Consider the following 144,179-nt stretch of genomic DNA (forward strand, 5'->3'; position numbering starts at 1 on the left):
ACAGTTAACGTAATTCTAGCCGCGTCCTCTAGAGCAGTCAGTGGCACTAGGCACTGGGGCAGGTTGGCAGCTCCTCTTCCTCCTCTTCCTAGGCAGCTCAGCTGCTGGCAGAGTTGAGACTGCAGTGGCAACGCAACTGTCACACACTTCGCCTCCTGCAACAATTCAATGTAAAATAGGAAATTAGATTAGTTATGTATAGTATTAAAAACATTTTTTTTAGATACTATAAAATAAATGACGTGCTTGTGAACCAGAAACACCTAATTTACTACATGACTTTGACTTGCCTTTTTGGTGAGGTGATCTAGCATTTTCTAGTAATGTTTTTTCCAAAGTGAAGTCAGAATTTATATTCTTCCCAGGGAAATACCTTATAATTACAATTCAGTGAAAGGAGGACAATGTGATTTTATTTTAAAATAGATGACATGTCAGCAGTTGTCTGCCAGAAGAAGAGTATAAGGGACTGATAACCTCAAAACAAAATAAATACATAAGGACCTGAAAAATTATATGATTGCAATTGTTTGAAATGTGCAGTGTTTGTTTCTAAGTAAAAAGTACAGCAGACGGGGGGCGGAGCTAACCGTCAAACAGGAGAGACGCATCTTGCTGGAACTCTCTCATAAAAGCGTAATATAAGTTAAAAATTTGATATAGAGACAACCTTATAAAGGTTATAATTATCACTGGACACCCCACATAGTTCGGGAACTTAGGTGCAGTGCCTACTCAGAGACTTTTTGGGACGCCAAACTTGCAGGGAGAGAGACTACCCTCGCCAGCCTGAGTGCCGCTAATGAGAAATAAGGGACCCGCTGGCGAGTTGTAAGTGCTGCACCTTCACTTAACCACTTAACCTGCGCTAGCCCTCAACTGCCTTCCCGGACCCATAACTCTGCTGCCCGGAGGGTCGGGGCTCCGCTCCGGTGCAGCAGCTTTCTAAAACCAACGTGATCCGGGAGGCAGTATAGCACGATAGCCTTCAGCACCCGGGTGCCTGTTTCTGTGCAGCGCCTCTGAACTCTTACCTTCACTGTGGGCTATTTCAAGGGAAGACCCGGCAGCAGTGGTGGTGGGGCTGGGTTACAATAAGTGCCTTAATAAGGGAAAACGAAGAAAAGAATAATAGGCTAAAGAAAATTGGCGCGAACAATCGCCATCTTGAGGCCTGGGAGGCTGCATCTCCACTATCCAGCACTCAGCGTTCCGGCGGCAGGAGCCAGGAGCCACCTCCAGCATCAATCCTAGAAGATAGCAGAGAGGTAAGGAGACAAGTTGTAATCCTCTCTAAAAGTCATAAAAGCGGCATTGGGAGGCAATTAACATATACTTGAATAAGTAAGTGAGACTGCACGCCTTAACGTATACCCCACACACAGCTCTACGCCATTAATCTAAGAAGGCTAATGCTGGACAAAAAGAAATGTTTCAGCTTAACACGCTTCATTTACCCTGGGCATAGCAGTGTAAAGGAATACAACACCTCAATATTTTGTACAAATTCATGCCCACAAATTTAATGACATCCAGCAAAGTATTTATATTTGTATTGCAGCAACCACAACTCTCTGTAGCTGGGTAAAAACATTGAACTTTCCAGGGGTCAGCAACCCAGAATCAGATGCTCTTTGAATAACTCTCCTAATACACAGTTGCTTTTTTCAACATAATCAGGGTGGATGCTGGGAGTATTCCCCTGTATACTACTACTTCAGAGGCTTAGTGACCGCCTTGGACCCCCCCTGCTTTGAGACATTTTTTTTTTTTTTTTTTTCTCTTTTTCTTACCCTTCCTATTTGGATATTGTGTGGGGTCCTGAAAGAAATTATACCTACATATTCCCCCACTGATAACTTTCAGGGATATCATCTGTTATTGTGATCTGTTTCACTGCACCCTGAGACGTTGCCTTCTTTATATAGATACACATCTGCAACATAGACCCAGTGTGACTAAGGAACCTGCTCTGTCACAAGAACATACTTTAATGTTATATGTAGTTATAGCTGCTGCGTCAGCTTGTATGTCTTTGGGCTCTCAACCCAAAGTGGAGTGTAATTTAATTATAATCTCTGTCTAACATTATGCAATTGTGTTAAAATTTGAAGCAGAATATTTGCTGAGGGCCACCCTGACCTTTATTGTATTGCATTGTATTGGTTTCATTTAGCAGGTGAACCCCAACTGGCCCCCCCTTTCCGGCCCTGCTTGTCTGGGCTGGTCACTTCCCTCTCCCCTTTTCCCTTCCGTAAGGTCGTACCCCCTATTCCCGGGCCAGAAGGGGACTTACCACAATTTTACCCATAAATTTTGGAGTGAATTTGCCTTTGACCTGTGTCTGGGGGGTCTCGCTGGCCCTCGCCCCCCGGTGGCGGCCTATCCTTTTTTACAAACTGGACCAGTGGTCATTTAATCCTTAGCAGGGTGGCCGTCATGGAGGGGTAGGGGTCGGGGAGGCCGTCTGGGCACCTCTCTGTGTACTGCTTAATGTGATTACTTGCTCATGCTCTTATTTTTGTAACCCCCTGTGAATCTAACCTCTGGTGCCACCACCGCTCTACCTGTCCTGTGTCCGCCTTTGTCTCACTGACTCTCCTTTTGCCACAAGTTCAAAATGCCTCATACGATCAGACGAACCACTAAAACACCTGGATCAGTGAAAAAAACGGTGATAGATCACTTCTCCCTACCACGCAAGGAGCTGGAAGATGACTCCAATGACGGCCTGAGTGGGTCAGAGTCTCTAGGAGACGGTTCCCAACATGATGCCCTGTTAAACCCCAGGTCTCAGCACTTCATTACTGAGGATACCCTTCAGAGGATGCTCGCTAACCAAACCCGCTCCATCACCAAAGAAATTCAAAAAAATCATGCTGAGCTCAAAAAAGATATCTCGGAAATAGGTGAAAGGGTGGACTCCCTGGAAAGGCGGCAAGATGATATTGTTACGGATCAATCAAACCTCTTGGCCTACTCTGAATCTTTGGCTGACCAGCTGAGTCAGCTTGAGTTTAAGCTGGCGGATGTCGAGGATAGGGCCCGCAGAAATAATATAAGATTTCGGGGCATACCGGAGGACATTACACCAACAGACCTGCAAGGTTTTCTCCAAGAGCTCTTCGGCAGCCTGTTGGGCCCTATGGAGGGCCTAACTACCACTATGGAAAGAGCACACAGAGCTCTACGCCCCAGGTCCGTCTCACAAGAAAAGCCAAGAGACGTTATAGCCTGTTTTCACAGTTTCCTCTTTAAAGACAAGCTGATGCAGGCCGCCTCCCGTAAGCCTCAGTTGCCGGAAAAGTTTCAAACCATCCAGCTTCTTCCCGACTTGTCGGCTCACACCCTACAATTCAGAAGGCAGTACCAACCAGTCACACTGGCTCTCAGAAATGCTGGTATCCGATACAGATGGGGATATCCGTCCAAGTTGTTGATTACAAGGGACAATCAAACCCACATAATTTCTTCACTGGCCCAGGGCACTGCATTGCTGGCACAGTGGGGTCTTACCAAAGGGGACACGACGGAACCTATCCCCATCAAGGCAAAATTGAGGGCCACTGCCCCAGAATGGACCGCTAAGGATCAGCGCTCCAAGAGGCAAAAAACGCAGCAGACACAGGACTCTCTGGGTCTCCAAGATCCCTCCTCCTGAATACATGGCACCATTGGTCAACATCAACATCAATCTGTCATCATGTTCTAACATAGGGTCCATTCTTTATGGATGGCCCTACAGCGACAGTGGTACTTAGCTTGTACTGGACTCTTAGCGACCCACGTCGGGTCTAAAGCTACAGTTAATATTATTATTTTTTCCTTCTTGTAATTTATGGGCATATTTGTATTACCAGTGTTTATACATGCTTTCTAATACTATATGTGGTCAACCCAGCACAGGTCGGCCCACGTTGGGTCTAAAGTTACAGTTGATATTATTATTTTTTCTTCCTTGTAATTTTTGTGCATATTTGCATTACCAGTGTTCATACTTGCTTTCTCATACTTTTCTTAACATGCTATGACTGACTTTATACCCACCAATTCTGGATGCTGCGTACCTCACTCAGGTTTGTTATGATTGCATGTACATTAACCTGTCATCATGACCTAACATAGGGCCCATTCTTTATGGAGGGTCCTACTTTATGTGCATATCTACATTACCCGTGTTTATATATGTCCTCTAATACAATATGGGATTAACCCAACATAGGTTGGCCCACGTTGGGTCTAAAGTTATAGTTAATATTAGTATTTATTCCTTCTTGTATTTCATGTGCAGGTTTGCATTATCAGTGTTTATGCATGCTTTCTAATTCTATATGTGGTCAACCCAGCACAGGTCATTCATCTCTAAATGAATAGGCATAGTATTACCTCCACCCTTTAGATAGCACAATAATTTATTTTTTCTCAACATGCTATGACTGACTTTATACTTACCTAGTCTAGATGCTTCGTACCTCACTCAGGTTTGTTATGGTTGTATGTACATTTCCATTGCTGATTTCACAGGCTTAATTTCTGTTTATATATTACTTTGTATCCTTCCCGTGTGCACAGAGGGGGGCCGATAGTTTCGGCCCTTTCTCTGTTCCTATTCCTAGCTCCCCCCCCACATAGGTAGCCCATGCCAGGGTTCCACATAGGTGAACTATTTTCACCTCATTTCTTATCACAACACCTCTGAACTGACTTCTTATCCTAATTTCCCCCCCTAACCCCCTCCTTTCGTTTCCCATTCTATCTCCTGTCCCCAGGCCAAGGCCGAGAGATGGTGCACTCTTTAAAGGTGCTCACACACAATGTCAGGGGGCTCAACTCCCCCTTTAAAAGGAGTCTTTTGTCTCGTGAACTTAAATTTCACAATCCCGACGTAGTCTTCCTGCAGGAGACTCACTGGCAGTCGGGCGCCACTCAATATTTTCATTCCCGTTCCTATAAAGTCCTGGAACACTCACCCTTCTCCAAAAAAGCTAGAGGGACGGCCATCCTGCTTCACAACAGGATCGCCTACGAGCAAATTTACGCACTTACTGACCCTCAAGCCAGATATACAATTCTGGTTTGTAAACTGGACCATGTTCTCCATACATTGGTCTCCGTTTATCTCCCCAACTCCCGGCAGCCTGCATCTCTTCGTACTATTTTGCAGACGCTTGATACGATCAAGCAAGGGAGGGTCCTAATCGCGGGAGACTTTAACATGACATGGGAGCCAACTATCGACCGCAAACAGCTTCAAGTTGGCAGTAAACCTTCACAAGAGACGTATGTCTCTGCCCAATTTAGGGCAGTAATGTCACAATTTGGATACTTTGACATTTGGAGAAGTTTACATCCTAGCGATAGGGACTTCACCCATTTCTCTATCCCCCACAAAACTTACTCCCGGCTGGACTACATCTTTTGTCAGGCTGGGTCTTTGGACTCAGTCTCCGGCTCCAGTATCCCCCTCTGCTCCTGGTCAGATCATGACCTTGTAACGGCAGGGCTGTTTCTCTCAGATAGAATGCCTAGTAAATCCAATTGGTGCCTCCCTAGGCACATTTTGGTCGACATCCCGTTCAGAGAGGAATTAAGACGGGACCTGACTGAACTGTTAGTTTGTAATGACAACGGCCAGACCTCAGACGATATTCTCTGGGGCGCGATCAAAGCAACTATCAGGGGCCTTATCATTCGCAAACAAGGAGCACTGAGAAAGCAAGCGGGCCTTACCCTTGCGCAGGCACACGCAAAACTCAGATCCTTGGAATCCCTAAATCGCGCTTCCATTAGCCTCGATGTAGCTGCGCAGATTGCTACAGTTAAGGAGCATATCAACCTCCTAGAGCTCCGTCGCACACAAACTAATCTCAGCAAACTAAAACAGTTATACTATTACAAAGGTAATAGACCTGACACTATGCTTGCTAATAGGCTCAGGCATAAGCAGAGTAACTCCCGCATTTCCCAGATCAATTATAATGGCAAGATACATAAGAGGCCCTCTCAGATTGGAGAATGTTTTGCGGACTTTTATTCCAAACTCTACAATATCGAAAATTCGGAGACTCTCACGCCAACCACTAGCCAGGATATCAGAGACTTCCTGGCCTCTGCTAACCTTCCCACTCTTTCTACAGAGCAACAAGACTCCCTCACAGCCCCTTTCTCTTTGGCGGAGATTAAGCTAACGATAAAAAATCTAAAACCCTTCAAGGCTCCAGGGCCTGATGGCTTTCCTGCCCAGTTCTACAAGGTATTTGTCAATGAACTATCCCCCTACTTGCAGAGGTTTTTTACCTTAGCAAGTGAAACAGGTTCCTTGAAGGAGGAATTCTTAAAAGCAGCCATAGTCACTCTGCCAAAACCAGATAAGGACCCTTCGTCCTGTGCAAGCTACAGGCCAATTTCTTTAATTAACGTGGACGTGAAGGTGTACTCTAAAATTCTTGCCAATCGTATTAGCAGGCTTCTTCCGCACCTTATAGGTCCGGATCAAGTAGGGTTCATCCACAGGCGTGAGGAGCCGGACAATACTAGGCGTCTTGTTAATATTGTGTGTGAATCTACCAGAATGCAGAAGCCTTTCTCGGTTATCTCTTTGGATGCCGAGAAGGCTTTTGACCGCATCCGCTGGTCCTACTTGTGGGAAACCCTCAAAACCTTTAATTTCCCTCAGTCCACTTGCAGGGCTATCCAGGCGCTATATTCTGCCCCGTCGGCCGCTGTTAGAGGTCTTGGCTTTCAGTCTGACCCTTTCAACATCTCCAATGGTACTAGACAGGGGTGCCCCCTGTCACCGCTGTTGTTCGCCCTTGCGATCGAGCCCTTGGCTGCCCATATCCGGGACGATGCCTCCCTTCCAGGGATAATGCTCTCAGGCACTCTGCAAAAAATTGCGCTATTTGCAGATGATATCACAATCTTCTCTGCGGACCCCGGCAAAACTGTCCCCAGACTGTTAGATGTTCTGCAGACTTTTGGTGACCTCTCATTTTACAAACTGAACACTCAAAAGACAGAGATATATTGGTGGGGATACCCCCACAATTACATTAACAGTTTAAAGAAAAGGTATAACTTCAAATGGTCACAGGAGCAAGTCACACATCTGGGGGTTAGAATATCTAACAATGCCTCAAAAATGGTCAAGGATAATTATATCCCCTTGCTGTCGGAACTGAGATCCCTAAAAAATGCCTGGGATCACAAGTCTATCTCATGGATGGGGCGTATAGCCTCTATTAAAATGTCTTTCCTCCCTAAGCTCACCTACTTGTTTAGGTGCCTCCCCATCAGAGTCCCCATGTCACTCTTGCTACAGTTCCAGAGTGAAATAACAAAGTTTATCTGGAAGGGCTTGACCCCCAGGATAGCTCAAAAAAATCTGAAATTTCCTATACACCTAGGAGGCCTGGCTTCCCCCTCTGTGATAAAATATTACGAGGGGGCCATGCTTACCCACATTTCCCAGTGGGGAGTTCTTCAGTCCCGTGATAAATGGCGCGAGATTGAACAGGCCTCTTTACCCCATAATGTCCTGCTCAAGGATATTATTTGGACTCCTCCGCACAGTCGCAGAACTTTAGGTATCGGCAATCTAGTTATCACAGAATGCCTTCAGGTCTGGGACAAGATCCGGCATCGCCAACTAATTGCCCCCCACCCTTCCCCTATCACTTCGGTGGCTGGTCTACTCTCTGGGCTGGTGGATACTCACCCGAATATATGGGCCAGACTAGGAATTCGGCGGGTCTCGGACTTCTGGTCCGCATCACAACCCGATGGTTTTATAGACCCGTCTCTCCTGGGCTCCCCTGGGGATATTCCTCCGGTCCTCTTTTTTGAAACTATCAGGATTAAAAGTCTCCTGAGAAGTTGGGGTTTTCTCCCCACCACCTCTCGTCAGTCCACCCCATGGGAGTCTGTCTGGAAGACGGGTCATAGACTTATCCGGCCATTATCGTTCCATTACGGGACTCTTGATGGCACTGTCCCGCCTGAAATTGCTCCGCACCTGCAGATCTGGGATGCTTTATTGCATTCTCAGATCTCGGTAGACGCCTGGCAAAGGGCCATCCTTCTGACGAAAAAAACCCTCCACTGCATCACTATGTTCGAAACTTATTACAAGGTGATTTCTCACTGGTACCTGGTTCCCAGACGCCTAGCAAAGATGTACCCAGGTGTGTCGCCTCTTTGCTGGAGGAACTGTGGTTTGCAGGGCACCATGCTCCACATTTGGTGGGAATGCCCTAAAATTACTTCCTTATGGTCTCAAGGTTTCCGCGCCCTTACTGATTTTGGAATCAGAATTCCGCCTGGTCCGACTACTGCTTTACTCCACCTGGGCTTACAGGATCTGCCTAAGCATCAAGCTATCTTCAGTACCTACTTATTGGCCTCTATTAAGACTAATCTGGCTAGGTCCTGGAAAAAAGAAAAACCTCCTTCATGGAACGAGATTGAGAAAACCATGGCCTTCTTATACACCATGGAAAAGTCTATATATTTTGACTTAAACAAACTGGATATATTTGAACTTGCTTGGGCCGATTGGAAAGACAAGTTTGATACTTCCTGGAGCCCTCCTGTCACGTCCTAAAGCCTACAGCCTGACTCTTCTTGATCTATCTACCATCCTCCTCCTTTTTTCCCTCTCCTCTTCTGTACTCCCCCCCCCCTCCTTCCCCTTCCCCCCTCCCTAGACTTTGTCCTAACCCCAAGACATGTGTTGTGTTATATAGGTTCCTTTTCAGATATCCCATTTGTCCTCAGACTAATGTGAGATGTCATCCCTCTACCAGGGGAGTCCATCTAATCTTATTAATATTTTATTGTTTTTCATCTTTGGGACTCCTGGCTCTAATTGTAACCATATATACCTGTATGCCATTGATATTTGTGTTTGGGACCTGCGTGTCCCTCATTGTTACTTCTATAAGTTTGAAAATGAATAAAAAATTATATTTAAAAAAAAAAAAAAAGTACAGCAGACAACTAAATTATTCCATAAGATGTGACTGCTGGTCTGGGCTTGCAGTTATTTATCTTTTTCGGCATCCAGAACATTGCATGGCATTGTCACATCTTATGAAATAATTTAGTTATCTTTGCTGTACTTTTTACTTAGAAACTGCACACTTCAAACAATTGCGTTCATTTTGTTTTTGTTTTGTTTTGAGGACTTCAAGTTCTGAGTCAAACAAACTTAACTTCTAATCTTCTTATGGCAGAATCAGATAACTGCTGACATGATGTAATCTATTTTAAAATAAAATCACATGATTGTCCTCCTTTCACTGACTGAATTGTAATTTTGCAGGTGGCAAAGAAATTGTGATTATTAAGTCTATACTTTAGTATAATATGACTTTTGTTTTAAGCACTGCAGAGTGCAGAACACATTGCCAAACTCACAGTAGCAAGAAAGAAAACTTAAAGGGACATGAAACCCAATTTTTTTCTTTCGTGATTTAGAAAGATCATGTCATTTTAAACAACTTTCTAATTTACTTCTATTATCTAATTTGCTTCATTTTCTTGATATCACTTGCTGAAAAGCATATCTAGATATGCTCATTAGCTGCTGATTGGTTGCTGCACATACAGGCCTTGTGTGATTGATTAACACATGTGCATTGATATTTCTTCAACAAAGGATATCTAAAGAATTTAGCAAATTAGATAATAGGAGTAAATTGGAAAGTCATCATGAAATCATGAAAGTTTAATTTTGACTAGAATGACCCTTTAACTAATCAGCCAGAATGTATGTCAGTCAGGAAAAAAAATCCTTTAACCTTAATTTATAATTATGATAAATTGATCATATATAATAAATGATTATATCTTCAATTACAATTACTAGTGACTTTGACCTAAGTTTCTTCTGAAAAAGTGCAAATTCAGGGCTACTGGGCTGCACACACTCTGAGGCCTAAGAAGGGCTCCAATAATAGCTAATATGTCAGTATCTGAATGGATAATATGAACACAAATTATACACATAACTGTCTGCTTTCTTAAATATTATTGCACAATATTGAATTTTTTTATGTAATAAAAATACGTTATTTACACAATTCTATGTACTTCATTGCTTGTTAATATTTCCTATTACTTAACACTTAAAGTTTTCAAAAAGAAAAATAAATAATCTAAGAGGTTAGATTACTTTAATCAAATATAATTTATATTTAGTAATTGTTTAAAAATTATTTATTTAATGTCTTATAACCATATTATGTTAATAAAAATATGTGTATATATATATATATATAATACTTATATGTATATAAAATATTTATTTATATTAAAAATGTCTACCAGTAGTTATTGGCATGAACAATCCTACTAGTTATTGGACAGTCATCTGTAGAGAACAGATGACTGTCCAATAACTAGGATTGTTCATGCTTACCGCATTTGACTTTAGTTTTAACCCCATTTTTTTATTTTAAATAAGCTAATACAATACAAACATATTTTTACAGTGGGACTGGGTAGTGGGTACTGGGTAGGTACTACTGGTAGACATTTTTAATATAAATAAATATTTTATATACATATAATTATATATATATATATATATATATATATATATACATAATTTTATTTACATAATATGGTTAGAAGACATTAAATAATTTTTAAACAATTACTAAATATAAATTATATTATAAATTATATTTGATTAAAGTAATCTAATCTCTTAGATAATTTATTGTCAGTGAAATATAGGTGCTGCAGTTTAGTAACATCTTGACTGCCTCTCTAGTAGCAACCAAAGGGTTAAACTTTTTTTTTTTACCCTGTGAATAATAGAATGCATTGTTTACTAAAGTTTAACCCTATGGTTGCTAGAGAGGCAGTCAAGATGTTACTAAATTGCAGCACCTATATTTTTTCCTGCAGTGCACTACCAATGGCAACGGGTACATTACAATAAATTAATATAAGTCTACTCTAAGATATATAATCATAAACAATAATCAGCTTCAGCAGCATCCATTCCCATTATGAACTTTTTAAAGTTAGTTTAAATCTTTTAGTAGTAGTATAAGTATAATTATTAGATACTATTAGTAGTTTTAACCTAACCAGTCACTGGTTAGGTTAACTACTAATAGTATCTAATACTACTACTAAAAAATTTAAACTAACTTAGTGGTCACTGGTCACACAGTCTGGCTTAAATCATGGCTTCCTCCTTACCTGATGATAAGAAGATTCAATCCGGTCGGGTCGTCGTCGGTCAGTCACACACACTGACTGTCTGTCACAAGAGAAGAAGACAGATCTGACAGAAGAGTAGACTCTGTCACTGACTGACTCCTGACAGTCACAGACAGACAGACAGCCAGTTGACTACGCCGGGTCCACCACCCACGTGGCACCGGCTCCGCTGAGTCCTCACTCCTCAGTCTCCTCTCCTGACTCTCTCTCCTCCTGAGTCCTGCTCCTCCAGGCACTGCAGCAACTCCAAGTCCTGACTCCTCAGTGGACCGTGACGGTGACAGAAGTGGTCGGACGGCGGCACGCACGCACGCACATTTGCACAAGAGCAGCTCCCTCCACTGACACTGACTGAGTCTTCCCGCCACTGTGTCAGAGCGGCGCGCGCAACGCGGTGACACGTCAAACTGGTCACATGGCCCCACATCTGTCAATCAGCAGCCCAGCAGGCACGCCTCCCCGCAGTGCTGCTGGAGCTGTGATTGGCTGATATTACCTAGCTCATCATGGAGGCGGTTTTGAGAACCGCCTCCATTGGAGCTTGTAGCAGGCCCTGTAGAGTCACCAGTGGGTGGCGCATCTCCAGATCCATTGTTGCGCAATTAATGGAGGGCAGCGGACCGGCTCACTGCCTCCTAATTGCGCAACAATGGAAATGGATAGAGAATATTTTGCGCATGCGCAAAGCACTAGTACCGTAACAAATATCGCCATGGGGGTGGGGGGGTACCCTTGGGGCGAAGGTGGGCGTGGCCAAAATGTTAATGAAATAAACACTTTTTTTTAATTTTAATAAATTTGAATTAAATTCTTTTTTCCCTCATTGGACAGGGTAGGCACTGCCTACCCTGCCTCCTATTACTGCACGTCACTGATCTTTACACACTTTTTCAAAATTTTACAAATTTTATACTTTTGCTTCGCTGAGGCTTCTTTTGGGAGAAAGGTTCTTCAAGCAGTGGTGCCTTCCGTTTAGGTTAACTGTCTTGTCCCTCCCTTATCATCCGTGTCCTCTAGCCTTGGGTATTGGTTCCCAGCAGTAATTAAGATTATCCATGGACTCACTGTGTCATTAGAAAGAAAACCTAATTTATGCTTACCTAATAAATTAATTTATTTCTTGAGACAGTGAGTCCACGGCCCGCCCTGTTTTTCCAGACAGTTTATTTTTCTATAAACATTAGGTACCTCTGCACCTTATATTAGTTATTTTCTCCTTTCCTTTTGGTTGAATGACTGGGGATTTGGGTAAGGGGAGTGGTATTTAACAGTTTTTGCTTTGGTGCTCTTTGCCACCTCCTGCTGGTCAGGAGAGATATTCCCAACAGTAATTAAGATGATCCATGGACTCACCTTGTCAAGAAAGAAATTAATTTATAAGGCAAGCATAAATTATGATGATTTTTTTTATTTACACGTTTTGAGTCACCAGCCCCTACTGAGCAGGTGCAAGAATTTGCAGAATATACGTATATGCATTTGTGATTGGCTGATGGCTGTCACATGATACAGGAGAAGTGGAAATAGACAAAACTTTTAAATTTGTCAGAAAAAAAATCTACTACACATTTGAAGTTCAGACTTGTTACGTTCAATTTATGAATATCAATAAATAAATGAATATGCAACAATCAAAGCACAGAATTACAACGTTAATATTTTTTACTTCTTGGTATTATGGTTGAATATGTGGAAGAAAAACACAGTATAATATCAATTGACAATTTACTTGGCAATCCATATTAAAAGTTAATACAATAAAACAATACTAGTACAAAAGACAGAAACAATACTCAACACAGTGATAAAATATTACAATACAATAAACACAACCATGAAACAAAACAATACTCACAACAGTACAAATTCTAACCTACAGGGCCTGCCAGCTGGGCCCAGCATAAACTCCAGTCCTTAATCCTTGCTTGATCATGGTGGAAGGGCTAAGCCTTTTCCAAATCCCTCAATTTACTCTAAATATGTGAGGTACTATATCAGGTAGGCTGGTCTATGATGTCACTGCCTGGAAATGAATTCTACACACTGCCCCCAGTGGACCCTCTAGCAAATTGCATAATAATTATTGATAATTATGCTTAATTTATGACATAAATCATAAGCGAATAATCAATACAAGACTAAGAGGCCAATTTATCAATGTCTGGCAGACATGATCTGCTGAAGCGTATCATGTCCGCCAGACATGATACGCTACACATTTTTTAAGTCAGCAGCTCCTACTGAGCATGTGCAAGAATTTGCAGAATATACATATATGCATTTGTGATTGACTGATGGCTGTCACATAATACAGGAGAAGTGGAAATGGACAAAACGTTGAAATTTGTCAGAAAAAAAATCTACTACTCATTTGAAGTTCAGACTAAGGGGCTGAATTATTAATGTCTGGCGAACATAATCCGCTTTAGCCAGACATCGCTGAATGCCGACAGCATTTAACAATGCACAAGCAGTAAAAAGGATGACATTATGGGCTAGATTACAAGTGCAGTGCTGTTTATCGCTCCTGCTTGTGCGTTAACACTGCTACAAGTAAGCTTTTTGCATGTGCTGGGTATCGCTCGTATTACAAGTTGAAAATCAAAAGTTTTCACACAAGTGCTAACCCAATGTGCGCAAAAAGCTGCACTTGTAATACTGCAGCCACTTTAACATATTCCCCCATAGACTTCAATGGAGCAAGAAAAGTTAAAAAAAAAACTACTCTACAACCAAATTGCATTTTCTCAAGTGCGCTAACCCTACATGAAATATAAATATTTCACATTCCAATGCCCTTCACATAGCAGAATACCTTCAATTTATATATATATATATGTATGTATGTATTTATGTGTATATATATATATATATATATATATATATATATATATATATATATATATATATATAAAACCGCTTTTCTCTTTTTGGATATTTGTTTGTATGACTGTGAGTTGGCTTCATTTGCCCCATTGCCAACATTGACTTATTTTGTATTTGTTTGGGAGCGTCTGTTACCATGGTAACCACTTAAGTTCGTATGTGACATATGAAGCTACACTTACAGACATCTTTGCTTGTGTTACCTGTATGCTATTAACATCATATAGATTGTATCTTTTCCTGTGTTAGTGGTATGCTATTATGTTGTAATTATGCTCAGTGTTTTTAATGCATTTTTTCACAATAGGTTACGTATCTACAGACTCACGCTGCCTTGGATGATAACGCCCACATTGGGGGCGTGTCTACTAGGGAGAACGTGGTGTTCTCCAGGGTTCACGATATGTTATATCTTTGGTGTAGGATTGCCAGCTGTCCTTCAAGAAAATACTGGACAGCCAAATGATAGAGGGGGTCGAAGCGTGGTAGGGTCTTGCAGAGAAAAAGGCACACACATTATATATATATATATATATATATATTTTTTATTTTTTTATTATCTATCTACACATTTATATATATATATTTATATATATATATATATATATATATATATATATAAAATAAATATATATATATTATATACATAATAAATATATATTATATGCATAGATATATATATATATATATATAAAATAAATAAATATGTATATAATTGTCTGGGTGATGGTGATGATATAATAACATTTATTTAAAAAGACTGAGAGTGACTGAGACATACCTTATTGTTTTAATAATGTAACAGTTAACAGAGTCTCACTCTCAGTCACTGGCTGCTTCAATGGATTATGTTGATGAAGAATTGTTCAATCACAGACTCAGTCACATCACACTGTCTATTCCCTTCCCTTGGCAGGGCAGTGGGCAGGCACACACTAATCTAAGTAATTTCTTGCTGGCTCAGAGTCAGACGCTGCCAGCTCAGTACTCAGTCGCTGCAGCATAGTCATACAGACTGAGATGAGAGCGGGTCTTCTTGCTATTGTGTGTGTCGTGACGTCACGTGACCCGCACGATCACGTGACGATGTCCGATACAGCGCAATCAGAAGACAGTTACAAGTTGCACAGGCAGATCTCACAGATGGGTGGCAGGCAGGCAGCGCGCAGAGGTTCCGACCGCAACTCCGGCTCTGCACACTGTCAGGATCATGATATATGATCCGATCATCTGGACAGCTGAGCAGAGCCTGAGTTGACACGGGCTGCAGAATTTAATAAAAAAATTCTAAAGAAAAATTACCTAGTCTACCTAAGGCTATGTCCGGTATTTTCAAAATAAAATTACTGGGCAAAAGCCTGAAATACCGGACAATCCGGTCTAATAACGGACACCTGGCAACCCTACTTTGGTGGTGGGTAAGTGCAAATGTACACTGTTTGTCTGAGGACGGGTCGTTTTTTAATCGAAAATGTTCACATAATAAAGTGACAAAACTGCTTATAAGAAGACCTAGGAGTGCGCTTTCTCTTTGGCTCTGTATTTACATTTTGCAGCACCCGAGGATTTTAATTCTGGAGTGCACACTGTCTGACATATACACATATATATATATAACAATTAAAATTATGGGGAGGCGAAAAGTGAGTTTAAAATCCTCCACTAAATACAAAATATAGAGAAAATAACTCATTGTATAAACCATTTACAAATCTAAACAAGTCAGAAGACTTGCTATAAACCCAGAAACTCTCTGACTACACTGTTTCCAATGCAGCAAAGGAATCTGGGTAAGATATGCAAATGAGGTTCACAATGACTCACCTTTTTACTTTTAGCCTGCTTTGCAGCAGTGCTATGGCATAAAGGGAAGTCTGTCTTTAAAAAGCAGGCTAAAAGTAAAAAGGTGAGTCATTGTGAACCTCATTTGCATATCTTACCCAGATTCCTTTGCTGCATTGGAAACAGTGTAGTCAGAGAGTTTCTGGGTTTATAGCAAGTCTTCTGACTTGTTTAGATTTGTAAATGGTTTATACAATGAGTTATTTTCTCTATATATTATATATATATATATATATATATATATATATATATATATATATATATATATATATATATATATATATATATAAAAGACAAATGTAAATGCACTCGCAGGACTTTCACAAATATATATATATATATATATATATATATATATATATATATATATATATATAGTGTGCTAGTGAAAGTGCTAATATATATTGTGTAGCTTTATGTGTATAGTGTAGCTTTATGTATATAGTGTAGCTTTATGTATATAGTGTAGCTGTAATGTATATAGTGTAGCTTTATGTATATAGTATAGCTTTATGTATATATTGTAGCTTTATGTATATAGTGTAGCTGTATGTATATAGTGTAGCTTTATGTATATTGTGTAGCTGTAATGTATATAGTGTAGCTTTATGTATATAGTGTAGCTGTAATGTATATATTGTAGCTTTATGTATATAGTGTAGCTTTATGTATATAGTGTAGCTTTATGTATATAGTGTAGCTTTATGTATATAGTGTAGCTGTATGTATATAGTGTAGCTGTATGTATATAGTGTAGCTGTATGTATATAGTGTAGCTTTATGTATATAGTGTAGCTTTATGTATATAGTGTAGCTGTAATGTATATAGTGTAGCTTTATGTATATAGTGTAGCTTTATGTATATAGTGTAGCTTTATGTATATAGTGTAGCTGTAATGTATATAGTGTAGCTGTATGTATATAGTGTAGCTTTATGTATATAGTGTAGCTGTATGTATATAGTGTAGCTGTATGTATAGAGTAGCTTTATGTATATAGTGTAGCTGTAATGTATATAGTGTAGCTGTATGTATATAGTGTAGCTTTATGTATATAGTGTAGCTGTATGTATATAGTGTAGCTGTATGTATATAGTGTAGCTTTATGTATATAGTGTAGCTGTAATGTATATAGTGTAGTTTTATGTATATAGTGTAGCTTTATGTATATAGTTTAGCTGTAATGCACTAGTAGAGGATATGACAGTGACAATGTGCTCAGTGCTAGTGAAAGTGCTAATATATATTGTGTAGCTTTATGTATATAGTGTAGCTGTAATGTATATAGTGTAGCTGTAATGTATATAGTGTAGCTGTAATGTATATAGTGTAGCTTTATGTATATAGTGTAGCTTTATGTATATAGTGTAGCTGTAATGTATATAGTGTAGCTTTATGTATATAGTGTAGCTGTAATGTATATGGTGTAGCTTTATGTATATAGTGTAGCTTTATGTATATTGTGTAGCTTTATGTATATAGTGTAGCTTTATGTATATTGTGTAGCTTTATGTATATAGTGTAGCTTTATGTATATAGTGTAGCTTTATGTATATTGTGTAGCTTTATGTATATTGTGTAGCTTTATGTATATAGTGTAGCTTTATGTATATAGTGTAGCTTTATGTATATTGTGTAGCTTTATGTATATAGTGTAGCTTTATGTATATAGTGTAGCTTTATGTATATTGTGTAGCTTTATGTATATAGTGTAGCTGTAATGTATATAGTGTAGTTTTATGTATATAGTGTAGCTTTATGTATATAGTGTAGCTGTAATGCACTAGTAGAGGATATGACAGTGACAATGTGCTCAGTTACTAATTTTATAAATTTGCAGCATTTAAACACGTTAAAAAGCATCCAATTATCGTTGAAATGGTTGCATATTTTATTTGTGTGACTGGTTGCTGCTTAACATGTGACTTCTCTGCATGTATTCTGGGAGATGTAGTTCAGTATTGAACTGCTCTTTGTTCCCCTCCCATTTACTTCCTGTGCAGCCGTAGCTGGGTGAGTGAGTCAGGCTGTGTGTATTGTGTGATAAAACGTTTTAGTGACTTTCTAGTCTTATTAAAAAGTTTATAATTGTTATAATTGTTGTTCTTTTAATGCATGTTACTCATCTGCTTGTGCCTGGCAATGTGATAGTGCTGTTCTTCTCTTGGTGTTAGGGTTGCCACCCGTCCCTTAAAATACAGAACACTTATAAATTACACATGCTGCAGGGTGTGCAGGGAGGAATATGAAAAGTGTTGTCTAGAAACACAATACATGTTCCTCCCTGCACACCCTGCAGCATTTGTAACTCATAAGTGTCCAGGAAAACATGGCTGAGGTGGCAACCCTACTTGGTGTTAGTGAAGGGTTAATACACACTGTGCAGCTCTCTGTGTTAGTGAAGGGTTAATACACACTGTGCTGCTCTCTGTGCTAGTGAAGGGTTAATACACTGTGCAGCTCTCTGTGCTAGTGAAGAGTTAATACACACTGTGCTGCTCTCTGTGCTAGTGAAGGGTTAATAGATACTGTGCTGCTCTCTGTGTTAGTGAAGGGTTAATACACACTGTGCTGCTCTCTGTGATAGTAAAGGGTTAATACACACTGTGCTGCTCTCTGTGCTAATGAAGGTTTAATACACACTCTGCTGCTCTCTGTGCTAGTGAAGGGTTAATACGCACTGTGCAGCTCTCTGTGCTAGTGAAGGGTTAATACACACTGTGCTGCTCTCTGTGCTAGTGAAGGGTTAATACACACTGTGCTGCTCTCTGTGCTAGTGAAGGGTTAATACAGACTGTACTGCTCTCTGTGCTAGTTAAGGGTTAATACACACTGTGCTGCTCTCTGTGTTAGTGAAGGGTTAATACACACTGTGCTGCTCTCTGTGCTAGTGAAGGGTTAATAGATACTGTGCTGCTCTCTGTGTTAGTGAAGGGTTAATACACACTGTGCTGCTCTCTGTGATAGTAAAGGGTTAATACACACTGTGCTACTCTGTGTTAGTGAAGGGTTAATACACACTGTGCTACTCTGTGTTAGTGAATGGTTAATACACACTGTGCTGCTCTCTGTGTTAGTAAAGGGTTAATACACACTGTGCTGCTCTCTGTGCTAGTGAAGGGTTAATACACACTGTGCTGCTCTCTGTGCTAGTGAAGGGTTAATACACACTGTGCTGCTCTCTGTGCTAGTGAAGGGTTAATACACACTGTGCTGCTCTCTGTGTTAGTGAATGGTTAATACACACTGTGCTGCTCTCTGTGCTAGTAAAGGGTTAATACACACTGTGCTACTCTGTGTTAGTGAAGGGTTAATACACACTGTGCTGCTCTCTGTGCTAGTGAAGGGTTAATACACACTGTGCTGCTCTCTGTGCTAGTAAAGGGTTAATACACACTGTGCTACTCTCTGTTTTAGTGAAGGGTTAATACCAGACATCCCAACCTGCAAAATCTCATTTCAGGAAGGTGGCTTCTCCCGCTACTGCGCTGCTACCCCCCCCCCCCCTCACAGTTATATATTGGACACATTGAAACCCTAAATAAGATAGAGCCTTATCATTAAAGTAGCTTCCCACTAAAGGCACATTAAAAAAAAAAGTAGCATTATTGCACAACCACATACAACAAACCTATTTTCCAGTGATCGTACGCTTGTTGAATCCTTAAATATTTTAGAATCCAAAGTTTAATTATGTGCAGTAAATAAGGCATACCTCCCAATACAGGTGGCCCTCGTTTTACAACGGTTCAATTTACACCGTTTCAGAATAACAACCTTTTTTTCCCAGTCATGTGACTGCAATTGAAAAGCATTGAGAAGCAGTGCATTTATTAAAATAACCAGTAGGTGGAGCTGTCCGCTTGTGTTGCAGCAAATAATCCAAAGTTTAATTATGTGCAGTAAATAAGGCATACCTCCCAATACTGTATTTCAAAATTCAAAAGAGGGAACCCCCCCCCCCCTCCACGGCATAAAATTTGAAATGTGGTGGGCGGGGCTTAAAAAATCATAAGACTAAAGTAATATAAATAACATTCTAAATAAAGTCATATATTTTAATACACAGGCAGCAAATTAAACACAAGCTCAAACCACTGGTATGGCTATGTGAGCTATGTATTTAATTAGCCTTTGCAAAGACATTGCTAAACATTTTTATCTTAATTGGACATTTAATAATAGTTTTTTTAAAACTGCTCTCTGCATTCCCCATTAATATTCTGACCTTTAAAGTCAGCAAAAATGCACAGTAGCACACTACATAGCATACACTTACACATGCAGATACACACACATTACATAGTATACACTTATACATGCAGATACACACACACACACACACTACATAGCATACACTTACACATGCAGATACATACACACACTACATAGCATACACTTACACATGCAGATACACACACACTACATAGCATACACTTATATATGCAGATACACACACACACTACATAGCATACACTTATACATGCAGATGCACACACACTACATAGCATACACTTATACATGCAGATGCACACACACTACATAGCATACACTTACACATGAAGATACACACACACACACACTACATAGAATATGCTTACACACAAAGATACACACACACACACACACACACTACATAGCATACACTTATACATGCAGATACACAGACACTACATAGTATACACTTATACATGCAGACACACACACACACTACATAGCATACACTTATACATGCAGATACACACTTATACATGCAGATACACATACACACACTACATAGCTTACATTTATACATGCCGACACACACACACTACATAGCATAAACTTATACATACAGACACACACACTACATCATATATGGGTGTCATGAGATGCAGGACATATGCAGGACACAGCAATGATGGTACAACTCTATTTTATTACAGAGCACAGAAACATACATCTAGTCAGGTTGATTTCACTAACTAACTGCGACACAGACTACCGGACCTAAGCGCCGCCCCCAAACTTGAGACATCACTTCCTGCTCTCATCACATCTTCCCCCAAATAACAGGGTATACAAAAAGCATACAACAACATTTTTGAACAGTATATAGCAAATTGGTTACAGAAAAATAAACAACATTAATTACATCCTGACTTGGACATCGGGGTAGACTACCCTAGTCCACAGTGACCATGGGATTATTCTGCCCATACTTCCGGTAACTGTTCTAGATAAAGTCAGTCCCTATATCGGGCCGGAAGTTTCACCACTCTTCCGCTTGATGCAACTTTGCATGAACTGTCCTCTGATACAGAAAAAGGTGAATAAGAGTCCGCTGGAGGCAAAGACATATCCCCGCTGTGAATTTGCTGAGGGGAAGGCACCTCTCTTAGAATAGGGGATCCCACCGGCGGTGGTACTGAGGCATCCAGTTCCAGAATCTCAGGTACAGGCTGAAGATATCTTCGGTTACGGCGTGTAACCGTCCCTCCATCAGTAAGGACTGCATAAGACCTTGGTTCTGAAGAGCGTCCAATTACCGTAGCAGGCGTCTTCCATTTCTTCTCATCATCCAGTTTAATTCTGACACTTTGCCCTGCATTTAGTTCCTGTAAGAGCCTGACAGAATGTCTCCTGTCGTAGAAGAAACAATAGCCCTTTTTGGCCTCTTCATCCCTCCTAAGGACTTCGTCCCGAGGAACAGAGCCAGTCAGCTTGAAGACACCCACTGATGGTAAAGTGGTGCGAATCTGGCGTCCTAGCATCAGCTGTGCCGGGCTAAACCCGGTGGCTTGAATGGGCGTCGCCCTGTATGACAAGAGGGCTAGGTACGGCTCAGATTGCTTTAAAATGAACTTTGTTGTTTGAACTGCCCTTTCAGCCATTCCGTTGGCCTGCGGGTAATGTGGACTTGACGTGGAATGTACAAAGTCATATTCCCTGCTGAAAGCACTGAACTCTGTAGAAGCGAACTGCATGCCATTATCACTCACCAGCTCCATCGGAATGCCCCACCGGGCGAACAAGCTCTTCAGACGAATGATAACAGCTTGACTTGTGATAACATTCAAAGGTGCAATTTCCAAATACCTGGAATAGTAGTCGATCACAACAAGGACATTTTTCCAGTGCAGTTCACACAAATCAGCAGCTATTTTCTGCCACGGCCCCGCAGGCAGCGGAGGAATAACGATGCGGTCTTGGAACAGCACCAACCGCTCCAGCTCTGTGAGCTGCGACCTCTCTAACTGGTAAGAACTTAAAGACATCCAGGCTGCCCGGCTCTCGGCCAGCCTTCTTTTATGTACTTTATAACCTCTTGCAGATCTGTGTCCAAATATGTCTCTTTCTTTATTTCCTCCAGTTTCCTTGAAGAAATGGACTTTGAGGCCAGAACTGAATCAACATACACTTTCACATCAGATTCGGTTGAGGATTCTTCAGCAGCAGCCAGCGGGAGCCTGGATAGTGTATCTGCCACAACCAGTTGTTTCCCCGGCACATGCACTGCCTGAACATTGAACCTGAGTAGTCTCATTAAGTCTCTGGCATTTTAAGGGTGTTTTGTCGATATCATAAGAGTTGATTAGAGGGACTAGCGGTTTATGGCCAGTCTCCAGACTAAATTTCTCTAAACCCACTAGATAACGCTGAAAGCGCTCACTGGCCCAAACTGCAGCCAGGCACACTTTCTCAATTTGAGCGTATTTTGACTCAGCAGCCGTCAGTGTGTGGGAACAGTAGGCGATGGGCTGTAGTTTATTTTCATTTAACTGCAGGAGAGCAGCACTAACCCATAACTGCTTGCATCAGCACTAACCACAGTCTTTTTGGAAGGGTCGTAGAACCCCAGCACTGGGGCAGACCCCAGCAGGGACTTGGCCTGCATAAAAGATTTTTCTTGTGAAGGTCCCCAGATCCAGGCAACGTCTTTCTTTAGCAACTCAGTGATAGGGTGTAGAACTGTAGATAAATTTGGAAGAAACTTGCCCACATAATTTACAAGGCCCAATATCTGTCTCAGCTCATGTACATCAGAAGGACTTTTCATCTGTTCAATAGCACAAATTTTCTCTGGGTCTGGTTTAATGTCATCCCCATTGATAATATGCCCAAAGTAACATAATTCAGTTTTCCTAAAATGACATTTTTCTTTATTTAAAGGGACAGTCTAGGCCAAAATAAACTTTCATGATTCAGATAGAGCATGTAATTTTAAACAATTTTCCAATTTACTTTTATCACCAATTTTGCTTTGTTCTCTTGGTATTCTTAGTTGAAAGCTTAACCACCTAGAGAGGATCATATGCTAATTTCTTAGAACTTGTATTTTAACAGTTTTTCACTACTAGAGGATATTAGTTCACATATTTCATATAGATAACACTGTGCTTGTGCACGTGAAGTAATCTGTGAGCTGGCAAGAAATTTCCCTGCACAATCAATGCGGCCACCGGGAGTATGGATATTCGTAGTAACCTTCGCCAGCTGGGGCTGTCGAGGCAGTTTCATAAATGCAGCAAAAGACTTTACAGTGATATCTGCTGTGTCAATCTTAAAATCAACTTTGGCTCCCATTACAGTAAAAGTAACCTTCCAATCTTCCTCTGAGCTTGGCCATTCCACAACAGACCCCACAAAAGACACTTCCTGACCCTCTTGGTCACTATCCACCTGCATCTCCTTAATGTATTCAGTTTTACACACCACTTCAAAATGGCCCATTCTGTTACATTTTCTGCATCTTTTATCTCTGGCCGGGCATATAGCACTCTGATCATGGGCACGGTTGCACCATGTGCATCTGGCATGCTGTGCCCATCCACTTCTAGGTCTATCCGTTATTTTAGATCTACCGCTCACACTGTGCCTTTCACTAGCAGTTTTCCTGAACTGTTGCACTTCATCCACAATACTCTCAGACCTCAGATCAGCACTTTGCTTTTTCACCAGTTCACTCTGGCGGGCCATCCTAATAGCCCCATCTAATGTTAAATCAGGCTCTAACTGCAGCTTCAGTGAGACTTCAGCATCTGCAATTCCAATAACTATTCTGTCTCTGATTTGCTCTTCTTTAGCAACACCAAACTCACAGAATTCAGCTAGTTCATACAGGCTGCGCACAAATTACTCCACAGATTCTCCCACACGCTGATTACGTTTGTGAAAACAAGCTCTCTCATGAATCGCATTTCTTTTGGGCACAAACTGGGCACTGAGTTTATCCATAACTATATCAAAGTTAAATTCTTCCCCTTCTTGGAAAATAAAAGCATTGAACACTGGCTCCACATCCTTCCCCATAGAGTATAAAAGAGAATTAACTTGTACTTCACCACTCTCCTTGTTCAGTTTAGAAGCGATCCTGATGCGCTGAAACCGCTGACGCCATGTGGGCCAAGCTGCAGGCTGAGAGAAGTCAAAAGGCTCAGGTGGGGTAAACTTTGACATCGTCATCGATCAGGAACAGAAGTGCAGGCCAGAACTTCTGACACCATGTCATGAGATGCAGGACACAGCAATGATGGTACAACTCTATTTTATTACAGAGCACAGAAACGTACATCTAGTCAGGTAGATTTCATTAACTAACTGGCGACTATCGGACCTAAGCCCCGCCCCCAAACTAGTGACATCACTTCCTGCTCTCATCACAATGGGTATCTGTAATTCATTGTATGGGGTCCACTCCTAGGGTTGGCAAGCACATTAGCTGGTAGTCTGCGGCTGCCACTGTTCGTTACCCTGGTATTAGCACTGCTCATTGTATAAAACTGAAGGCATGCTAGTATTATCATCAGGGTTTAGACATCATCACTACCAGAGGTAGGTTAGAGAGGTCACCATTACCCGTGGTCAGAGTGTATACAGCCTTCTTACTCTTGCTTAACCCACACACCATTAATTTTCCACAGGGAATCTAACAGGTATCTAACCATGTGAGGGCAAAACCAGCTGCTTCTGAGTATGGGCCCAACAGAATTAAAAAAAAAAAAAAATATATATATATATATATATATATATATATATATATATATTTTTTTTTTTTTTAATGCCTGGGGCAAATCGGGACAGATGGCTAGCAACCCGGGACAGGGGGACAGACCCCTAAAATCGTGACTGTCCCGTGAAAATTGGGACAGTTGGGGGTATGAATACGGTAGTAGTTGTGTTTTATTTTATTAGAATCAGTGGGGGCTTTTTGGTTACTGATGCTTTGAGGTTTCTTTAATGTCCCAGCAAACTAAAGGCATTCCTTAAAGAAACACTTTTCCGGATTTGGGCCACATTGGATCATGGTTCTTGGAGTTTCAGGGAGATTGCATTCCATTTGCTGGCATCAGGGAGCCGCTATTACAATCAGGGAGACTCCCTGAATTTCAGGGATGTCTGGTTAATACACACTGTGTAGCTCGCTGTGCTAGTGAAGGGTTAATACACTCTGTGTTAGTGAAGGGTTAATACACACTGTGCTGCTCTCTGTGCTAGTAAAGGGTTAATACACACTGTGCTACTCTCTGTGCTAGTGAAGGGTTAATACACACTGCAGCTCGCTGTGCTAGTGAAGGGTTAATACACACTGTGCTGCTCTCTGTGTTATTGAAGGGTTAATACACACTGTGCTGCTCTCTGTGTTAGTGAAGGGTTAATACACACTGTGCAGCTCTCTGTGCTAGTGAAGGGTTAATACACACTGTGCTGCTCTCTGTGCTAGTGAAGGGTTAATACACACTGTGTAACTCTCTGTGCTAGTGAAGGGTTAATACACACTGTGCAGCTCTCTGTGCTAGTGAAGGGTTAATACACACTATGCAGCTCTCTGTGCTAGTGAAGGGTTAATACACACTGTGCTGCTCTCTGTGCTAGTGAAAGGTTAATACACACTGTGCTGCTCTCTGTGTTAGTGAAGGGTTAATACACACTGTGCTGCTCTCTGTGTTAGTGAAGGGTTAATGCACACTGTGCTGCTCTCTGTGTTAGTGAAGGGTTAATACACACTGTGCAGCTCTTTGTGCTAGTGAAGGGTTAATACACACTGTGCAGCTCTGTGTTAGTGAAGGGTTAATACACACTGTGCTACTCTCTGTGTTAGTGAAGGGTTAATGCACACTGTGCTGCTCTCTGTGTTAGTGAAGGGTTAATGCACACTGTGCAGCTCTCTGTGTTAGTGAAGGGTTAATACACACTGTGCAGCTCTCTGTGCTAGTGAAGGGTTAATACACACTGTGCAGCTCTCTGTGCTAGTGAAGGGTTAATACACACTGTGCTACTCTGTGTTAGTGAAGGGTTAATACAAACTGCAGCTAGTGAAAGTGCTAATATATATGGTGTAGCTGTAATGCATACCCCCCAACTGTCCCGATTTTCGCGGGACAGTCCCGATTTTAGGGGTCTGTCCCTCTGTCCCGACTTGCTAGCCACCTGTCCCGATTTGCCCCAGGCATTTAAATTTTTTTTTTTTTTTTTTTTTTTAAATTCTATTGGGCCCATACTCAGAAGCAGCTGGCTTTGCTCTCACAGGGTTAGATACCTGTTATATTCCCTGTTGAAAAGGAATGGTGTGTGGGTTAAGCAAGAGTAAGAAGGCTGTATACACTCTGACCACGGGTAATGGTGACCTCTCTAACCTACCTCTGGTAGTGATGATGTCTAAACCCTGATGATAATACTAGCATGCCTTCAGTTTTATACAATGAGCAGTGCTAATACCAGGGTAACAAACAGTGGCAGCCGCAGACTGCCAGCTAATGTGCTTGCCTTCCCCAGGACCCCATACAATGAATTACAGATACCCATATATGATGCAGTGTTTGTGTCTATCTGTATCCATAACTGTGTGTGTGTATCTGTATGTATAAGTTTATGCTATGTAGTGTGTGTATGTCTGCATGTATAAATGTAAGCTATGCAGTGTGTATGTGTATCTGCATGTATAAGTGTGTATCTGCATGTGTAAGTGTATGCTTTGTAGTGTGTGTGTGTCTGCATGTATAAGTGTATGCTGCATGTATAAGTGTATGCTATGTAATGTGTGTGTGTCTGCCTGTATAAGTGTATGCTATGTAGTGTGTGTGTATATTCATGTGTATGCTATGTAGTGTGTGTATCTTCATGTGTAAGTGTATGCTATGTAGTGTGTGTGTATCTGCATGTATAAGTGTATGCTATGTAGTGTGTGTATCTGCATGTGTAAGTGTATGCTATGTAGTGTGTATCTGCATGTATAAGTGTATACTATGTAGTGTGTGTGTATCTGCATGTATAAGTGTATGCTATGTAGTGTTTGTGTGTATCTGCATGTATAAGTGTATACTATGTAGTGTGTGTATCTGCATGTATAAGTGTATGCTATGTAATGTGTGTGTGTGTGTATCTGCATGTATAAGTGTATGCTATGTAGTGTTTGTGTGTATCTGCATGTATAAGTGTATGCTATGTAGTGTGTGTGTGTATCTGCATGTATAAGTGTATGCTATGTAGTGTGTGTGTATCTGCATGTATAAGTGTATACTATGTAGTGTGCTACTGTGCATTTTTGCTGACTTTAAAGGCCAGAATTTAGAATATTAATGGGGAATGCAGAGAGCAGTTTTAAAGAATTTATTATTAAATGTCCAATTAAGATAAAAATATTTAGCAATGTCTGTGCAAAGGATAATTAAATACATAGCTCACATAGCCATACCAGTGGTTTGAGCTTGTGTTTGATTTGCTGCCTAAGTGTATTAAAATCTATGAATTTATTAAATTTTTTATTTATATTACTTTGATCACATGATTTTTTTGCGGGGGGGGGGGGTGTCCCTCTTTTGAATTTTGAAATGTTGGGAGGTATGGTAATGTAGTAGTGGATATGACAGACAGTGACAATGTGCGCTCAGCAGTTACTAATTTTTTTAAATCTGCAGCATTTATTTAAACAAGTTAAAAAGCATCCGATTTGTCTTTGAAATGGTTGCATTTTTTTCTTTTTGTCTGATTGGCTGCTGCTTAACATGTGTCTTCTCGGCATGTATTCTGGGAGCTGTAGTTCAGTATTGAACTGAGTTTTGTTCCCCTCCCATTTACTTCCTGTGCAGCACTTCCTGGGTGAGTGAGTCAGGCTGTGTGTATTGTGTGATAAAACGTTTTAATCACTTTCTAGTCTGCTTAAAAAGTTTATAATTGTTATAATTGTTGTTCTTTGTTCAACTCTTTTTTTAGTGAAGGGTTAATAGACACTGTGCTGCTATCTCTGCTAGTGAAGGGTTAATACACACTGTGCTGCTCTCTGTGCTAGTGAAGGGTTAATACAACACTGTGCTGCTCTCTGTGCTAGTGAAGGGTTAATACACACTGTGCTGCTCTCTGTGCTAGTGAAGGGTTAATACACACTGTGCTACTCTCTGTGCTAGTGAAGGGTTAATACACACTGTGCTGCTTTCTGTGCTAGTGAAGGGTTAATACACACTGTGCTGCTCTCTGCTAGTGAAGGGTTAATACACAATGTGCAGATCTCTGTGCTAGTGAAGGGTTAATACAACACTGTGCTGCTCTCTGTGCTAGTGAAGGGTTAATACACAATGTGCTGATCTCTGTGCTAGTGAAGGGTTAATACACAATGTGCAGATCTCTGTGCTAGTGAAGGGTTAATACACAATGTGCAGATCTCTGTGCTAGTGAAGGGTTAATACACACTGTGCTGCTCTCTGTGCTAGTTAAGGGTTAATACACACTGTGCTGCTCTCTGTGCTAGTTAAGGGTTAATACACACTGTGCTGCTCTCTGTGCTAGTGAAGGGTTAATACACAATGTGCAGATCTCTGTGCTAGTGAAGGGTTAATACACAATGTGCAGATCTCTGTGCTAGTGAAGGGTTAATACACACTGTGCTGCTCTCTGTGCTAGTTAAGGGTTAATACACACTGTGCTGCTCTCTGTGCTAGTTAACCCCTTAACGACTGAGGACGTGCAGGGTACGTCCTCAGAAAAAAGGCAGTTAATGCCTGAGAACGTACCCTGCACGTCCTCAGTGTGGAAAGCAGCTGGAAGCGATCCTGCTCGCTTCCAGATGCTTTCCGGTTATTGCAGTGATGCCTCGATATGGAGGCATCCTGCAATAACCCTGCATGGCCATCCGATGCAGAGAGAGCCACTCTGTGGCCCTCTCTGCACCGGACATCGGTGGCCGGTAACGTTGGTGGGTGGGAGCTGACTTGGGAGGCGGGTGGGCGGCCATCGATGGGCCGTATAAGGTGGAGGGGGGCGGGATCGGGGCCGGAGCTGACGGGGGCGCGCACGGGCGCGCGCGCGTGCACAGAGGGTGGCGGGCGGGCGCGTGCACGGGGCGGGAGCGGGTGGGAACCGCTATACTACAGAAAATTAGATTGTAACTGTGGGGGAAAAGGGACAAATTAAAAAACAAATAAACTTTAGTAAAAGGGATCTTGGAGGGGTGGGGGGTTGTTCTTGGGTGTGGGGGGAGCTACACTACAGAAAAAGGGATTTTTCTTAAAAAAAAAGCACATTTTTGTTCTAAACTGGGTACTGGCAGACAGCTGCCAGTACCCAAGATGGCGCCCATTAAGGCAGAGGGGGAGGGTTAGAGAGCTGTTTGGTGGGGGATCTGTGAGGTTGGGGGCTAAGGGGGGATCCTACACAGCAGCATATGTAAATATGCTAAAAAAAAAACTCAAAAAAGCCCAAATATACCTTTTATTTTAGTACTGGCAGAGTTTCTGCCAGTACTTAAGATGGCGGGGACAATTGTGGGGTGGGGGAGGGAAGAGAGCTATTTGGGAGGCATCAGGGGGTCTGATGTTTCAGGTGGGAGGCTGAGCTCTACACTAAAGCTAAAATTAACCCTGCAAGTTCCCTACAAGCTACATAATTAACCCCTTCACTGCTAGACATAATACACGCGTGATGCGCAGCAGCATTTAGCGGCCTTCTAATTACCAAAAAGCATCGCCAAAGCCATATATGTCTGCTATTTCTGAACAAAGGGGATCCCAGAGAAACATTTACAACCATTTGTGCCATAATTGCATAAGCTGTTTGTAAATGATTTCAGTGAGAAACCTAAAATTGTGAAAAAGTTAACGTTTTTTTTTTTATTTGATTGCATTTGGCGGTGAAATGGTGGCATGAAATATACCAAAATGGGCCTAGATCAATAGTTGGGGTTGTCTACTACACTAAAGCTAAAATTACCCCAAAATGCTCCCTACATGCTCCCTAATTAACCCCTTCATTGCTGGGCATAATACATGTGTGGTGCGCAGTGGCATTTAGCGGCCTTCTAATTACCAAAAGCAATGCTAAAGCCATATATGTCTGCTATTTCTGAACAAAGGGGATCCCAGAGAAGAATTTACAACCATTTATGCCATAATTGCACAAGCGGTTTGCAAATAATTTCAGTGAGAAACCAAAAGTTTGTAAAAAATTTGTAAAAAAGTGAACGATTTTTTGTATTTGATCGCATTTGGCGGTAAAATGGTGGCATGAAATATACCAAAATCGGCCTAGATCAATACTTTGGGATGTCTACTAAAAAAAAATATATACATGTCAGTGGATATTCAGAGATTCCTGAAAGATATTAGTGTTCTAATGTAACTAGCACTAATTTTGAAAAAAAAATGGTTTGGAAATAGCAAAGTGCTACTTGTATTTATGGCCCTATAAGTTACAAAAAAAGCAAAGAACATGTAAACATTTGGTATTTCTAAACTCAGGATAAAATTTTGAAACTATTTAGCATGGGTGTTTTTTGGTGGTTGTAGATATGTAACAGATTTTGGGGGTCAAAGTTAGAAAAAATGTGTTTTTTTCGATTTTTTTCCTCATATTTTATATATTTTTTTATAGTAAATGATAAGATATGATGAAAATAATGGTATCTTTAGAAAGTCCATTTAATGGCGAGAAAAACGGTATATAATATGTGTGGGTACAGTAAATGAGTAAGAGGAAAATTACAGCTAAACACAAACACCGCAGAAATGTAAAAATAGCCTTGGTCCCAAACGGACAGAAAATGGAAAAGTGCTGTGGTCATTAAGGGGTTAAGGGTTAATACACACTGTGCTGCTCTCTATGCTAGTGAAGGATTAATACACACTGTGCAGCTCCCTATGCCAGTGAAGGGTTAATACAGTGCAGCTCTCTGGGCTAGTGAAGGGGTTAATACACACTGCACAGCTCTCTGTGCTGGTAAAGGGGTTAATACAAAGTGCAGCTCTTCTCAGTGCTAGTGAAAGTACTATTATATGTTGTGTAGCTGTATGTATATAGTGTAGCTTTATGTATATAGTGTAGCTGTAATGTATATAGTGTAGCTGTAATGTATATAGTGTAGCTGTAATGTATATAGTGTAGCTGTATGTATATAGTGTAGCTTTATGTATATAGTGCAGCTTTATGTATATAGTGTAGCTTTATGTATATAGTGTAGCTTTATGTATATAGTGTAGCTGTATGTATATAGTGTAGCTGTAATGCACTAGTATAGGATAAGACAGTGACAATGTGCTCAGTTACAAATTTTTTGAATCTGCAGCATTTAACCCCTTAACGACCAAGGACGTATGCCATACGTCCTCAAAAAAAATACAGTTAATGACCGAGGACGTATGGCGTACGTCCTTGGTCTGGAAAGCAGCTGGAAGCGATCCTGATCGCTTCCAGCCGCTTTCCGGTTATTGCAGTGATGCCTCGATATCGAGGCATCTTGCAATAACCCCTCATGGCCATCTGATGCAGAGAGAGACACTCTGTGGCCCTCCCTGCACCGGACATCGATGGTCGGTATCGTTGGTGGGTGGGAGCTTACGTGGGAGGCAGGTGGGCGGCCATCGATAGGCCATATGATGTTGAGGGGGGCGGGATCGCCGGGGGTTACGCACGTACGTGCGCACGTGCACGGGAGGGCGGGGTAGATGCGGGTGGGAACGGCTACACTACAGAAAACAATTAAAAGTAAAAGTTGGGTAAAAGTATTTTTTTTTTTTTTAAATCTAAGTGATCTGGGAGGTGGAGGGGGGTTGTTTCTTTGGGGGGGAAGCTACACTACAGAAAAAAAAAAAAGCAAAAAAAAAAAGCATTTTTTTGCAGAAACTTGGTACTGCCAGACAGCTGCCAGTACCCAAGATGGCTCCCAGTAAGGCAGAGGGGGAGGGTTAGAAAGCTGTTTTGGGGGGGATCAGGGAGGTTGGGGGCTAAGGGGGGAATCCTACACATCAGCATATGTAAATATGCTAAAAAATATACATTTTATTTAAGATGGCGGGGACAATTGTGGGGTGGGAGAGGGAAGAGCACTGTTTGGGAGGGATCAGGGGTCTGATGTGTCAGGTGGGAGGTTGATCTCTATACTAAAGCTAAAATTAACCCTGCAAGCTCCCTACAAGCTACCTAATTAACCCGTTCACTGCTGAGCATAATACACGTGTGATGCGCAGCAGCATTTCGTGGCCTTCTAATTACCAAAAAGCAACGCCAAAGCCATATATGTCTGCTATTTCTGAACAAAGGGGATCCCAGAGAAGCATTTACAACCATTTGTGTCATAATTGCACAAGTTGTTTGCAAATAATTTCAGTGAGAAAACTAAAGTTTGTGAAAAAGTGAACGATTTTTTTTATTTGATCGCATTTGGCAGTGAAATGGTGGCATGAAATATACCAAAATGGGCCTATATCAATACTTTGGGTTGTCTACTACACTACACTAAAGCTAAACTTAACCCTACAAGCTCCCTAATTAACACCTTCACTGCTGGGCATAATACACATGTTGTGCGCAGTGGCATTTTGTGGCCTTCTAATTACCAAAACGCAATGCCAAAGCCATATATGTCTGCTATTTATGAACAAAGGGGATCCCAGAGAAGCTTTTACAACCATTTGTGCCATAATTGCACAAGTAGTTTGTAAATAATTTCAGTGAGAAACCTAAAATTGTGAAAAAGTGAACAATTTTTTTTTTTATTTGATCGCATGAAAGGGGATCCCAGAGAAGCATTTACAACCATTTGTGCCACAATTGCACAAGTTGTTTGCAAATAATTTCAGTGAGAAACCTAAAGTTTGTGAAAAAAATTGTGAAAAAGTGAACAATTTTTTTTTATTTGATCGCATTTGGCGGTGAAATGGTGGCCTGAAATATACCAAAATGGGCCTAGATCAATACTTTGGGATGTCTTCTAAAAAAAATATATACATGTCAAGGGATATTCAGGGATTCCTGAAAGATATCAGTGTCCCAATGTAACTAGCGCTAATTTTGAAAAAAAAGTGGTTTGGAAATAGCAAAGTGCTTCTTATATTTATTGCCCTATAACTTGCAAAAAAGCAAAGAACATGTGAACATTGGGTATTTCTAAACTCAGGACAAAATTTAGAAACTATTAAGCATGGGTGTTTTTTGGTGGTTGTAGATGTGTAACAGATTTTGGGGGTCAAAGTTAGAAAAAGTGTGTTTTTTTCAATTTCTTCCTCAAATTTTTGAGGTAAGTGCTAGTACTCCTAGTTGTAAATGGGATTATGTATGGCAGTATTGCAGGCACTGGGACTTGAGGAGAACTTAGGCTCATTTTGGTGGTTTTATTAACTTTTTTTTGCATTAAGATGTCTGCTAAGACGTTATTTTTGACACGCCCACGATGGGCAGGGCTTGTGTGAGGTAAAAGATTATCTATTGGGTATTTGTTATTCTCTCACTTCCTGTGTATGGAGGAGAGATATCTGCATCTTATCGTTTTTCAAATTTAACTTGTCAGCCTGTCATTACTGAATCAGCTCCAGTTTGGATTCTGTTTTTAAGAAATATATTTATCATTTTCCTGCAAGGTAGGCACCTCAGCAAAGCTTTTGCTGAGGTGTATAGGCTGTTTGAGGTGTTATTAAAACATTTTTTATATCTTGTTAAATAAAGCAGTTTTGTTTTTGTTAATAAAATAAAGCAGTTTCGTTTTAAAATTTAAAGAAAGAGTAATGTTTTTTTCTTTATTTAAATTGTTCATAATTTAATTATTTAATTATTTATATTTATTCTGTTAAGATGGACCAAGACTCTGTTACAGATGTCCTTTATGTTTGAATGCTAATATTAAACCACCAATTCCTTTTTGTTCCTCATGTGTTGAGAGAACATTAAGGGCTAGATTTATCAACCGTGAGGCGTACAGGGGCGCGTATATGCGCCCCTGTACGCCTCAGCTCGCCTGTGGCGGGGCGCAATTACCCGCAGGTAATTAACATTGCACACAAGCGCAATTTTGCGCTCGCGTGCAATCCCGCCCCCTGCCCGCGCACAGCCAATCACGTGCGGGCAGGAGCTGTCAATCTCCTCGGTCTGACTCGACCAAGGAGATTGAATTTCGCCAGAATAGATGTGGCGAAGATGTTAGGGAAGCAGCGGTCTGGTGACCGCTGCTTGATAAATCGCGGCGAGCAAGTTCTTGTGAGAACTTGCTGCCGCAGGGGCTTGATAAATCTAGCCCTGAATCTTAAGGATAGATTTTTTGAGCCTATATTGTCTAAGACAGATGCTGTCCAGGAGTCTTCTGACAATGTGCAAGATATGCCGCATTATTCTCTTTAGGTGTCCCAAATTTTAATACCCATTAATTCAGTGCCCTGCGCTTACTCTCAAGCTCCGGCTGGGGTCTCCTTGCAAAACATTGCTTCCCTCATGTCTTCTGCAGTTTCTGATGTGTTGTCTGCTTTTCCCATTCTACAGGGAAAGCGCAAGAGGAAGTCTAATGAATCAGTGCGAAAGGTTCCAGCTTCTGTTCTATCTCATGGAGTGCTGTTCTCTCTCTTTCGATTTTTATGCAAATTACTCTGAGTAATGGGGAAACCAGACGTGGACTCCATGCATAGTTGCCCATAGAGAGATACAACTGCACCTCACTGACGAGGCCCATAGGAGACCGAAATGATCATCTGGGGTTGTTGCTTCCCTTGTTCAGAGAAGAATTGCCTGGTATTTCGGCGCTGGACTGTCATTGGGCAGGGTCAGACTGATATGCTTCAGGATATTTTTTCTCTGTGAAGGGGCATAGTGTGCAAAAAGAATTGGCACCCTGAGGAATTCAATAAAATGCACATGCATGGAACTCCAGCTTCTGTTCTATCTCATGGAGTGCTGTTCTCTCTCTTTAGAGTCTTGGCAAACGGTCCCCAAGGTGGAAGGGGCAATTTCCACTTTAGCTAAGAGAACTACTATTCCCATAGAGGATAGCTGTTCTTTTAAGGACCCTATGGATAAGAAACTGGAGGGTTTTCTTAAGAAAGTTTATGTTCGGTGTGTATTGCTACCGTTTCTAGCGCAGTGGCATACTGGTTTGATGCGTTGTCTGATTGCTTTCAAACAGACACTCCACTTGAAGAGATCAAGGACAGGCTCAGGGCTCTTAAATTGGCAAATTCTTTCATTTCTGATGCTTCCCTTCAGGTTATCAAGTTGGGAGCAAAGATTTCTAGTTTTGCTATTCTGGCTCAAGGAGCTTTATGGCTGATATCCTGTTCTGCAGATGTGTCGTCTAAGTCTAAACTTTTGTCTATTCCTTACAAGGGTATAACCTTGTTTGGCCCAGCTGTGGCTGAGATTATTTCAGGAGGAAAGGGTCATTTCCTTCCTCAGGATAAGAAATCTAAGCTGAAGGGACATCAGAGTAATTTTCGTTCCTTTCGAAACTTCAAGGGTAACCCTTCCTCTCTCTCTACAAAACAGGATCAGTCCAAACCTTCCTGGAGACCCAACCAATCTTGGAATAGGGGAAAACAATCCAAGAAGCCTGCTAATGATTCAAAGTCAGCATGAAGGGTCTGCCCCCGATCCGGGACTGGATCTTGTGGGGGGCATACTTTCCTTTTTCGTTCAAGCTTGGGTTCAGGATCCTTGGATGATAGACATTGTGTCCCAGGGATACAAACTAGAATTCAAGACCTTTCCTCCCAGAGGCATATTTCTTCTCTCAAGATTATCTGTCGACCAGATAGAGAGGCATTTTTAAGTTGTGTTCGGAATCTATCCGAAATGGGACTGATAGTTCCTGTTCCAGTACAGGAGCAGGGTCTGGGATTTTACTCCAATCTGTTTGTGGTTCCCAAGAAAGAGGGAACCTTCAGACCAATCTTGGATCTCAAGAGTCTAAACAAATTCCTCAGAGTACCGTCCTTCAAAATGGAAACTATTCGTTCCATTCTTCCCTTAGTTCAAGAGGGTCAATTTATGACATCAGTAGATTTAAAGGATGCATACCTTCATGTTCCCTTCCACAGGGATCATCACAAGTTTCTGAGATTTGCTTTTCTCCACAAACACTTTCAGTTTGTGGCTCTTCCTTTTGGACTAGCTACAGCTCCCAGATGAGATCTCTGTTGGCAGTGCTCCGGTTACAGGGTATTGCAGTGGAGCCTTATCTGGACGACATTCTGGTTCAGGCCCAGTCTTTTCATCTAGCAAGCTCCCATACGGAGATGCTTGTATCCTTCCTGTGCTCTCATGGTTGGAAGATGAATCTGGAAAAGAGTTCCTTAATTCCATCTATAAGGGTTGTTTTTTTGGGAACTATAATAGTCTCCGTTTTGCTGAAAATATTTCTGACAGAGGTCACAAAATCCAAGATTTTAGAATCTTGTCTGTCTCTTCAGTCCTCTCCTCAGCCATCAGTAGCTCAATGTATGGAGGTAATCGGTAGCCGCCATGGATATTATTCCTTTTGCTCGTTTCCATCTCAGACCTGTAGTGGATCTCTTCCTGCTTTTAAGATTATGCTAATATGGGCTTCAATAAATCGATGGTTGGTTTGAGTAGTTCCTGAAAGCATGCTGTTGTATAGATTAGTCATTGTTCCAGAGATCTTGTCTTTCATTATTTTGTAGAACTCGGCTGGCATTCCATCACGACCAGGGGTTTTACTAAGAGGGGTATTTTGTATGACTTTAATTACTTCTTCCAATGCAATAGGAGCATTCAGCATCTGTATTTGATCATCTGAAAGTTTTGGCAGTTTTACATTTTCCAGGAATCTATTTATCTGATCCCTATCTGGGTCATAATGACTATACAAGGTGGTATAATCGGTGATTACTTTTTGAATGTCCTCAGGTTTTGAAACTATATTTCCTTTATTGTTGATTACTGGTATGATATTCAGAGGCCTAACCAATTTGGTCTATTAGTCTTGTTACAAAACCTATAGAATCTCACTTGAGACTTCTTGGTGACTTTTAATGTTTTTTGTAGTAAAAGATTATCTCTAGCAGTTTTAATTTGCTTGTATTGTTCCCTATTTTTCTCAGTTGGGGACCTAAGATATTTATTTTGTGCATTCATTAGCTGTTTAAACAATAGCTCTTCTTGTGCTACAGACTTTTTCTGGACTCCAGCAGCATAGTTGGTGATAACCCCTCTCAAAACTGCTTTAACTGTTTCCCAAAATAGCAGGGGGTTCTGAAGGTGTTGTGTATTAAGGGAACAGTAAGCATGCCACTCACCAATGAGATGGTGCAGGAGATTGGGATCTTTATACAAATATGTTGGGAAGAACCATCTATTTTCTTTCGGAGGGTCTTTTTTAATTGTAAGGGTTAATGTTACCGGGGCATGATCAGATAAGGTAACTACGTCATTTTTTATATTTGCAATATTCTCACTTCTCTCTGGGCTGGCGAGATTATAAAAGAATGCTCGCCAGTCCTTCTATTTCCCTGGTGAAATGATCTAAAGACACTTTTACCCTGAAAACAGTGTGTCTCGCTAAGGGGCGTATACTGTATTTTCATATGAAATGTTCACAACAAAATTTGTATTTTAAACATCCTACAAATCAAATATTTGAACCATTCACACAAAAATTGTAACAAAATTCTTCACCAAAAATAGTATGTTAACAAAAAAGTAAAAATTTGTATGTAATTTACACAGGAATAAATCAAATAACATGCACAGCGTAAATCGTAATTGTTGGACAAAGGGTGTGCAAAAATCACACAGAAATTTGAAATTATAAATACAAAATGCAAAGCGTAATTGTTTTTTCATAAAATGGGCTGAACATGGGCGTTCCATGGGCGTATATAAACATTTCTCTCTAATCCCAGTGTAATTCTATAAAGATTTTTTCACTGCAGATCTCAGTTTTTTCTTGCCAACTAAAAGGTGGCACGATTTTCTCAAAACAATACGAGCACTTATAACCCCAAAAGAAAAACAAATGCATACTAAAATATAGGCAAATGTACGCAGAAAGCAGCATAATGCAAGTTATATTAGCTGCAGGATTTTAATTTTAAAGTGCTCCCCCTGCTCCCTGCTAACTTCGCACTAAGGAGCGAAGTTTCCCTAACCAGCGAGCTTCATTACTTTTAATAGGAGCCATCTCACCACTCACAGGGACTGCTCCTTTTTTTACGATCATTGCACCGGGGCAGTCCTGTGAGAAAAAGTAGGTTTGAGCTGGCAAAGATTATATCATCGAGCCCTAAGTGTTTTAGAGATTAAGAAATAATCAATGCGGAAAGGGTGTGTTTTGAGAAGGCAATGCATGTATAGTCCCTAGCTTCTGGATTGCGTGATCTCCAAATATCAATCAGTCCAAGTCGTTTCTGAAATTTAGTCAGTCTCTTAGTGTCTCTTTTAGGATATGCTCCAGGCTGAGGTGTGAGATGGGTAAGTGTAGGATTTTTGTATCTGTCCAGTGGAACGTGTGATGCAAAATATAGTCACCTCCTATTATCATTGGAAGATGAGCAGATTTCAGCATGACTCTATGCATCTTGGACCAAAAGGCATCTTTACTGTGAAGTGGACCATACACTCCCACCAATGCTATCTGAACCTCTCCTAATTCCAGGTGTATTTTAATGAAGCGGCCTTCTGTATCTAGCTCTTTATGCAGTATTTTCTATGGCAAGCCTTTACTGAACAATAACGCTACTCCTCTAGCTCTGCCTCCTAGATATGTAGAACTAACCACTTCCTGAACCCAACCCTGTTTCAATTTTAGGTGTTCCTCTATGTTGAGGTGCGTCTCAGTTAGTACAACAATATCTATTTTCTTGTTTTTTAGGGTTCTCAAAATGCTTTTCCTTCTTATGGGGGATGTAACTCTGCCAACATTCCAAGTAACTATGTTTATTCTATTAGCCGCAATTATGGCCACTCAGGGGTATAGAGTATATACAAAGCATTATATAAGTGTGTACAGTGTTATTACGGTGTATCAAGTAGTATACTTGCTGCTTAAATTGGGTGTGTTGCAACAATAACAAAGCAGTTTCATTCCTTCGGTGCCTCTTCCTGTTGATAGGTGCTTTTGTATAGGAGTGATGGAGTGGTAGGAACGTCCTGGTATCACAACTGTGGATATTCAATTAACATAGCATTAAAGAGACACTGAACCCAAATTTTTTTATTTTGTGATTCAGATAGAGCATGCAAATTTAAAGAACTTTCTAATTTACTCCTATTATCATTTTTTTCTTCATTCTCTTGCTTTCTTTATTTGAAAAAGGTATCTAAGCAATTTTTTGGTTCAGAGCCATGGAAAGCACTTGTTTATTGGTGGGTGAATTTATCCACCAATCAGCAAGAACAACACAGTGTGTTCACCAAAAATGAGCCGGCATCTAATCTTACATTCTTGCATTTCAAATACCAAGAGAATGAAGAGAATTTGATAATAGGATTAAATTAGAAAGTTGCTTTAAATTGCATGCTCTATCTGAATCACAAAAGAAAAAATGTGGGCTCAGTGTCCCTTTAAGATCAACATATAATACAAGAAACATACAGAACATATTAAACATGTGAACTGCGGGGATTTGACCTCTTCCACTTGACAATTTTTCTCCTTCTAAACAATCCCCACCCCTCCCTGAGAGTAAACATAAAGGATACATTAACAGCCTTATTTCTGTAAGTCTGATTCATGTATTTTCTATTTCAGCTGTCTGATTCTCCAACTGGCAATTTTCTCTACGTGTGTTGTCTTCAGATTGTAGAAAGAGTTGGAGCTGTTTAGGTGTATTGAATAACTTCGGTCCACTAGATGTCTGTAGTCGTAGCTTGGAAGAAAACAGTAGTGCCACTGTTCTTCCCTTTTCTATCAGCTGTTTGCAGTAGGGTGAGAACTTACGTTCTTTGGTTACTTCTGAGGAGTAATCTTGAAATATTAGTACCTTCTTTCCCTCAAATGTAGGAGGTCCGGACTTGCAATAAGCCCTGAGTAGTTCAAACTTGTCCTTGAAATTTAGGTATTTTTTATTTTATTTTATTTTTTTAACATAATTTTTTATTGAGGTTTTTAGCTTGAACAGTAAACATCAAACATCATATGTCCACATACAATAGGAACAATTGTAGAGAGATCTTACAGTCCGACCAGTTTGATGATTATACATGCACATTTTAGCTGATGACCAGTATACCTGGAACCCCGCAAGGGAAACAGTGTAATTAGAGTAATGTAGCGAATAGAGTGTTAAGTAAATAATCTCCTATGATAAGAGCCCAGGTAATACTCTTGTAAAGAATCCTTATATATAAAACTTTAACCCCCATAAAAAGTCGGCTGATAATCAAATATTTTTAACATTCGGTTTATAAAAAGACATAATACTATGAAACCTCCTTTTAAATGAGCTTGCATAATCTCCTACACGACCTCGAGTCATTTGTGTTCCCAAGAATATAAAAGAAAAAGTATAGTATGAGGGAGGGTCTTAATTGATATATATGATCACTCTAATAATGATCCTATAGTAGCTGTTAGGGTTAATAACATAATGAAACTGAAACTTGTATTCAAGAAATATTTGAAGGGGACTCCCTACAATCTCCTATCAGATAAGGGGACAGAATAACTTCTGTACTCCAATACAGATAGGTAAATGTACCATGTACGTAAGATCCATAGAGTATGTAGTAAGTTATGTACTTGTTGGAAATAATGAATATATTACCTAAATAAGGTCAGTTGTTAAACGAGGAGTAAGGGAGTATAATATGTATATGTAGAAGATAGTAGGGAACTAGAGTTTCAAAAGGCTTATAGTAGTGGTTACTGGGGATAGATAATAAGATTGTGAGTACCATTGGTAGAGCTGTCTCTCAGGATGGAACTATCTGGGAGTGGAATAGAGCCATGTTGGAGGTGAGATGGTAAAATATAAATAAAGAGATAGAAAAACAGAGCCGCTCATGTAAGAAAGATTAAAGGCAACCTGGAACTATGTGATAGTTAAATGTTGACAGAGGAGTTTAGCGAGTTGTGGTAGAGGAAGGGCTTTGTTTATGTATATACATTATCTGAGAGGGGATGTGGTATAGGATAGAAGGGTAGCGAATTATAACTTAATGGAGGAAAGTATTGTGGGTTCATGTAATCTGGCGACTTTAAGTTAGCTGTCAGTTTGCCTGTCTCCATAAAGATACATTTGGGTATAGATAGGCACCGTTAAGAGCTCTAGTGTCCGCTCTTCTAGAGGTCTGTGTAGTGCAATGAGGGAATTCTAGAGAGTGTTTGATAAGAGATGGGCTGCCGTTTATAGTTGTGATGGAGTGCATAGTGACAGGGGCAGTGATAATCCCTCTCACAGGCTACTAGGTTGTGTGGTGGAAGAATGTGGGGGGTTGGGCTTCCCGGTTGGTCTTGCTGGATACACTATTTAGACCCACATGGCTTAATTGAGCAGGAGTATGCCTCATGCAAATACAGTTTTATTCTAACTTATAAGCTTGTGAGGATCCGTTGGCCCTAAATACACTATTAATCTGACTAAATTTCCTGCAAATCTCAGAGCTAATGATAATCAGATAAAGACCATACGTAGCTCTATGTATGGGCAACTTCACTAGAGGGATGTGAGAGTAGTATTTCATATGTAGATTCATACAGATTAAGTTGGTTCCCCTAGTAGATAAAGAATCAATCAAGGAAATATTGTTAAAACAGTAGGTATAATATAGCCTAAGGCCAGTTACTTAGATACAGCTCATAAAACAGTTTTATAGACAATAAACGTTAAAGTGTCGTTAACCACTAATATATTGCTAACTATCAATTACTTGGGAGTAATTTAAAACATGAAAATGTAAACAAACGTATGCTGTAGCTTAGTCTCTTATATAGCATGGGGGAAGTCCACTAGATGGCATGGATAACCTTTATAACCCACTCCTGACCTACATACCACTTGTATGTACCGGTATATATTTGGGTCCCTGAATGCAGGAGGATCGGAGCCCAACTGCGACAAATCTTGTAGGTCCCCTGATTCAATAAGAGGCCTGAACTTCCGAACTCTACCCTCTGATGCCACATGTCTCTTATGAGGGGTGTAGAGAATTCCCTGTACTCGTCCGTAAGAGCCGGCCGCATCTCGCTGGGACGTGTCAAAGGATGGGTGAGCAGGCTTCAGATCAGCTTGGGGATCCTGGTTAGGCAGGAGAGGATGTTGTAGAGGTTGCCATCCAACAAAACGGATTAGGGCTTTTCTGTAGCTTTAGTGCAGCTTGGTGAGCCATCAACAAACAGTGGTAAGATTGCATCATCCTTCTCATTAGTTGTGGCACTGACAGCGGCCTTTCCAAGCATCTGGGAGATGAACAGGTCTGCAATCGGCTCCAGAGTTTCAGTATTGTGCGATGTGGGTAGGCAGACGCCATCTTGTAGGAGCGTGTGTTCAAAAGCGGTCAGGGGGTCATAGAGCCTTTTGTCAGCTTTGCAACTTAGTTCCTCCAGTAAGGCAGCCACACATGTGTAGAACTCCTCCATCATGTGTCTCTAGTGTCAAGGCTGTCACCCGGCAAGATATCAGGCCGGGGGGGGCTGATGATATAATGAGCTGGGCCGTTGAAGTCAGTTCCGTTTCGTGAATGTCTTCTAGAGTTAGGTTTACAGCTTTATTTGTAGCATTTTACGTAGAATCTATTCCCCAACTGATGCTTGAAAATCTTTTTGAGTATAGTGTGGATATTCAGTGGGTTATGAAGATCACTGTAAGAGCCTCTGCAATTAGTGTCCGACCATGGCTGCGGTGTAGACACGCCCTGAAATTTAGGTATTTAATGAGAACATGTCTAGGTGATCCATTGTTGGTCTGTTCAGATCTCAGCTGTCACACTCTGTGTGCCCTCTCTGCGATGCAGGGGATATTTGCTTCTGTCACTTTGAGCAATTGTGGCAGCACAGTGTCTGCAAAGTATAACAACGATGAGCTTTGTACAGATTCTGGGAGACCCACAATGCGTAGGTTATTCCTACGGGACCTATATTAAAGGTCGTCCAGGTGTGCTTTCAGCACCTTGTTTTGCTGTTGTAATTGGGTGAGAGTGGTAGAGACTTCCCGATGGCAGTCCTTGTGTTCAGAAACACAGTGTCCCACATGAGTGAGCCTTCTTGAGAATTGTTTAAACTCTGTTGACAAAGATTCCACCATCATTTGCAGCTGCTCTATCTTAGGGAGAAACCGAGCAGAAATTTGGGATACTATTGGGTGAGTATCTTGCGTTACTATCATCTCTTCTACAGTGCTCGGAGTAACCGGTGCAGGGTGGGTAACTATTTGTTGTCTCACTCTTCTAACCAAATTTTTATTTTTGGACACCATTATGTCAGTAGTCTTGTGGAAACTATTATAGTATTTCTGCATACGCCACTGGTAAGACTTTTTGTGAGGTCACTACAAAGTTGGTGTACAGTCTGTCTGATTGTAGCCAAGCAGGTTGCAATAAATCAGGATAGCAAGAATCAGCCTTATTTTCTTTTTCAGGCAGTAGCTGACTTAGTGCTTTAGAGTTTCTGTTGGTAACACAGAGCAAACTGTTGCAATGATGAGGGAGGGGTGTTTATCCATACTTTAGATCATAGCTGTTCTATGGGGAATTGTGGCAGATGTACAATGCACAGCTCATAGTATGGGACATGAATTCAAGGTATAGGGGCCTATTTATGATGCTGCGAGCGGACATGATCTGATATTGCGGATCATGTCCGCTGCACATAGATAATTGCAGACAGCATGCACGCTTGGCATTTATCATTGCACCAGCAGTTCTTGTGAACTACTGGTGCAATACTGCCCCTTGCAAATTTGCAGCCAATCGACCGCTAGCAGGGAGTGTCAATCAACCTGATTGTATTCGATTTCTGTCCACTGCCTCAGAGCAGGCGGACAGGTTATGGGGCAGCAGTCTTTAGACCGCTGCTTCATAACTTGTGTTTCTGGCGAGCCTGAATGCTCGCCAGAAACACGGGGCATCAATCTCCATTTAGAACTTGATAATTCGGCCCCATAGTCTCTCCATTTATTGTATTGACTTAATAAAAGTAAAAGTTTTTTTCCCCTGATAAACTCTTCCTTTTTATCACCCTTTGGTAGCAGCAGATGGTCAATTATAACAATCCTAGGCAGCAAGTACAAAAATCAATATCTGGGAATGCAAACCCCCACAGCTCACTGTTTTTTAGCCAACAATCGTTAAAGTTAGCTGTGTCCCCTGCATATGGTATGCACCCTTATAGGAAAATGCCTCTAAGGATATCGTTATATGTTATGTAGTGATAAAGTCAATTTTTAAACGGCACTGTGACGAGACCAATCTCGCCACTGTGCATTGGAGGAGCCTGGTTGCCCGCCTGCTGCCTTTAGACTATAGCCCCATGTTGAAACGCTTGATTTTCCCCTGCAGGGAAACAAAGGCCGGGTCGTTCGGTGCTTGCCCTATTTGAACAGTAATACCCCAGATAGCTATACCATGGAGCCCATTCATATAACGAAAGACTATGTGAAAGACTTTGGCTCCATGGCATTTGAACTGTATGTGTGTGACCTGAGTGCCATTCAGTAATAATGTGTGCTCAGATCTAGGCTATCTGGGGATATGTTGAATGTACCTGTTTTATGCAATAGCAGCACCGTTATATATTTTTATGTATATTATTGTCTTTTGCTACCATGTGTTCAATGGAGTTTTGCCTCTGTCCTTGGAGATAATTGGATTACTTCCCAATTATCTCCAGGATAGAAGACTCTGTGGAACTGGTTTTGGGCAGAAAATCCATGCTTCATTTGGTCACAAAGGAAACTGTATTTATCTGCCTGTGATAATTACATTAACCCATTGTGTAAGGTAATTGTATCGCAGGCAGAGGGGAGGATTTTGTAACCCATTGTGTAAGGTAATTGTATCAGAGGCAGAGGGGAGGATTTTGTAACCCATTGTGTAAGGTAATTGTATCACAGGCAGAGGGGAGGATTTTGTGTGGGAGTGTCTGAGAGTATTGTATGTGTTTATTGGTTGTTTTACAAAACCCTGTGGGTGGTACTCATGTGTAAGAATGTGTATATAAGAACAATAAACCCACAGCTCTGGCTGTTCACTGCTTGCCCCTCAACACGGAGCTTTGTGTCATTCTTGGGGGGATTTACTTATGCTGTTAGAGGCTGGTTGCTAGGAGTGTAACCCCTTGTGTGCAAAACAGTCCGTTGCAAGAGTCCATGAGCTAGTGACATATGGGATATACAATCCTACCAGGAGGGGCCAAGTTTCCCAAACCTCAAAATGCCTATAAAATACACCCCTCACCCCACCCACAATTCAGTTTTATAAACTTTGCCTCCTATGGAGGTGGTGAAGTAAGTTTGTGCTAAGATTTCTACGTTGATATGCGCTTCTCAGCATTGTTGAAGCCCGATTCCTCTCAGCGAATGTCAGAGGGACGTGAAGGGAGTATCACTTATTGAATACGATGATTTCCCTAACGGGGGTCTATTTCATGGGTTCTCTGTAATCGGTCGTAGAGATTCATCTCCTACCTCCCTTTTCAGATCGACGATATACTCTCAATTTACCATTACCTCTACTAATAACTGTTTTAGTACTGGTTTGGCTATCGGCTATATGTGGATGGGTGTCTTTTGGTAAGTATGTTTTTATTACTTAAGACACTCTCAGCTATGGTATGGCACTTTATGCAATTATATAAAGTTCTAAATATATGTATTGTACTTATATTTGCCATGAGTCAGGTTCATGTATTTCCTTCTGCAGACTGTCAGTTTCATATTTGGGAATGTAAACACTTAAAGAATTTTATTTCTTACCTGGGGTTTAGTCTTTTTTCAATTTGACTACTTTTTTGCAATTGCGGGTGTTAGGCCCGCGGGTGTGTCAAATGCTAGACTTTATTGCGTCAAATTTTTTTGGCGCGAAAAGATACGTTTATGACGCAACTTCATTTCCGGTGCGGCGGCGTCATTAGTGACTCAAGTGTGTCATTTCCAGTCATTTTTGGCGCCAAAAAAGTTTACGTTACGTTGTGCGTCATACTTGGCGCCATTTTTTTTTAATTATTTCAATACCCCATTGATGTTTGCCTCCTCCTTTCTTCTCTATCAAGAGGCCTATGCTTTTGAATTTTTCCCCATTCCTGAAACTGTCATTTAAGGAAATAGATAATTTTGCTTTATATGTTGTTTTTTCTCTTGCATTGAGCAAGATGTCCCAATCTGATCCTGTCTCTGAAGTTTCTGCTGGAACATTGCTGCCTGACATCGGTTCTACCAAAGCTAAGTGCATTTGTTGTAAAATTGTAGAAATTATTCCACCGAATGTCATTTGTAATAGTTGTCATGATAAACTTTTACATGCAGATAGTGTATCCATCAGTAATAGTACATTACCAGTTGCAGTTCCTTCAACTTCTAATGTGCATGATATACCTGTAAATTTTAAAGAATTTGTTTCTGATTCTATTATGAAGGCTTTGTCTGCATTTCCACCTTCTAATAAACGTAAAAGGTCTTTTAAAACTTCTCATTTAGCTGATGAAATTTCAAATGACCAACAACATAATAATTCATCCTCTTCTGATGAGCATCTATCTGAAACAGAAGATACTTCCTCAGATATTGACACAAATCTACTTATTTATTTAAAATAGAGTATATGCGTTCTTTATTAAAAGAAGTGTTAATTACTTTGGATATTGAGGTAACCAGTCCTATTGACGTTCAGTCTAATAAACATTTAAATGCTGTTTTTAAACCTCCTGTGGTTTCCCCAGGTGTTTTTCCCATTCCTGAGGCTATTTCTGATATGATTTCTAGGGAATGGAATAAGCCAGGTACTTCCTTTATTCCTTCTTCAAGGTTTAAGAGATTGTATCCTTTACCAGCAAAATCTATAGAGTTTTGGGAAAAGATCCCCAAAGTTGATGGGGCTATTTCTACTCTTGCTAAACGTACCACTATTCCTATGGAAGATAGCATTTCCTTTAAGGATCCTTTAGATAGGAAGCTTGAATCTTATCTAAGGAAGGCCTATTTATATTCAGGTCATCTTCTCAGACCTGCTATTTCTTTGGGTGATGTTGCGGCTGCATCAACTTTCTGGTTGGAAAATTTAGCGCAACATGAATTGGATTTTGACATATCTAGCATTGTTCGCTTACTGCAACATGCTAATCATTTTATTTGTGATGCCATTTTTGATATTATCAAAATTGATGTTAGATCCATGTCTTTAGCTGTATTAGCTAGAAGAGCTTTGTGGCTTAAATCTTGGAATGCTGATATGACATCTAAATCTAGATTACCATCTCTTTCTTTCCAAGGTAATAATTTATTTGGTTCCCAGTTGGATTCTATTATTTCAACTATCACTGGAGGAAAAGGAGTTTTTTTGCCTCAGAATAAAAAACCTAAGGGTAAATCTAAGGCTTCTAACCGTTTTCGTTCCTTTCGTCAGAATAAGGAACAAAAACTCAATCCTCCTCCCAAGGAATCTGCTTCCAGTTGGAAGCCTTCCTCAAATTGGAATAAATCCAAGCCATTTAGGAAACCAAAGTCAGCCCCTAAGTCCGCATGAAGGTGTGGCCCTCATTCCAGCTCAGCTGGTAGGGGGCAGATTAAGGTTTTTCAAGGATTTTTGGATAAAATCAGTCCAAAATCATTGGATTCAGAGCATTGTCTCTCAAGGGTATCGAATAGGATTCAAAGTAAGACCTCCTGTGAGAAGATTTTTTTCTCTCACACATCCCTGTAAATCCAGTAAAAGCTCAGGCTTTTCTGAAGTGTCTTTCAGACCTGGAGTCTTCAGGGGTAATAATGCCAGTTCCTCTTCAGGAACAAGGTTTGGGGTTTTATTCAAACCTATTCATTGTACCAAAGAAAGAAAATTTGTTCAGACCAGTTCTGGATCTGAAAATTTTGAATCGTTATGTAAGAGTACCAACTTTCAAGATGGTGACTATAAGGATTATTCTGCCTTTTGTTCAGCAAGGACATTATATGTCCACAATAGACTTGCAGGATGCATACCTTCATATTCCGATTCATCCAGAACACTATCAGTTTCTGAGATTCTCTTTTCTAGACAAGCATTACCAATTTGTTGCTCTTCCATTTGGCCTAGCAACAGCTCCAAGAATCTTTTCAAAGGTTCTGGGTGCCCTACTATCTGTAATCAGAGAACAGGGTATTGCGGTGTTTCCTTATTTGGATGATATCTTGGTACTAGCTCAGTCTTTACATACTGCAGAATCTCACACGAATCAACTAGTGTTGTTTCTTCGGAAACATGGTTGGAGGATCAATTTACCAAAAATTTTCTTGATTCCTCAGACAAGGGTCACCTTTTTAGGTTTCCAGATAGATTCAGTGTCCATGACTCTGTCTCTAACAGACAAGAGACATTTGAAATTGGTTGCAGCATACCGACACCTTCAGTCTCAGTCATTCCTTTCAGTGGCTATGTGCATGGAAGTTTTAGGTCTCATGACTGCAGCATCGGACGCGATCCCCTTTGCTCATTTTCACATGAGACCTCTACAGCTTTGCATGCTGAATCAATGGTGCAGGGATTATACAAAGATATCACAATTAATATCCTTGAATCCCAATGTACGACACTCTCTGATATGGTGGATAGATCACCATTGTTTGGTTCAAGGGGCCTCTTTTGTTTGGCCAACCTGGACTGTGATCTCAACAGATGCGAGTCTTTCAGGTTGGGGAGCTGTTTGGGGAGCTCTGACAGCACAAGGGGTTTGGAAATCTCAAGAGGCGAGATTACCAATAAATATTTTAGAACTCCGTGCAATTCTCAGGGCTCTTCAGTCTTGGCCTCTGCTAAAGAGAGAACCGTTCATTTGTTTTCAGACAGACAATATCACAACCGTGGCTTATGTCAATCATCAGGGTGGGACTCACAGTCCCCAAGCTATGAAAGAAGTATCTCGGATACTTGCTTGGGCTGAATCCAGCTCCTGTCTAATCTCTGCAGTGCATATCCCAGGTGTAGACAATTGGGAGGCGGATTATCTCAGCCGCCAGACTTTACATCTAGGGGAGTGGTCTCTCACTCCAGATGTGTTTTCTCAGATTGTTCAGATGTGGGGTCTTCCAGAGATAGATCTCATGGCCTCTCAGCTAAACAGGAAACTTCCCAGATACCTGTCCAGGTCCAGGGATGTTCAGGCGGAAGCAGTGGATGCACTGACACTTCCTTGGTGTTATCATCCTGCTTACATCTTCCCGCCTCTAGTTCTCCTTCCAAGAGTGATCTCCAAAATCATCATGGAACAGTCTTCTGTGTTGCTGGTGGCTCCAGCATGGCCACACAGGTTTTGGTATGCGGATCTGGTGCGAATGTCCAGTTGAACAATTGAATAACATTATATTGGAGACCCATGTAAGGTGACGTTTTAGATGTAAAATGTTGTGTGTTTTTAATAGGTAGAAATATTTATACATTAAAAAATGTAAAGTTGAACCTTTTAACCCTTTCATGACAGGGTCATAATGTCTAAACAAATTGAAATTCCGTGATTGTGCACGCGGTCACGAGATTTCAATTATGGGATCGAGTAAGGGGGACGTCCCTTATGATGCTAGGTAAGCCCTCCAGACCACGATCACATCCAGAAAGCGCCGTTGGCTTCAGGATATTGTATTCTGTCCTAATGGCGCTAAAGCTGTTGTACAGAATAAAAGGCAATAACGTCGTTAAAAGGTTAATTTTAAATATATGCAGCTTTACAGTCATTTAACATTTTAAATGTAGTTTTTTTGTTTTTTTTACTATTTTCATATTTTTTTAAAATAAAAAAATAATAGATTAAGCAATTTATAACAAACACACACATCTGCAGGTCTATTACTTTAGAAATTAGTGTAAAATATTTAATTTTAGGCTTTTCCAAAGTATGGATTTATATCAAAAGAAAGTTGGAGCAATATGGTTTGTGTACATGTATATATACAGTAACTATATATAATATGTATGGAAATAAATGTTATATATCTGCTGTGGGCTTCTTTTAAATACAAGTAACACAATGACAAATTACAAAAACTCAGTTAGTTGCAGAGTACAGTAATTTATATGTGTAGAATAAAATATAGTCAGAAGAAATATAATTTATGCAACAAAGATTAGAAAAAGAAACATTAGATTATACAGTTAGTGAACAAACAATAAAAGGGTTAAATTGTTAGTACTGAAATACTCAGCATTGTATTACATATGTATCTAATAACTTGTTAATATTATACATCTGTTTGCAACTAAATTATGTTAAAATAACAATTTCCATCAATAAAAACATAATATAATGCTGTATCCTGAGATTTTTTTAGGACACAACAGAAAAATCTCTCACATTTAAATGAACAGTTTGTTTCCTCCTTACTTATCCATATGATAATCACACCCTAAGGGGGAGGCAGGGACTTTGTATTCATGTGACACCAGAGGGGACAATAGACATCTATATGAGAACAAAAGTCCAGGGGCGCAATCCGATATACGGCATAGTTTTCGGCGCAAGTGAGGGAACCCGCGCTGCCCGTAATTTTACCTCGCACATCGGGCTATCCAATATACAGCGCCGTCAGATGCTAAAGTGGCGTAAGTAGGACAAACTGGCGTTGTTCCGAAAAGTACGCAAATACACATTTTAGTCGTCGCAAGTACTTACGCCAGTATTTTGTCCACATAAAGTCTCAATAAAGTGTAGTTTTATGCAAATTAGGCTAACACTCGTAAAAATTACCCGCGACTCCATCTAAAAATGCGCAACGTAATTACGCTATTCAAAAGTCATATATAAACCCATGCGCAGCCGCCATTTTTTTCAGTGTGTTTGGATGGTTCGTTGAGCTACAGCACACTACAGTGAGTTTAGGATTAGTAAGAGTAGTGAGAGAGGCGCAGCATAATAGTTAGTTAAGTCGGATTTTTGTTTGGGTAAGCTTGTACATTTACTTACACTTATTTTTACATATTGCACACATATTGCATACATACATATACAAAATACAAAACACTTTTTTTTTCTAACACCTCACACATTTTATTTCAATTTTACAGTGTGATAGGCTGAGTGTTTGGTTGTGATTGTGTGTGATTGAACTGGGAGTGAGTGTGAGTGTGTGTAGTGTGAGGATGGCAGGGAGAGGTAGGGCGGAGGGGAGGAGGGGAGCGGAGTTGCAGGGAGAGGAGTATTGTAGTGGACAGGAGGAGCAGTGGGGTCCCCGTCAGGGAGTAAGTGGAGTGGGGAGAGGGAGAGTTAGAAGGGATGATGGGAGGGACAGAGGGTGCACATGGGGACAGAAGGGGGGAGGAGGGAGAGGATAGGGAGGAACCCACACCAGGGACATCCCAGTGAGCAAGCCAGGTGGCCACAGAGGATGAGCGCATGAGATGCCCAAACTTCTCATTTGATGAGAATGTTGCGCTAGTCCAGGCCATCATGGACAACCACAGTGCCCTCTTTGGCCAGGAGAAGGGCAAAGGCGTTGCCCGAAGGCGTAAGGCAGCATGGTTGGCGGTAGAGGATGCTGTAAACAGTGTGGTCCCACAGAGGAGGACTGCCGAGGGACTTAAAAAAAGGTGGAACGATTGTAAGAGGCGGGTGAAAGAGAAGATGGGGCAGGAAGCCATGCACCAGAGGGGAACAGGCGGTGGTCCACCCCTGGAATCCGAATACAACACCTGGCAGGAGCTGATACGCAGCTCCCTGAGTATCACAGCAGTCTGTGGACTTCCAGGGGCTCGTGACTCAGGGGCTGCAACCACAGCACCTCATGCTGGTGAGTAACATCCCACACACCAGTATTATATGTATTTGAGATACAACATCCTTTAATGTCACACATATGAGGTGGAATAGTGCAATACTAACATGTCTCAGAGTAACACAGGCCACAAGCCACATGTTGAGTTTTCAGTAAATGGACACTATAGCCATCACAATACTTTTAGCTCAGAAAGCAGGTTCTGTGCCTACATCAGGCTAAAGTAAATTGTGTCACTTAAAGAACACATTTTCTCCATCACTGACATGTACACATAACTATTGTATGAAACACATACCTGTATACTGTGCAGATTAGAATCCCTCATATCACAAATCACATTGTGCACATGCATGTTATACAGTTTGACATGAGAATGAGTATTGTCCCTAGCATGTATCAATGTACATTGTATGCCCACATGGACATATATATGACTGTACTAATCCCTATCATCATTTTACTCCTCCACAGAACCTCCTGTCACCAGGCTGCAAACAGGCATGCGGCCACCTCCACCACCAGTCACAGGCATGCAGCCACCTCCGCCACCAGTCACAGCCATGCAGCCACTTCCACCACCAATCTTCAGGCAGCAACATGGACAGTATGTTCCCAGGCATGAGCAGGGTTGGATTGCCTCCGTTGAGGACCCAGAAGTGATGCCACCACCATTGGCATACGACCCCTGGCAAGATACCTGGCCTGAGGAATATCCTTTTGGCTTTGAGGGGGAGCCAAGTCAGCCATGAAGGGTCCATGTCTTTACCCCCCAACACAATATCAGGCCAGTCATGGCTTTTACACACAGGGGATGCCGCAAGAAATGCAAACTGGACAGGCTGAGTGGTCACACACTAGTCGTCAATGGGACTACTAATCCAGCCTGAGAGCTCCACTATTCTCTTCCCTTGGGAGAGCTCCACCATCCTCCACCATCCTCAGATGAGCATATAGCTGAAGTTGTCCCTGAAGCAACAGCAGCTGCAGTTGTCCATGATGCACCAGCAGATAGAGCTGAACCTGCACCTAGAATCACTGCTGCTCAAGAGCCTGTAGATCCACTGTATTCTCCCCTGGGCGAGGAATACATTTCACTCCAGAGGAGGCTCATAACAAGCTGCGAGAGCAGACAAAAAGGCCAACACAGGTTTCACAGGAGCCAACAGAGATTACTCCAGCGTACCATAGAGCTGCAGAGGGACATGGCAACATCCTTAAATGGTATAGTACAAAACCAGTCGCCGATGATGAGAGTTATTTCTGATATACAGATGCAGATTGACAACAGATGGCGGGAACAAAACCAACTCTTGGGTGTGTTGGTTGAGCACTTCACACACCAGCAGGACACTGCCTCCAGCCTTTCATCTGTGGCCAGCACTCCACCAGAATCATCTGAAGTTTCCCAAACCAGGAGAACCAGGAAATCCTCTCCAGTCACCTCACCCCTCTCATCCAAGAAGCCTAAAAAAAATAATATATTCTTATAGTTCACCATAAATCTTGTCCTCTGTTATTTACCATATAATTGTCATCCACATCCATGTGAGGTGTATTTTAGTACACTAATATTGTTTAAACATATAATAAGGCCTGTTTGGAAATGGCCCAAAAAAGGTAATATTATCATGTTTATGACATATTCATGTTCTATAAACCACATCACATAGTTGTGTATGAAGGGTACATATAGTAATATTTACTTATAAGATGCAAATCAAGGTTTCTCACATCCAATGGATATTGACACATGGGCAGGGATAGGCACAAGGCAAGGCTGTGGGGGACATTTCTTTCATGTAATTAGCAAGAGTCCATGAGCTAGTGACGTATGGGATATACATTCCTACCAGGAGGGGCAAAGTTTCCCAAACCTCAAAATGCCTATAAATACACCCCTCACCACACCCACAAATCAGTTTTACAAACTTTGCCTCCCATGGAGGTGGTGAAGTAAGTTTGTGCTAGATTCTACATTGATATGCGCTTCGCAGCAGGCTGGAGCCCGGTTTTCCTCTCAGTGTGCAGTGAATGTCAGAGGGATGTGAGGAGAGTATTGCCTATTTGAATTCAATGGTCTCCTTCTATGGGATCTTTTTCATAGGTTCTCTGTTATCGGTCGTAGAGATTCATCTCTTACCTCCCTTTTCAGATCGACGATATACTCTTATATACCATTTCCTCTACTGATTCTTGTTTCAGTACTGATTTGGCTTTCTACTACTGTAGATGAGTGTCCTGGGGTAAGTAATCTTATTTGTGACACTCTAAGCTATGGTTGGGCACTTTTATGTAAAAGTTCTAAATATATGTGTTTAAAGATTTATTTGCCTTGATTCAGGATGATCAATATTCCTTATTTCAGACAGACAGTTTCATCATTGGGATAATGCATATGAATTATCAATTTTTTTCTTACCTTTAAATTGACTTTTTTCTCTGTGGGCTGTTAGGCTCGCGGGGGCTGAAAATGCTTCATTTTATTGTGTCATTCTTGGCGCGGACTTTTTTGGCGCAAAAAATTTCCTTGCCATTTCCGGCGTCATTCTTGTTGCCGGAAGTTGTTCGTGATTGCGTCATTTTTTTGACGTTTTGCGCCAAAAGTGTGGGCGTCACCGGATGTGGCGTCATTCTCGCCGCCAAAAGCATTTAGGCGCCAATAATGTGGGCGTCTTTTTTGGCGCTAAAAAATGTGGGCGTCATTTTTGTCTCCACCTTTTTTTCTCATTATTTAAGTCTCATTTTTCTTTTGCTTCTGGTTTCTAGAGGCTTATTCATTGGCATTTTTTCCCATTCCTGAAACTGTCATTTAAGGAATTTGATAGATTTTGCTTTATATGTTGTTTTTTCTCTTACATATTGCAAGATGTCTCAGATTGACCCTGGATCAGAAGCTACTTCTGGAAAAACGCTGCCTGATGCTGGCTCTACCAAAGTTAAGTGCATTTGTTGTAAACTTGTGGTATCTGTTCCTCCGGCTGTAGTTTGTGATGAATGTCATGATAAACTTGCTAATGCAGATTCAATTTCCATTAGTAATATTCCATTACCTGTTGCTGTTCCATCAACATCTAATACTCAGGATGTTCCTGTTAATATAAGAGATTTTGTTTCTAAATCTATTAGGAAGGCTATGTCTGTTATTCCTCCTTCCAGTAAACGTAAAAGGTCTTTTAAAACTTCTCATTTCTCAGATGAATTTTTAAATGAACATCATGATTCTGATTTGTCTGTTTCTGATGAGGATTTTTCTGGTTCAGAGGATTCTGTCTCAGATATTGACACTGATAAATCTTCATATTTATTTAAAATGGAATTTATTTGTTCTTTACTTAAAGAAGTTTTAATCGCTTTAGAAATTGAGGAATCTAGTCCTCTTGATACTAAATCTAATAAGCGTTTAAATTCGGTTTTTAAACCTCCTGTAGTTATTCCGGAAGTTTTTCCTGTCCCTGATGCTATTTCTGAAGTAATTTCTAGGGAATGGAATAATCTGGGTAATTCTTTTACTCCTTCTAAAAGATTTAAGAAATTGTATCCTGTGCCATCTGACAGATTAGAGTTTTGGGACAAAATCCCTAAAGTTGATGGGGCTATCTCTACTCTTGCTAAGCGTACTACTATTCCTACGGCAGATAGTACTTCCTTTAAGGATCCTTTAGATAGGAAGATTGATTCCTTTCTAAGGAAAGCTTATTTATGTTCAGGTAATCTTCTTAGGCCTGCTATTTCTTTGGCTGATGTTGCTGCAGCTTCCACTTTTTGGTTGGAGGCTTTGGCGCAACAAGTGTCGGATCATAATTCTCATAGCATTGTTAAACTTCTTCAACATGCTAATAACTTTATTTGTGATGCCATCTTTGATATCATCAGAGTTGATGTCAGGTATATGTCTTTAGCTATTCTAGCTAGAAGAGCTTTATGGCTTAAAACTTGGAATTCTGATATGTCTTCTAAGTCAACTTTGCTTTCCCTTTCTTTCCAAGGTAATACATTGTTTGGTTCTCAGTTGGATTCTATTATTTCAACTGTTACTGGGGGGAAAGGAACTTTTTTACCTCAGGATAAAAAATCTAAAGGTAAATATAGGGCTGCTAATCATTTTCGTTCTTTTCATCAGAATAAGGAACAGAAGCCTGACCCTTCCCCTAAAGGAACGGTTTCTGTTTGGAAACCGTCTCCAGTCTGGAATAAATCCAAGCCTTTTAGAAAGCCAAAGCCAGCTCCCAAGTCCACATGAAGGTGCAGCCCTCATTCCAGCACAGCTGGTAGGGGGCAGATTACGTTTTTTCAAAGAAATTTGGATCAATTCGATTCACAGTCTTTGGATTCAGAACATTGTTTCACAAGGGTACAGGATAGGTTTCAAAGTAAGGCCACCTGCAAGAAGATTTTTTCTTTCTCGCATTCCAATAAATCCAGTGAAGGCTCAGGCATTTCTGAATTGTGTTTCAGATCTAGAGTTGGCTGGAGTAATTATGCCAGTTCCAGTTCTGGAACAGGGGCTGGGGTTTTACTCAAATCTATTCATTGTACCAAAGAAGGAGAATTCCTTCAGACCAGTTCTGGATTTAAAAATATTGAATCGTTATGTAAGGATACCAACATTCAAAATGGTAACTATAAGGACTATTCTGCCTTTTGTTCAGCAAGGGCATTATATGTCCACAATAGATTTGCAGGATGCATATCTGCATATTCCGATTCATCCAGATCACTTTCAGTTTCTGAGATTCTCTTTTCTAGACAAGCATTACCAATTTGTGGCTCTGCCGTTTGGCCTAGCAACGGCTCCAAGGATCTTTTCAAAAGTTCTCGGTGCCCTTCTATCTGTAATCAGAGAACAGGGTATTGTGGTATTTCCTTATTTGGACGATATCTTGGTACTTGCTCAGTCTTCACATTTAGCAGAATCTCATACAAACCGACTTGTGTCGTTTCTTCAAGATCATGGTTGGAGGATCAATTTACCAAAGAGTTCATTGATTCCTCAGACAAGGGTAACCTTTTTAGGTTTCCAAATAGATTCAGTGTCCATGACTTTGTCTCTGACGGACAAGAGACGTCTGAAATTGATTTCAGCCTGTCGAAACCTTCGGTTTCAATCATTCCCTTCGGTAACCTTATGCATGGAAATTCTCGGTCTTATGACTGCTGCATCGGACGCGATCCCCTTTGCTCGTTTTCACATGCGACCTCTTCAGCTCTGTATGCTGAACCAGTGGTGCAGGAATTATACAAAGATATCACAGTTAATATCTTTAAATCCGATTGTACGACACTCTCTGACGTGGTGGACAGATCACCATCGTTTAATTCAAGGGGCTTCTTTTGTTCTTCCAACCTGGACTGTGATCTCAACAGATGCGAGTCTGACAGGTTGGGGAGCGGTATGGGGGTCTCTGACAGCGCAGGGGGTTTGGGAATCTCAGGAGGCGAGATTACCAATAAACATTTTGGAACTCCGTGCGATTTTCAGAGCTCTTCAGTCGTGGTCTCTTCTGAAGAGAGAATCGTTCATTTGTTTTCAGACGGACAATGTCACAAACGTGGCATATATCAATCATCAAGGGGGGACTCACAGTCCTCTGGCTATGAAAGAAGTATCTCGAATACTTGTATGGGCGGAATCCAGCTCCTGTCTAATTTCTGCAGTTCACATCCCAGGTATAGACAATTGGGAAGCGGATTATCTCAGTCGCCAGATGTTGCATTCGGGCGAATGGTCTCTTCACCCAGAGGTATTTCTTCAGATTGTTCAAATCTGGGATCTTCTGGAAATAGATCTGATGGCTTCTCATCTAAACAAGAAACTTCCCAGGTATATGTCCAGATCCAGGGATCCTCAGGCGGAGGCAGTGGATGCATTGTCGCTTCCTTGGAAGTATCATCCTGCCTATATCTTTCCGCCTCTAGTTCTTCTTCCAAAAGTGATTTCCAAGATTCTAAAGGAGCGTTCGTTTGTACTGCTGGTGGCTCCAGCATGGCCTCACAGGTTTTGGTATGCGGATCTTGTTCGGATGGCCAGTTGCCAACCTTGGACTCTTCCGATAAGACCAGACCTTCTATCTCAAGGCCCATTTTTCCACCAGGATCTCAAATCATTACATTTGAAGGTATGGAGATTGAACGCTTGATTCTTAGTCATAGAGGTTTCTCTGACTCCGTAATTAATACTATGTTACAGGCTCGTAAATCTGTGTCTAGGAAGATATATTATCGAGTCTGGAAGACTTACATTTCTTGGTGTTCTTCTCATCATTTTTCCTGGCATTCTTTTAGAATTCCTAGAATTTTACAGTTTCTTCAGGATGGTCTGGATAAAGGTTTGTCTGCAAGTTCCTTGAAAGGACAAATTTCTGCTTTTTCTGTGCTGTTTCACAGAAAGATTGCTAATCTTCCTGATATTCATTGTTTTGTACAGGCTTTGGTTCGTATCAAACCTGTCATTAAGTCAATTTCTCCTCCTTGGAGTTTGAATTTGGTTCTGGGAGCTCTACAAGCTCCTCCTTTTGAACCTATGCATTCTCTAGATATTAAATTACTTTCTTGGAAAGTTTTGTTTCTTTTGGCCATATCTTCTGCTAGAAGAGTTTCTGAGTTATCTGCTCTTTCTTGTGAATCTCCTTTTCTGATTTTTCATCAGGATAAGGCAGTGTTGCGGACTTCATTTAAATTTTTACCTAAGGTTGTGAATTCTAACAACATTAGTAGAGAGATTGTGGTTCCTTCATTGTGTCCTAATCCTAAGAATTCTAAGGAAAGATCATTACATTCTTTGGATGTAGTAAGAACTTTGAAATATTATGTTGAAGCTACTAAAGATTTCCGAAAGACTTCTAGTCTATTTGTTATCTTTTCTGGTTCTAGGAAAGGTCAGAAGGCTTCTGCCATTTCTTTGGCGTCTTGGTTAAAGTCTTTGATTCATCATGCTTATGTTGAGTCAGGTAGAACTCCGCCTCAAAGGATTACAGCTCATTCAACTAGGTCAGTTTCTACTTCATGGGCATTTAGGAATGAAGCTTCGGTTGATCAAATTTGCAAAGCAGCAACTTGGTCTTCTTTGCATACTTTTACTAAATTCTACCATTTTGATGTGTTTTCTTCTTCTGAAGCAGTTTTTGGTAGAAAGGTACTTCAGGCAGCTGTTTCAGTTTGATTCTTCTGCTTATAATTTCAGTTTTTTTCATTATAAGATTTAAACTTTGTTTGGGGGTGTGGATTATTTTTCAGCGGAATTGGCTGTCTTTATTTTATCCCTCCCTCTCTAGTGACTCTTGCGTGGAAGTTCCACATCTTGGGTATTTATTATCCCATACATCACTAGCTCATGGACTCTTGCTAATTACATGAAAGAAAACATAATTTATGTAAGAACTTACCTGATAAATTAATTTCTTTCATATTAGCAAGAGTCCATGAGACCCACCCTTTTTTTGTGGTGATTATGATTTTTTTTTTTTTTTTGTATAAAGCACAACTATTCCAATTCCTTATGTTTTATGCTTTCGCACTTTTTTTCTTATCACCCCACTTCTTGGCTATTCGTTAAACTGATTTGTGGGTGTGGTGAGGGGTGTATTTATAGGCATTTTGAGGTTTGGGAAACTTTGCCCCTCTTGGTAGGAATGTATATCCCATACGTCACTAGCTCATGGACTCTTGCTAATATGAAATAAATGAATTTATCAGGTAAGTTCTTACATAAATTATGTTTTTCTAAGGTAAAGACCTTTAGTGAAGGACACCTTGCCTATCCCTGCATATGGGTATATATATCTAAATAATAATGATTTTACAGAAGGTGTGAACATAAGGTATAAACATCCATTTTTATTCTTCTTACTGATAGTCAATAAATCAGTGACCTAAACATGAATTAAACAATTGAGATATTTTCAGTAATTAGGGTGGTTAAGGGAAGAGGGTAGGATGTAGTAGTTTCACTTACATGCAGTGGAAATCCACAGTATGTAATTCTATGACCAGCTGCAGCAGAGGCAGCAGCAGGGGAGCACCATGACCAGGGACCTCAGCAGCAACTATAGAATCAGCGTGCATAGACAGAACAACAGGGGCTTGTAGGGCTTCCAGCACCCCTTGTGCCCCATGATGCACCCCTTGTGCTCCATGATGCACCCCTTGTGCTCCATGATGCACCCTTGTGCCCCCTGATGCTGCCTATCTATGGAAAGCAGGAAAACATGGTGGCTAATGAGGATGTGCATTGGCGGGTTTTTTAGGCTTCCTGTTGTGAGGTTGTGCTGTTTGTGATTGGTTTGACACACTTGCAGGGGCATGAATAATAAATGCTTTGAAGAGGTTTAACTATTTGTGATCAAGCTGCTGATATGTATGTTGTTGAGTTACGTTGGTTTCTAAGTCAGTGCAAGGGTTCCTGCGCCTGCAATTTGTGGCGAGATGAGAATGGAGTAGATTTTATTAATTCTGCGCGCGTAAGTCCTTACGCTGTATATTGGATACCAAACTGCGCGTGTTTTGTATGTCAGTCTATGGGTAAAAAAATACGGCCGAAGGCAGAAATATACGCGCGTAAGTTGTATGCTACACGGTAGATGTGATACCATGCCCGCTCAATATTTGGCGTCGCCGGCTTCTGCGGCGGGCGACGCTGCATATCGGATCAGGCCCCCGGTGTGACCCTCTCATTGTCTCCCAACTGACAAGTTGTACTCATGTGAGTCACACAGAGAAAGGTGACATTCCCACATTAGTATAAATATCTGTGTAACACTCAGTGATATCACTGGAGGAACCAGAGAGACTTCATACTTACAGAGCTTCTGCTAAACGTTAATATGCAAAACCTGACATAAATCTTTATTTATGTTGTGTTTTATATAATGATGAGAAAATATTGTAGTTCATTCATTTAAAAAGCCCAATTTAATATATAATGATGTATAGCAGTTTGTAGCAGAACTATACCATATTTTGAAGCTTGAGGAGGTCTGTACAATAATACATTTGTGGGGTTGTTCCTGTTATTTAATGAGCAACAGATTTTTAAGTATCAGCCAATTAGAATCCTGTATTTCCCTATAGGTTTATAACTAACTGTAGAGCCCAGATAAACCATTTGTATTTAATATTAGTGTGAAGCTGCTATTTTCTCCAGTAATAAATATCACTCAGCTTATAGCCCTGTTGTATCAGTCTCATCACATATACTGATCTAATCATAAATATCTTGTGATCTGCATATTATTTTATTTCTAATGAGGTTATTTTATAATACAATTCTTATTTCTATTAGCTGCACCTGTTTATCCCACTGGTCTGTGACTGATTCTTGTTGTTAGTAAAGACCTTAGTAAGTGTATTCTGCACCTTCAGCTGCTGCTGTTTATGTCACATGATCACAGACTTAAAGGGACAGTGTCCTGTAAATTTGGTTTTCCCTTAAAATAACAAGAAACCCCAAATGTTTTTCATCATTTAAATAGAACATATAATTTTGAACAACTTTCCAACTGACTTCTGATATTTGCTTCATTCTCTAGATATCCTTTATTGAAGCAGCAGCAATGCTCTTCTGGAAGCTAGCTGAGCACATAAGGTGAGCCAATGACAAGAGGCTTGTATGTGCACTAATCAGCAGCTAGCACACCATAGTGCATTATATGCTTTGCCACAAAGGTCCCAAGGGAATAAAGCGGATTTGATAATAGAAGGAAATTAGAAAGTTGTTTAAATTTGAATAATAAAAGTGTAATTGTGACTTTGCTGTCCCTTTAATGTGTTTCTAATGACTTGTTTTACCGGTGTATAAAATAGTATAAAGTGTATGGGAAATCTCACCTTTAGCTTTATTTTTATGTAAAATAACTGTTTGCTGTTTGTAATTTATTTTCATTATTAAATTGTACACAGCCTTTAAATGACCTGAGGCTCCGGCTCCTACTTAGCATATGCAGGAGTTTACATTATATAAAAATATGAGTCTGTTATTGGCTGATAGCTGTCACATGGTACAGGTGCAGAACATTTATCAGAAAACAACCTATTGCTCTCTTAAATTTCATAGTAAGTTTTATTGCATTGTATTTTTATTATGCATCTGTGGTTTTGTAATTCTATATTTTATGGTCCCTTTAAATGGACTGAATTTGCCAAAAGAAAATATCTCATTATATTATCACTATATGTAAACACAAATTCTTTCTTTTCTTAACTCTATCCAAGAAAACAATTGAAATTAATATTTTAGTGCCTATCTCTCCCACACCCCCTTGCAGTGTAATTTAAGACAACTCCGTATTGACCAAGAGAAGTTAAAGGACTGGGGGTGGGGCACATGACAAAATGTCTGACAGTGAGAATTAGTAGGAGGTACAATACCAATACTGCAGTATCCAATTTAACTTATATTTAAACAACTGATTTTTAACATTTCTTTCAGTATAAAATATTGTTTCATATAAATGATAGAAAATAAAGATTATAATATATTTGTAAATTTTGTGATAGGGCCCCACTTAAATATATTTACTACCATTATGTTGTATAGATCTGGGAAGATTCATATTTAAAGGGCAATTATAGCACCCACAGAGCTAACTGTACTAAATGTTTGTGGTGAATCAACATCACATATGTAATAACCTAAACAGCTGATCTGTATCACATGAACTGTTATGTGTGCCTTTAAAGGGACAGTAAACACCAGAAATTTTTGTTGTTTAAAAAGATAGATAATCTCTTTATTACCCATTCCCCAGTTTTGCACAACCAACACAGTTATGATAATACACGTTTTACCTCTGTTATTACCTTTTATCTAAGCCTCTGGAGACTGCCCCCTTATTTCAGTTCATTTGACAGACTTGCATTTTAGCCAATCAGTGCTCACTCCTCTGTAAATTCATGTGCGTGAGCTCAATATTATCTATGTGAAACACATGAACTAGTGCCCTCTAGTGGTGAAAAACAGTCAAAATGCTTTCAGATTAGAGGTGGCCTTCAAGGTCTAAAAAATTAGCATATGAACTTCCTAGGTTTAGCTTTCAACTAAGAATTTCAAGAGGACAAAGCAAAATTGGTTATAAAAGTAAATTGGAAAGTTGTTTAAAATTACATGCCCAATTTGAATCATGAAACTTTTTCTGGACTTGACTGTCTCTTTAATTATACCATACGTACAGTTAATCAGAACCATTATTTATTATTATCTCTTTAAACCATTTAATATACTTTTTACAGACACAGCCAGATCACTGAGAGATATCTGGTATTGATGTAATTGGAGTGAATAAGGGAACCTTCTTCCTGAGCACAGACATTGGAGCCTGTTATCAGCATGAACTCATATGTGTTAGGTGAGTAAAATAGATATTATGCTGACTTTAAACCATTAAGGACCACAGCACTTTTCCATTTTCTTACCGTTTGGGACCAGGGCTATTTTTACATTTCTGCGGTGTTTGTGTAATTTTCCTCTTACTCATTTACTGTACACACACATATTATATACTTTTTCTCCTGTTAAGTGTGGTCAGTCCACGGGTCATCATTACTTGTGGGATATTTGCTCCTCCCCAACAGGAAGTGCAAGAGGATCACCCAAGCAGAGCTGCCATATAGCTCCTCCCCTCTACGTCACACCCAGTCATTCTCTTGCACCCAACTAATAGATAGGATGTGTGAGAGAACTGTGGTGATTATACTTAGTTTTTATAACTTCAATCAAAAGTTTGTTATTTTAAAACAGCACCGGAGTGTGTTGTTCCTTCTCAGGGAGAATTTGAAGAAGAATCTACCTGAGTTTCTGTATGATTTTAACCGGAGTAGTTAAGATCATGTTGCTGTTCTCGGCCATCTGAGGAGTGAGGTAAACTTCAGATCAGGGGACAGCGGGCAGGTTCACCTGCAAAGAGGTATGTAGCAGCATATTATTTTCTGAGGAATGGAATTGACTAGAAAATACTGCAAATACCTATATAATGTAAGTTCAGCCTTAAATGCAGTAGTAGCAACTGGTATCAGGCTGTCATGTATGTATATTTTCACTTCAGTATTCTGGGGAATGGCACTTCACTGGAATAATACTGTATGCATAAAACTTTAGCCTATCTTGCAGTGAGAACGACTAGCAGCAGGCTTTCTATGACAATTCATTTATTTGATGTTAAACGTTTTGCTGGCATGTTAAATCGTTTAATTTTCTGAGGTACTGGGTGAAAAATTGTTTTGGGCACTATTTCTATCCACTTGGCGGGCATTTTATTTAATTTAAGACAGTTTACTGATCTCCCTCACTGTTGTGTGTGAGGGGGAGGGGCTTAATTTGGCGCTTTTACTACGCATCAGAAATTCAGTCACAAGTCTGTTTTTCTTCCCTGCATGATCCGGTTCGTCTCTACAGAGCTCAAGGGTCTTCAAAAGTTATTTTGAGGGAGGTAATCACTCACAGCAGACCTGTGAGATTGTGCTTTGACTGTGATAAAAAACGTTATATTCTGTACATTTTTTCTGCTATTGAAGGGTTAGTTATCCATTACTAATGGGGGCAATCCTTTGCTAAAATTGTATTTTTACCGGAAAGAATTTGATTTTATAGTTTATCCGTTTTATTGTTACTCAACTGTCATAACTTTCTGTGCTTCTTAAAGGCACAGTACGTTTTTTTCATACTATTTGTAAATTGAATTGAAAAGTATTTCCAAGTTTGCTGGTTTAATTGCTAGTGTGTTAAACATGTCTGACTCAGAGGAATATCTCTGTGCTATATGTGCTAAAGCCAAAGTGGAGCCCAATAGAAATTTATGTACTAATTGCATTGATGCTACTTTAAATAAAAGTCAATCTGTACAAATTGAACATCATTCACCAGACAACGAGAGGAAAGTTATGCCGACTAACTCCCCTCACGTGTCAGTACCTGCATCTCCCGCTCGGGAGGTGCGTGATATTGTAACGCCGGGTACTTCAGGGCGGCCATTACAAATCACATTGCAGGACATGGCTAATGTTATGACTGAAGTTTTGTCTAAATTACCAGAACTTAGAGGGAAGCGTGACCACTCTGGGGTGAGAACAGAGTGCGCTGATAATACTAGGGCCATGTCAGATACTGCGTCACAGTATGCGGAACATGAGGACAGAGAGCTTCAATCTGCAGGTGACGGTTCTGATCCCAATAGAGTGGATTCAGACATTTCTAATTTTAAGTTTAAGCTTGAAAACCTCCGCGTACTGCTAGGGGAGGTATTAGCGGCTCTGAATGATTGTAACACCGTTGCAATCCCAGAGAAATTATGTAGGCTGGATAGATACTATGCGGTACCGGCGAGTACTGACGTATTTCCTATACCTAAGAGGCTTACAGAGATAATTACTAAGGAGTGGGATAGGCCCGGTGTACCCTTTTCCCCCCCTCCTGTATTTAGAAAAATGTTTCCAATAGACGCCACCACACGGGACTTATGGCAGACGATCCCTAAGGTGGAGGGAGCGGTTTCTACTCTGGCTAAGCGTACCACTATCCCGGTGGAGGATAGCTGTGCCTTTTCAGATCCAATGGATAAAAAATTAGAGGGTTACCTTAAGAAAATGTTTGTTCAACAAGGTTTTATATTGCAACCCCTTGCATGTATTGCGTCTGTCACGGCCGCGGCCGCTTTTTGGTCCGAGTCCCTGGAAGAGACTCTTGACTCAATAACTATAGAGGAGATTTCAAACAGGCTTAAAACACTTAAGCTAGCTAATTCATTTGTTTCAGATGCCGTAGTACATTTAACTAAACTTACGGCTAAGAATTCCGGATTCGCCATTCAGGCACGCAGAGCACTGTGGCTAAAATCCTGGTCAGCTGACGTTACTTCTAAATCTAAGTTACTTAACATACCTTTCAAAGGGCAGACCTTATTCGGGCCCGGTTTGAAAGAAATTATCGCTGACATTACAGGAGGTAAAGGCCATGCCCTGCCTCAAGACAGAGCCAAACCTAGGGCTAGACAGTCTAATTTTCGTTCCTTTCGTAATTTCAAGGCAGGAGCAGCATCAACTTCCTCTGCACCAAAGCAGGAAGGAGCTGTTGCTCGCTACAGACAAGGCTGGAGACCTAACCAGTCCTGGAACAAGGGCAAGCAGGCCAGAAAACCTGCTGCTGCCCCTAAGACAGCATGAATTGAGGGCCCCCGATCCGGGAACGGATCTAGTGGGGGGCAGACTTTCTCTCTTCGCCCAGGCTTGGGCAAGAGATGTCCAGGATCCCTGGGCGTTAGAGATCATATCTCAGGGATATCTTCTGGACTTCAAATCCTCTCCCCCAAAAGGGAGATTCCATCTGTCAAGGTTGTCAACAAACCAAATAAAGAAAGAGGCGTTTCTACGCTGTGTACAAGATCTGTTACTAATGGGAGTGATCCATCCGGTTCCGCGGTCGGAACACGGACAGGGGTTTTACTCAAATCTGTTTGTGGTTCCCAAGAAAGAAGGAACCTTCAGACCAATCTTGGATTTAAAGATCTTAAACAAATTCCTAAGAGTTCCATCGTTCAAAATGGAAACTATTCGGACAATTCTACCCATGATCCAAAAGGGTCAGTACATGACCACAGTGGATTTAAAGGATGCTTACCTTCACATACCGATTCACAGAGATCATTACCGGTATCTAAGGTTTGCCTTCCTAGACAGGCATTACCAGTTTGTAGCTCTTCCATTCGGGTTGGCTACGGCTCCAAGAATCTTCACAAAGGTTCTGGGTGCTCTTCTGGCGGTGCAAAGACCGCAAGGAATTTCGGGAGCTCCGTACCTAGACGACATTCTGATACAAGCTTCAAGCTTTCAAAATGCCAAGTCTCATACAGAGTTAGTACTGGCATTTCTAAGATCGCATGGGTGGAAGGTAAACGAAAAGAAGAGTTCTCTCTTTCCACTCACAAGAGTTCCCTTCTTGGGGACTCTTATAGATTCTGTAGAAATGAAGATCTACCTGACAGAAGACAGGTTAACAAAGCTTCAAAATGCTTGCCGTGTCCTTCATTCCATTCAACACCCGTCAGTGGCTCAATGCATGGAGGTGATCGGCTTAATGGTAGCGGCAATGGACATAGTACCCTTTGCACGCCTACATCTCAGACCGCTGCAATTGTGCATGCTAAGTCAGTGGAATGGGGATTACTCAGATTTGTCCCCTATTCTGAATCTGGATCAAGAGACCAGAAATTCTCTTCTATGGTGGCTTTCTCGGCCACATCTGTCCAGGGGGATGCCATTCAGCAGGCCAGATTGGACAATTGTAACAACAGACGCCAGCCTGCTAGGTTGGGGCGCTGTCTGGAATTCTCTGAAGGCTCAGGGATCATGGACTCAGGAGGAGAGTCTCCTGCCAATAAACATTCTGGAATTGAGAGCAGTTCTCAATGCCCTTCTGGCTTGGCCCCAGTTAACAACTCGGGGGTTCATCAGGTTTCAGTCGGACAACATCACGACTGTAGCTTACATCAACCATCAAGGAGGGACAAGAAGCTCCCTAGCGATGATGGAAGTATCAAAGATAATTCACTGGGCAGAGTCTCACTCTTGCCACCTATCAGCAATCCACATCCCGGGAGTGGAGAACTGGGAGGCGGATTTCCTAAGTCGTCAGACTTTTCATCCGGGGGAGTGGGAACTTCAGCCGGAGGTCTTTGCCCAAATACTTCGACGTTGGGGCAAACCAGAAATAGATCTCATGGCGTCTCGACAGAACGCCAAGCTTCCTTGTTACGGGTCCAGATCCAGGGATCCGGGAGCGGCCCTGGTAGATGCTTTAACAGCACCTTGGACCTTCGGGAGGGCTTATGTGTTTCCACCCTTCCCGATGCTTCCTTGATTGATTGCCAGGATCAAACAGGAGAGAGCATCGGTGATTCTAATAGCGCCTGCGTGGCCACGCAGGACCTGGTATGCAGATCTAGTGGACATGTCATCCTGTCCACCTTGGTCTCTGCCTCTGAGACAGGACCTTCTGATTCAGGGTCCCTTCAAACATCAAAATCTAATTTCTCTGAAGCTGACTGCCTGGAAATTGAACGCTTGATTTTATCAAAACGTGGATTTTCTGAGTCAGTAATTGATACCTTAATACAGGCTAGGAAGCCTGTTACCAGATAGATTTACCATAAAATATGGCGTAAATACCTATATTGGTGCGAATCCAAAGGTTACTCTTGGAGTAAGGTTAGGATTCCTAGGATATTGTCTTTTCTACAAGAAGGTTTAGAAAAGGGTTTATCCGCTAGTTCCTTAAAGGGACAGATCTCAGCTCTGTCCATTCTGTTACACAAACGTCTGTCAGAAGTTCCAGACGTTCAGGCTTTTTGTCAGGCTTTGGCCAGGATTAAGCCTGTGTTTAAAACTGTTGCTCCGCCATGGAGTTTAAACCTAGTTCTTAACGTTTTACAGGGTGTTCCGTTTGAACCCCTTCATTCCATTGATATAAAATTGTTATCTTGGAAAGTTCTGTTTTTAATGGCTATTTCCTCGGCTCGAAGAGTCTCTGAGTTATCAGCCTTACATTGTGATTCTCCTTATCTGATTTTTCACTCAGACAAGGTAGTTCTGCGTACTAAACCTGGGTTCTTACCTAAGGTAGTCACTAACAGGAATATCAATCAAGAGATTGTTGTTCCATCCTTGTGTCCAAATCCTTCTTCAAAGAAGGAACGACTTCTACACAATCTGGATGTAGTTCGTGCCCTGAAATTTTATTTACAGGCAACTAAAGATTTTCGACAAACGTCTTCCCTGTTTGTCGTTTATTCTGGTCAGAGGAGAGGTCAAAAAGCTTCTGCTACCTCTCTCTCTTTTTGGCTTCGTAGCATAATACGTTTAGCTTATGAGACTGCTGGACAGCAGCCTCCTGAAAGAATTACAGCTCATTCCACTAGAGCTGTGGCTTCCACTTGGGCCTTTAAGAATGAGGCCTCTGTTGAACAGATTTGCAAGGCTTTAACTTGGTCTTCGCTTCATACTTTTTCCAAATTTTACAAATTTGACACTTTTGCTTCTTCGGAGGCTGTTTTTGGGAGAAAGGTTCTTCAGGCAGTGGTTCCTTCCGTATAAAGATCCTGCCTGTCCCTCCCGTCATCCGTGTACTTTAGCTTTGGTATTGGTATCCCACAAGTAATGATGACCCGTGGACTGACCACACTTAACAGGAGAAAACATAATTTATGCTTACCTGATAAATTCCTTTCTCCTGTAGTGTGGTCAGTCCACGGCCCGCCCTGTTTTTTATGGCAGGTCAAAATTTTTAAATTATACTCCAGTCACCACTGCACCCTTTAGCTTCTCCTTTCTCGTTGGTTCTCGGTCGAATGACTGGGTGTGACGTAGAGGGGAGGAGCTATATGGCAGCTCTGCTTGGGTGATCCTCTTGCACTTCCTGTTGGGGAGGAGCAAATATCCCACAAGTAATGATGACCCGTGGACTGACCACACTACAGGAGAAAGGAATTTATCAGGTAAGCATAAATTATGTTTTTTCTCGCCATTAAATTAACTTTCTAAAGATACCGTTATTTTCATCATATCTTATAATTTACTATAAAAAAACTATAAAATATGAGGAAAAAATGGAAAAAACACACTTTTTCTAACTTTGACCCCAAAATCTGTTATACATCTACAACCACCAAAAAACAACCATACTAAATAGTTTATTCATTTTGTCTTGAGTTTAGAAATACCCAATGTTTACATGTTCTTTACTTTTTTTGCAAGTTAAAGGGCAATAAATACAAGTGGCACTTTGCTATTTCCAAACCATTTTTTTTATTATTAAATTAGCGATAGTTACATTGGAACACTGATATCTGTCAGGAATCCCTGAATATCCCTTGACATGTACAGGTGGCCCTCGTTTTACAACGGTTCAATTTACACCGTTTCAGAATAACAACCTTTTTTCCAGTCATGTGACTGCTATTGAAAAGCATTGAGAAGCAGTGCATTTATTAAAATAGCCAGTAGGTGGAGCTGTCCGCTTGTGTTGCAGCAAAGCCAAGCAAGCTGAAATTAATCAGTTTAACCAGACCTGAGCTATCGAGCAGATTTCAAAGGAACAAGATCTTCCTGTCTATAAATCAGTCCAGATTGGAATGCGTAGAAAGAACTGTTTGCAGAAAAATGCAAGTGAAGTCTGTGTTGTGTGATTATTTTATAATGTTGTTTAGCATTTAAAGTCTTCATTTCAAAGCTTTAAAAATAATGTATTAGGTGTTACTTATGACAATTTTGAGAGGGGCCTGGAACCTCTCTCCCTCACTTCCCATTGACTTACATTATAAACTGGGTTTCAATTTACAACGGTTTCGATTTACAACCATTGCTTCTGGAACCTAACCCCGGCGTAAACTGAGGGCTACCTGTATATATATTTTTAGAAGTCAACCCAAAGTATTGATCTAGGCCCATTTTGGTATATTTGATGCCACCATTTCACCGCCAAATGCGATCAAATAAAAAAAATAGTTCACTTTTTCACAAACTTTAGGTTTCTCACTGAAATTATTTACAATTAGCTTTAGTATAGTGTAGTAGACAACCTAAAGTATTTATCTAGGCCACCATTTCACCGCCAAATGCGATCAAATAAAAAAAAACATTACATTTTTCCTAATTTTAGGTTTCTCACTGAAATTATTTACAAACAGCTTATGCTATTATGGCACACATCATTGTAAAGCTTTTCTGGGATCCCCTTTGTTCAGAAATAGCAGACATATATGGCTTTGGCTTTGCTTTTTGGTAATTAGAATGCCGCTAAATTCCGCTGTGCACCACACTTGTAGTATGCCCAGCAGTGAAGGCGTTAATTAGGTAGCTTGTAGGGAACTTGCAAGGTTAATTTTAGCTTTAGTGTAGAGATCAGCCTCCCACCTGACACATCCCACCCCCTGATCCCTCCCAAGCAGCTCTCTTCCCTCCCCCACCCCACAATTGTTCCGGCCATCTTAAGTACTGGCAGAAAGTCGGCCAGTACTAAAATAAAAGCGTTTTTTTAATTTATTTTTAATTTTTTTTTTTTAAAACATATTCTGCTGTGTATGATCCCCCCTTAGCCCCCAACCTCCCTGATCCCCCACAAACAGCTCTGTAACCCTCCCCCTCTTCATTATTGTGTGCCATCATTTTTAAATATTTTTCTGTAGTGTAGTTGCCCCCCTCATTAACCAACACCCCACCCCCTCCCAGATCCCTTGGATAAAAACACCCCCTCCTCTCTCCCATCTTATCCTAAAAAAATTGTACCATAGTGTAGTGTTCCCACCCTCCCCCGTGCACGCGCACACACCCGTGCGCACTCCCAGTGGCCCCTGCACGTGATCCCGCCCCCTCTGATTCACATCGTCCATCGATAGCCGCCCACCCGCCTCCCTGCAACTGTTCCCACCCACCAACGATTGTGACCATCGATGGCCGATGCAGAGAGGGCCACAGAGTGTCTCTCTCTGCATCGGATGGCTAAAAATGTTATTGCAGGATGCTTCAATATCGAGGCATCACTGCAATAACATGAAAGCGGCTGGAAGCGATCAGGATGGCTTCCACCGCCTGAAAACACTAACGACGTGCAGGGTACGTCATTGGTTGTTAACTAACATTTTTTGTACGACGTACCCTGTACTTTGTTGGTCCTTAAGGGGTTAATTACTGGGAAAATAGAATAGATCACTCATTAAACAAATAAACTATTATATTTATTAGGGATGCACCGAAATTTCGGCAACCGAAATTTTCGGCTGAAAACGAGCCTATCACATTTTGGGCAAAAGAGGGGCAAACCGGCCGAAAACTACTTCCCCTTAGAAATAATGAAAACATCTGGTTATATGGACAAATGTGGTAGGCTACGAGGGAGGAGGGATGCGATGCAGCTTCTGCCCTTAGTGCACTTTCAGCGCGTCTTGTATATATACCAGGAGATTGTGTTCGGACAAAACAGAGAACCGTGTCACTTCCTTTGAATGCGCATGCATGCCGTGTCAAATTCCTGGACCCTGTTTAACATGCATGCGTGCGGTTTTTAACAATTACTATACCGCACCACGCTACACCAGGGCACTTGGAAATCACGCAACGTATATATGTTTCTCCAACATTGGTGTGTCCGGTCCACGGCGTCATCCTTACTTGTGGGAATATCTCTTCCCCAACAGGAAATGGCAAAGAGTCCCAGCAAAGCTGGCCATATAGTCCCTCCTAGGCTCCGCCCACCCCAGTCATTCTCTTTGCCGTTGCACAGGCAACATCTCCACGGAGATGGTTAAGAGTTTTTTGGTGTTTAAATGTAGTTTTTATTCTTCTATCAAGTGTTTGTTATTTTAAAATAGTGCTGGTATGTACTTTTTACTCTGAAACAGAAAAGGATGAATATTTCTGTTTGTGAGAGGAAGATGATTTTAGCAGACAGTAACTAAAATCGATTGCTGTTTCCACATAGGACTGTTGAGATGAAGTAACTTCAGTTGGGGGAAACAGTTAGCAGACTTTTCTGCTTAAGGTATGACTAGCCATATTTCTAACAAGACCATGTAATGCTGGAAGGCTGTCATTTCCCCTCATGGGGACCGGTAAGCCATTTTCTTAGTCAAGCAAACAGAATAAAGGGCTTAATATGGGCTATAAAACTGGTAGACACTTTTATGGGCTAAATCGATTGCTTTATTTGGGCATTTTATACATGTTTATGCTGATAATTCTCATTTATAAACTTGGGGAACGTTTTTTAACGGCAGGCACTATGTTAGACACCTTTTCCAGTCAGGGAGGGCCTTCCCAGTTGTAGGCTGAGCCTCATTTTCGCGCCATTACTGCGCAGTTGTTTTTTGAGAGCAAGACATGCAGATGCATGTGTGAGGATCTGAAAGTAGCTGGAAAAGTTTCTAGAAGGCGTCACTTGGTATCGTATTCCCCTCTGGGCTTGGTTAGGTCACAGCAAAGGCTATAGCTGGGACTGTATAGGGGTTAAATTTGTAAACGGCTCCGGTTCCGTTAAATTGGTGTGCAATACTCTTAATGCTTTAAGACACTGTGGTGAAATTTTGGTAATTTTTTAACAATTCCTTCATACTTTTTCACATATTCAGTAATAAAGTGTTTTCTGTTTAAAATTTAAAGAGACAGTAATGGTTTTGTTTTAAAACGTTTTTTGTGCTTTATTGACAAGTTTAAGCCTGTTTAACATGTCTGTGCCTTCGGATAAGCTATGTTCTATATGTATGAAAGCCAATGTGTCTCCCCATTTAAATTAGTGTGATAATTGTGCCATAGCGTCCAAACAAAGTAAGGACAGTACTGCCACAGATAATGAAATTGCCCAAGATGATTCCTCAGATGAGGGGAGTAAACATGATACTACATCATCTCCTACTGTGTCTACACCAGTTTTGCCCACGCAGGAGGCCCCTAGTACATCTAGCGCGCCAATGCTTATTACCATGCAACAATTGACGGCTGTAATGGATAACTCCATAGCAAATATTTTATCCAAAATGCCTGCATATCAGAGAAAGCGCGATTGCTCTGTTTTAAACACTGAAGAGCAGGAGGGCGCTGATGATAATTGTTCTGTCATACCCTCACACCAATCTGAAGTGGCCATGAGGGAGGTTTTGTCAGATGGGGAAATTTCAGATTCAGGAAAAATTTCTCAACAAGCTGAACCTGATGTTGTGACATTTAAATTTAAATTAGAACATCTCCGCGCACTGCTTAAGGAGGTGTTATCTACTCTGGATGATTGTGACAACTTGGTCATTCCAGAGAAATTATGCAAGATGGACAAGTTCCTAGAGGTTCCGGTGCACCCCAACGCTTTTCCTATACCCAAGCGGGTGGTGGACATAGTGAATAAGGAGTGGGAAAAGCCCGGCTTACCTTTTGTTCCCCCTCCTATATTTAAGAAATTATTTCCTATGGTCGACCCCAGAAAGGACTTATGGCAGACAGTCCCTAAGGTCGAGGGGGCAGTTTCTACTCTAAACAAGCGCACTACTATTCCTATCGAGGATAGTTGTGCTTTCAAAGATCCTATGGATAAAAAATTGGAGGGTTTGCTTAAAAAGATTTTTGTACAGCAAGGTTACTTTCTACAACCCATTTCGTGCATTGTTCCTGTCACTACAGCAGCGTGGTTCTGGTTAGAGGAACTAGAAAAGTCGCTCAGTAGAGAGACTCTATATGAGGAGGTTATGGACAGAGTTCACGCACTTAAGTTGGCTAACTCTTTTATTTTAGATGCCGCTTTGCAATTAGCTAGATTAGCGGCGAAAAATTCAGGGTTTGCAATCGTGGCGCGCAGAGCGCTTTGGCTAAAGTCTTGGTCAGCGGATGTGTCATCCAAGACAAAATTGCTTAACATCCCTTTCAAAGGTAAAACTCTATTTGTACCAGAATTGAAAGAGATTATCTCAGACATCACTGGGGGAAAGGGCCACGCCCTTCCACAAGATAGGCCTTTCAAGGCCAAGAATAAGTCTAATTTTCGTTCCTTTCGCAATTTCAGGAACGGACCGGCCTCTAATTCTGCATCTTCTAAGCAAGAGGGTAATGCCTCACAACCCAAACCAGCCTGGAAACCGATGCAAGGCTGGAACAAGGGTAAGCAGGCCAAGAAGCCTGCTGCTGCTAACAAAACAGCATGAAGGAGTAGCCCCCGATCCGGGACCGGATCTAGTAGGGGGCAGACTCTCTCTCTTTGCTCAGGCTTGGGCAAGAGATGTTCAGGATCCCTGGGCACTAGAAATAGTTTCTCAGGGTTATCTTCTGGAATTCAGGGAACTACCCCCAAGGGGAAGGTTCCACATGTCTCACTTATCCTTAAACCAAATAAAGAGACAGGCGTTCTTACATTGTGTAGAAGACCTGTTAAAGATGGGAGTGATACACCCAGTTCCACTAAAGGAACAAGGAATGGGATTTTATTCAAATCTGTTCGTAGTTCCCAAAAAAGAGGGAACTTTCAGGCCAATTTTGGACTTGAAGATCCTAAACAAATTTCTCAGGGTACCATCGTTCAAGATGGAAACCATTCGAACGATTCTACCCACTATCCAGGAAGGTCAATTTATGACTACCGTGGATCTAAAGGATGCGTACCTACATATTCCTATCCACAAAGAACATCATCAGTTCCTAAGGTTCGCCTTTCTGGACAAACATTACCAGTTTGTGGCCCTCCCATTCGGGTTAGCCACTGCTCCAAGGATTTTCACAAAGGTACTAGGGTCCCTTCTAGCGGTTCTAAGACCGAGGGGCATTGCAGTAGTACCTTACTTGGATGACATTCTAATACAAGCGTCGTCCCTGTCAAAAGCAAAGGCTCATACAGACATCGTTCTGGCCTTTCTCAGATCACACGGATGGAAGGTGAACATAGAAAAAAGTTCTCTGTCTCCGTCAACAAGAGTTCCCTTCTTGGGAACAATAATAGATTCCTTAGAAATGAGGATTTTTCTGACAGAGGTCAGAAAGTCAAAACTTCTAAGCGCTTGTCAAGTTCTTCATTCTGTTCCACGTCCTTCCATAGCGCAGTGCATGGAAGTAGTAGGGTAATGGTTGCAGCAATGGACATAGTTCCTTTTGCACGAATTCATCTAAGACCATTACAACTGTGCATGCTCAAACAGTGGAATGGGGACTATACAGACTTGTCTCCAATGATTCAAGTAGATCAGAAGACCAGAGATTCACTCCGTTGGTGGCTGACCCTGGACCATCTATCCCAGGGAATGAGCTTCCGCAGACCAGAGTGGGTCATTGTCACGACCGACGCCAGTCTAGTGGGCTGGGGCGCGGTCTGGGAATCCCTGAAAGCTCAGGGACTATGGTCTCGGGAAGAGTCTCTTCTCCCGATAAACATTCTGGAACTAAGAGCGGTTTTCAATGCTCTCAGGGCTTGGCCTCAGCTAGCAAAGGCCAGATTCATAAGATTCCAATCAGACAACATGACGACTGTTGCGTATATCAATCATCAGGGGGGAGCAAGGAGTTCCCTGGCGATGAAAGAAGTGACCAAAATAATTCAATGGGCGGAGGATCACTCCTGCCACCTATCTGCGATCCACATCCCAGGTGTGGAAAACTGGGAAGCGGATTATCTGAGTCGTCAGACATTCCATCCGGGGGAGTGGGAACTCCACCCGGAGATCTTTGCCCAACTAACTCAATTATGGGGCATTCCAGACATGGATCTGATGGCGTCTCATCAGAACTTCAAGGTTCCTTGCTACGGGTCCAGATCCAGGGATCCCAAGGCGACTCTAGTAGATGCACTAGTAGCACCTTGGACCTTCAACCTAGCTTATGTGTTCCCACCGTTTCCTCTCATTCCCAGGCTGGTAGCCAGGATCAAACAGGAGAGGGCCTCGGTGATCTTGATAGCTCCTGCGTGGCCACGCAGGACTTGGTATGCAGACCTGGTGAATATGTCATCGGTTCCACCATGGAAGCTACCTTTGAGACAGGACCTTCTTGTTCAGGGTCCATTCGAACATCCAAATCTGGTCTCCCTCCAGCTGACGGCTTGGAGATTGAACGCTTGATTCTATCAAAGCGTGGGTTTTCAGATTCTGTGATAGATACTCTGGTTCAGGCCAGAAAACCGGTAACTAGAAAGATTTACCATAAAATATGGAAAAGATATATCTGTTGGTGTGAATCCAAAGGATTCCTATGGAATAAGATAAAAATTCCTAAGATTCTCTCCTTTCTACAAGAAGGTTTGGAGAAAGGATTATCTGCAAGTTCTCTAAAGGGACAGATCTCTGCTTTATCTGTCTTACTACACAAAAGACTGGCAGCTGTGCCAGATGTTCAAGCATTTGTTCAGGCTCTGGTTAGGATCAAGCCTGTTTACAGACCTTTGACTCCTCCCTGGAGTCTAAATTTAGTTCTTTCAGTTCTTCAAGGGGTTCCGTTTGAACCTTTACATTCCATAGATATTAAGTTACTATCTTGGAAAGTTTTGATTTTGGTTGCTATTTCTTCTCCTAGAAGAGTTTCAGAGTTATCTGCTCTGCAGTGTTCTCCGCCCTATCTGGTGTTCCATGCAGATAAGGTGGTTTTGCGTACTAAGCCTGGTTTTCTTCCAAATGTTGTTTCTAACAAGAATATTAACCAGGAGATAGTTGTACCTTCTTTATGTCCGAATCCAGTTTCAAAGAAGGAACGTTTGTTACACAATTTGGACGTAGTCCGTGCTCTAAAATTCTATTTAGAGGCTACAAAAGATTTCAGACAAACATCTTCTTTGTTTGTTGTCTATTCTGGTAAAAGGAGAGGTCAAAAAGCGACTTCTACCTCTCTTTCCTTTTGGCTTAAAAGCATCATCCGATTGGCTTATGAGACTGCCGGACGGCAGCCTCCTGAAAGAATCACAGCTCACTCCACTAGGGCTGTGGCTTCCACATGGGCCTTCAAGAACGAGGCTTCTGTTGACCAGATATGTAAGGCAGCGACTTGGTCTTCACTGCACACTTTTGCCAAATTTTACAAATTTGATACTTTTGCTTCTTCGGAGGCTATTTTTGGGAGAAAGGTTTTGCAAGCCGTGGTGCCTTCCGTTTAGGTAACCTGATTTGCTCCCTCCCTTCATCCGTGTCCTAAAGCTTTGGTATTGGTTCCCACAAGTAAGGATGACGCCGTGGACCGGACACACCAATGTTGGAGAAAACAGAATTTATGCTTACCTGATAAATTACTTTCTCCAACGGTGTGTCCGGTCCACGGCCCGCCCTGGTTTTTTAATCAGGTCTGATGAATTATTTTCTCTAACTACAGTCACCACGGTACCATATGGTTTCTCCTATATATTTCCTCCTGTCCGTCGGTCGAATGACTGGGGTGGGCGGAGCCTAGGAGGGACTATATGGCCAGCTTTGCTGGGACTCTTTGTCATTTCCTGTTGGGGAAGAGATATTCCCACAAGTAAGGATGACGCCGTGGACCGGACACACCGTTGGAGAAAGTAATTTATCAGGTAAGCATAAATTCTGTTTTTTTATTCTGATTGGGAAGCGAAGGGTGGACTTCTGGGCTTAGTGAAACGGTCCCTTCTGCTTAGTTTTACAATATCCATGGCATTTCTCGTCCATGGTTTTTAACATTTGATGCTGCATTCATTTTTATAAAAATGTGACGTTTCAATAATAACACTCAGTTATTTAAGTCAGTATGAATGAGGAGTGTCATATTTATTGCACAAATTGGCAATATTGTTTAAAAAAAAATAATGAAGTGTGTCATACTTCCTTAAAAATGAATGAGGTGTCATTTTTGATGCAAAAAGTGGAAGGGTGTCATAAAGAAATTAAGGGTGTCATGTTGTAATTTGTATGATAAAAAAAATCAATGAGTGGTGCCATACTGACTTAAGAAATTAATTAAGGGTGTCATGTTTGTAGAAAATTAATTAAGTGTGTTATACTACCTTAAAAATGAATGAGGTGTCATATTTGTTGCAATAAGTGGAAGGCTGTCATAATTAAGAAATTAATTAGCGGTGTCATATTGTTTGTTAAAAAAAATCAATGAGGGGTGTCATACTGACTTAATAAATCAATGAGGAGTGTCATACTGACTTAAGAAATTAATGAGTGGTGTGATACTGACTTAATAAAAGAATGAGGGGTGTCATTCTAAATTAAGAAATGCATGAGGGTGTCATATATTGATTGTAAATACTGACTTAAGAACTAGGGATATCATATCAAATGTAAATGCAAAAACAAATGAGGGTAGCATATTTAATGCAAACAAATAAATGCGTGGTGTCATACTGGCCTAAATAAATGAGTGGTATTACATTGCTTAAGAAATATGTCACATTTTTATAAAAATTAATGAAGCGTCACATGATAAAAACCATGGATGAGAAATGCCATATATCTTGTTTGTAACTTAGGGAATGCCATGGCTATTGTAAAACCAAGCAAAAGAAGCCGTTTCACTAAGCGCAAAGTCCAGTCTTTGCATCCCAATCAGAAAAAAAAAGTTCTGTGATTCCCAAGTTCCCCTGTGTAGCGGGAAGCGGTATAGCAATCATTAAAAATCACACACATGTGTGTTATATCCAGTACCAGTTAAGTGTAGAAGATGAGGTTGGCTGTAGCTCTAAGCGATCATGCCGATAATTATTAGATGACAAAAGTAATAAGTCACATACTGATCAACAAAGATTGGATATATTTAGGTCCGCTGTATAGCATAAAAATAAAAAAAAGACAGCATTCTAAACAGGGGTGAGGGTACAAGGATAAATGCAAGGGAAAAAAAAGAAATTACAAATAAAACTGCAGCCTTCTCTTGGAGTTGACATAGTTTAGCAAACACAAGCAAGTGCTACTATCAAACCAGCTGGGTAACTTAAGTACAGTAAACTAAATATCTACCACAGCAGAGCAACATCTGTTTCTGTTAGTGCCAAACAAACAAGGCAATTAAAGAATACCTTAAATTATTTTAAAATCATTTTTGAAAAAAAAAGATATTTTCTCTTGTTAAGTGTGTTCAGTCCACGGGTCATCCATTACTTATGGGATATATTCTCCTTCCCAACAGGAAGTTGCAAGAGGATCACCCAAGCAGAGCTGCTATATAGCTCCTCCCCTCACATGTCATATCCAGTCATTCTCTTGCAAACCTCAACAAAGAAGGAGGTCGCGAGAGGAGTTGGAGTTTTTACTTAATTATTCTTCAATCAAAAGTTTGTTATTTTAAATGGCACCGGAGTGTGCTGTTTTTCTATCTCAGGCAGTATTTGGAAGAAGAAACTGCCTGCGTTTTCTATGATCTTAGCAGGCGTAACTAAGATTCACTGGCTGTTCTCGACATTCTGAAGAGTGGGGTAACTTCAGAAAATGGGAATAGCATGTGGGGTCCCCCGCAAATGAGGTATGTGCAGTACAATATTTTCTGGGAATGGAATTGACTAAGAAAACACTGCTGTTACCCGTATGATGTAAGTACAACCTTAAATGCAGTAGTAGTGACTGGTATCAGGCTGATAAATGTATGCACAGTAGAGTTATTTTCTAGGGACTAGAATTTGACTGAGAAAATACTGTTAATACTGAAATAATGCTTAAGCCTTATCTGCAGTGGAAGCGACTGGTAGCAGGCTTAGTGATAACTTTGCATGACATTAAAAAAAAAAAAAAAAGTTTGTTTTTAAAACGTTTACTGGCATGTTATTCGTTTTGTGAGGTACTTTGGTGATAAATCCTTTTGGGCATGATTTTTTTCCACATGGCTAACGTATATTTCTGCATAGAAACCGTTATATCAGGTCTCCCACTGTTGTAAATGAGTGGGAGGGGCCTTTTTTAGCGCCTTGTTGCGCAGTTAAAATTCTAGCACAGTCTTCCTGCTTCTTCCTCCTTGATCCAGGAAGTCTCTAGAGAGCTCAAGGGTCTTCAAAATTCGTTTTTGAGGGAGGTAATCAGTCACAGCAGACCTGTGACAGTGTGTTTGACTGTGATAAAAGCGTTAAATCTTAATTTGATATCCGTTTTTGGGTATTGAGGGGTTAATCATCCTTTTGCTAATGGGTGCAATCCTCTGCTAATTAATACATTTAAAGAATTGTTGACTATAACTGAATTAGTTCTTTGTTATTCAACTGTGTTTTTTAAAAGCGCTGCAGCGTTTTTTATATTGCTTGTAAACTTATTGAAAGTAATTTCCAAGCTTGCTAGCTTCATTGCTAGTCTGTTTAAACATGTCTGATACAGAGGAATCTGCTTGTTCATTATGTTTAAAATCCGATGTGGAGCCCAATAGAAATATGTGTACCAATTGTATTGATATTACTTTGAATAAAAGTCAATCTGTACCGATAAAGAAATTATCACCAGACAACGAGGGGGAAGTTATGCCGTCTAACTCTCCTCACGTGTCAGTACCTTCGTCTCCCGCTCGGGAGGTGCGTGAGATTGAGGCGCCAAGTACATCAAGGCCCTTACAAATCACTTTACATGATATGGCTAATGTTATGAAAGAAGTATTATACAATATGCCCGAGTTAAGAGGCAAGCGCGACAGCTCTGGGTTAAGGACAGAGCGCGCCGATGACACGAGAGCCATGTCTGATACTGCGTCACAATTTGCAGAACATGAGGACGGAGAGCTTCATTCTGTGGGTGACGGTTCTGATTCGGGGAGACCGGATTCAGAAATTTCAAATTTTAAATTTAAGCTTGAAAACCTCCGCGTGTTGCTAGGGGAGGTGTTAGCGGCTCTGAATGATTGTGACACGGTGGCAATCCCAGAGAAATTATGTAGGCTGGATAAATACTATGCGGTACCGGTGTGTACTGACGTTTTTCCTATACCAAAGAGGCTTACAGAGATTATTAGCAAGGAGTGGGATAGACCCGGTGTGCCTTTTTCCCCTCCTCCGATATTTAGAAAAATGTTCCCTATAGACGCCACCACACGAGACTTATGGCAGACGGTCCCTAAGGTGGAGGGAGCAGTTTCTACTTTAGCCAAGCGTACCACTATCCCGGTGGAGGATAGCTGTGCTTTCTCAGATCCAATGGATAAAAAATTAGAGGGTTACCTTAAGAAAATGTTTGTTCAACAAGGTTTTATATTACAGCCTCTTGCATGCATTGCGCCTGTCACTGCTGCAGCAGCATTCTGGTTTGAGTCTCTGGAAGAGGAGATTCGCACAGCACCATTGGATGAGTCTTTGAGCAAGATTAGAACCCTTAAGCTGGCTAATGCGTTTGTTTCGGATGCCGTAGTGCATTTAACCAAACTTACGGCTAAGAATTCCGGATTCCCCATACAGGCGCGCAGAGCGCTATGGCTTAAATCCTGGTCACCAGATGTAACTTCTAAGTCTAAACTACTGAACATTCCTTTCAAAGGGCAGACCTTATTCGGGCCCGGCTTGAAGGAAATTATTGCTGACATTACTGGAGGTAAGGGCCACACCCTTCCTCAAGACAGGGCCAAATCAAAGGCCAAACAGTCTAATTTTCTTGCCTTTCGTAATTTCAAGGCAGGAGCAGCATCAACTTCCTCCGCTCCAAAACAGGAAGGAACTACTGCTCGTTACAGACAGGGTTGGAAAGACAACCAGTCATGGAACAAGGGCAAGCAGGCCAGAAAGCCTACTTCCGCCCCTAAGACAGCATGAAGACAGGGCCCCCTTTCCGGAGACGGATCTAGTGGGGGGCAGACTTTCTCTCTTCGCCCAGGCTTGGGCAAGAGATGTACAGGATCCCTGGACGTTGGAGATTATATCTCAGGGATACCTTCTGGATTTCAAAACTTCTCCTCCACAAGGGAGGTTTCATCTGTCAAGGTTATCAACAAACCTAGTAAAGAAAGAGGCATTTCTACAATGTGTACAAGACCTCTTAGTGATGGGAGTGATCCACCCAGTTCCGCGAACGGAACAGGGGCAAGGGTTTTATTCAAATCTGTTTGTGGTTCCCAAAAAAGAGGGAACCTTCAGACCAATCTTAGACTTAAAAATCTTAAACAAGTTCCTAAGGGTTCCATCGTTCAAGATGGAAACCATTCGGACCATCCTACCCATGATCCAAGAGGGTCAATATATGACCACAGTGGACTTAAAGGATGCCTACCTTCACATACCGATTCACAAAGATCATTATCGGTACCTAAGGTTTGCCTTTCTAGACAGGCATTAGCAGTTTGTAGCTCTTCCCTTCGGGTTAGCTACGGCCCCGAGAATTTTTACAAAGGTTCTGGGCTCACTTCTGGAGGTACTAAGACCACGAGGCATAGCGGTGGCTCCGTACCTAGACGACATTCTGATACAAGCGTCAAGTTTTCAAAATGCAAAGTCTCATACAGAGATAGTTCTAGCATTTCTGAGGTCGCATGGGTGGAAAGTGAACGTGGAAAAGAGTTCTCTGTTACCACTCACAAGGGTCCCTTTTCTAGGGACTCTTATAGATTCTGTAGAGATGAAAATTTACCTGACGGAGTACAGGTTATCAAAGATTCTCAATGCTTGCTGTGTCCTTCACTCCATTCCAAGCCCATCAGTAGCTCAGTGCATGGAAGTAATCGGCTTAATGGTCGCGGCAATGGACATAGTGCCATTTGCGCGCCTACATCTCAGACCGCTGCAACTATGCATGCTAAGTCAATGGAACAGGGATTACTCAGATCTGTCCCCTTTGCTAAATCTGGAACAGGAGACCAGAGATTCTCTTCTCTGGTGGTTGTCACGGGTTCATCTGTCCAAAGGAATGACTTTTCGCAGACCAGATTGGACGATTGTAACAACAGATGCCAGCCTACTAGGCTGGGGAGCAGTCTGGAACTCCATGAAGGCTCAGGGATCGTGGACTCAGGAGGAGAAACTCCTCCCGATAAACATTCTAGAATTAAGAGCAATATTCAATGCTCTTCTAGCTTGGCCTCAGTTAGCATCACTGAGGTTCATCAGATTTCAGTCGGACAACATCACGACTGTGGCTTACATCAATCATCAAGGGGGAACCAGGAGTTCCCTAGCGATGTTGGAAGTCTCGAAGATAATTCGCTGGGCAGAGTCTCACTCTTGCCACTTGTCAGCGATCCACATCCCAGGCGTGGAGAACTGGGAGGCGAATTTTCTAAGTCGCCAGACTTTTCATCCGGGGGAGTGGGAACTTCACCCGGAGGTATTTGCTCAACTGATTCGTCGTTGGGGCAAACCGGATCTGGATCTCATGGCATCTCGCCAGAACGCCAAGCTTCCTTGTTACGGATCCAGGTCCAGGGACCCGGGAGCGGTGCTGGTAGATGCACTAGCAGCCCCTTGGGTTTTCAACATAGCTAATGTGTTTCCACCTTTTCCGTTGCTACCTCGACTGATTGCCAGGATCAAACAGGAGAGAGCATCGGTCATTCTGATAGCGCCTGCGTGGCCACGCAGGACCTGGTATGCAGACCTAGTGGACATGTCGTCCTGTCCACCATGGTCTCTACCCCTGAGGCAGGACCTTCTAATTCAGGGTCCTTTCAACCACCCAAACCTAATTTCTCTGAGGCTGACTGCTTGGAAATTGAACGCTTGATTCTATCAAAGCGTGGGTTTTCGGATTCGGTTATTGATACATTAATACAGGCTCGGAAACCTGTTACCAGAAAAATTTACCACAAGATATGGCGTAAATATTTATATTGGTGTGAATCCAAGAGTTACTCATGGAGTAAGGTTAGGATTCCTAGGATATTGTCTTTTCTACAAGAGGGTTTAGAAAAGGGCTTATCCGCTAGTTCACTAAAGGGACAGATTTCTGCTCTGTCTATTCTTTTACACAAGCGTCTGGCAGAGAATCCAGACGTCCAGGCTTTTTGTCAGGCTTTGGCTAGGATTAAGCCTGTGTTTAAAGCTGTTGCTCCTCCGTGGAGCTTAAACTTAGTTCTTAAAGTTCTTCAGGGTGTTCCGTTTGAACCCCTTCATTCCATTGATATTAAGCTTTTATCTTGGAAAGTTCTGTTTTTGATGGCTATTTCCTCGGCTCGAAGAGTCTCTGAGTTATCTGCCTTACATTGTGATTCTCCTTATCTGATCTTTCATTCAGACAAGGTAGTCCTGCGTACTAAACCTGGGTTTTTACCTAAGGTTGTTTCTAACAGCAATATCAATCAAGAGATTGTTGTTCCATCATTATGTCCTAATCCTTCTTCAAAGAAGGAACGTCTTTTGCATAATCTAGACGTGGTCCGTGCCCTGAAGTTCTACTTACAGGCAACTAAAGATTTTCGACAAACTTCTTCTCTGTTTGTCGTTTACTCTGGACAGAGGAGAGGTCAAAAGGCTTCGGCTACCTCTCTCTCTTTTTGGCTTCGTAGCATAATACGCTTAGCCTACGAGACTGCTGGACAGCAGCCTCCTGAAAAAATTACAGCTCATTCCACTAGAGCTGTGGCTTCCACCTGGGCCTTTAAGAATGAGGCCTCTGTTGAACAGATTTGCAAGGCTGCAACTTGGTCTTCACTTCATACTTTTTCCAAATTTTACAAATTTGACACTTTTGCTTCTTCGGAGGCTGTTTTGGGGAGAAAGGTTCTACAGGCAGTGGTTCCTTCTGTTTAATGTTCCTGCCTTGTCCCTCCCATCATCCGTGTACTTTAGCTTTGGTATTGGTATCCCATAAGTAATGGATGACCCGTGGACTGAACACACTTAACAAGAGAAAACATAATTTATGCTTACCTGATAAATTTATTTCTCTTGTAGTGTGTTCAGTCCACGGCCCGCACTGTCTTTTTGAGGCAGGTTCTAAATTTTAAATTATAACTCCAGTCACCACTGCACCCTATAGTTTCTCCTTTCTCGTCTTGTTTCGGTCGAATGACTGGATATGACATGTGAGGGGAGGAGCTATATAGCAGCTCTGCTTGGGTGATCCTCTTGCAACTTCCTGTTGGGAAGGAGAATATATCCCATAAGTAATGGATGACCCGTGGACTGAACACACTACAAGAGAAATAAATTTATCAGGTAAGCATAAATTATGTTTTCGGTTTCTGGCCAAGGGAATCCTGAATTTTCGGTTTCGGTCCACAATTTTCATTTTGGTGCCCTAATATTTATATCTGCATCTTTTAAGTACATTTGTGTCAGTGACTGTTAAAAATATGGAGCAACCTCCATTGGGCCGAGGAGGAGGGTAAAAAAAAACCACATCCAACAACTGCCTAACCTCACCCCAGACCTGGTTCATTACTCAGAACACCTGCAACTCCATCTTCCCCTGCCCTGACCTCACTCACAGAACACCAACAACTCCCCCAGTGTTCCCCACCCCAGAACCACCACTGATTTGTGTGCTTATTTTTACAGTGAGTATTATTAAACTAATAATGTTTTTGGCTGTTTATATAAATAGAACAACCACAGCCAAAAGCTAAAGATTATCATAAGGTCACTGCTTCTTACCCTCTTAAAACATATCACACTGATCATTAGTCTGTGATGATTGATGATGAGCATGAGCCTGGCAGGGCTGTATGTGCAGTTGCTTGTGCAATGTTAAATGATGATGGTAGATCCCACCTCTCTTGCCCAGAATACAGATGTACTTGTTCCCTGGCAGAGAACATTATCCACACACACCTTGTTTAATGGGGTCTATAACTTGTTTTCATGAGTAATTTAGTTTACTATGATGTAGCCATGTTTACATTCTATATATTTTTATTTTCTATAATTTATTTACCTGTAAATCACAAATTAAAAAAGCATGGCATAGAATCTATGTCATGCTTTTTTAATTTGTGATTTACAGGTAAATAAATTATAGAAAATAAAAATAGAAAACTCAAGGCATTTTTTATTATAAAACATAATCTTTTTTTATTTAGATGTATTATATTATAAATGAATAAACCTTCTTATTTTTCTTTATTTCATTTCTTTTCATGTAGACAAACACGTCAATATTTCATATCTATCCTTCACTACAGTCTTAGACACCAATGACTATTCACAAACTTTGGAGATATCACAGCAGAAATTTAAAGGAGATGGTGAATTGGCAGGAACTGAGCAGCAATCAGTATGTACAGAGAGTAATTTAGTCATCAAACAAGAGGACAACATTTATGCCTTATCTAGTGAAATTATTTTCCCTGAGGATAAACCACACACATTTACAGAGTTTTCAAAACATATTAAAGAAAGGAAAAGTCTACAGTCTTGCCAAATGATTCATACAAAGGAGAAAAAAAATCAATGTACAGAGTGTGAGAAAAGCTTTAGATGGAAGTCTCGTCTACTAGAACACTACAGAATTCACACAGGTGAGAAACCATACACATGTACTAAGTGCGGCAAATGCTTTACACAAATGAATCAACTGAAAACTCATGGATGGATTCACACAGGAGAAAAGCCTTTCACGTGTACAGAGTGTAAAAAAAGTTTTACACAAAAGAGTGATCTGAAAAGTCATGAAAGGATTCACACAGGGGAAAAGCCTTTCACATGTACAGAGTGTGGAACAAGTTTTACACAAATAAGTAGTCTGAAAACACATGAAAGGATTCACACAGGGGAAAAGCCTTTCACATGTACAGTGTGTGGAACAAGTTTTACAGAAAAGGGTACTCTGAAAAATCATGAAAGGATTCACACAGGAGAAAAGCCTTTCACATGTACAGTGTGTGGAACAAGTTTTACACAAATGCATTGTCTGAAATCTCATGAAAGGAGTCACACAGGGGAGAAGCCTTTCACATGTACAGAGTGTGGAAAACGTTTTACACGAAAGAGTCATCTGAAAACTCATGAAAGGATTCACACAGGGGAGAAGCCTTTCACATGTACAGAGTGTGGAAAAAGTTTTACACAAATGAATTGTCTGAAAACTCATGAAAGGAGTCACACAGGGGAGAAGCCTTTCACATGTACAGAGTGTGGAAAAAGTTTTACACAAATAAGTAATCTGAAAACTCATGAAAGGATTCACAAGGGAAGAGACCTTTCACATGTTTAGAAAGTGGAAAAAAGTTTTTTTTATTGAAATCATGTATCACAAAACACCAAATATTTACACACAAATAAACTTTATAAACACAGTGTAAAAATAGGACAAACTCTATAAATGGAAGCATCAAAATGGATGTTATTGTAAATAATGCTTTATAAATCCCAGTTATAAAAGCCCCAGATTGGAAGTGTTCTTCTGCTGTCCTTTGTTCCTCCATATATGTGCACCTCAGTTTCTCTCATATCAATGTGATAACATACAAACACCACACAGGAATATACAGATCTGTCCTCATACTGACAGTTTACACAGCCATTCACCACCAAAGCACCCCCAGTGTTGTTTATTAATATGCCAGTGTTAGGAGTTGTACATTTGATTTACATAGGGGAGGAAATAATTACATTTACAGAATAAAAGAGTCTTTATATGAATAGAGTGTTAGAGAATTACATAAACAAGAACATCAGTCTCAAATGATTGACATCTGGGAGATATATTTATTGTGCACATCATGTGGATAAACCTTTTCTTATAGCAATAGATGCTTAGCATTGTACATGTTATATACCAGAGGAATTACTGAGGGAAACTGATTTTATTTAATGAGACGCAATATCAGTAACCAGTACATACGTGATCATAATCAGTTTAATTTAAATGGCTACTATAACCTACATGTATACTGGGTATGTAATATGTGTGTCATGTTCTGTAACTTGATATTATGGCTGTTAGATGTTTTCATGTTAGTTAGAAGCCACAATAACTGATAATAGCACATACTGTATATATAAAGGGAACATTATATGTCTGATAATCCCTTTGTATCAAGAGCACAAGTGTTAGGTATATTTATACCATTGTGTGCATATATCATGTAATGCTGCTTTTTACTATATAATGATATACAATGTTTTTTTTTATGCAAATAAAAAGTGATTGTAATCTAGACCAGTATTTCTCTTGTAAAGGTGTATCCAGTCCACGGGTTCATCCATTACTTGTGGGATATTCTCCTTCCCAACAGGAAGCTGCAAGAGGACACCCACAGCAGAGCTGTCTATATAGCTCCTCCCCTAACTGCCACCCCCAGTCATTCTCTTGCAGCTCTCGACAAGAAAGGAAGTATCAAGAGAGATGTGGTGACTTAGTGTAGTTTTTACCTTCAATCAAAAGTTTGTTATTTTTAAACGGTACCGGCGTTGTACTGTTTTACTCTCAGGCAGAAATTGGAAGAAGAATTCTGCCTGGAGGTTTGATGATCTTAGCGGTTTGTAACTAAGGTCCATTGCTGTTCTCACACATAACTGAAGTATGGAGAGAAAACTTCAGTTGGGGGGACGGTCTGCAGATTACCTGCTTTGAGGTATGTTCATATATTTTTTTTCTAGAGAGATGATAAGGTCTAGAAAATGCTAACAGTGCCTGGTATATTTAAGGTAAGCCTGATACAGTGATTTAACAATGACTAGGATCATGCTTGCAAAAAAGGGTAATATTCATGTTAATACTCATATTACTTAGTGTAAAAACTTTTGCATGGTTTATAGAAAAAAACGTTTTTTTTCTCTGAGGGTGATAAATCTTTATTTGGGGCCTAGTTTTCCACATGGCTAGCTAGATTACTCCTAGGAGTACTTTTTTAAGGCCCTCTGACTTTGAGTGCATGGTGTGAGGGGCCTATTTTCGCGCACTTTATGCGCAGTTGATATTCAGACTGAGACATCCAGCTTCCCTAAAGGAGTCCTCTGGCATCTAGGACCACTATTGATGGTTTTTTTCCTGCAAAAATCGTGTTTAAGGGCAGGTAGGAGCCACAGCAGAGCTGTGGCAGTGTGTTTGACTGTTTTTTAACTGTTTTACCGTTTTTCTAATCCGGTTTGGGGCCTAAGGGGTTAATCATCCATTTGCAAGTGGGTGCAATGCTTCTTTAGTCTCTTATACACACTGTAAAATTTCATAGAGTTTACTACTTTTTAACACTGTTTTGCAGTTTATGTGGTAGTTTTTTTCTCTTAAAGGCACAGTACCGTTTTTGTTTAATTGCTTTTTCACATTTATTAAAGTGTTTTCCAAGCTTGCTGGTCTCATTACTAGTCTGTTAAACATGTCTGACATAGAGGAAACTCCTTGTTCATTATGTTTAGAAGCCATTGTGGAACCCCCTCTTAGAATGTGTACCAAATGCACTGACCTTTCTATAAGTTATAAAGACCATATTATGGGTTTTAAAGATTTATCACCAGAGGTTTCTCAGACTGACAAAAGGGAGGTTAAACCACCTAGCTCTCCCAATGTGTCAGAACCTATATCTCCTGCGCAAGTGAAGCCAAGTACATCTGGCGCGTCCAATGTGTTTACCTTACAAGACATGGCAGCAGTTATGAATCATACCCTCACAGAGGTATTGTCCAAACTGCCAGGGTTACAAGGAAAGTGAGACAGCTCTGGGGCTAGAACAAATACAGAGCTTTCTGATGCTTTAGTAGCTATGTCTGATATACCCTCACAATGTACAGAAGCCGAAGCAGGAGAGCTTCTATCTGTAGGTGACATTTCTGATTCAGGGAAGGCGTTACTTCAGTCTGACTCTGAAATGACAGCATTTAAAGGGACATTATACACTCATTTTTTCTTTGCATAAATGTTTTGTAGATAATCTATTTATATAGCCCATAAAGTTTTTTTTTTTAAATTAATGTATAGTTTTGCTTATTTTTAAATAACATTTCTCTGATTTTCAGACTCCTAACCAAGCCCCAAAGTTTTATGTGAATACGCTCGACTACCTACTCCAGCTTGCTCCTGTTTGTGTAAAGGGTCTTTTCATATGCAAAAGAAGGGGGAGGGGGGGAGTGTCTTATTTGCCACTTGCAGTGGGCTTTCCAGCTACCTTTTCAACAGAGCCAAACTGACAGCTTCTAAGTAAGTTTTTAAACAGTTTTATACTGGATTTTTATATCAGTATCTGTGCATATTATTCTTTATAGTAGTGTCTATTACATGCAGTTATATGAAAATGAGTGTATACTGTCCCTTTAAATTTAAGCTTGAACACCTCCGCTTGTTGCTCAGGGAGGTTTTAGCAACTCTGGATGACTGAGACACCATTGTAGTCCCAGAGAAATTGTGTAAAATGGACAAATACTTTGCAGTGCCTGTTTACACTGATGTTTTTCCAATCCCTAAGAGGTTTTCAGAAATTATTACGAAGGAATGGGATAGACCAGGTGTACCGTTCTCTCCCCCTCCTGCTTTTAAAAAGATGTTTCCCATAGATGCCGCTACAAGGGACTCGTGGCAGACGGTCCCTAAGGTGGAGGGAGCAGTCTCTACCCTAGCTAAGCGTACAACTATCCCCGTCAAGGACAGTTGTGCTTTCCTAGATCCAATGGATAAAAAATTAGAGGGTTTCCTTAAGAAAATCTTTATACAACAAGGTTTTATTCTCCAGCCTCTTGCATGCATTGCCCCAGTCACTGCTGCAGCGGCTTTCTGGTTCGAGTCTCTTGAAGAGGCTCTACAGGTGGAGACCCCGTTGGATGATATCCTAGACGGGCTTAAAGCTCTTAAGTTAGCCAATTAATTTATTTCTGACGCCGTTTTTCATTTAACAAAGCTAACGGCTAAGAATTCAGGTTTTGCCATTCAGGCGCGTAGGGCGCTATGGCTTAAATCCTGGTCAGCTGACGTTACTTCAAAGTCTAAGCTTCTCAACATCCCCTTCAAAGGGCAGACCCTATTCGGGCCTGGACTGAAGGAGATCATTTCTGATATTACTGGAGGAAAAGGCCATGCCCTTCCCCAGGATAGGTCCAACAAGTTAAGGACCAAACAGACTTATTTTCGTTCCTTTCGAAACTTCAAGAGTGGCGCAGCTTAAACTTCCTCTACTGCAAAACAAGAAGGAAATTTTGCCCAGTCCAAGCCAGTCTGGAGACCTAACCAGGCTTGGAACAAGGGAAAGCAGGCCAAAAAACCTGCTGCTGCCTCTAAGACAGCATGAAGGAGTAGCCCCCAATCCTGGACTGGATCTAGTGGGAGGCAGACTTTCTCTCTTCGCCCAGGCTTGGGCAAGAGACGTCCAGGATCCCTGGGCTCTGGAGATTGTTTCCCAGGGATTTCAAAGCCTCATCTCCAAAGGGGAGATTTCATCTCACAATTATCTGCAAACCAGATAAAGAGAGAGGCATTCTTACGTTGTGTTCAAGACCTTCTGGTTATGGGAGTGATCCACCCAGTTCCAAGGGAGGAACAGGGGCAAGGATTCTATTCAAATCTGTTTATAGTTCCTAAAAAAGAGGGAACTTTCAGACCAATCTTGGATCTCAAGATCCTAAACAAATTTCTCAGGGTCCCATCCTTCAAGATGGAGACTATTCGAACCATCCTACCTATGATCCAGGAGGGTCAATATATGACTACTGTGGACTTAAAGGATGCTTATCTCCACATTCCGATACACAGAGATCATCATCGGTTTCTCAGGTTTGCCTTCCTAGACAGGCATTACCAGTTTGTGGCTCTTTCCTTCGGGTTAGCCACGGCACCAATAATCTTTATGAAGGTTCTAGGGTCCCTACTGGCGGTTCTAAGGCCACGAGGCATAGCGGTGGCTCCTTACCTAGACGACATTCTGATACAGGCGTCGAATTTTCAAATCGTCAAGTCCCATACGGACATTGTTCTGGGATTCCTGAGGTCTCATGGGTGGAAGGTGAACGAAGGAAAGAGTTCTCTCTCCCCTCTCACAAGAGTTTCCTTCCTAGAAACTCTGATAGATTCAGTAGAAATGAAGATTTTTCTGACAGAGGTCAGGTTGTCAAAGCTTCTAACTTCCTGCCGTGTTCTTTATTCCACTTCTCAGTCATCGTTGGCTCAGTGTATGGAAGTAATCATCTTAATGGTAGCAGCAAGGACATAGTTCCGTTTGCCCGCCTACATCTCAGACCACTGCAACTTTGCATGCTCAATCAGTGGAATGGGGATTACAAAGATTTGTCCCCTCTGCTAAATCTGGATCAAGAGACCAGGGATTCTCTTCTCTGGTGGCTATCTCGGGTCCATCTGTCCAGGGGAATGAGCTTCCACAGGCCAGAATGGACTATAGTGACGACAGATGCCAGCCTTCTGGGCTGGGGCGCAGTCTGGAACTCCCTGAAGGCTCAGGGTTCGTGGTCTCAGGAGGAAGCCCTCCTTCCGATAAACATTCTGGAACTAAGAGCAATATTCAATGCTCTTCAGGCTTGGCCCCAGCTTGCTGCGGTCAGGTTCATCAGATTTCAGTCGGACAACATCACGACTGTAGCCTATATCAACCATCAGGGGGGTACAAGGAGCCCCCTAGCGATGTTGGAGGTTTCAAAGATAATTCTATGGGCAGAGGTTCACTCTTGCCATCTCTCAGCTATCCATATCCCAGGAGTAGAGAACTGGGAGGCGGATTTCTTAAGTTGGTAGACTTTTCATCCGGGGAGTGGGAATTCCATCCGGAGGTATTTGCCCAGTTGATTCAACTATGGGGCAAACCAGAACCGGATCTCATGGCGTCAGAACGCCAAGCTTCTTCGTTACGGGTCCAGATCCAGGGATCCCAAGGCAGCGGTGATAGATGCTCTAGCAGCGCCCTGGTCCTTCAGCCTGGCTTATGTGTTTCCACCGTTTCCTCTGCTCACTCGTCTGATTGCCAAGATCAAGCAGGAGAGAGCTTCGGTGATTTTGATAGCTCCTGCGTGGCCACGCAGGACTTGGTATGCAGATCTGGTGGACATGTCATCCTTTCCACCATGGACTCTGTCGCTAAGGCAGGACTTTCTACTTCAAGGTCCCTTCAAACATCCAAATCTAATTTCTCTGCGTCTGACTGCTTGGAGATTGAATGCTTGATTCTATCAAAGCGTGGTTTTTCCGAGTCGGTCATTGATACCTTAATTCAGGCTCGAAAGCCTGTCACCAGGAAAATCTATCATATGATATGGTGTAAATATCTTTATTGGTGTGAATCCAAGGGTTACTTATGGAGTAAGGTCAGGATTCCTAGAATCTTATCCTTTCTCCAAGAGGGATTGGAGAAAGGATTGTCTGCTAGTTCCTTAAAGGGACAGATTTCTGCTCTGTCTATTCTTTTGCACAAACGTCTGGCTGAGGTTCCAGAACGTTCAGGCGTTTTGTCAGGCTTTAGTTAGAATTAAGCCTGTGTTTAAACCTGTTGCTCCGCCATGGAGTTTAAATTTAGTTCTTAAAGTTCTTCAAGGGGTTCCGTTTGAACCTTTGCATTCCATAGATATTAAATTTTTATCTTGGAAAGTTCTGTTTCTAGTAGCTATCTCCTCTGCTCGAAGAGTTTCGGAGTTATCTGCTTTACAGTGTGATTCCCCTTATGTGATTTTCCATGTAGATAAGGTAGTTTTGTGTACCAAACCTGGGTTTCTTCCTAAGGTAGTATCTAATAAGAACATCAATCAGGAGATTGTTGTTCCTTCATTATGTCCTAATCCTTCCTCAAAGAAGGAACGTCTTTTACACAATCTTGATGTGGTTCGTGCTTTAAAGTTTTATTTACAAGCTACGAAGGATTTTCGTCAAACATCTGCTTTGTTTGTTGTCTACTCTGGACAGAGGAGAGGCCAAAAGGCTTCGGCAACTTCTCTTTCTTTTTGGCTGAGAAGCATAATCCGCTTAGCTTATGAGACTGCTGGCCAGCAGCCTCTTGAAAGAATTGCAGCTCATTCCACTAGAGCGGTCGCTTCCACATGGGCTTTTAAAAATGAGGCCTCTGTTGAACAGATTTGTAAGGCGGCAACTTGGTCTTCGCTTCACACTTTTTCTAAATTCTACAAATTCGATACTTTTGCTTCTTCCGAGGCTATTTTTGGGAGAAAGATCTTACAGGCAGTGGTGCCTTCCGTTAAGGTTCCTGCCTTGCCCCTCCCTTCATCCGTGTCCTAAAGCTTTGGTATTGGTATCCCACAAGTAATGGATGAACCCGTGGACTGGATACACCTTTACAAGAGAAAACAAAATTTATTCTTACCTGATAAATTTATTTCTCTTGTGGTGTATACAGTCCACGGCCCGCCCTGTCATTTTAAGGCAGGTGTTTTTTATTTTTAAACTACAGTCACCACTGCACCCTATAGTTTCTCCTTTTTTCTTGCTTGTCTTCGGTCGAATGACTGGGGGTGGCAGTTAGGGGAGGAGCTATATAGACAGCTCTGCTGTTGGTGTCCTCTTGCAGCTTCCTGTTGGGAAGGAGAATATCCCACAAGTAATGGATGAACCCGTGGACTGGATACACCACAAGAGAAATAAATTTATCAGGTAAGCATATATTTCTCCAACATTGGTGTGTCCGGTCCACGGCTTCATCCTTACTTGTGGGATATTCTCTTCCCCTACAGGAAATGGCAAAGAGAGCACCCAGCAAGAGCTGTCCATATAGCTCCCCCTCTGGCTCCGCCCCCCAGTCATTCTCTTTGCCGCTCTAAACAAGTAGCATCTCCACGGGGATGGTAAAGAGTATGTGGTGTTAGTTGTAGTTTTTTATTCTTCTATCAAGAGTTTGTTATTTTAAAATAGTGCCGGTTTGTACTATTTACTCTAAAACAGAAAAGGAAAGAGTTCTGTTTAAAGAGGAGTATGATTTTAGCAGCAGTAACTAAAATCAATTGCTGTTCCCACGCAGGACTGTTGAGCCCAGAGAACTTCAGTTGGGGGGAACAGTTTGCAGACTTTTCTGCTCAAGGTATGATCAGTCATATTTCTAACAAGACATGCTAATGGTAGAAGACTGTCATTTTTCCCTTAAGGGGTAAGTAAGCCATTTTCTTAGACTCATAACAGATTAAGGCTTACAAATGGGCTATACACTGGTTGACACTATTGTGGGCTAAATCGATTGTTTTATTTCATATTTTAATGGCATTTAGAGTGTTTTGTGCACTTAAAAGCACTTTGGGAACGTTTTTTATCGCCTGGCATTGAGTTAGACGGCTATTTCAGTCAGGAAGGCCCCTTCACTCTGGTATGCAGAGGAAGGAGGCCCCGTTTTCGCGCCTCAATTGCGCAGTTTACTTTCATGGCAGTGCATGCAGCTTCATGTGAGGGGTCCTGTGGCATCCTAAAACGGACTCTGGAAGGTTTTTTTCATTGCTGAATAACTCTCAGGGAAGGTAAAAAGCCGCAGCAAGGCTGTGGCTGTGATTGTAGTGTACTAAAATTGTCTAATTGAACAAATAGCTCCGGTTTGCTCATTTTAAGGGTTAAAGTCTTGAAACTTGGTGTGCAATACTTTCAGGGCATTAGGACTCTGGGGTAAAAATTTTGTAAAAATCGGACATTGCCTTCATTGTTTTTCAATATATCAGAAATAAAGTGTGCCTGTTTATTATTTAAAGGGACAGTAACGCTTTTCTTTAAAAACGCTTTTATTGCATTATTAGCCTGCCAAATTCTGTCTAACATGTCTATACCTTCAGATGGCTTATGTTCTGTGTGTATGAAAGCCAAGGTGGTTCCCCCAATTAATGTTTGTGCAAATTGTGTCAGCGTCCAAACAAAGTATGGACAGTACTGCCACATTGAATAAGATTGCCCAAGATGATTCTTCTAATGTAGGTAGTGGGGATAGTTCCTCAGCCTCTCCTTCTGTGTCAACACCAGTTTTGCCCGCGCAGGCGATACCTAGTACATCTAGCGCGCCAATGCTTGTTACTATGCAACAGTTAACAGCAGTAATGGATAATTCAATAGCAAATCTGTTATACAAACTGCCATCCTACCCTAGAAAGCGCGACAGCTCAGTTTTAAATACAGAAGATGAGCAGGTTGGCGCTGAGGACAATTTATCAGTTATACCCTCACATCAATCTGAATTGGCAGTGAGGGAGGGCCTGTCTGAGGGGGAAATTTCTGATTCAGGAAAAGTTTCTCAGCAGGCAGACACTGATGTCGTAAAATTTAAATTTGTTAGAACATCTCCGCGCCCTGCTTAAGGAGGTCCTAACTACTCTTGATGACTGTGATTCTTTGGTAATTCCAGAGAAATTGTGCAAGATGGACAAATTCTTAGAGGTCCCAGTGCACGCTGATGCCTTTCCGATACCCAAGTGAGTGGCGGATATAGTGACTAAGGAGTGGGAAAAGCCAGGTATACCTTTTGTTCCACCTCCTATATTCAAGAAAATGTTCCCCATTGTTGACCCCAGAAGGGACGCATGGCAAACGGTTCCTAAGGTTGAGGGGGCAGTGTCAACGTTAGCTAAGCGCACAACTATTCCTATTGAGGACAGTTGCGCTTTTAAAGATCCTATGGATAAAAAATTGGAAGGATTGCTAAAAAAGATATTTGTTCAGCAAGGCTTCCTGCTTCAACCAATCTCGTGCATTATTCCTGTCACCTCGGCAGCGTATTTTTGGTTCGAGGAACTAGAAAATTCGCTACAAAAAGAGACTCCATATGATGAAGTCATGGACAGAATTCACGCACTAAAGTTGGCTAATTCCTTTATTTTGGATGCCGCTTTCCAATTGGCTAAGTTAGCGGCGAAAAATTCAGGGTTTGCAATAGTGGCGCGCAGAGCGCTTTGGCTAAAATCCTGGTCGGCTGATGTGTCGTCCAAGAATAAATTGCTTAATATTCCTTTCAAGGGTAAGACCCTTTTCGGGCCGGAATTGAAAGAGATTATTTCAGACATTACTGGTGGAAAGGGACATGCCCTCCCACAGGATAGGCCTTTCAAGGCTAAGAACAAATCTAATTTTCGTTCCTTTCGCAATTTCAGGAACGGACCGAATCCTAACTCTGCGGCCTCCAGACAAGAAGGCAACTCTTCCCAGCCTAAGCCAGCATGGAAACCATTGCAAGGCTGGAACAAGGGTAAACAGGCCAAGAAGCCTGCTGCTGCTACCAAGACAGCATGAAGGGGTAGCCCCCGATCCGGGACCGGATCTAGTAGGGGGCAGACTTTCTCTCTTCGCTCAGGCTTGGGTAAGAGACGTTCAGGATCCCTGGGCACTAGAAATAGTCTCTCAGGGGTATCTTCTAGAGTTCAAGGAACTTCCTCCAAGGGGAAGGTTCCACATGTCTCGCTTATCTTCATACCAGATAAAGAGACAGGCATTCTTACATTGCGTAGGAGACCTATTAAAAATGGTAGTGATAAACCCAGTTCCAACAGCGGAACAAGGTCTGGGTTTTTACTCAAACCTGTTTGTAGTTCCCAAAAAAGAGGGAACTTTCAGGCCAATTCTGGATCTAAAAATTCTAAACAAATTCCTCAGAGTTCCATCATTCAAAATGGAAACCATTCGGACAATTTTACCAACAATCCAGGAGGGTCAATATATGACTACCGTGGACTTAAAGGATGCCTACCTGCATATTCCTATCCACAAAGATCATCATCAGTTCCTGAGGTTCGCCTTCATGGACAAACATTACCAGTTCGTGGCTCTTCCGTTCGGTTTAGCCACTGCTCCCAGAATCTTCACAAAGGTGCTAGGGTCCCTTCTAGCGGTTCTACGACCGAGGGGCATTGCTGTAGCACCTTACCTAGACGACATTCTAATCCAAGCGTCGTCTCTTTCCAAAGCAAAGGCTCATACAGACATTGTTCTAGCCTTTCTCAGATCTCACGGGTGGAAGGTGAACGTAGAAAAGAGTTCCCTGTCTCCGTCAACAAGAGTTCCCTTTTTGGGAACAATAATAGATTCTTTAGAAATGAAGATCTTCCTGACAGAGGTCAGAAAGTCAAAGCTTCTAAACGCTTGTCAAGTTCTTCACTCTATTCTTCAGCCTTCCATAGCTCAGTGCATGGAAGTAGTAGGATTGATGGTTGCAGCAATGGACATAGTTCCTTTTGCTCGAATTCATCTAAGACCATTACAACTGTGCATGCTCAATCAGTGGAATGGGGACTATGCAGACTTGTCTCCCCAGATTCAAGTAGACCAGGTAACCAGGGATTCTCTCCGCTGGTGGTTGTCTCACGATCACCTGTCTCAGGGAATGAGTTTCCGCAGACCAGAATGGGTCATTGTCACGACCGACGCCAGTCTCTTAGGCTGGGGTGCGGTCTGGGACTCTCTGAAAGCTCAAAGTCTATGGTCTCGAGAAGAGTCTCTTCTCCCGATAAACATTTTAGAACTGAGAGCGATAGTCAATGCGCTCCTGGCGTGGCCTCACCTAGCAAAGGCCGGATTCATAAGGTTCCAGTCGGAATACATGACGACTATAGCGTACATCAATCATCAGGGGGGAACAAAGAGTTCCTTAGCGATGAGAGAGGTATCCAAGATCATCAAATGGGCGGAGGATCACTCCTGCCACCTATCTGCAATTCACATCCCAGGAGTGGACAACTGGGAGGCGGATTATTTGAGTCGTCAGACTTTTCATCCGGGGGAGTGGGAACTCCACCCGGAGGTTTTTGCCCAGTTAACTCAACTATGGGGCATTCCAGATATGGATCTGATGGCGTCTCGCCAGAACGCAAAGGTTCTTCGATACTGGTCCAGATCCAGGGATCCCAAGGCGACACTGGTGGATGCATTAGTGGCGCCTTGGTCGTTCAACCTAGCTTATGTATTTCCACCGTTTCCTCTGCTTCCCAGGCTTGTAGCCAGGATCAAACAGGAGCAGGCCTCGGTGATCCTAATAGCCCCTGCGTGGCCACGCAGGACTTGGTATGCAGACCTGGTGAATATGTCATCGGCTCCACCATGGAAGCTACCTTTGAGGCAGGATCTTCTAGTACAAGGTCCGTTCGAACATCCAAATCTAGTCTCTCTCCAACTGACTGCTTGGAAATTGAACGCTTGATTCTATCTAAGCGTGGGTTTTCAGATACAGTCATAGATACTCTGGTTCAAGCCAAAAAACCTGTAACTAGGAAGATTTACCATAAGATATGGCAAAAATATCTCCGTTGGTGTGAATCCAAGGGATTCCCTTGGAGTAAAATTAAAATTCCTAGGATACTTTCCTTTCTCCAAGAAGGTCTGGATAAAGGTTTGTCAGCTAGTTCCTTAAAAGGACAGATATCTGCTCTGTCTGTTTTGTTACACAAACGTCTGGCAGCAGCGCCAGATGTACAGGCGTTTGTACAGGCGTTAGTTAGAATCAAGCCTGTTTACAGACCCATGACTCCTCCTTGGAGTCTAAATTTAGTTCTTTCAGTTCTTCAGGGGGTTCCGTTTGAACCCATGCATTCCATAGATATTAAGTTACTATCTTGGAAAGTTCTGTTTTTGGTTGCTATTTCTTCTGCTAGAAGAGTTTCTGAATTATCTGCTTTGCAGTGTACTTCTCCCTATCTGGTATTCCATACAGATAAGGTAGTTTTACGTACCAAGCCTGGTTTTCTTCCAAAGGTAGTTTCCAACAGGAATATTAACCAGGAAATTGTTGTTCCTTCTCTGTGTCCGAATCCAGTTTCAAAGAAGGAACGCTTGTTACACAATCTAGATGTGGTCCGAGATTTAAAGTTCTATTTAGAAGCAACAAAGGATTTCAGACAGACATCATCTTTGTTTATTGTGTATTCTGGTAAGAGGAGAGGGTAGAAAGCTACTGCTACCTCTCTTTCTTTCTTGGCTGAAAAGCATCATCCGATTGGCTTATGAGACTGCCGGACGGCAGCCTCCTGAACGAATTACAGCTCATTCTATTAGAGCTGTGGCTTCCACATGGGCTTTCAAGAAAGAGGCTTCTGTTGATCAGATCTGTAAGGCAGCGACTTGGTCTTCTCTGCATACTTTTGCCAAATTTTACAAATTCGATATTTATGCTTCTTCGGAGGCTATTTTTGGGAGAAAGGTTTTGCAAGCCGTGGTGCCTTCCGTTTAGGTAACCTGGTTTGCTCCCTCCCTTCATCCGTGTCCTAAAGCTTTGGTATTGGTTCCCACAAGTAAGGATGAAGCCGTGGACCGGACACACCAATGTTGGAGAAAACAGAATTTATGTTTACCTGATAAATTTCTTTCTCCAACGGTGTGTCCGGTCCACGGCCCGCCCTGGTTTTTAACCAGGTTTGAAAAATTTCTTTCTTTATACACTACAGTCACCACGGCACCCTATAGTTTCTCCTTTTTCTCCTAACCGTTGGTCGAATGACGGGGGGGCGGAGCCAGAGGGGGAGCTATATGGACAGCTCTTGCTGGGTGCTCTCTTTGCCATTTCCTGTAGGGGAAGAGAATATCCCACAAGTAAGGATGAAGCCGTAGACCGGACACACCGTTGGAGAAAGAAATTTATCAGGTAAACATAAATTCTGTTTTTGTTTTTGTGTTTTTTGTATAATTAAAAACACAATATCACAGAATAATTAGGAAAACAACATCAATGACAGAAGCCGAATCTGACAGTGAAAGTTAAACGCTGATAATTCAGATAGAGCATCAATTTTACCCAGCTTTCCAATTTACTTCTATTATCTAATTTGCTTTGTTCTTTTAGTATCTTTTGTTTTAGAGTAAACCTAGGAGGCTGATATTATATGAGCTTAGGGTCGTGCACGTGTATTTGAAGTTGTTTGAAATGTCATGTTCTATCCAATCTATTTAAGTTTAATTTTGACATTACTGTCCTTTTAACAGTACATAAAACAATATAAAATTAACCCCCAATCAGTGATGTGCAGTCACTAGAGGCAGGTGAGGCAGTGCTTCACCTCTTATATGGGCAAAAATATATATTTTTTTATTGGCTTTAAAAAAAAATTTCCCCAGCATTTTTTTTCCACAGCTATATGTTGTGCGATGGAGAGGCACAAGCAGGTCTGCCCACCATTACACAACATGCTGCGCCACCTACTGGATGAAAGTGGTTAAGATCATTGCATGGCCCATTAACTGCTTATTTGAGGCAATCCTATTTGGGCTGACCCAATCCAGTGAGAGGCATTAGTAAGTGGAACTTAGGGTTGGGGCTGGATGTTAAATCATATAAAACAAAACAAAAATGGAAAAAAACAACTTGCATATATTTTGTTGCTGTCCTGTGAACCTGCTAGCTTTGCTAAAGTGAAAAAGAGAGTTCTGTTCTTCCCCTCTAAGTGCAGTGGAATGTGCCACTGTCACTTCCTGAATCCTTACACAGAGCAGGAAGAGAGGCAGAGAGAGCAGTGTTTCAGCCACATCTTATTAAAGTAAGATTTTACTGAAAGGGATTCTGTTAGGGAAAATGATAATTTAATGAATGTGGTTTAGTGTTTTTTTACTCTTTCACAGCAAAGGATCGTTTTTGTATTTTGTTTACTCAAACTTTACACCCACTAACTTAGCAGCTTGCCTCTGTACTTCACACTAATGTATAGTCTCATTTTTTGAACTATCTGTAGCTCTGCTGTTTTATTATTTAAAAATGCAGTGGTCCCTCTTCCCCCCCCCCCCCTTGTGTGTGTGTGTGTCTCTCTCTCTATCCATCTCTCTCCTTATCTTATGTGTTGTTCTCCCCCATGGCCTCTTTCTCTCTCTGTCTCTCTTCCTCCCCCCTCTGACTCTCTCATCCCTATGTGTCTCTCTAACCCTCTGTGTGTGATTGTGTCTCTCTCTCTCTCTAACCCTCTGTGTGTGATTGTGTGTCTCTCTCTAACCCTCTGTGTGTGATTATGTCTCTCTCTAACCCTCTGTGTGTGATTGTGTCTCTCTTTCTCTCTAACCCTCTGTGTGTGATTGTGTCTCTCTTTCTCTCTCTCTCTCTCCAACCCTCTGTGTGTGATCGTGTCTCTCTCTCTCTTTCTCTCTAACCCTCTGTGTGTGATTGTGTCTCTCTCTCTCTCTTTCTCTCTAACCCTCTGTGTGATTGTGTGTCTCTCTCTAACCCTCTGTGTTTGATTGTGTCTCTCTCTTTCTCTCTCTCTCTCTCTCTCTAACCCTCTGTGTATGATTGTGTCTCTCTCTATTTCTCTCTTTCTAACCCTCTGTGCGTGATTGTGTCTCTCTCTTTCTCTCTCTCTCTAACCCTCTGTGTGTGATTGTGTCTCTCTCTCTTTCTCTCTCTCTCTAACCCTCTGTGTATGATTGTCTCTCTCTCTCTCTCTCTCTCTCTAATCCTCTGTGTATGATTGTCTCTCTCTCTCTCTCTAATCCTCTGTGTATGATTGTGTCTCTCTCTATTTCTCTCTCTAACCCTCTGTGTGTGATTGTGTCTCTCTTTCTCTCTCTCTAACCCTCTGTGTGTGAATGTGTCTCTCTTTCTCTAACCCTCTGTATGTGATTGTGTCTCTCTCTTTCTCTAACCCTCTGTGTGTGATTGTGTCTCTCTTTCTCTCTCTCTAACCCTCTGTGTGTGAATGTGTCTCTCTTTCTCTAACCCTCTGTATGTGATTGTGTCTCTCTCTTTCTCTAACCCTCTGTGTGTGATTGTGTCTCTCTCTCTCTCTTTATTTCTCTCTCTCTAACCCTCTGTGTGTGATTGTGTCTCTCTCTTTCTCTCTCTCTAACTCTCTGTGTGTGATTGTGTCTCTCTTTCTCTCTCTCTCTCTCTCTAACCCTCTGTGTGTGATTGTGTGTCTCTCTCTCTATCTCTCTCTCTAACCCTCTGTGTGTGATTGTGTCTCTCTCTCTCTAACCCTCTGTGTGTGATTGTGTCTCTCTCTTTCTCTCTCTAACCCTCTGTGTATGATTGTGCTTTTCTGTGTTTCTGTCTACCTTTTATTTATTTAATTAATGAATTGGTAGTGCCATCTGATGGTGTGGCTATTTTTAAAGGGGTGGGGTCAAGCGCCCCACCATCTTTAAATTTCACCAGCCGCCACTGGATCAAGACATTTTTATATTTACTGAATAATGAAAGAATCTATAAGCATAATTTGCAGCATTAAAGTAAAAAGTATGTTTTAAAATATTTTAATGGGCATGGATTTCTAGATCTCATAATCAGAGCAAGCATTGTGTTATCTGGCAAGAGTTTCTGTTACAATCCTTTTAGACTAAAATCAGATGTTTACTAAGTTGACCAGTTTTCCAAGACACCATTTATGTTAAAATAATTTTTATTTCAGTTCCAAAAGCAAATACAAACACTTGTCATCCGACAGTTACATTGTCAATAAAGGTCTATATTTCTTATACAGATTACCATTCTGTTTATCATCATTGCTTAACAAGTCCTTGCTCGAGTCCTTTATGTTTTATGGCACTACATGTGACTCCGTAATACCTTTTTGCTCATTCTCTTGTAGACCACAGCTATATTGAGTGCCACTGTCTCTTAAGCCTGAGAGAACAATAGCATTCAAGTTCCTTTGTGCTCTGGAAGTGAATTTTATCATATTCTTGTTTAACATTGCAACTAAATAAACAAATAACCTTATCACTAACTTGTTCATAACTAAAAAGAATAAAAAAATAAAATTGTAAAAGGAAAAAAAGAAAAAACATTTGTCTGTGTGGTTATTTTACATTTTATAGTAGCTTTTTAGTATTGTCAGGTGGGTATTGGGTTGGCACCAAGAGAAAGGTCCCTTACCTCTATAGGTGGCCTTCTTTCTATATTGATATCTCCACTCAGCAGTGATGTGCGGTGACTTCAGAGGCTGGTGAGGCAGTGGCTAGGAATCGGATACGCCTTCATTCTTTAGATATCCTTTGTTGAAGAAATAGCAATGTACATGGGCGAGCCAATCGCATGAGGTATCTATATGCAGCCACCAATCAGTATCTATTGAGCATATCTAGATATGATTTTCAACAAAGGATATCTGATTTTCTTCATTCTTTTGAAATCCTTTGTTGAAAATCATATCTAAATATGCTCAGTAGCTACAGAGCATATTTAGATATGATTTTCAACAAAGGGTATCTGATTTTCTTCATTCTTTTGATATCCTTTGTTGAAAATCATATCTAGATATGCTCAGATGCTACTGAGCATATTTAGATATGATTTTAAACAAAGGATATCTGATTTTCTTCATTCTTTTGATATCCTTTGTTGAAAATCATATCTAAATATGCTCAGTAGCTACTGAGCATATTTAGATATGATTTTCAACAAAGGATATCAAAAGAATGAAGAAAACCAACAATGTAAGAGGACAGTGACTCAAGGTGTGCAGGGTCCTACTGTGTTATGGTTTAGAAAATAGCATGAGAGGGGATGAAGCAGATGTCAGATTTGTATCTGGTGAGACAGTGAGTAGGTGGGTTAGGCAGGCTTTATATTTATGGTTTTGAGGCATGAAGTTCTACAAAATGTCTGGAAAAGAGAGGCATCCAAATAGCTTATGGTGAGTAAGTAGTGAGAGAAAAGCCTACACAGTATATATCAGATATAATACAGTGGCGTATTTAGGTTTTTTTAGGCACTAAAAATTGTGCTGCCCCCCACCCCACCCCCACAGGTTTTAGGCTTTTTTTTAGCCATAATACTTTTTGGTCAGGGTGCAACATGCCTTTTTTATTTTTCATGCTATTTTTAAACTAAATCAGAATAGAAGAGTTAGAGCAAGGAAGAGAATGAAGGAGCTGGGAGGGTAGACAGTCACAGATGAGGGAGAGCAGGGAGAGGAGATAACACTGATTTCCATTGGTGGATTTAATCAGCAGCTTTATTAACTGTTGTTCCCAGTAAAATACACTTTTACACTCACACACACTAAGACACACAGACATAAAGACACATTCACACACAAAGTTACACACACACAGACATAAAAACACTAACACACAGACACAGACTTAAAGACACTGACATTCACACACAGTTATACAGACATAGACACTTACATTCACACACAGTTACACAGACATAGACACTTACATTCACACACACAGTTACACAGACATAAAGACACTTACATTCACACACACAGTTACACAGACATAAAGACACTTACATTCACACACAGTTACACAGACATAAAGACACTTACATTTACACACACAGTTACACAGACATAAAGACACTTACATTCACACACACAGTTACACAGACATAAAGACACTTACATTTACACACACAGTTACACAGACATAAAGACACTTACATTCACACACACAGTTACACAGACATAAAGACACTTACATTCACACACACAGTTACACAGACATAAAGACACTTACATTCACACACAGTTACACAGACATAAAGACACTTACATTCACACACAGTTACACAGACATAAAGACACTTACATTCACACACAGTTACACAGACATAAAGACACTTACATTCACACACAGTTACACAGACATAAAGACACTTACATTCACACACAGTTACACAGACATAAAGACACTTACATTCACACACAGTTACACAGACATAAAGACACTTACATTCACACACAGTTACACAGACATAAAGACACTTACATTCACACACAGTTACACAGACATAAAGACACTTACATTCACACACAGTTACACAGACATAAAGACACACACACACACAAAGACACAAACTCTCTCACAAACACACACTGGGCATTATCAATTTGGCACCATCACAGTTTAACTTGTGTAACAGAAAATAGTGCTATACTATAAGAAACAGTGCACACTTATAAGTCCCTTATGCTCACAGTATCAGTTGTCTGCAGAGGAGAAAGGCCATAAAAAACGGCAGGGGAAAAAAAAAAAGAGATAATTTTTAAAGTCATAAACTTACCTTGCCTGACGGTCTGGTCTTCTCCGTCCTGAAAGCCCCAACCCCCGTTGTCTCTTCAATGCTACATTCCAGCAGTTAGGGAAGTTAGACAGCATGTCATAAACAAGCCCAGCTGTCAAAGGTCCCACGGCACCGGCAGAAGTATCACTCTGATCCCTGCACAGTGCACTTAGTGCCTAAAGTTTAATCATAGCTGAGTCATGGCACATGGGGCAGAATAAAAAATACAGCCTTTTTAATGTGCTTAGTTTGCGTGGCTAATATACTGCTGCAGCCTGCAGTATATAAGCCATGCAAACTGAACACATTAAAAAGGCTGTAGTTTGCGTGGCTTATGGCTCTATAATAAAAAATACAGCCTTTTTAATGTGTTCAGTTTGCGTGGCTTATGGCTCTATAATAAAAAATACAGCCTTTTTAATGTGCTTAGTTTGTGTGGCTAATATACTGCTGCAGCCTGCAGTATATAAGCCACGCAAACTGAACACATTAAAAAGGCTGTATTTTTTATTATAGAGCCATAAGCCACGCAAACTGAACACATTAAAAAGGCTGTATTTTTTATTATAGAGCCAGCCAGGATGTGTTACTTACCTTATGTTTCTCTGCAGGTTGCGCCCTGTGTACCCGTTGCTCCCCAGGCTAGTGGCTACTGCCGGTTTGCCCGCCACTATGAGGCCCTGATTTCAACACACTAGTGCTGCCCCCTCAAATCTGCTGAACTAGGCCATAATATGCCCATGCGCCCGGCACTCAGCACAACAGACTTAGACTTGCTGTCGTCTGATTGGCTGAGAGGCGGCAACGGCTCCCGAGGCTTTCAGAGTCAAGCCTCCGGTGGGAGCAGTATGGGCCGCAAGAGAGCACTGCAATGGCACCTATTCTCCTCTTGGTGGCAGTGTCTCAGCGGCCCATAGACTTCCATAATAGCTTGCATTCATATTGCGCAATAGAAGGATAGCTGGCAGGACTCTAGTTGCGCAATATGAATGTCAATGTATTTCTGTTACGTTTTTTTTTAACACATCAAAATAATAAAGTACTGATTTTGGTGGGGGGGTAGGGGGGTCATCTTTTTATTTAAAAAAAAAATGGGGAAAAAAAAAAGGATTTTATTTTTTATTTTTTTTATTTTTATATAAAAAAAGGCTGTAATACCTAGATTGGCCAGGGGTGGCACTGCCTCACCTGCCTCCAATGAGTGCACGTCACTGCCACTCAGAGGGTATCTCCTATCCCATAACTACCCCTATCTTTTTGGGTTATTTCCCTTTAGTATCCAATAATACCATATTTTCTGAAATTGGTCTGTATTTCCTTGCAATCGTGAAGCTCCTTCTGAGAAAGAGTATATATCCTGAATAGGGTTACCTATTTTCCAATATTTGGCTATGCATATTCTAGTTATTGTACATAATATTTTAGTGAACTTATTAATTGACGGCATAAATCTTGGCAGGTCTCTATTTAAAAGTGCTTGGTCCATGGTCAATGTTATTTGTTCGTCTAGTAGATAGCTTAGTAGATCATTTAACCTAGCCCAAGTATTCCTAATTATAGTACAATCCCACCACATGTGCCTATAAGATCCCCTTTCTCCACATCCTCTGTAACATAGTTTGCTCTTATTAGTTGAATAATGAGATGTGTTAGTCGGGATTAAGTACCATCTAAATATTGTTTTTATAGTGTTTTCCCGTAAATCTGCACTTGCCAATCCTTTACAGGACTCATGAAATATCTGATCCCATTCTTCCCTCGGTAGTGTAAGACCTAAGTCTGCTTCCCACTTCAGAATGATGTTGGATTTGGTATTAAGCTTATCAGCTTGAATATCCATGTATATCTTGGAAATTACTCCTTTCTCTCTAAGGTCTGATTTGCATATTCTTTCTAAACTAGTGGTAAGTTGTCTGTTGTGAAGTTTAATGTAACTGGTTAATGCTGATGAAATCTGAAGATATGCAAACCAATGCAATTTGTCCGGCTGTAGTATGTCACGTAAATGGTTATAGTTTGCTACCTTTCCCTGTACCACTAGATCTGCTACCCTATATAATCCCTTGTTTGACCATTTACCTACATAGCTATGTAGCTCTTTCGGTAGAAGATACTTTATGGGCCTGATCCATGAGTGATTGGGTAGAAGTGTTTGGGATTTCATATCCAGATTCCAACACCTTTGTGATTCTAGTATGGTAGGGATTGTTCCTAAGCGATATCTGCCCTCTTTACTTGAATCCCATAAGATACCATCCAAATTTTCTTGTTCTACCAGATCTCTTTCTATTTTAGTCCACACTACTTCACTCGATTGTTTACTTAAAAGTGTCGTTTGAGCTGTCCTTGCAGCTTGATAGTAATCGACTAAGTTTGGTACACCAACCCCTCCTTTCTGTCTATGTTGAGCTAAAATCTGTGACGCAATTCTTGCTCCCCTATTTCCCCTCAGGAAGGAGTGGAGATCCGTTTGTAGTTTCTTTAGGTCCTGATGGGGGACCCTAATTGGTAGGGCACGAAATAAATACAGTAGTCTGGGAAGTATATTCATTTTTATTGATGACAGACGACCATACCACGAAAAGTTGCCTTTCTTCCAATTATGTAATTCCTGTCTAATTGTGTGATATAAAGGGATATAATTTAGTTGGTAGAGCTTATGATACGAGTCTGCTAGCTTTATCCCTAAGTATGTAAGGGAATGCTTGACCCAAGAGATATCAAAGTTGACCTCTAACAGCTTTTTCGTATAAGAGGGGAGTGAAATCGGTAAGGCCTCGCACTTATCTATATTGACCTTGTAGCCAGATATTTCTGAAAATTCTTGTAGCACCTTGTATAGATGCGTCATGGAATTTAAAGGTTTAGTTATTGTCAGTAGGATGTCATCTGCGAACAACGATAATTTATATTCGTTTTTTCCTATTTTAACTCCACTAATATCATCTGATCTCCTAATTCTGGAAGCTAGCGGCTCGATACAAATAGCGAACAGTAGTGGGGACAGGGGACAACCCTGCCTGGTACCGTTCAATATTGGTATAGATCTAGATTGGTATCCCGCAGCGCTTATTGTAGCCGATGGTGTTGAGTAGATTCCTTTAATTGCCTGTACAAAGTCGCCCTCGAAGCCGTAACCCGTCAGTACCTCCAGCATGTACAACCAGTCAATTCTGTCGAACGCCTTCTCCGCGTCCAGTGAAAGGAGTAGAGAAGGCGTTTCCTCTATTTTTAAGCATTCCATCAAGTCTATTGTTCTTCGGACATTGTCTGGAGCTTCCCTTCCTTGAATGAACCCCACCTGATCAGGGTGAATAATCTCCGGGAGCACTGTCTTAAGTCTGTTAGCCAGAATTTTTGTTAGTATTTTTATGTCCTGGTTAATTAATGAAATCGGTCTGTAGTTTTTGCATTGTGTAGGGTCTTTTCCAGGCTTTGGAATAACTACAATCTTGGCTCTTAGTAAGTCCATAGGGATCTCCACTCCTTTCATGATATCATTACAGAACGTTTTTAAGTGTGGGACTAACTCCTTTTTAAAGGCTTTATAATATTCACTGGTTAGGCCGTCAGGGCCTGCTGCCTTACCCACCTTGAGATCTTTCAAAACATTTAGGATTTCTTGGGTAGTTATCTCTGCATTCAAACTCTCTTTATTTGCGGTGGAAATTTGTCTAATCTGAGCTTGTCTTAGAAATTCTAGTGTTTTAGTGTGTGTCTGAGGTGTTCTAGTAACCTTTTTACCGTCATAAAGTGATTCATAATAGGATGCAAAGGTATCCGTGATCTCCTGTGGGTTTGATGTTTTAGTACCTTCTTTAGTCTGAATGGTCGGAATAAAATGCATTTTCACTCTCTCCCTCAATTTATTGGCTAAATATTTATCCGGTTTATTTGAATAAATAAAGTATGAGGTCTTTAATCTCTGAATAGCTCTCGTGGCCGAATCATTTAAAATCTTTGCTAATAGCTTTCTTTTAGTCTGTAATAATTTATAAGTGGTTACCGATAAGGTTTGTTTATGTTGTGTTTCTAGTGTGTGGATTTCCTCCTGGAGTTGGTCTATAGTCCTATGAGAAAGTTTCCTAATCCTGGCCATTTCTTGTATAAACATTCCTCTCATATAAGGCTTGTGTGCTGCCCAGTCTGAGAGTTGGTTTAATGTGGACCCCCTATTTAATTCCCAGTATTCTTTAAGTAGTTTGTTCATTTGAGTAAGGGCATGAGCATTACCAATAGTTTGTGGGTCATATGTCCAGGATCTTTGTCTTTGATAATTTAGTATTCCCTTTAGTGCCACCTGTACCATAGAATGGTCTGACCAAACACAGTGAAATATAGAAGCGCTTATTATATTAGGGATCATCATCTGACTAACCGTTACATAGTCCAGTCGAGTATACGTCCTGTGTGCATGCGAGTAGAATGTGTGGTCTGTCGTTTCTCCGTAAAGGGTCTCCCAAGTATCCACTAGATTATGTGAGGCCAATGAGTCTCTTTTTGATTTGGCTATTGATTTTTGTCTATTCAATTTCTTTGATATTTTGTTTGTCAAGTCTCTGACATGTGGTGATAGTGAAATATTAAAGTCACCAGCCATGATTGTTCTAGTCTGGGACCATTGGGTAAGGTGATATGAGATCTGTTTGAAAAACGAGTGTTGCTGTTCATTCGGGGCGTATACATTACAGAGCGTCACCTTCGTATCATGTATCCTCCCTCTGACTATAAGAAACCTCCCCTCCGGGTCTGTTATTACTTCTTCTTTTATAAAGTGCAGAGATGAGTGGATTAAGATTGAAACTCCCCTTTTTTTTGGTCTGTAGTGGTGTGGTAATGTGTTGGATAATGTCTGTGCCAAAATTTGGGAATCAATGCTTGGGTAAAATGTGTCTCCTGGAGGAAAACAATCTTAGCCTTTAGCTTCAAATATTGATTAACTGCTGTCTTGCGCTTAATATTTGTATTTAAGCCTCTCACATTATGCGAGAGGATTGTGAGTGTAGGTGTCATTTGTTATCTTAGTGGTGTATTTGCCTGGACCCATAGCAACCTGTGCCAACTCAAAGTACCCGTTATAACACACAGACTGGATAACCTAAAAAATGAAAAACTAAACATTTCAAGTATAACATAACAATTGTATAGGCTCAATGCCCTATTATAACAGTTATTGTTCATCCAACCCTTTAGGTAACTAGTTTCGTGCAGGAAATCTAAACATCTTAAAAACAGCTAAACTAACTAAAAAGGTGTATTTTTAATCTATAGCAATACAAGGACCTGGTCACTGGGTAAAGTTCAAAAATGTTCAACGCATCAGCGTGCCAGGTAAAACAGTGTCCCTTATCATATCAACAGAGTCTTTGCAGTTGCAGCTTAACCCTAAAAAGAAAACAGTGTAAAACAGTTAACTTTGTATACTCATCTGCCACCAGTCTGATCGTGAGGTCCAATCTCATATCATCTTGGAGTTTCAGAATCAGCAGTCATGCATTAAGTCATTTTGGTTTCTTTTTGGTGACTTTAATCCATTTGGCTCTTTTGTGGATGTTATCTCTTTGTGGCTGTTGTTCTGCTTCTGAATTGCTGTGAGTGGATGGAAGATCCGGTGATTCCAGACCAAGATATTCACAGATATCCGGGATATCCTTCCTTTCTTTTATTGAGAGGGTTTTCCCCTCATGCATGATATGCAGGGCGAAGGGGAATCCCCATCGATAGTTAATTTGTTGTTTCCGGAGAAGTTGTGTGAGTGGCCTGAGTGAGCCTCTTCTCATCAGTGTGCGTGTACACAAATCTTGATAAAACTGCACTACCACTCCTTGATATTTGAAGGTTGGGTTCTTCCTGGACGCCATAAGAATTGCCTCTTTTTCTGGAAAACGAAGCAATTTCACTATTACATCTCTGGGCGGGAAATCACCCTTTGGCTTTGCTTTCAGGGCCCTATGAGCCCTCTCTATGTGGAAGTTGTCTTCTTCTGAGGATCCAGTGACCGCCCTGAACAATTGCTTTAAGTAGCACTGAAGGTCTGTCTGTGAAACGTTCTCCGGGAATCCTTTCAGCCTCAAATTGCTTCTTCGTGAGCGATTCTCCAAATCTTCCATCTTGTCTTGTATAGAATCCATTTCTAGCTGATGGTCTTGTGATCTTTGGGTCATAGCAGTCCCTTTCTCCTCTATATTATTCTCATTATCTTCCAACGTGGAAACTCTAGCTCCCGAATCCTGCATCTCATGCTTTAGTTCTGTGAGACTGTTGGTGATGGTGGTCTGAAAGGAATCCATTTTAGTCCAAAATTTTTCAAAGTTTTTATCAATATCTTGCTTTGAGACTAGCATTTTAATATCAGCCCGGGTAACCGGGATTAAGTCAGCTTCACCTGTCTGAGAGTCTAAATCTTCTTCCATGGCCCCCACTTGTTTTGAATCCGGGGTTCCACCGTTTTCTCTCCTTTAGAGGGCTTAAAGAACAAGTTGGCCGCTGCTGCCTTCCCTGTAGCAGGAGGTTTGTTTAATTTTCTGGCTGCCATTACCTCTTGGTTTGTTTAATCCTTCTGTCTCCTCTGTATATATCAAAATATTCAGCTCTTCTTATTATGGCATGCGATAGCTTACCAATAACAGGATGCAGAATAACAGTTTTACATTAGAACGTATCAGCAGACAACCAAACACTTTGCATATGGGGCTAATGTCTTAGCTGTTCCTTATATATAATTGCTGAGCTCTTTAGAATCCGTGGGTAACACAGAGTATAGGGTCACGACTTATCTCTTTAGTAGCTAGCTCTGTCCTTGGGTAGAGGGGAGCCTGACATGCAGCTTAAGTTTCTCTATGTAGTTGTCCGGACATTTACAGGAGTTAGGGCTGCAGATTAGAAGGACTTCAGACCGACCCGCATGGTCGCAACTAGATTCTCTAACTCTTTAACATACTGTGACTTTACCCTGTCAGGCTGCCCGATCCCTCAAAGGATGTTATTTTCCCCTCCGCTACTTAACATTGCCTGGTTCTCATTTAATAGGCTTATTACTGCCTCACCATGCGGTAAAATCTGCTTCTATACCGGTTGCAGGCCATATCTGATGTGTCATATATATTGATCTTTCGTATGTGCAGCTTAAATGACCGCCTTGAATTTACATTCATACTGCGTTCCGGTCTCTAATAAAAATGATTTTAAGTCTTGGGAAAACTTACAGTCAGGAGTTCCGTAGTGATTCACTTGTCTGTTTCGTATTTATCTCCCATGTGGGCTGTCAAAATGGCGCCTCCTCTCACAGAACTCTGTAAAGCTTCACTTCAATTTCTCCACACCAAGCACTTTATCCGGCTGCAAATGAGTCACATCTTCCTCCCTAGTAGTCAGCTTAGTGCCCGCTGGCAGTCTAAGTTTGTTTGCTAAGTCTTAATTCCTTTTTGCAGTCACCTTTATCAGTGTCCTGCACGGAGCAGCTCAATTATGCTGCCATCTCCATTCCCAGTTCGGCCCCCCTCCAAGACACCATTTAAAGGGACATGAAACCCATATGAAACCCATATGCAAATTTAAATAACTTTCCAATTTACATCTAATATCTAATTTTCTTCATTCTTTTGATATCCTTTATTGAAAATCATATCTAAATATGCTCAGTAGCTGCTGATTGGTGGCTGCACATTGATACCTCATGTGATTGGCTCACCCATGTGCATTGCTATTTCTTCAACAAAGGATATCTAAAGAATGAAGGCGTATCCTATCCACTGCCTCACCAGCCTCTGACGTCACTGCACGTCACTGCACGTCACTGCCCCCAATTTACACCAATCCAGATTATTAATCACCAGCAAGACTTTATACACAGACATTTTCTTTTACTTAAAGGGATAGGAAATTACACTTTCATGATTCAGATAGAATGTGTCATTTTATGATGCTTTTAGTTTCACTTCTGTTAACAAACTTATGTACTACTGAGAGCTGACTTTTGGCTACACACATGTGTCTCTTGTCATTTGCTCACCAGATATGCTCAGCTATCTCCCAGTACGTAATTGCTGCTCTATAGCTGACTTTGTAGGAGTTAAAGGGACAGTCAACACCTCAGTCATCTTAAAGTCTTACCTTAGATTAAGCTGCAAATAGCCTCCTGCACCCTTTCTATATCATGCAGTTGGAACAGTAAAACAGTTATTTTAAAATGAATATTGTCTCTGGCCACTTTGAAATGGCTGCCAAGCTCAGCCCACTCATGACATCATGATCTGGGCTGCATCTAAGGACTCTGCTGAATAGCAATGACAGTCTGTTGAATCCAACTAGTGAGCCTTTTGTGATTGGATGCCATATGCAGCCCAGATCATGATGTCATCAGTGTGCTGAGCTTGGCAGCCATTTCAAAGTGGATAGAAACAATAACTTTTTTACTGTTTATGCTGCATGATATAGAAAAGGTGCAGGAGGCTATTTGCAGCTTAATCTAAGGTAAGACTTTAAGATTATCAAGGTGTAGACTGTCCCTTTAAATACATAGTTATATACAATCAGTGGTACAATAATAAACTGATCTAACATATTAAATAATATTGCATCTTTATATCTCTTTAATTAATAACAGAAATAATTAATATAAATATATTCTAGGTAATCAATATCTTGGTAAATCTGTCACAATTTTATCTTCATTAAACAAGGATTCACAAGATAGCACAAAGCTAGATCTGATTAAAGGGACAGTAAACACCTTGAGACTGTAATATAAACTGACTTATTATTCCTAGGAAAACAACTTTACCGTATACTTTCATTGAATAATAGTATTGTTAAATAAGCTGTGTGCTGGGATATTATCTGTGTGTCACAGACGTACAGTGACTAATAATGCAATAAACACATAGAAATAACGTAACTCACTCACTATTTAATGTCTAATAGTATTGTTATATCAGCTGTGTGCTGGGATATTATCTGTGTGTTACAGACGTACAGTGACTAATAATGCAATAAACACATATAAATAACGTCACTGACTCACTATTTAATGTCTAATAGTATTGTTATATCAGCTGTGTGCCGGGATATTATCTGTGTGTTACAGACGTACAGTGACTAATAATGCAATAAACACATAGAAATAACTTCACTGACTCACTATTTAATGTCTAATAGTATTGTTATATCAGCTGTGTGCTGGGATATTATCTGTGTGTTACAGACTTACAGTGACAAATAATGCAATAAACACAAAGAAATAACTTCACTGACTCACTATTTAATGTCTAATAGTATTGTTATATCAGCTGTGTGCCGGGATATTATCTGTGTGTCACAGACGTACAGTGACTAATAATGCAATAAACACATAGAAATAACGTAACTCACTCACTATTTAATGTCTAATAGTATTGTTATATCAGCTGTGTGCCAGGATATTGTGTGTTACAGATGTACAATGACTAATAATGCAATAAACACATAGAAATAACTTCACTGACTCACTATTTAATGTCTAATAGTATTGTGATATTATCTGTGTGTTACAGACGTACAGTGACTAATAATGCAATAAACACAAAGAAATAACTTCACTCACTCACTATTTATTGTCTAATAGTATGGTGATATTATCTGTGTGTTACAGACGTACAGTGACTAATAATGCAATAAACACAAAGAAATAACTTCACTCACTATTTAATGTCTAATAGTATTGTTATATCAGCTGTGTGCCGGGATATTATCTGTGTGTCACAAATGTACAGCGACTAATAATGCAATAAACACATAGAAATAAGTTGACTCACTATTTAATGTCTAATAGTATTGTTATATCAGCTGTGTGCTGGGATATTATCTGTGTGTCACAGACGTACAGTGACTAATAATGCAATAAACACACAGAAATAACTTCACTCACTCACTATTTAATGTCTAATAGTATTATTATATTAGCTGTGTACCGAGATATTATCTGTGTGTCACAAACGTACAGTGACTAATAATGCAATAAACACATAGAAATAACCTCACTGACTCACTATTTAATGTCTAATAGTATTGTTATATCAGCTGTGTGCCGGGATAGTTTGGGTGCGCCTCACTTGTGAGTATATACTAATCTGTTGGTCCTGTGTGTGTTGGTGCCCTGACGCTACTAGGCCATGTTTGGCGCCTCTGTTCTTTTTCCATTTTTCAGAGTGTGCCGGGATATTATCTGTGTGTCACAAACGTACAGTGACTAATAATGCAATAAACACACAGAAATAACTTCACTGACTCACTATTTAATGTCTAATAGTATTGTTATATTAGCTGTGTACCGGGATATTATCTGTGTGTCACAGACGTACAGTGACTAATAATGCAATAAACACATAGAAATAGCGCCACTGACTCACTATTTAATGTCTAATAGTATTGTTATATTAGCTGTGTGCCAGGATATTATCTGTGTGTCACAGACGTACAGTGACTAATAATGCAATAAACACATAGAGGTAACTTCACTCACTCACTATTTAATGTCTAATAGTATTGTTGTATCAGCTGTGTGCTGGGATATTATCTGTGTGTCACAGACGTACAGTGACTAATAATGCAATAAACACATAGAAATAACGTCACTCACTCACTATTTAATGTCTAATAGTATTGTTATATCAGCTGTGTGCCGGGATATTATCTGTGTGTCACAAACGTACAGTGACTAATAATGCAATAAACACATAGAAATAACCTCACTGAATCACTATTTAATGTCTAATAGTATTGTTATATCAGCCGTGTGCCGGGATATTATCTGTGTGTCACAAACGTACAGTGACTAATAATGCAATAAACACATAGAAATAACTTCACTGACTCACTATTTAATGTCTAATAGTATTGTTATATCAGCTGTGTGCAGGGATATTATCTGTGAGTCACAGACGTACAGTGACTAATAATGCAATAAACACATAGAAATAACTTCACTGACTGACTATTTAATGTCTAATAGTATTGTTATATCAGCTGTGTGCCAGGATATTGTGTGTTACAGATGTACAATGACTAATAATGCAATAAACACATAGAAATAACTTCACTGACTCACTATTTAATGTCTAATAGTATTGTGATATTATCTGTGTGTTACAGACGTACAGTGACTAATAATGCAATAAACACAAAGAAATAACTTCACTCACTCACTATTTATTGTCTAATAGTATGGTGATATTATCTGTGTGTTACAGACGTACAGTGACTAATAATGCAATAAACACAAAGAAATAACTTCACTCACTATTTAATGTCTAATAGTATTGTTATATCAGCTGTGTGCCGGGATATTATCTGTGTGTCACAAATGTACAGCGACTAATAATGCAATAAACACATAGAAATAAGTTCACTCACTATTTAATGTCTAATAGTATTGTTATATCAGCTGTGTGCTGGGATATTATCTGTGTGTCACAGACGTACAGTGACTAATAATGCAATAAACACACAGAAATAACTTCACTCACTCACTATTTAATGTCTAATAGTATTATTATATTAGCTGTGTACCGAGATATTATCTGTGTGTCACAAACGTACAGTGACTAATAATGCAATAAACACATAGAAATAACCTCACTGACTCACTATTTAATGTCTAATAGTATTGTTATATCACCTGTGTGCCGGGATAGTTTGGGTGCGCCTCACTTGTGAGTATATACTAATCTGTTGGTCCTGTGTGTGTTGGTGCCCTGACGCTACTAGGCCATGTTTGGCGCCTCTGTTCTTTTTCCATTTTTCAGAGTGTGCCGGGATATTATCTGTGTGTCACAAACGAACAGTGACTAATAATGCAATAAACACACAGAAATAACTTCACTGACTCACTATTTAATGTCTAATAGTATTGTTATATTAGCTGTGTACCGGGATATTATCTGTGTGTCACAGACGTACAGTGACTAATAATGCAATAAACACATAGAAATAGCGCCACTGACTCACTATTTAATGTCTAATAGTATTGTTATATTAGCTGTGTGCCAGGATATTATCTGTGTGTCACAGACGTACAGTGACTAATAATGCAATAAACACATAGAGGTAACTTCACTCACTCACTATTTAATGTCTAATAGTATTGTTGTATCAGCTGTGTGCTGGGATATTATCTGTGTGTCACAGACGTACAGTGACTAATAATGCAATAAACACATAGAAATAACGTCACTCACTCACTATTTAATGTCTAATAGTATTGTTATATCAGCTGTGTGCCGGGATATTATCTGTGTGTCACAAACGTACAGTGACTAATAATGCAATAAACACATAGAAATAACCTCACTGAATCACTATTTAATGTCTAATAGTATTGTTATATCAGCCGTGTGCCGGGATATTATCTGTGTGTCACAAACGTACAGTGACTAATAATGCAATAAACACATAGAAATAACTTCACTGACTCACTATTTAATGTCTAATAGTATTGTTATATCAGCTGTGTGCAGGGATATTATCTGTGAGTCACAGACGTACAGTGACTAATAATGCAATAAACACATAGAAATAACTTCACTGACTCACTATTTAATGTCTAATAGTATTGTTATATCAGCTGTGTGCCAGGATATTGTGTGTTACAGATGTACAATGACTAATAATGCAATAAACACATAGAAATAACTTCACTGACTCACTATTTAATGTCTAATAGTATTGTGATATTATCTGTGTGTTACAGACGTACAGTGACTAATAATGCAATAAACACAAAGAAATAACTTCACTCACTCACTATTTATTGTCTAATAGTATGGTGATATTATCTGTGTGTTACAGACGTACAGTGACTAATAATGCAATAAACACAAAGAAATAACTTCACTCACTATTTAATGTCTAATAGTATTGTTATATCAGCTGTGTGCCGGGATATTATCTGTGTGTCACAAATGTACAGCGACTAATAATGCAATAAACACATAGAAATAAGTTCACTCACTATTTAATGTCTAATAGTATTGTTATATCAGCTGTGTGCTGGGATATTATCTGTGTGTCACAGACGTACAGTGACTAATAATGCAATAAACACACAGAAATAACTTCACTCACTCACTATTTAATGTCTAATAGTATTATTATATTAGCTGTGTACCGAGATATTATCTGTGTGTCACAAACGTACAGTGACTAATAATGCAATAAACACATAGAAATAACCTCACTGACTCACTATTTAATGTCTAATAGTATTGTTATATCACCTGTGTGCCGGGATAGTTTGGGTGCGCCTCACTTGTGAGTATATACTAATCTGTTGGTCCTGTGTGTGTTGGTGCCCTGACGCTACTAGGCCATGTTTGGCGCCTCTGTTCTTTTTCCATTTTTCAGAGTGTGCCGGGATATTATCTGTGTGTCACAAACGAACAGTGACTAATAATGCAATAAACACACAGAAATAACTTCACTGACTCACTATTTAATGTCTAATAGTATTGTTATATTAGCTGTGTACCGGGATATTATCTGTGTGTCACAGACGTACAGTGACTAATAATGCAATAAACACATAGAAATAGCGCCACTGACTCACTATTTAATGTCTAATAGTATTGTTATATTAGCTGTGTGCCAGGATATTATCTGTGTGTCACAGACGTACAGTGACTAATAATGCAATAAACACATAGAGGTAACTTCACTCACTCACTATTTAATGTCTAATAGTATTGTTGTATCAGCTGTGTGCTGGGATATTATCTGTGTGTCACAGACGTACAGTGACTAATAATGCAATAAACACATAGAAATAACGTCACTCACTCACTATTTAATGTCTAATAGTATTGTTATATCAGCTGTGTGCCGGGATATTATCTGTGTGTCACAAACGTACAGTGACTAATAATGCAATAAACACATAGAAATAACCTCACTGAATCACTATTTAATGTCTAATAGTATTGTTATATCAGCCGTGTGCCGGGATATTATCTGTGTGTCACAAACGTACAGTGACTAATAATGCAATAAACACATAGAAATAACTTCACTGACTCACTATTTAATGTCTAATAGTATTGTTATATCAGCTGTGTGCAGGGATATTATCTGTGAGTCACAGACGTACAGTGACTAATAATGCAATAAACACATAGAAATAACTTCACTGACTGACTATTTAATGTCTAATAGTATTGTTATATCAGCTGTGTGCCAGGATATTGTGTGTTACAGATGTACAATGACTAATAATGCAATAAACACATAGAAATAACTTCACTGACTCACTATTTAATGTCTAATAGTATTGTGATATTATCTGTGTGTTACAGACGTACAGTGACTAATAATGCAATAAACACAAAGAAATAACTTCACTCACTCACTATTTATTGTCTAATAGTATGGTGATATTATCTGTGTGTTACAGACGTACAGTGACTAATAATGCAATAAACACAAAGAAATAACTTCACTCACTATTTAATGTCTAATAGTATTGTTATATCAGCTGTGTGCCGGGATATTATCTGTGTGTCACAAATGTACAGCGACTAATAATGCAATAAACACATAGAAATAAGTTCACTCACTATTTAATGTCTAATAGTATTGTTATATCAGCTGTGTGCTGGGATATTATCTGTGTGTCACAGACGTACAGTGACTAATAATGCAATAAACACACAGAAATAACTTCACTCACTCACTATTTAATGTCTAATAGTATTATTATATTAGCTGTGTACCGAGATATTATCTGTGTGTCACAAACGTACAGTGACTAATAATGCAATAAACACATAGAAATAACCTCACTGACTCACTATTTAATATCTAATAGTATTGTTATATCACCTGTGTGCCGGGATAGTTTGGGTGCGCCTCACTTGTGAGTATATACTAATCTGTTGGTCCTGTGTGTGTTGGTGCCCTGACGCTACTAGGCCATGTTTGGCGCCTCTGTTCTTTTTCCATTTTTCAGAGTGTGCCGGGATATTATCTGTGTGTCACAAACGTACAGTGACTAATAATGCAATAAACACACAGAAATAACTTCACTGACTCACTATTTAATGTCTAATAGTATTGTTATATTAGCTGTGTACCGGGATATTATCTGTGTGTCACAGACGTACAGTGACTAATAATGCAATAAACACATAGAAATAGCGCCACTGACTCACTATTTAATGTCTAATAGTATTGTTATATTAGCTGTGTGCCAGGATATTATCTGTGTGTCACAGACGTACAGTGACTAATAATGCAATAAACACATAGAGGTAACTTCACTCACTCACTATTTAATGTCTAATAGTATTGTTGTATCAGCTGTGTGCTGGGATATTATCTGTGTGTCACAGACGTACAGTGACTAATAATGCAATAAACACATAGAAATAACGTCACTCACTCACTATTTAATGTCTAATAGTATTGTTATATCAGCTGTGTGCCGGGATATTATCTGTGTGTCACAAACGTACAGTGACTAATAATGCAATAAACACATAGAAATAACCTCACTGAATCACTATTTAATGTCTAATAGTATTGTTATATCAGCCGTGTGCCGGGATATTATCTGTGTGTCACAAACGTACAGTGACTAATAATGCAATAAACACATAGAAATAACTTCACTGACTCACTATTTAATGTCTAATAGTATTGTTATATCAGCTGTGTGCAGGGATATTATCTGTGAGTCACAGACGTACAGTGACTAATAATGCAATAAACACATAGAAATAACTTCACTGACTGACTATTTAATGTCTAATAGTATTGTTATATCAGCTGTGTGCTGTGATATTATCTGTGTGTCACAGACGTACAGTGACTAATAATGCAATAAACACAAAGAAATAACCTCACTGAATCACTATTTAATGTCTAATAGTATTGTTATATCAGCTGTGTGCCGGGATATTATCTGTGTGTCACAGACGTACAGTGACTAATAATGCAATAAACACATAGAAATAACTTCACTCACTCACTATTTAATGTCTAATAGTATTGTTATATCAGCTGTGTGCCGGGATATTATCTGTGTGTCACAGACGTACAGTAACTAATAGTGCAATAAACACATAGAAATAACGTCACTGACTCACTATTTAATGTCTAATAGTATTGTTATATCAGCTGTGTGCCGGGATATTATCTGTGTGTCACAAACGTACAGTGACTAATAATGCAATAAACACATATTTAATGTCTAATAGTATTGTTATATCAGCTGTGTGCCGGGATATTATCTGTGTGTTACAGACGTACAGTGACTAATAATGCAATAAACACATAGAAATAACTTCACTCACTCACTATTTAATGTCTAATAGTATTGTTATATCAGCTGTATGCCGGGATATTATCTGTGTGTCACAAACGTACAGTGACTAATAATGCAATAAACACATATTTAATGTCTAATAGTATTGTTATATCAGCTGTGTGCTGAGATATTATCTGTGTGTTACAGACGTACAGTGACTAATAATGCAATAAACACATAGAAATAACTTCACTCACTATTTAATGTCTAATAGTATTGTTATATCAGCTGTGTGCTGTGATATTATCTGTGTGTCACAAACGTAGAGTGACTAATAATGCAATAAACACATAGAAATAACCTCACTGACTCACTATTTAATGTCTAATAGTATTGTTATATCAGCTGTGTGCTGTGATATTATCTGTGTGTCACAAACGTAGAGTGACTAATAATGCGATAAACACATAGAAATAACCTCACTGACTCACTATTTAATGTCTAATAGTATTGTTATATCAGCTGTGTGCCGGGATAATATCTGTGTGTCACAGACGTACAGTGACTAATAATGCAATAAACACATAGAAATAACCTCACTGACTCACTATTTAATGTCTAATAGTATTGTTATATCAGCTGTGTGCTGGGATATTATCTGTGTGTCACAGACGTAGAGTGACTAATAATGCAATAAACACATAGAAATAACCTCACTGACTCACTATTTAATGTCTAATAATATTGTTATATCAGCTGTGTGCAGGGATATTATCTGTGTATCACAGACGTACAGTGACTAATAATGCAATAATCATATAGAAATAACTTCACTGACTCACTATTTAATGTCTAATAGTATTGTTATATCAGCTGTGTGCCGGGATATTATCTGTGTGTCACAGACGTACAGTGACTAATAATGCAATAAACACATAGAAATAACCTCACTGACTCACTATTTAATGTCTAATAGTATTGTTATATCAGCTGTGTGCTGGGATATTATCTGTGTGTCACAGACGTACAGTGACTAATAGTGCAATAAACACATAGAAATAACGTCACTGACTCACTATTTAATGTCTAATAGTATTGTTATATCAGCTGTGTGCCGGGATATTATCTGTGTGTCACAAACGTACAGTGACTAATAATGCAATAAACACATATTTAATGTCTAATAGTATTGTTATATCAGCTGTGTGCCGGGATATTATCTGTGTGTTACAGACGTACAGTGACTAATAATGCAATAAACACATAGAAATAACTTCACTCACTCACTATTTAATGTCTAATAGTATTGTTATATCAGCTGTATGCCGGGATATTATCTGTGTGTCACAAACGTACAGTGACTAATAATGCAATAAACACATATTTAATGTCTAATAGTATTGTTATATCAGCTGTGTGCTGAGATATTATCTGTGTGTTACAGACGTACAGTGACTAATAATGCAATAAACACATAGAAATAACTTCACTCACTATTTAATGTCTAATAGTATTGTTATATCAGCTGTGTGCTGTGATATTATCTGTGTGTCACAAACGTAGAGTGACTAATAATGCAATAAACACATAGAAATAACCTCACTGACTCACTATTTAATGTCTAATAGTATTGTTATATCAGCTGTGTGCTGTGATATTATCTGTGTGTCACAAACGTAGAGTGACTAATAATGCGATAAACACATAGAAATAACCTCACTGACTCACTATTTAATGTCTAATAGTATTGTTATATCAGCTGTGTGCCGGGATAATATCTGTGTGTCACAGACGTACAGTGACTAATAATGCAATAAACACATAGAAATAACCTCACTGACTCACTATTTAATGTCTAATAGTATTGTTATATCAGCTGTGTGCTGGGATATTATCTGTGTGTCACAGACGTAGAGTGACTAATAATGCAATAAACACATAGAAATAACCTCACTGACTCACTATTTAATGTCTAATAATATTGTTATATCAGCTGTGTGCAGGGATATTATCTGTGTATCACAGACGTACAGTGACTAATAATGCAATAATCATATAGAAATAACTTCACTGACTCACTATTTAATGTCTAATAGTATTGTTATATCAGCTGTGTGCCGGGATATTATCTGTGTGTCACAGACGTACAGTGACTAATAATGCAATAAACACATAGAAATAACCTCACTGACTCACTATTTAATGTCTAATAGTATTGTTATATCAGCTGTGTGCTGGGATATTATCTGTGTGTCACAGACGTACAGTGACTAATAATGCAATAATCACATAGAAATAACTTCACTGACTGACTATTTAATGTCTAATAGTATTGTTATATCAGCTGTGTGCCGGGATATTATCTGTGTGTCACAGACTTACAGTGACTAATAATGCAATAAACACATAGAAATAACTTCACTCACTATTTAATGTCTAATAGTATTGTTATATCAGCTGTGTGCCGGGATATTATCTGTGTGTCACAAACGTACAGTGACTAATAATGCAATAAACACATAGAAATAACTTCACTCACTCACTATTTAATGTCTAATAGTATTGTTATATCAGCTGTGTGCCGGGATATTATCTGTGTGTCAGAGACGTACAGTGACTAATAATGCAATAAACACATAGAAATAACATCACTTACTCACTATTTAATGTCTAATAGTATTGTTATATCAGCTGTGTGCCGGGATATTATCTGTGTGTCACAGACTTACAGTGACTAATAATGCAATAAACACATAGAAATAACTTCACTCACTATTTAATGTCTAATAGTATTGTTATATCAGCTGTGTGCCGGGATATTATCTGTGTGTCACAAACGTACAGTGACTAATAATGCAATAAACACATAGAAATAACTTCACTCACTCACTATTTAATGTCTAATAGTATTGTTATATCAGCTGTGTGCCAGGATATTATCTGTGTGTCACAGACGTACAGTGACTAATAATGCAATAAACACATAGAAATAACATCACTTACTCACTATTTAATGTCTAATAGTATTGTTATATCAGCTGTGTGCCGGGATATTATCTGTGTGTCACAGACGTACAGTGACTAATAATGCAATAAACACAAAGAAATAACTTCACTGACTCACTATTTAATGTCTAATAGTATTGTTATATCAGCTGTGTGCTGGGATATTATCTGTGTGTCAAAAACGTACAATGACTAATAATGCAATAAACACATAGAAATAACTTCACTCACTCACTATTTAATGTCTAATAGTATTGTTATATCAGCTGTGTGCTGGGATATTATCTGTGTGTCACAGATGTACAGTGACTAATAATGCAATAAACACATATAAATAACCTCACTGACTCACTATTTAATGTCTAATAGTATTGTTATATCAGCTGTGTGCCGGGATATTATCTGTGTGTCACAGACATAAAGTGACTAATAATGCAATAAACACATAGAAATAACTTCACTGACTCACTATTTAATGTCTAATACTATTGTTATATCAGCTGTGTGCCGGGATATTATCTGTGTGTCACAAACGTACAGTGACTAATAATGCAATAAACACATAGAAATAACTTCACTCACTCACTATTTAATGTCTAATAGTATTGTTATATCAGCTGTGTGCCGGGATATTATCTGTGTGTCACAGACGTACAGTGACTAATAATGCAATAAACACATAGAAATAACTTCACTGACTCACTATTTAATGTCTAATAGTATTGTTATATCAGCTGTGTGCTGGGATATTATCTGTGTGTCACAGACGTAGAGTGACTAATAATGCAATAAACACATAGAAATAACTTCACTCACTCACTATTTAATGTCTAATAGTATTGTTATATCAGCTGTGTGCTGGGATATTATCTGTGTGTCACAAACGTACAGTGACTAATAATGCAATAAACACATAGAAATAACTTCACTCACTCACTATTTAATGTCTAATAGTATTGTTATATCAGCTATGTGCTGGGATATTATCTGTGTGTCACAGACGTACAGTGACTAATAATGCAATAGACACATAGAAATAACTTCACTGACTCACTATTTAATGTCTAATAGTATTGTTATATCAGCTGTGTGCTGGGATATTATCTGTGTGTCACAGACGTACAGTGACTAATAATGCAATAAACACACAGAAATAACTTCACTCACTCACTATTTAATGTCTCATAGTATTGTTATGTCAGCTGTGTGCTGGGATATTATCTGTGTGTCAGACGTACAGTGACTAATAATGCAATAAACACATAGAGGTAATGTCACTGACTCACTATTTAATGTCTAATAGTATTGTTATATCAGCTGTGTGCCGCGATATTATCTGTGTGTCACAGACGTACAGTGACTTATAATGCAATAAACACATAGAAATAACTTCACTGACTCACTATTTAATGTCTAATAGTATTGTTATATCAGCTGTGTGCCAGGATATTATCTGTGTGTCACAGACGTACAGTGACTAATAATGCAATAAACACATAGAAATAACCTCACTGACTCACTATTTAATGTCTAATAGTATTGTTATATCAGCTGTGTGCTGGGATATTATCTGTGTGTCACAGACGTACAGTGACTAATAATGCAATAAACACATAGAAATAACTTCAATGACTCACTATTTAATGTCTAATAGTATTGTTATATCAGCTGTGTGCCAGGATATTATCTGTGTGTCACAGAAGTACAGTGACTAATAATGCAATAAACACATAGAAATAACGTCACTGACTCACTATTTAATGTCTAATAGTATTGTTATATCAGCTGTGTGCCGGGATATTATCTGTGTGTCACAGACGTACAGTGACTAATAATGCAATAAACACATAGAAATAACGTCACTGACTCACTATTTAATGTCTAATAGTATTGTTATATCAGCTGTGTGCCGGGATATTATCTGTGTGTCACAGACGTACAGTGACTAATAATGCAATAAACACATAGAAATAACTTCACTGACTCACTATTTAATGTCTAATAGTATTGTTATATCTGCTGTGTGCTGGGATATTATCTGTGTGTCACAGACGTACAGTGACTAATAATGCAATAAACACATAGAAATAACTTTACTCACTCACTATTTAATGTCTAATAGTATTGTTATATCAGCTGTGTCCCGGGATATTATCTGTGTGTCACAGACGTACAGTGACTAATAATGTAATAAACACAGAAATAACGTCACTCACTCACTATTTAATGTCTAATAGTATTGTTATATCAGCTGTGTGCCGGGATATTATCTGTGTGTCACAGACGTACAGTGACTAATAATGCAATAAACACATAGAAATAACTTCACTGACTCACTATTTAATGTCTAATAGTATTGTTATATCAGCTGTGTGCCGGGATATTATCTGTGTGTCACAGACGTACATTGACTAATAATGCAATAAACACATAGAAATAACTTCACTCACTCACTATTTAATGTCTAATAGTATTGTTATATCAGCTGTGTGCCGGGATATTATTTGTGTGTCACAGACGTACAGTGACTAATAATGCAATAAACACATAGAGATAACGTTACTGATTCACTATTTAATATCTAATAGTATTGTTATATCAGTTGTGTGCCGGGATATTATCTGTGTGTCACAGACGTACAGTGACTAATAAGCAATAAACACATAGAGGTAATGTCACTGACTCACTATTTAATATCTAATAGTATTGTTATATCAGTTGTGTGCCGGGATATTATCTGTGTGTCACAGACGTACAGTGACTAATAATGCAATAAACACATAGAAATAACCTCACTGACTCACTATTTAATGTCTAATAGTACTGTTATATCACCTGTGTGCCGGGATATTATCTGTGTGTCACAGACGTACAGTGACTAATAATGCAATAAACACAGAAATAACGTCACTCACTCACTATTTAATGTCTAATAGTATTGTTATATCAGCTGTGTGCCAGGATATTATCTGTGTGTCACAGACGTACAGTGACTAATAATGCAATAAACACATAGAAATAACCTCACTGACTCACTATTTAATGTCTAATAGTATTGTTATATCAGCTGTGTGCTGGGATATTATCTGTGTGTCACAGACGTACAGTGACTAATAGTGCAATAAACACATAGAAATAACCTCACTGACTCACTATTTAATGTCTAATAGTATTGTTATATCAGCTGTGTGCCAGGATATTATCTGTGTGTCACAGACGTACAGTGACTAATAATGCAATAAACACATAGAAATAACTTCACTCACTCACTATTTAATGTCTAATAGTATTGTTATATCAGCTGTATGCCGGGATATTATCTGTGTGTCACAAACGTACAGTGACTAATAATGCAATAAACACATAGAAATAACCTCACTCACTATTTAATGTCTAATAGTATTGTTATATCAGCTGTGTGCCAGGATATTATCTGTGTGTCACAGACGTACAGTGACTAATAATGCAATAAACACATAGAAATAACCTCACTGACTCACTATTTAATGTCTAATAGTATTGTTATATCAGCTGTGTGCCGGGATATTATCTGTGTGTCACAGACGTACAGTGACTAATAATGCAATAAACACATAGAAATAACGTCACTGACTCACTATTTAATGTCTAATAGTATTGTTATATCAGCTGTGTGCCGGGATATTATCTGTGTGTCACAGACGTACAGTGACTAATAATGCAATAAACACATAGAAATAACGTCACTGACTCACTATTTAATGTTTAATAGTATTGTTATATCAGCTGTGTGCCGGGATATTATCTGTGTGTCACAGACATAAAGTGACTAATAATGCAATAAACACATAGAAATAACCTCACTGACTCACTATTTAATGTCTAATAGTATTGTTATATCAGCTGTGTCCCGGGATATTATCTGTGTGTCACACACGTACAGTGACTAATAATGTAATAAACACAGAAATAACGTCACTCACTCACTATTTAATGTCTAATAGTATTGTTATATCAGCTGTGTGCCGGGATATTATCTGTGTGTCACAGACGTACAGTGACTAATAATGCAATAAACACATAGAAATAACTTCACTGACTCACTATTTAATGTCTAATAGTATTGTTATATCAGCTGTGTGCCGGGATATTATTTGTGTGTCACAGACGTACAGTGACTAATAATGCAATAAACACATAGAGATAACGTTACTGATTCACTATTTAATATCTAATAGTATTGTTATATCAGTTGTGTGCCGGGATATTATCTGTGTGTCACAGACGTACAGTGACTAATAAGCAATAAACACATAGAGGTAATGTCACTGACTCACTATTTAATATCTAATAGTATTGTTATATCAGTTGTGTGCCGGGATATTATCTGTGTGTCACAGACGTACAGTGACTAATAATGCAATAAACACATAGAAATAACCTCACTGACTCACTATTTAATGTCTAATAGTATTGTTATATCACCTGTGTGCCGGGATATTATCTGTGTGTCACAGACGTACAGTGACTAATAATGCAATAAACACAGAAATAACGTCACTCACTCACTATTTAATGTCTAATAGTATTGTTATATCAGCTGTGTGCCAGGATATTATCTGTGTGTCACAGACGTACAGTGACTAATAATGCAATAAACACATAGAAATAACCTCACTGACTCACTATTTAATGTCTAATAGTATTGTTATATCAGCTGTGTGCTGGGATATTATCTGTGTGTCACAGATGTACAGTGACTAATAGTGCAATAAACACATAGAAATAACCTCACTGACTCACTATTTAATGTCTAATAGTATTGTTATATCAGCTGTGTGCCAGGATATTATCTGTGTGTCACAGACGTACAGTGACTAATAATGCAATAAACACATAGAAATAACTTCACTCACTCACTATTTAATGTCTAATAGTATTGTTATATCAGCTGTATGCCGGGATATTATCTGTGTGTCACAAACGTACAGTGACTAATAATGCAATAAACACATAGAAATAACCTCACTCACTATTTAATGTCTAATAGTATTGTTATATCAGCTGTGTGCCAGGATATTATCTGTGTGTCACAGACGTACAGTGACTAATAATGCAATAAACACATAGAAATAACCTCACTGACTCACTATTTAATGTCTAATAGTATTGTTATATCAGCTGTGTGCCGGGATATTATCTGTGTGTCACAGACGTACAGTGACTAATAATGCAATAAACACATAGAAATAACGTCACTGACTCACTATTTAATGTCTAATAGTATTGTTATATCAGCTGTGTGCCGGGATATTATCTGTGTGTCACAGACGTACAGTGACTAATAATGCAATAAACACATAGAAATAACGTCACTGACTCACTATTTAATGTTTAATAGTATTGTTATATCAGCTGTGTGCCGGGATATTATCTGTGTGTCACAGACATAAAGTGACTAATAATGCAATAAACACATAGAAATAACCTCACTGACTCACTATTTAATGTCTAATAGTATTGTTATATCAGCTGTGTGCTGGGATATTATCTGTGTGTCACAGACGTACAGTGACTAATAATGCAATAAACACATAGAAATAACCTCACTCACTCACTATTTAATGTCTAATGGTATTGTTATATCAGCTGTGTGCCGGGATATTATCTGTGTGTCACAGACGTACAGTGACTAATAATGCAATAAACACATAGAAATAACGTCACTGACTCACTATTTAATGTCTAATAGTATTGTTATATCAGCTGTGTGCCGGGATATTATCTGTGTGTCACAGACGTACAGTGACTAATAATGCAATAAACACATAGAAATAACTTCACTCACTCACTATTTAATGTCTAATAGTATTGTTATATCAGCTGTGTGCTGGGATATTATCTGTGTGTCACAGACGTAGAGTGACTAATAATGCAATAAACACATAGAAATAACTTCACTGACTCACTATTTAATGTCTCATAGTATTGTTATATCAGCTGTGTGCCAGGATATTATCTGTGTGTCACAAACGTACAGTGACTAATAATGCAATAAACACATAGAAATAACTTCACTGACTCACTATTTAATGTCTAATAGTATTGTTAAATCAGCTGTGTGCCGGGATATTATCTGTGTGTCACAGACGTACAGTAACTAATAATGCAATAAACACATAGAAATAACCTCACTTACTCACTATTTAATGTCTAATAGTATTGTTATATCAGCTGTGTGCCGGGATATTATCTGTGTGTCACAGACGTACAGTGATTAATAATGCAATAAACACACAGAAATAACTTCACTGGCTCACTATTTAATGTCTAATAGTATTGTTATATCAGCTGTGTGCTGGGATATTATCTGTGTGTCACAAACGTACAGTGACTAATAATGCAATAAACACACAGAAATAACGTCACTGACTCACTATTTAATGTCTAATAGTATTGCTATATCAGCTGTGTGCCGGGATATTATCTGTGTGTCACAAACGTACAGTGACTAATAATGCAATAAACACATAGAAATAACTTCACTGACTCACTATTTAATGTCTAATAGTATTGCTATATCAGCTGTGTGCCGGGATATTATCTGTGTGTCACAAACGTACAGTGACTAATAATGCAATAAACACATAGAAATAACTTCACTGACTCACTATTTAATGTTATATCAGCTGTGTGCCGGGATATTATCTGTGTGTCACAGACGTACAGTGACTAATAATGCAATAAACACATAGAAATAACGTCACTGACTCACTATTTAATGTCTAATAGCATTGTTATATCAGCTGTGTGCTGGGATATTATCTGTGTGTCACAGACGTACAGTGACTAATAATGCAATAAACACATAGAAATAACGTAACTCACTCACTATTTAATGTCTAATAGTATTGTTATATCAGCTGTGTTCCAGGATATTATCTGTGTGTTACAGATGTACAATGACTAATAATGCAATAAACACATAGAAATAACGTCACTGACTCACTATTTAATGTCTAATAGTATTGTTATATCATCTGTGTGCAGGGATATTATCTGTGTGTCACAGACGTACAGTGACTAATAATGCAATAAACACATAGAAATAACGTCACTGACTCACTATTTAATGTCTAATAGTATTATTATATTAGCTGTGTGCCGGGATATTATCTGTGTGTCACAGACGTACAGTGACTAATAATGCAATAAACACATAGAAATAACTTCACTCACTCACTATTTCATGTCTAATAGTATTGTTATATCAGCTGTGTGCTGGGATATTATCTGTGTGTCACAGACGTACAGTGACTAATAATGCAATAATCACATAGAAATAACTTCACTCACTATTTAATGTCTAATAGTATTGTTATATCAGCTGTGTGCCGGGATATTATCTGTGTGTCACAAACGTACAGTGACTAATAATGCAATAAACACATAGAGGTAACTTCACTGACTCACTATTTAATGTCTAATAGTATTGTTATATCAGCTGTGTGCAGGGATATTATCTGTGTGTCACAGACGTACAGTGACTAATAATGCAATAAACACATAGAAATAACGTCACTGACTCACTATTTAATGTCTAATAGTATTGTTATATCAGCTGTGTGCAGGGATATTATCTGTGTGTCACAGACGTACAGTGACTAATAATGCAATAAACACATAGAAATAACGTCACTGACTCACTATTTAATGTCTAATAGTATTATTATATTAGCTGTGTGCCGGGATATTATCTGTGTGTCACAGACGTACAGTGACTAATAATGCAATAAACACATAGAAATAACTTCACTCACTCACTATTTAATGTCTAATAGTATTGTTATATCAGCTGTGTGCTGGGATATTATCTGTGTGTCACAGACGTACAGTGACTAATAATGCAATAATCACATAGAAATAACTTCACTCACTATTTAATGTCTAATAGTATTGTTATATCAGCTGTGTGCCGGGATATTATCTGTGTGTCACAGACGTACAGTGACTAATAATGCAATAAACACATAGAAATAACGTCACTGACTCACTATTTAATGTCTAATAGTATTGTTATATCAGCTGTGTGCAGGGATATTATCTGTGTGTCACAGACGTACAGTGACTAATAATGCAATAAACACATAGAAATAACGTCACTGACTCACTATTTAATGTCTAATAGTATTATTATATTAGCTGTGTGCCGGGATATTATCTGTGTGTCACAGACGTACAGTGACTAATAATGCAATAAACACATAGAAATAACTTCACTCACTCACTATTTCATGTCTAATAGTATTGTTATATCAGCTGTGTGCTGGGATATTATCTGTGTGTCACAGACGTACAGTGACTAATAATGCAATAATCACATAGAAATAACTTCACTCACTATTTAATGTCTAATAGTATTGTTATATCAGCTGTGTGCCGGGATATTATCTGTGTGTCACAAACGTACAGTGACTAATAATGCAATAAACACATAGAAATAACTTCACTGACTCACTATTTAATGTCTAATAGTATTGTTATATCAGCTGTGTGCAGGGATATTATCTGTGTGTCACAGACGTACAGTGACTAATAATGCAATAAACACATAGAAATAACGTCACTGACTCACTATTTAATGTCTAATAGTATTGTTATATCAGCTGTGTGCAGGGATATTATCTGTGTGTCACAGACGTACAGTGACTAATAATGCAATAAACACATAGAAATAACGTCACTGACTCACTATTTAATGTCTAATAGTATTGTTATATCAGCTGTGTGCTGGGATATTATCTGTGTGTCACAGACGTACAGTGACTAATAATGCAATAATCACATAGAAATAACTTCACTCACTATTTAATGTCTAATAGTATTGTTATATCAGCTGTGTGCCGGGATATTATCTGTGTGTCACAGACGTACAGTGACTAATAATGCAATAAACACATAGAAATAACGTCACTGACTCACTATTTAATGTCTAATAGTATTGTTATATCAGCTGTGTGCAGGGATATTATCTGTGTGTCACAGACGTACAGTGACTAATAATGCAATAAACACATAGAAATAACTTCACTGACTCACTATTTAATGTCTAATAGTATTATTATATTAGCTGTGTGCCGGGATATTATCTGTGTGTCACAGACGTACAGTGACTAATAATGCAATAAACACATAGAAATAACTTCACTCACTCACTATTTCATGTCTAATAGTATTGTTATATCAGCTGTGTGCTGGGATATTATCTGTGTGTCACAGACGTACAGTGACTAATAATGCAATAATCACATAGAAATTACTTCACTCACTATTTAATGTCTAATAGTATTGTTATATCAGCTGTGTGCCGGGATATTATCTATGTGTCACAAACGTACAGTGACTAATAATGCAATAAACACATAGAAATAACTTCACTGACTCACTATTTAATGTCTAATAGTATTGTTATATCAGCTGTGTGCAGGGATATTATCTGTGTGTCACAGACGTACAGTGACTAATAATGCAATAAACACATAGAAATAACGTCACTGACTCACTATTTAATGTCTAATAGTATTGTTATATCAGCTGTTTGCAGGGATATTATCTGTGTGTCACAGACGTACAGTGACTAATAATGCAATAAACACATAGAAATAACGTCACTGACTCACTATTTAATGTCTAATAGTATTATTATATTAGCTGTGTGCCGGGATATTATCTGTGTGTCACAGACGTACAGTGACTAATAATGCAATAAACACATAGAAATAACTTCACTCACTCACTATTTAATGTCTAATAGTATTGTTATATCAGCTGTGTGCTGGGATATTATCTGTGTGTCACAGACGTACAGTGACTAATAATGCAATAATCACATAGAAATAACTTCACTCACTATTTAATGTCTAATAGTATTGTTATATCAGCTGTGTGCCGGGATATTATCTGTGTGTCACAGACGTACAGTGACTAATAATGCAATAAACACATAGAAATAACGTCACTGACTCACTATTTAATGTCTAATAGTATTGTTATATCAGCTGTGTGCAGGGATATTATCTGTGTGTCACAGACGTACAGTGACTAATAATGCAATAAACACATAGAAATAACGTCACTGACTCACTATTTAATGTCTAATAGTATTATTATATTAGCTGTGTGCCCGGATATTATCTGTGTGTCACAGACGTACAGTGACTAATAATGCAATAAACACATAGAAATAACTTCACTCACTCACTATTTAATGTCTAATAGTATTGTTATATCAGCTGTGTGCTGGGATATTATCTGTGTGTCACAGACGTACAGTGACTAATAATGCAATAATCACATAGAAATAACTTCACTCACTATTTAATGTCTAATAGTATTGTTATATCAGCTGTGTGCAGGGATATTATCTGTGTGTCACAGACGTACAGTGACTAATAATGCAATAAACACATAGAAATAACCTCACTGACTCACTATTTAATGTCTAATAGTATTGTTATATCAGCTGTGTGCTGGGATATTATCTGTGTGTCACAGACGTACAGTGACTAATAATGCTATAAACACATAGAAATAACTTCACTGACTCACTATTTAATGTCTAATAGTATTGTTATATCAGCTGTGTGCTGGGATATTATCTGTGTGTCACAGACGTACAGTGACTAATAATGCTATAAACACATAGAAATAACTTCACTGACTCACTATTTAATGTCTAATAGTATTGTTATATCAGCTGTGTGCTGGGATATTATCTGTGTGTCACAGACGTACAGTGACTAATAATGTTATAAACACATAGAAATAACCTCACTGACTCACTATTTAATGTCTAATAGTATTGTTATATCAGCTGTGTGCTGGGGTATTATCTGTGTGTCACAAACGTACAGTGACTAATAATGCAATAAACACATAGAAATAACTTCACTGACTCACTATTTAATGTCTAATAGTATTGTTATATCAGCTGTGTGCCGGGATATTATCTGTGTGTCACAGACGTACAGTGACTAATAATGCAATAAACACATAGAAATAACCTCACTGACTCACTATTTAATGTCTAATAGTATTGTTATATCAGCTGTGTGCCAGGATATTATCTGTGTGTCACAGACGTACAGTGACTAATAATGCAATAAACACATAGAAATAACTTCACTGACTCACTATTTAATGTCTAATAGTATTGTTATATCAGCTGTGTGCCGGGATATTATCTGTGTGTCACAGACATACAGTGACTCATAATGCAATAATCACATAGAAATAACTTCACTGACTCACTATTTAATGTCTAATAGTATTGTTATATCAGCTGTGTGCCGGGATATTATCTGTGTGTCACAAACGTACAGTGACTAATAATGCAATAAACACATAGAAATAACCTCACTGACTCACTATTTAATGTCTAATAGTATTGTTATATCAGCTGTGTGCCGGGATATTATCTGTGTGTCACAGACGTACAGTGACTAATAATGCAATAAACACATAGAAATAACTTCACTCACTCACTATTTAATGTCTAATAGTATTGTTATATCAGCTGTGTGCCGGGATATTATCTGTGTGTCACAAACGTACAGTGACTAATAATGCAATAAACACATAGAAATAACGTCACTGACTCACTATTTGATGTCTAATATTATTGTTATATCAGCTGTGTGTGGGGATATTATCTGTGTGTCAGACGTACAGTGACTAATAATGCAATAAACACATAGAAATAACTTCACTGACTCACTATTTAATGTCTAATAGTATTGTTATATCAGCTGTGTGCTGGGATATTATCTTTGTGTCAGACGTACAGTGACTAATAATGCAATAAACACATAGAAATAACTTCACTGACTCACTATTTAATGTCTAATAGTATTGTTATATCAGCTGTGTGCCGGGATATTATCTGTGTGTCACAAACGTACAGTGACTAATAATGCAATAAACACATAGAAATAACCTCACTGACTCACTTTTTAATGTCTAATAGTATTGTTATATCAGCTGTGTGCCGGGATATTATCTGTGTGTCACAGACTTACAGTGACTAATAATGCAATAAACACATAGAAATAACCTCACTGACTCACTATTTAAAGGGATAGTAAACCCAAATATTTTCTTTCATGATTCAGATAGAGCTGCAATTTTAAGCAACTTTCTAATTTACTCCTATTATTAAATTGTCTTCGTTTTCTTAGCATCTTTACTTGAAAAAGCAGGAATGAAAGGTTTGGAGATGGCCCATTTTTAGTTTAGTACCCTGGATAGGGCTTGCTGATTGGTGACTACATTTCGACATCCAATCAGCAAGCACAACCCAGGTTTCTCAACATAAAATGGGCTGGCTCCAAAGCTTTTATTTCTATATTTTCAAATAAAGATACCAAGAGAATGATGAAAAATTGATAATAGATCATTTAGAGAGTTGCTTAAAATTTGCTTGCTTGCGGTATATCTGGGCTTCACTCCCTTTTGCCTCCAGTTGAATTATAGATCCGTATGCAGAAAGAGCGTCCCACTCGCTTGCGCTACTAGTCCCTTCCGGTCATGGCGAGTTTCCTGTGTTGCTTTAGGTTTCCTCCGGCAGCTGCACGCCAACACTTCAGTGGTACAAAGGGTCCCCACTGTTATAGTGATTCCTCTATTCACTACATATAAACTGTAATAAACAAACAGCAGGGAACAGCCCTATGGATTAAGGCGGCTTTATTAGAAAGATGCAGCATTATCGTGACCTCTTATTGTGACTTCATCAGAGACATCTGACAAAGCACTCAATGAGCGAAACTAAGTTATTGTAAAACAAACCCTCTGAGGATGGACATTATGGTGCCGAATATCTAAAGGTGTCTGGGATGGCGAGATTATTTATAGGGATTGTAAAAAACAAATTAAACCTTCATGATTCAGATAGGGCAGGTAGTTTTAAACAAATTTCTAATTTACTTTTATCAACAAATGTGCTTTGTTCTCTTAGTATTCTTAGTTGAAAGGTAAACCTAGTTAGGCTCTTATGCTAATTTCTAAGCCCTTGAAGGCTGCCTCTTATCTGAATGCATTTGACAGTTTTTCACAGCTAGAGGGTGTTAATTCATGTGTTTGATATAAATACCATTGTGCTCATGCACGTGGAGTTATTTAAGAGTCTGCACTAATTGCCTGAAATGCAAGTTTGCCAAAAGAGCCAAGGGATCTGCCAAAAAAAAAAAACGCATCACAATTTGTACTTATAAATACAAAATACAAAGCGTAATTGTTGTGGTGTTTTCTTGTAAAATGACCTGAACATGGGCGTTCCATGAGTGTGTATGAAACTTTCTCTCAAATCCCAACATATTTATCTAAACATTTCCGCCCTTCAGCTCTCACTGTTTTTCTCACAAATGAAAAGGCGGCGAGGTTGTGACAAAATACTGATAATACTTAATACACTAATAGACACCTGAATATGAAAATATAGGTGATTGTAAGATGCGCATCTTTTTTTCTTTTAAATTGTTTATTTTCAATATTAACAAAAAAGATAGATAATATACAGATATAAGTAAGATAATCACATTAAATAAATTCATTTGCCACGCAGGGAGGATAAATCAAATTAACATCATATTAACATGGTCTTCACCTGAGCAATGCAAGTTTCATTATGAACTTATCTATGTAAAGAAAACGATTTCAATTAAATAACTTCATTTGCTACGCAGGGCGATAAAGCAAATTAGCATCAGGTTAACATGGTCTGCACATGAACAGTGCGCGTTACATTATAATATTATACGTATCATTTAAACCTTAGCTATAAGTCTTGTTATTAACATCTCATTTTGTTGTTTGTTTTAGCTTAACCCCCCCCAACCCTTCTCTAACCTGATGGTGAGGAGAGAAAAAAAAACACTATATTATTCTCACTCCCATAACTCCATCTCATCCCTGCTGCTTCTATTTAATCCTTATGCATTATGGTTTAATCTAAAGAGTTCTCATTATTTTGGTTCTCCCATTGTTCTTGCATTATTGAGGACCTAAAAGGATTTAGGATTTGATTTTTTCTCCTTTTCAGCTAGAGCAGTAATATAAGATTCCCATTTAATTAAGAATCTTGTTATTGGTTTTCCCCCAGAGTCACGTAAATTGCATTGTTCCATAGCTAATTGTTGCTTTATTAATTTAATAAAATGGGGGATTTTGGGTGCATTGACATCTTTCTATCCTTTAAATATTAGATTATGTCTTAAAATTATAGTAAGGTTAATTCATCTAGTCTTAGACCCATACCCCTGCCCGTTGCAAAGAAATATTATATCTATATTTGTAAGGTTAATTTCCATCTTACAGATTTTCCGCAGCCAGTGTTGTATTTTTGGCCAAAATTGTTTAATTTTTGGCTATTCAAAGACTAAGGGGCCTATTTAACAATGTCTATTTGACATTGCGTGTCATGTCTGACAGACATCGCTGAATGCGGACAGCATATGCTGTCTGTATTCAGCATTGCACAAGCAGATCTAGTGAACTGCTTGTGCAATGCCACCCCCTGCAGATTTGCGGCCAATCGGCCGCTAGCAGAGGGTGTCAATCAACCCAATTGTATCTGATCGGGTTGATTTCTCTCCGCCGCTCAGAGCAGGTTTACCAGTCTTAAGACCACTGCTTCTTAATTGCTGTTTTTGGCGAGCCTACAGGCTCGTGCGGAAACAGGGGCATCAGGGGCCGTTCGGCCATTGATAAATCGGCCCCATAGTGACTTAAATTTGCCACCACAAGGCTGCATTTTGTGCATCTGACATCCGTTCCACCATTTATTTAACAGGTACGGTGTCTGATATATCTGATATAGCAATTTTAGATGTGACTCTTTTCTGCCTAGAGCTGGAGTTGCTTTCTCAACTCTTATTAAGCTTTTCTTAACTAATGATTCTGATACCCCCCTTAAACCGGAGTTTCTACATTTCTGTGCAATATTAAGTGTATTTTTTGCTTTTCTTCCTCAGTAAACAAACTTATATACAGATAGGATATTTTATAGTTCCCTAAGGAGTATATATTTATAATATCTCCTAATTTATCCCATCTCCATGCAGTGATATTTTCCTTAATTAATCTTGTACAGAAATGTTTAACCTGAAGGAACGCGAAATACACGAATAGTGAATTCATAGTAAGTTTTATTGCATTGTATTGTTAGTATGCATCTGTTGATTTTGTAATGCTATACTTTATTATCTTTTTACATGGGCTGAGCTTGCTGGGGGAAAATATCTAATTTTGTTATCACTCTATGTAAACACAAAGGGCTAGATTACAAGTAAGGTGCAAACGTTTTTGCGCTAGCAACATCGCCTTTTCGCAAGCCATTTTCAATACGCTGATATTACAAATCGGCAAAATAGAATAAAAGCTTTTACCTTTCATCCTATTCGCTGATTTGAATTAAAAGATTCAAATCAACCAATAGGAATGAAAAGGTACCCCCATATAAAAGGGGTACCTCGCATTCTTTATTCAGTGTGCAGCTGGGGACCGCATGAGGAGGAGCTCCCTATTACTGCTCTGAAGAGGAGGACCACCGTCACCACCGCCATTACCGCCTCCCTTTTCAGGGCAATAGGTAATTTAGGTTTTTTAGTTAGCATTTTTATTTTGGGGGGCTGGTGGGGTTAGAGTTTTTTTTTTTTTTAGAAAAAGAGCTGATTGCTTTAGGTTAATGCTTTTATGATATATTAGTAGTTTATTTTTAGATTAGGGATTTTTTTAATTTCGGGGTGTTTTTTGGCGGTATTAGAATAGGATTAAATATTTAATTATTTTTTGGTAATTACTTTTTTATTTTTGTAATGTTAGGGTTTTTTATGTTCTTTAATGTTAGGTTGTTTTTTTATTAATGTAAGTTGTTTTTTTTTTAAAGGTAAGATAAGGTTAGGTGGTTTAGATGTTAGTTTATTACTTTGCGTTGTAGGGGGATGGAGGTTTACGGGTTAATAGTTTATTTAGATAGTTTGCGATGTGGGGGGATGTTACTTAGGGGTTGATAGTTTATTTAGATAATTTATGTTGCGGGGGTGGTGGTTTAGGGGTTAATAATTTACTTATATCATTTGTATTGTGCGGGTGGCGGTTTAGCAGTTAAGAGTTTATAAAGATTATTTGCGTTGTGGGGGGGGCGGCAGTTTAGGGGTTATTAGGCTAGGGTTTAATGGTAGGATGTTAGGTTTTTTCCACTTTTTTGTCTCCATTGATTTCTATGGGGGAATACATGCTTGCGCACACGAAAACTCAAGTTAGGGGGGGGCGTGTCCGGGCTATGGCCCAAGATGGCAGCTAATCTGGGAGCTCTATAATGGGGATACACATTCTGCCGTGTATCTCAAACTGTGAAAGCCATCCGGCAGGATATTCTATCATAGGTGATAGCTCAAGGTTTACCGGAGCGGAAAACATAACTATCTGTATGATACTGAACTCCACAGACAGGACCATTGCAGGCTTTGGCGGCCCAGTGTGGGAAAGCTTCCAGCACCCCCCCCCCCCCCAGGTGAATAACAGCACGCTTCACTCTTTTTAACTGAATCTATACATTTTCAGAAATCAGAGTAAGCCAAGATTCTCTGCACATAACTTTCTTTGACCATGGAAGAATCATTATATGTCAAGATACAAGCTCTATTTTCCGAGTTTGAACAGCAAATAAATAGCAGATTTGATCGCCTTATGGCAATAGCAGGAGATCAGCGTACTGAAGAGCTATATACTGGGCCTGATAAGGTGGAAGAAATGACATGCAAAGTCCTATCGAGTGCTGGGTATGTTCTTATTAAATATGTCTCATCTGAGACGAGGCAGCCAGAAGTCGATGCCGCTGAGAAAAATATGGAAGACGTGTGTGGATCCTTGGTTCTGCAGGACCAAGTATCCAAATACCGATAACCAAAAAGAATACAAGCGTGGACAGAGGGTCCTTCATCAGTGTATGGGATATGGCAGAAACGGCTGGCATCTACTTTGGTGAGGATCGCCGGGCTGGTGTCGCTTGTGGGGTCACAATGGGGAAAGCGGCCGGCTCTCGAATGTGTGGCCCTGCCGGTGAACATGGGCTGCGGGCGGCCTGTTGTTGTATTGCTGTCTACATGGACTCAGCCACGGACTTAGTTCTGCAGGGGATTGCCAAGTCACTACTACAGGCCCAATATAGTTTTCTGCTTTTGAACTGTGCACCTCTTTGAGTTTAGGACTTGGGCACTTTAATGAAAATCATGATGTTTGAAGTTGAGGCCCATGGTGCTACAATTTACATAGCTGGACTCCTGCACTCAGTACCAGTTTGGCTTTAGCTATCTTTTTGACTGGTGTATCATGTTCAACTTGCATGCCTTTATGAAGCGTATGCTATGATTGTATATATGGATATATGAGCTCTTATTTAGCTGAGCATATACATATAGTTTTCCTCTATAAAATGTGCATAAATGGTTAGCAGGTAATATTATCAACTTAGGCTATATAACCTCTGATACTCAGATTAGAATCGACAAAGCATTGTACACCTTATTTCATATGCAACTTTTTAAGCACTTGCTGTAGGGTGGAGGGCTTTTCCTATTATTTATCCCTAAAGGAGCTGACAAGAAATAAGAACGTTTAACCCTTAAACCCTTTTTGCTCCCAGCTTTTCTAGTATTACACCCTGCAATGAGTTTATCTATAGTTTTACTTTAAAATGCGGGACTCTTTATATTTCTATAAGGTTAATTAATTTGCTTGTGCTGCAATCTCTTGAGGATTCTCAGAACTAAAGAGCTTAATTATATATGTTGTGTGAGGGTTTGTGCCCTCAAGTTGGTTCTCTTGCCTGGCTTCGTTTAAAATGTTCCTTTGTTCATTATGTGTAATTGTATGACGGGAAGAGCCTTCCTCCATTTTATTTAATAACGGAGTGAGTGAAGTTTGCCAGATATTTGCAAAATGTGCATTGTACTGTACAGTATGTATATTATTTTGCTATAAAGATGTTCATCCTCCTCACATATGAACTCCATCACAACATACACTGAGTATTTTGCAGCAGATACCTGTAATTTAGCCCTATGACTTATAGAGATGGGGGTTTCAGGTTTGAGAGCCCCATTTAGTTAAGCACATGGGACTTCTATAGCTAAATATTTTTATAGATCCTCTATACTCATGTGGCTCAGCTGCTATTGTATTTTCTTACCTGCATTGGGACACAAGTTTGCATTCTTAACTTACTTTTTCTTCTATGTGCCCCTAAGAATGGCCCAAATGATAAATGCTCTCCATATATGTTGTCTCATTAACCTCATCTGTGGGGGGGTTTACTAAAAGATATTGTTGTGATGGTATCATTGTTTGCTACAATATATAATCTGAGGTTCTTCTTATGAGTCCCATAAGTGGTCTCCTTTATTCTAAGATACCCTCTTTTGAAATTATAGCTTCTATAAGGTCCAAAAGTGGCCTAATGATCTGCTGAGAGGGTTTAAACTTTACCTAGCAAATCCATATTACAGTGTAGTTTTTACAGCATTTTTGTAACAGATGGGCAGCTGATTGCTTTGTTACTTCTATGGTAACTAATGTAACATAGTAGATAAGGTTGAAAAAAGACTGAAGTCCATCGAGTTCAACCTATACAAATCTAAAATACTTACAAAAAGATCCAGTTAAGCTTAAATAACCCCACTAAAAGGTGCCCCATTTAATAGTAGCAATCATATCCATGAATTTTGTTTATAT

General features: G+C 39.8%; 1 protein-coding gene across 1 annotated transcript; it reads left to right on the forward strand.

The window, feature by feature from the left end:
• The first annotated feature begins 24,286 nt into the window (after window positions 1-24,286).
• LOC128659917 (gastrula zinc finger protein XlCGF8.2DB-like) lies at window positions 24,287-88,468 on the forward strand. The gene is made up of 3 exons (XM_053713505.1): window positions 24,287-24,477; window positions 63,257-63,372; window positions 86,453-88,468. The coding sequence occupies exons 2-3, from the start codon at window positions 63,354-63,356 to the stop codon at window positions 87,520-87,522; spliced, it is 1,089 nt and encodes a 362-aa protein (XP_053569480.1). The 5' UTR covers window positions 24,287-24,477; window positions 63,257-63,353; the 3' UTR covers window positions 87,523-88,468.
• Window positions 88,469-144,179: the final 55,711 nt, after the last annotated feature.

The sequence above is a fragment of the Bombina bombina genome, chromosome 5, assembly GCF_027579735.1.
Source record: "Bombina bombina isolate aBomBom1 chromosome 5, aBomBom1.pri, whole genome shotgun sequence".
In the NCBI taxonomy this organism is placed as follows: domain Eukaryota; kingdom Metazoa; phylum Chordata; class Amphibia; order Anura; family Bombinatoridae; genus Bombina; species Bombina bombina.